The 144179-nt window shown below is 42.3% G+C and overlaps 4 protein-coding genes and 1 non-coding gene across 10 annotated transcripts; 3 read left to right on the forward strand and 2 right to left on the reverse strand.

The window, feature by feature from the left end:
- The first annotated feature begins 8709 nt into the window (after window positions 1-8709).
- Window positions 8710-8812, forward strand: LOC126058250 (U6 spliceosomal RNA). The gene has a single exon (XR_007513152.1). It is a non-coding gene; the product is annotated as a U6 spliceosomal RNA (small nuclear RNA).
- A 3336-nt stretch (window positions 8813-12148) lies between these two features.
- On the reverse strand, window positions 12149-13545 carry TBCC (tubulin folding cofactor C). The gene has a single exon (XM_049892256.1). It carries the CDS (start codon window positions 13527-13529, stop codon window positions 12492-12494), a length of 1038 nt encoding a protein of 345 aa, XP_049748213.1. The 5' UTR covers window positions 13530-13545; the 3' UTR covers window positions 12149-12491.
- A 250-nt stretch (window positions 13546-13795) lies between these two features.
- BICRAL (BICRA like chromatin remodeling complex associated protein) lies at window positions 13796-113741 on the forward strand. Of its 6 annotated transcripts, XM_049892301.1 has the most exons (14): window positions 29807-30542; window positions 37948-38215; window positions 66145-68434; window positions 75827-75872; window positions 76604-76652; window positions 76740-76808; window positions 79521-81200; window positions 99146-99251; window positions 100140-100240; window positions 101512-101573; window positions 102244-102389; window positions 103735-103829; window positions 106873-106975; window positions 109696-113741. In XM_049892301.1, exons 4-14 carry the CDS (start codon window positions 75832-75834, stop codon window positions 110478-110480), a joined length of 3237 nt encoding a protein of 1078 aa, XP_049748258.1. In that variant the 5' UTR covers window positions 29807-30542; window positions 37948-38215; window positions 66145-68434; window positions 75827-75831; the 3' UTR covers window positions 110481-113741. The 6 variants fall into 6 exon arrangements, with proteins under 6 accessions (XP_049748250.1, XP_049748258.1, XP_049748240.1 ...); XM_049892293.1 differs by lacking the exons at window positions 29807-30542; window positions 66145-68434 and adding an exon at window positions 13796-13817; XM_049892283.1 differs by lacking the exon at window positions 66145-68434 and having other exon boundaries at window positions 29808-30542.
- Window positions 113742-129199: 15458 nt separating this feature from the next.
- Window positions 129200-136048, forward strand: RPL7L1 (ribosomal protein L7 like 1). The gene is made up of 7 exons (XM_049892322.1): window positions 129200-129484; window positions 130089-130197; window positions 131048-131211; window positions 133203-133340; window positions 133951-134060; window positions 134227-134441; window positions 135613-136048. The coding sequence occupies exons 1-6, from the start codon at window positions 129444-129446 to the stop codon at window positions 134433-134435; spliced, it is 771 nt and encodes a 256-aa protein (XP_049748279.1). The 5' UTR covers window positions 129200-129443; the 3' UTR covers window positions 134436-134441; window positions 135613-136048.
- An 849-nt stretch (window positions 136049-136897) lies between these two features.
- On the reverse strand, window positions 136898-138779 carry C1H6orf226 (chromosome 1 C6orf226 homolog). Its single transcript, XM_049892335.1, has one exon. The coding sequence runs from the start codon at window positions 138744-138746 to the stop codon at window positions 138450-138452; it is 297 nt and encodes a 98-aa protein (XP_049748292.1). The 5' UTR covers window positions 138747-138779; the 3' UTR covers window positions 136898-138449.
- Window positions 138780-144179: the final 5400 nt, after the last annotated feature.

Here is a 144179-nt window from a genome sequence, read left to right on the forward strand (position 1 = left end):
GTGACTTGCAAGGCAACTACCTCAGGGGAGGCCATTACAAAGCATAGCGGTGCTACTGGACTCAGCAATTTAATCGGTTCCTTAATGTCAGTCACGAGTCAGGCCATTTCAGGTCTAATCCATATTTCCTAGAGTTTCAATGTTGTAGATTGGGTTTCCACTGCGAAGAAAACACCTTTCATATCATAAAGATACAAAAATTGAAGATGAATAAAAATGAGGATAAAATACAAATATATGTTTATGACAAATATAAATGAAGTATGTAAAACCAAACAAGTCAAAAAGCTCGATTGTCAGTGTTCCTTTTGGGGAATTTTTGTGCATGAGCTGGTTTTACTCAGTCTTCTTAAACTAAAACTTCAATGAAATTTTCCTGGTAAATCTCCATAAGCATTCCTGCTGCTCAAGGACCTTAAAAAGGTCATTCAACATTCCATTTCTTGGAAATGTCCATTACTAATATAGTGTGCATGAATGCCACCCCCCCTCCCCCCCCCGCCAAGAATTTCAATAACACTGGGGAAAATGCAGTTTCTCCTCCCTCCCTTTCTCCTCCTAAAAGATGATAGCTAACTTTCTTGTCTTTGGTACTCCTATATTGGTCCTGGAAGCATTCCCTGTTTTTTCCTGTAGAGGTCATTCTTTGGTCTCTCTGAAAAGTTCTTCCTTTGAGGGCTCATCTTTTCTTAAACTTTTCAAAAGAGACGATGACTTTGCTGAAATCATTGCTTGACTCAGAGCATGGGGATTCCCTGTGTCTAATCACACTGTCATACATTCTTAAGTGTTGCCATCACATGGATGTGGACTAAATTGGCCAACACATTTCATTTTCTTTGAAATTTTTTCTATTCCTCAAAAATTGTGCCTATCTAAGATTAAAAATAAATAAATAAATAACAAATGTTGGCAAAGATGTGGGGAAATTGGAACTCTTACCCATTGCTGGTGGAAATGCAAAATGGTATAGCCATTGTGGAAAACAATAGAACTACCATCTGACCCAGCGATTCCACTCTTAGGTATATACCCAAAAGACTTGAAAGCAGAGGCTCAAACAGAGACTTGTACACCAATGTTCATTGCAGCACTATTCACAATAGACGAAAGATGGGAAAAACCTTAATGCCCATCAACAGATGAATGGATTAACAAAATGTGGTACATACATACAATGGAGTACTACTTAGCCAGTGGGTGAAACGAAGTCTTGATACATGCTACCACATGGAAGGAGCATGGAGACATTCTGCTGAATGAAATAAGTCAATCACAAAAGGACAAATATTGTGTGACCTGACCTCACTTATACATTCTCAACAACAACAAAATAAATAATATTAAAAAAAAAATTGTGCCTACCAGAGAATGCAACTACTTGGCCTCAGAGATTGGGTCATGCACTGCCCCCCACACAAACTGCATTTTGTGGAGCAATCTACATACAATAAAACATGCAAATTTCAAATGTACAACTCAATATATCTTTACATTTGTATACACCACCTTCCAGATCAAGGACATTTTCTTCATACTCCTGTCAAGAGAACAGTCCCTCCTCCATCCCAAGACAGTCATTTTTCTGACTTTCATCACTTTGGATTAGTTTTGCCTATTCTTGAAATTCATATGCATGGAATCACGCAATAATCACTCATCTGTGTCCAGCTTATTTCATATTGCTTGATGGGATTGCTCTTCATTATATTGTTTCCTCTTCTGACTTCCACATCTTGCCCCAACTCCCATTTTAAATTATTTTGTAATAAGTCTTTCCATTTTTTTATGGTACCTCATCTCCTCACCCTGCCTCCCAAGATAGATTTCCAGGCATTGCTCGTCTGCCGACGATGCTGATGTGACAGTAGTCCTGGTGTTGTGATGGAACCCTTGGGGAGTGCTCATTATTGGTAACACCACTGAGAATGTGTTCCAATTGTTCTGGAGGAAAGTGCCATAGAGAGAGGATATTTGACTTGTGTTACTTCCAACTCTAAGAAGGCTGTGCTATGGAGTTTGAAATAGGCAGGCTTGACCTTGAGAAAAGTCTTTTGACCTTCCTGTGCCTTAGTTTCTTCCCCACCTACTTTTCTTTTTTTTTGTTGTTCTTATTGCCTGAAAACATCATGTTTCATTTTCAAAGCAATGGCTTCTCTTGATGTGTGTGTGTGTTTCTTTGACACTGTGTGCATCAATCACGTTTCCTTTTATCAGGCACAGATGCAGCCATCAGTCTTGACCAGGTAATTTATCTGTTTTTCCAGTGAAATTGGCCATCACTATTTTTTTTTTATTAATATTTATTTTGGATTAAACCCAGTTCCTAAATGGCAGTCACAGAAGCTTTGTGGTTACCAATGTGGTGTCATTTACCATTAGAAATAAACAAATGTCATAAAAATTGGAGGTGGATTCAGATTAAATAACTTTCTCAAGTTACACAGCCAATAAATGATGGAACTTTGAGTTTGAAAGTAGGTCTTTTGACCAGCGACTCTTTCCATTGGGCTATAGTTGCCTTTTTCAAGAAAATAATTCAACGAAAAACTATCACAATCATTTGTTTGTGCACCTTATTCCGTCTAGCCTGATGGGATAGCTCTTCATGACATTGAGCTTCTTCTGGCTTCCACACCTCTACCCCTCCTCCCATTTTAAATCACTTCATAGTAACTCTCTTTCCTTAGAACCTCATCATCTCAATCTGTTTGAGAAAAGGCCAGGAAATGTAACACAAGCCAACTGTCTTCCACTTGCTCCTGCAGATCTGTTTGTCAGCTTTCTCCACCCTGCTCTGTGTCCTGGGAATTAACCCCATATGGACTACGCCACCAGACTTCCTTGCCCTGCAGTTTCTAATTGGGTTCATCCAATGGGAGATTAGAAAGGTGTTGGGGGGCTTTAATTCCTGTGGCTCTCCCCTGCCAGGTCACAATGGATAGGCTGTGCCTCTCTGCTGAAGGCCACAGACTCTATTGGGATGCTTTCTCTCCCTGAGTTCAGGCAACAGTTTTATTCCTTCAGGCCCATGGGTGATAATGGGTATCACACCATCTCTTATTGCTTTTCCCAAGTTCTGCCCACAGCTTTGTAAATAGCCCCTTTATTAAAAGCACTCCTTAAATTATCCATTTTGAGTGTGCCTTCTGTTTCCTGCCAGGTCCCTGACTGATGGTGTGTTTGATTAATGGCTATTCGTTCAGACTAGCTGGAGCATGAAGCGTGTGTGATGAAACAGTAAAAGATCATGTAAGAACAGTAGGCTGAGAACAGATGGTAGCAGGGGTTGTCTTCCAGGCCAGGGGAGTCCATAAGGCAATGGGAATCTCAGAAGATTTTAGACTGGGAGTAAAACACTTTACGAAAACAAACTTGGGAGCCACATGCAGAATGGTCTAGAATTTGGAGATGGAGAGACCGGTTAGAAAATGATTACAATTGCTATTACTGGAAGACAGCATTCTGTAACTATCAGATTATAGGACAAAAAAGAGAGAGAGAGCCAGAAATTTGACAGCACACCAAGTTGACAAGGATGTAGAGAAATAGCATTCTCAGATATTGTTGGTGAGTGTGTAAATTCATAAGCTTCTTTGGTGGGCAACTGGATAATATCTATCAATATTGTAAACGTTCATGCCTATTGATCCAGCAATTCCACTCCTGGGAATTGCTTACAGATATAATTGCACACATGCTAACTAATTTATGTGTAAGGATAGTCATTGTAGCATTCTTCTAATGGCTAAAGATTGGAAATAACCTAGATGTCCATTAATTAAAAAAAAAAACAACATTTCTGTCACATCCGTTCTGACTCGTAGTGACCCTATAGGACAGAGTAGAACTGTCCCATAGAGTTCCCAAATAGTGCCTGGTAGATTCAAACTGCTGACCTTTTGGTTAGGAGCTGCAGCACTTAACCACTAGACCACCAGGGTGTTCCGTCCATTAATTACAGACTAGTTAAATAAGTATAGCATAGTCCATGTAACAAAATACGATGCAGTGGTTAAAAGGAATGAGATGATTCTATGTGTACTTATATGGAAAGGTCCCCAATAATGATGTTAATAATAAAGGCAAGGTGCAGAAGAGTATGTTTATAGTACGCTTGTATTTGGATGGTGGAGCCCTGGTGGTGCGGTAGTTAAGAGCTCCACTTCTAACCAAGAGGTTGGCAATTGAAATCCGCCAGCTGCTCCTTGGAAACTCTATGGGGCAGTTCCACTCTGTCTTATAGGGTCACTATGAGTTGGAATCCACTCAACAGCAACAGGTTTTGTTTTGGGTTTTCTATTTGGATGGGAGAATAAAAGGCTATATTGCACGTAAGTCTGTAATGAATAGACTATTCTGGAAGGATACAAAATAAAGAGGTAAAGTGTGGCTGCCTCCAAAGAGAACTGAATGGCTGGGGACAAAACAGGGAGGGAGATTTACTTTTTACCATAATCCTTTGGCACTTTTACACGAATTACCTATGTTTAAAAAAATCAGTTGTACCTGATTTCAGAACCTATTATATAGCTACAGTAGTCAAAACAGCCTGGTACTCGTACAACAACAGGCACATAGACCAATGGAACAGAATTGAGAACCCAGATATAAACCCATCCATGTATGAGCAGCTGATATTTGACAAAGGACCAGTGTCAGTCAATTGGGGAAATGATAGTCTTTTTAACAAATGGTGCTGGCATAACTGGATATCCATTTGCAAAAGAATGAAACAGGACCCATACCTCACACCATGCACAAAAACTAACTCCAAGTGGATCAAAGACCTAAACATAAAGACTAAAATGATAAAGATCATGGAAGAAAAAATAGGGACAACCCTAGGAGCCCTAATACAGGGCATAAACAGAATACAAAACATTACCAAAAATGATGAAGAGAAACCAGATAACTGGGAGCTCCTAAAAATCAAACACCTATGCTCATCTAAAGACTTCACCAAAAGAGTAAAAAGACCACCTACAGACTGGGAAAGAATATTCAGCTATGACATCTCAGACCAGCGCCTGATCTCTAAAATCTACATGATTCTGTCAAAACTCAACCACAAGAAGACAAACAACCCAATCAAGAAGTGGGCAAAGGATATGAACACACATTTCACTAAAGAAGATATTCAGGCAGCCAACAGATACATGAGAAAATGCTCCTGATCATTAGCCATTAGAGAAATGCAAATTAAAACTACGATGAGATTCCATCTCACACCAACTAGACTGGCATTAATCCAAAAAACACAAAATAATAAATGTTGGAGAGGCTGCGGAGAGATTGGAACTCTCATACACTGCTGGTGGAATTGTAAAATGGTACAACCACTTTGGAAATCCATCTGGCGTTCTCTTAAACAGTTAGAAATAGAACTACCATACAACCCAGAAATCCCACTCCTCGGAATATACCCTAGAGATACAAGAGCCTTCACACAAACAGATATATGCACACCCATGTTTATTGCAGCACTGTTTACAATAGCAAAAAGCTGGAAGCAACCAAGATGTCCGTCAACGGATGAATGGGTAAATAAATTGTGGTATATTCACACAATGGAATACTATGCATCGATAAAGAACAGTGACGAATCTCTGAAACATTTCATAACACGGAGGAATCTGGAAGACATTATGCTGAGCGAAATGAGTCAGAGGCAAAAGGACAAATATTGTATAAGACCACTATTATAAGATCTTGAGAAATAGAAAAAACGGAGAAGAACACATACTTTTGTGGTTACAAAGGAGGGAGGGAGGGAGAGGGCTTTTTATTGATCAATCAGTAGATAAGAACTGCTTTGGGTGAAGGGAAGGACAACACTCAATACAAGGAAGGCCAGCCTAATGGGACTGGACTAAAAGCAAAGAGGTTTCCGGGATAAAATGAAAGCTTCAAAGGTCAGCGGAGCAGGGGCTGGGGTCTGGGGAACTTGGTTTGAGGGGACTTCTAAGTCAACGGGCAAAATAATTCTATTATAAAAACATTCTGCATCCCACTTTGAATTGTGGCGCCTGGGGTCCTAAATGCCAACAAGCAGCCATCTAAGATACATCAATTGGTCTCAACCCACCTGGCAAAGGCAAAGGAAGAACGCCAAGGTCACATGACAACTAAGAACCCAAGAGACAGAAAGGGCCACATAAACCAAAGACCTACATTATCCTGAGACCAGAAGAACTAGTTGGTGCCCGGCCACAATCGATGTCTGCCCTGTCAGGGAGCACAACAGACAACTCCTGAGGGAGCAGGAGACCAATGGGATACAGACCCCAAATTCTCATAAAAAGACCATACCTAAGGTATGACTGCGACTAGAGGAATCCCAGAGACAATGCTCCCCAGAACTTCTGATGGCACAGGACGGGAACCATCCCCGAAGACAAATCATCAGGCATGAAAAGGACTGGTCAGTGGGGGGGAGAGAGATGCTGATGAAGAGTGAGCTAATTAAATCAGGTGGACACTGAAAAAAAAAAAAAAAATCAGTTGTGGTAGTTAGGGGGAAATACAATAAGCACCTAACTAATGAAACAGCAGAAAAAGTAACTAATGAAACAGCAGAAAGATTGGAGAAGATGGGATGAATAGGGGAGACTGGAACTGACATGATTTGGAAGTCTGACATTACAAATTGGCTGGCTCAGGGACCAGGTGCACACTGCAGGTAAGTTTGGCTTGGTCTGTACAACGTTGTAAAAATGTTTGAACTTGTCTGCTGAGTCACCTGGTCCCCTACCTTCCTGTTGACTTACGCCCAGCAGCCTTACTTATTTGCTTTACCTGCTTGACCCTGGTAGGAATTGAGTGGCTGGAGAATAGTGATGTCATTAAGAGAAATACAGAACTTGGGAACAAAAGATGTGAAAATGGAAACATTTAAGAATATATGAAATTTGAGAGGCAGGGGATACAGATGCAGGATTATGCACATACGTAAAACTTGAGGCTTGGAGAGCACGTACACAAAAGAGGCTAATTGCGAAACTTTAGGCACCACCCATATTTAGGGCATGTAAACCCGTCCCATTGCTGTTGAGTTGATTCCGACTCATAGTGACCCTCTAGCACAGAGTAGAACAGCCCCCATAGAGTTTCTAAGGCTGTAATCTTTACAGGAGCAGACTGCCACATCTTTCTCCTATGGAGCAGCTGGTGGCTTCCAACCAATGGCTTTTAGGGCCCAGAGCTTAACCACTTCACCATCAAGGCTCCTGTTAGGGCCTATAAGACACCAGAACCCCACAGAAGAGAAAGAAGCTATCAATAACAGAACCAGGGTAGAGCAAAGCTATAAAGGTCAAGAGAGAAGGTAGTGAACTGTGCCTGGAGTGAAAGCATGAAGGGCGAGGGGAAGGGGAGGGCTAATAGATTCGGTGATTAGGCCACGATAACATCTGAAAGCAATTTCAGCAGAGAAAAGAGAGGTAAAAGACATCTTTTTCTTCCTTTATCATTATTATTTTTTTACAAAGGTGGAATAGGTGTGGGTGGACACAGCTGCTCCTTTAAGATGGCTGACAGTGTAGGGAAAGAGCTGGAACATCATTAAGTGATATGCAGAGTGCAAGGAAACCTATTCTCAGATCTGGCTGTTTCGAAAGAGGAAGAAAATGGCTAACAAAAAGGCAAGACTCACAAAAGGTAGGAGGGGATGTGTACAAGTGAAGAGGTAGCTGTGAGGAGAGGAAAATACACTTCCAGAATGGAAAGAGGAGCCCTGGTGGCGCAGTGGTTAAGTGCTCAGCTACTAACAGAAAGGTCGGGGGTTCAAGCCCACCAGCTGCTCTGTGGCAGAGAGATGTGGCAATCTGCTTCCGTAAACACTACAGTATTGGATACCCTGTGGGGCAGTTCTACTCTGTCCTAAAGGGTCACCGTGAGTCAGAATTGACTCGATGGCAACAGGGTTTTTAGAAAGGAAGAAAGAAAAGGACCCAGGGAAGATGTAAATATTTTCAAGTATTGAGGGATGTTAAGGAGGTGGTAAGGATCCCTGGTGGTGCAGTGGTTAAGAGCTATCGCTGCTAACCTGAAGGTCGGCAGTTCAAAACCACCAGCCACTCCTTGAAAACCCTATGGGGGCAGTTCCACTATGTCCTGTAGAGTCACTATGAGTTAGGATTGACTCCATGGCAACAGGGTTTTGTTTTTTTTTTTTTGGTTAAGGATCCTTGGTGGCACAATGGTTAAGAGCTCAGCTACTATAGTTTGAACCCACCAGTGGCTCTTCTTGAGAAAAGACCTGGCAATCCACTGCCCTAAGGATTACGCCTTGGAAACCCTACAGGGCAGTTCTACTCCGTCCTGTAGGGTCACTGTAAGTCGGAATCCACTCGACAGCACACAACAGCAACAAGGGGGTGCCAGTTGGATGGCCTATAACTTATTAGTCAGGTGAGGTCAGTAGAGTTAAGGTGGTAAGATTATGAACTTTAGAAAAGAAGAAAAAGGTCTGATATAGTTGGCATAAGGAATGTGGAGTGAGCCATTCAGGAAGGCACAGCAGGCTTGCTGAGCAGCAATGAAAGCTCAGCTAAGATTAAAAACTCACATCAATTATGGTTCAAACTGCTAGGATTTTGTGATTTCTACTATCTATTACCAACTGCGGGTTTGCAAAAGGTCAAAGGGGTTTTATTTTTTAAATGCAATTGGTTAATAACTTTTCTGTAGAAATTATCAGTCCAACGCTCGCTTCAGCAGCACATATACTAAAATTGCAACGATACAGAGAAGATGAGCATGGCCCCTGCACACGGATGACATGCGAATTCATGGAGCGTTCCATACTTTTCACATTCAAATACTTTGAGGGACAGAGTAGCTGGGGCTGGGGCTCCAGGATCATAGTTTGGGGGGACATCTACGTAAATTGGCATAACAAAGTTTATTAAGAAAATGTTCTGCATCCCACTTTGGTGAGCAGCCATCTAAGGCGCATAAATTGGTCCCAATCCACCTGGAGCAAAGGAGAATGAAGAACACCAAAAACACAAAGAAAATACTAGCCCAAGACAAGAGGGCCACATAAACCAGAGACTCCATCAGCCCGAGACCAGAAGAACTAGATGGTGCCTGGCTACCACCAATGACTGCCCTGACAGTGAACACAACAAAGAATCCCGGACACTGCAGGAGAAAAGTGCAGAGCAGAATTCAAATTCACATAAAAAGACCAGACTTAATTGTCTGACAGAGACTGGAGGAGCCCCTGAAACTATGGCCCCCAGACACTCTGTTAACCCAGAATTAAAACTATTCCCGAAGCTAACTCTTCAAAGGTTAGGCTGGACTATAAAACAAAAAATACTACTTGTGAGGAGTGTAGTTCTTAGTTTAATCAGACACACGAGACCAAATGGGTGGGTTCTGTGAAGAGGCAGGGTGAGAAGGCAGGAAGGGACAGGAACTGGACACAGGAAACCCGAGATGGAAACGGAGAGTGTGCTGTCACATTTAAGGGATAGCAACTAATGTCACATAACAATGTAAGTTTTTGTATGAGAAATTGACTTGAGCTGTAAACTTTCACCTACAGCACAATAAAAATATATATATATCGGTCCACAAATATGAATTGCAACTCCATTAGTGAAGTCTACTTGGAGTTATGCTAACAGTCCTTATTTTGCTGTTGATATTGTTTCGTTAATTTGTGATTTAGGAGAGTCCATGTGTTAGACTAGAATTGCTTCTTAGGGTGTCTTGGGCTGTAACCTTTACAAGGGCAGATAGCCAGGACCGTTTCTTATGCGGGGCCAACCTTTTGGTTACTAGACGAGCACAAATCATTTGTCCTACCCATAGACCTTATGAACAATCTTCAGGAGCATAGCCTTTGGATACTGGTCGTAGTTCCTAATGTGAAGATATGGTTAAGGATTTTGTTAGATATGGTCTCCTTTTATTATCAAAATTATTTATCTTAAGCAATTGAATTTTGTGTGTGTGTGGACTTTTTTTTCTTTGTGGATGTTACACATTGTGAAGCTAATTAGGGTCCTTTTTCAAGTCAGCTAATAGTTTAGAAAAAAAACTGTTCGGATTCACCTCCGGCTACAGAACAGAGCATGGCAAGATATAGTCTTTACTGGTGTCCTTTGAGCCTCCAGTATGTTCCTCCTAGTCATTTGTTTTTGTTTTGTTACATTTCACAAATCCCAGAAGCCACCTTAAATTCTTTCTTGGATTGTTTATACAAGTGTTAAATATATAAATATTTAAGGTCCTTCAGATACCTTAACGCTTGAGGTAATTATTAAATAAAAACCATTCTGTAGCTATAAGGCCACTAGACCCAAAAAAGCTCCTTGAAAATATCTTAAGACTTTGTTTACGAATACCAGACAATATTGTAGATAGCAGAAAGCCAAATTTGTAACAGTAAAATAGAGAGTTCTGGCAAAATGAGTGTAAAAATTAACTTAGATGGATGTTTGCCTCAACTCCCTTTAAGATGACAGCTAGTATAACTATGCCTAAGAATTTAAGAAAAGTAACTTGCCCCCCCTAGTAACTTGGGAAACCGTGGTGGCATAGTGGTTAAGAGTTCAGCTGCTGTTGGCAGTTTGAATCCATCACGTGCTCCTTGGAAACCCTATGGGGCAGTTTGGCTCTGTCCTATAGGGTCGCTATGAGTCAGAATTGACTGGACAGCAATGGGTTTGGTTTGGTTAGTGACCTTGGGAGGAACCCTGGTGGCACAGTGTTTAACCAGTTGGCTGCTAACTGAAAGGTCAGCAGTTTGAACCCACCAGCCATTCTGAGGGAGAACAATGTGGCAGTCTGCTTCAGACACTGCTGTCAATTCTAACTTATAGTCACCCTAGAGGACAGAGTAGAACTGCCCCATAGGGTTTCAAAGGCTGTAACTTTTACTGAAGCAGATTAACATCTCTCTCCTGAGGAGCGGCTGGTGGATTTGAACTGACGACCTTTTGATTAGAAGCCTAGTCCTTTAACGACTGCACCAACAGGGCTCCCTCTGCAAAGATTACAGCCTTGGAAACCCTATGGGGCAGTTCCACTTTGTCCTGTAGGGTTGCTATGAGTCGGAATCGACTCAACAGCAGGGGTAATAGTAACCTTGGAAGTGTTCTTTCCAACTCAACTAACACTATTAAAAACCAGTATGTTTTGGTAGTTAAGTGAGTTCTAGAGCCAGGATACCGGCTTTTCAAATCCTAGTCCACCACTTGAGCTGTGTGTGTGTAATCTTGGGCAACTAAGTTACTTACCTGATTCTTCATTTGAAAAATGGTGCTAACAGAATCTACCTCATCATTAGGGAGGTGCTTAGAACAGTGTTTATGACATTTAAAGTGCACAAAAAATTGGTAGCTATAATTACTTAGGCCTTATAGTTGGCAAGAAACATAAGTCTCTCTGGATCCACGCCAAAGCTTTGGGCCCAAACAAGTCAATGAATAAATAGCTGGATTCCAGAAGGCCAGGCTAATATGTAGCTAAAAAAAAAAGAGGAGTCTTTAGAGCACTCTCTTGAGAAATACCAATGTAAGTCAAGCTTTCAGTTAAAAAAAAAAAACTCTCAGTACTCTGCACAGGTTTGATACTATACTTCCACATGAATTGGCTACTATAGTCCTATTAGAGCCCTGGTGGTGCAGTGGTTAAGAGTTATAGCTGCTAACCAAAAGGTCAGCAGTTCAAATCCACCAGCTGCTCCTTGGAAATTCTATGGGGCAGTTCTACCCTTCGGAATTGACTTGATGGCAATGGTTTGGTTTTTTGGTATGTCCCTACTAAGGAGCCCTGGTGGTGCAGTGGTTAAGCGCTTGGCTGCTAACCAAAAGGTCGGAGGTTTGAATCCACGAGCTGCTCCACAGGAGAAAGACTTGGCAGTCTGCTTCTGTAAAGATCATAGCCGTAGAAACCCTGTGGGGCAGTTCTCTGTCCCATAGGGTCAATGGAATCGACTTGGCGGCAACTGGTGTGAGAAAAGAGCCCTACTGAATTCCTTTATTAAATATTAATTGAAGGCCTGCCTTATCATGCACTGTACTAGGCTTTAAATATTACAAGTCATTAGAAATCAACACACCCAGGGAACCCCAGGTTGAGAAGGAAAGAGTGCTGATGTCATGGGGTTGGCAACTAATGTCACAAAACAGTATGTGTATTGTTTAATGAGAAACGAATTTGCTCTGTAAACCTTCATTTGAAGCAAAATAAAAAACAAAAACCAACACATTCCCACACCCTTCTCCCCTTACTTCTTCAACCTATCATAATCAAATAAAACCTTCTAGTCAGTACCAAAATAACAAAATTGTTTTAAAATATTACGCCTTTCGTGAATTTAACGGAAATCACAAGTAGAGCCTACCACAATTTCTAGCCTTAATATCCCGAAAACATGCAAAATGGGATAAAAAGTAAACTTTGGGGTTCATTAGCTGGAGTCAGTCCCACACGGAATATGTGGTAGAACTGATGAACAGAGTGACAACTGCTTAGTCCCACTGGATCATTCGCTGCTCTTCAGGAAGAATACTCCAGTTTGGGGAGGCCACATCCCGGGCCAGCCAGTTGAAATCGTCAACGTCGTTCCAGTTATTTTTGCTCCGATCTAAGCCAGAGCCCTCGAAGTCCTTGTCGATCCCCGGGTAGCTCCAGGTGTAAGGGGCGAACTGGATCCCGTTGCAGTCCTCTATAATGGCCCTGCTGGTCACCTGCAGGAAGATGCGGGTGTCTTTCGTAGTGTGGATGCGGAGCTGTTGGCAGGCCACGACCAGTACGCAGTCACTGCAGTCCTCCAAAAACACAGAGGTGGACACCGGCCCGGAGAGGACGGTGCAGTTTCGGGCCCTGGTCAACCGCAGGGTATTGGGATTGCCGTACAACCTGATCGTGCAGTTGCTCAGCTCGGTCAAAAGGACGTCGCGCTGGTGCAGCTCTTCCGCTATCTTCTCCAAGACTTGAGACTCCAGATTGGAGAAGCCACAGACCCAGACAGAGCCGAAGCCTCGCTCCCCCTTCATGGAGGATGCAGAGGCCAGAATGCCTTCTGCCATCGGAGCACCAGGAGCCGCGTCCACTTGGGTGGCGGGTGCGGGATCCCTCCTCCGGCTCTTGAAAGCGAAACGCTTCTTGGGCTGCAGCTCCCGGCGCCGCTCTGCTAGGGCCGCCTGCAGCCGCGCCAGCGCCTCCTGTCCCTGCCGCAGCTCGTAGGCGGCCAGGAACAAAACCGAGTCGTTGAGAAGTTTCTGCAGCCCCTGGAGTCGGGCGGCCGCCTCCTCCAGCCGCTCGGCGGACTCCCCGCCCTCCAAAAGCTTTTCCACCGCCGCTCGCTCCCGGGAGAAGGCAGCGGCGAAAAAGTCACTCTTCTCCTCCTCCACCTTCTGGCTCTGTTGCCTTTGCTTCCGCCTTTCCACCTCCAGTTGCCGCTCTTGTTCACGTCTCTGAAGCCGCTCAGGCACCAGGCTCAGGTCCCGCTGGGATCGCATGTCCCCGTTCCCCACAGCGGCAGCTGAGCAACTACCACTCTCCATCTTGACTTCAGGGTTCCTTTCTCTTGCCTTCCTTCCTCTGGGCGCGCCCTCCGTGAGGCCTCCCACCAAGCCGTCCTGTGATTGGTTGGCCATGCTGACGTCAGGCCCCTGGCCTTATTTTCTTCGCTCATTGGTTCCTTCGCGTCGGAGGGGGCGGGGACGGGGGCGGGGCAGGCTGACAAGTGGGGGTGGGGAGACAAAGGTCCTTGTGGATGGGTGGGGTGGTAGGCAGGCGGGGGAAGCTTTTTTTTCTCTTAAAGGGGCAGGACTTATATCCGGGATTGTGGGGTGAGTTGCAGCAGCGGCAGCTGCACATGTGGGTTTGTTTATAAGAACAAGGTTAGAAACTCGCAGGCCTCCCCCTCCCCCCAGCTCCTCCCTGCTACCCCCTTACAGGCCGGAGATCCGATACTGGGGCGGGGGGGCGGAATGTGTGTGTGTGATGGGTGGTGGGACAGGTAGTGGTGAGAAAGATGGAGGGGGGGTAATGTTGCACCGCCCGGCCCGCGCCGGAGGAAGCGGCAGCTGGAACAGCTGGCTAGGGAGCTGCTTGCATGCCGCTGGTTTTTTTCTTTTTCCTTCCATCACCCCTTCCCCCAACCCACTCCTGCCGCCCCATAACCCTCATTCTACGCGCCCCCCCCATCCGTTGCGGCCTGGGGGCTCCTGGATCCCCACAGACCGATTCTGGGGCGGGAGAAGGCGAGGGGCACCGCGATGAGAGAGACTGGGTTCCTCACTGCAACCGGGTTCGGGGGGCTCTGGGGGAGTCTAGAAACGGATTACTATTTTTTTGGCCAATTGCTGCAGTCAGGGGGTGGGGGCGGGGAAGGGTGCGATTCCACACCCCCTTCCTCTTCCTCCCACGCCCTCTCCCACCCTTCCCGGCCACTCCCTTCGCGGCTGGGCGCCGCTGGCCGAGCTGAAGGGAGACCCCCTCCTCGGCCCGGTGGCTCTGTGCAGGGCGGTCGGAGTTTAGGAAGGCGAAGGGGAGAACTGCGAACATTATTTCTAGAGGTGGTGGGAGGGATTTGTCACCGGAAGTGAATGAGCCCAGCCTAAAGTCGGGACGAACGGGAGGTGTGAGTGGGCCGCCCAGACGGCGCAGCCCCTGGCAAAAGCCCAGAGCAGCGGCAGGGCGAGGACCCCGGACGCAGCTGGCTGCCCGGGCGCGGTCGCCGCCTGTGCTCCGTTCAGCTCTGCGGAGCTCTGCAGCGGGGCCCGCTCTTCCAACCTTCGGTTTCACTTTTATCTCCGCCCCCATTCTCCAGCCTCCATTGTTTTTAATTGGTGTATTTAAACTGCCCAAGAAACTGCCACTTGAAATTTCACCGATATACCTGCAATTGGATGCAGAGAAGGACTGAAGGAAATGGGAGCTGTTGAATTAAATCTGGGTTAAGACTGACCACAGTTTTTCACGCCCCACTCTCCTTGCTTTCCCTTTGAAACAAACAAACACACAAAACGACAACACCCGGGTTGAACAGAGTATTTCTCCTCTGAGAGTCAGAAGTGGTCACCCTTGTGGCATATTACGCGCGGGAGGAGGGGGGAATCTTGTGTATTTATGTGTGTGTAGGCGCACCCAATGGAGACAGGGATGCTGGAAAAATGCTGTCCTTATATATATTCGTCGTTTTCATTAGCCTTGTTATCACGGGTGAGACTTTGTTTTTTCAAAACAGGCTTATTTCACAAAGGTATGGGGTTTTGTTTTGTTTTTTATGGGTGCGAGGCTGGTGAATGAAATAGAGCTGGTTGTCTTGTGCAAGACAGTGTAATAGCTATTTTATGAAGTATTGATGTGACCAAAGAGGGCTTAGAGAAGACTTTGCTGGGAAAAGAAGTCTCACTGCTTCCCTTGAGTTTTTCAGCAGTTGAACCTGTCCTGCTCAAATTGAGAAAATTTGTAGCCAAAGAAGATCTGTCGATTGGACCTGGAGGTTTCAGCTGGAGTCCAGTGACATTTCTGTATTACCCATAGTGACTCTATGAATGGCTTTAAGTGTTGGCTGTATCAGAAGGGGAATTAAACATTTCCAAGAACTTCACTTCTGTTCAACAACAGGTTTGGGCGGTAGAGTCCAGTAGACTTTGGAAATTTCTGAATATTTTAAGTTGGCTAATGCAAACTTCTGAAAGAAAGAAGTGAAGTTGTGAAGGTCAAAAATTGACAGGTCATCCAGTTGACCTGGTCTGTTCCGGGCAGTTTGGAAAACTGATGCAGGCTAGCCCCAGCACTGATGCTGGCTAAGTTAGGTGGTCAAGACCTGAATATAAAGCTACATTTCTGGGTTCCAAAGCACTGGAAAGGCTGTGATACCTCTGACATTGCTCTACTGTGTTTGCATCCTTTCTGACATTTGAGGGCTGTCAGTTCAGAGTTCGTCCTTGAAATGGACCCCAGCTCATCAGAGGTAAGTGCCCGTTCTGATGGAAGGAGAGAGGTTGATGCATTCCAGCAGGAATGTGGCAAAAGGCAAGCTGTTGTGTGTTCTTAATCCTACTTTCAAAGATACTTTAAAGGGCCTGTGAATCAAAGTACTGCTCTTTTAGACATCTTGAAAAATGAAAGAATTCTAAGGTGTTAAAAACCAAACCCATTGCTGTTAAGTCTATTCCAACTCATAGCGACCCTTTGATTAACAGCTGAGCTTTTAACCACTGCGCCACCAGGGCACCCTCCAAGGTGTTAGAGACTTTCAAAAAATTATTTAACAGTAATTTAGATGCTTTATGGTTCTATTTGTTAGATTTTTTAAAACTTTTTGAGAGTTTCAAACATACATAAAATAGAAGTTATGAGGATGCATGTATAGTCGTCACCCAGCTTCGACAGTTTCTGACTCACAACCTTGTTTGTTCTAAAACCCAGCCACTTCCTTACCCCACCCTGCATATCTTAAAGCAAATCCCAGACATTATGTTATTTAAAAATCTATTTCTGTACATATCTCTAAAGGATAAAGGATCCCCTTTTAACATATAACCACAATACCATTACCACACTAATTTAAAAATATACGTGTATATGTGTGTATGTATGTATCCTTCATATCATCAGATTCCCAGTCTATATTCACATTACTCCGGTTATCCTGTAATTTTCTTTCTTATTTTTTTAACAGTTATTTTATTTGAATAAGGATCCAAACATGCTCCATACAATGTGTCTAGTTAATCTATACCTTAAATCACTTTTAATGTATGGGTTCCTTCTCTCCCTCTCTCTCTCTTTAAATTGTCTTGTTGAAGAAACTGGATTATTTGTTCAGTAGAGTTTCCACAAGGAGCCCTGGTGGTGCAGAGATTAAGCACTTGGCTGCTTACCCAGACACACCACGGGAGAAAGATGTGGCAGTCAGCTCCCGTAAAGATTACAGCCTTGGAAAGCCTAAGGGCCAGTTCTACTCAGTCCTGTAGGGTTGCTGTGAGTAGGAATTGACTGGACGACAAGGGTTTTTTTTCTTTTTTTGAGTTTCCCACAGGATTTTGCTGGTTGTATCCCATAGTGTATTTGTTAGATTCTGAATATTTGTCATCTTTATTTGGCCTCTTAATGTCAGAGTGAATATCATGTGTGTATAGTTATATGTGAAACCCTGGTGGTGTAGTGGTTAAGTGCTACGGCTGCAAACCAAAGGGTCGGCAGTTCAAATCCGCCACGTGCTCCTTGGAAACTCTATGGGGCAGTTCAACTCTGTCCTATAGGGTCACTATGAGTCGGAATCGACTCAACAGCACTGGGTTTTTTGGTTTTTTTTTTTGGTTTTATAGTTACACACCATAGGAAATAAACAAATAGCTAACTGAAACATTTAAGCAAAATAAAAGTTGTTGAGTGTGGTTAGACAGCAGGGAAATAATTGGTCCTTTGCTGTTCTGTGAAGTTTATCAGGGGCCCTGTGCAAGTGGAAGGTACCAGCCACACCTAGGCTAATAAAACAGATCTAGGCCCTGTTTTCTAGAAACTCGATACCAAAAGGAAGTAACGCCTATTCATCTTTCAGCAAACACTGACTGTCTACTGGATGTAAAACATTTATTAAAGAGCTCTATATGTTCCGTGACAGAATTCTCACCTTCCATGCTGAAGAACCAGATCAATTCCGAGCCAGTGCACTTAATGTGGAAACCTTGGTGGTGTAGTGGTTGAGTGCTACAGCTGCCAACCTAAAGGTCGGCAGTTCAGATCCACCAGGTGCTCCTTGGAAACTCTATGGGGCAGTTCTGCTCTGTCCTATAGGGTTGCTGTGAGTCAGAATCGAGACGACGGCAACGGGCATTTCTAATGGGTTTTGGCACTTCATGTGCAGCTACCACCTGTCTGTCATTGGAGGCTTGCATGTTGCTGTGGTGTTGAACGGGATTCAGCAGAGCTTCCAGACTAAGACAGACTAGGGAGGAAGGCCTGGCGATCTACTTCTGAAAATCAGCCAGTGAAAACCCTATGATCACAACGGTCCAGTCTGCAACCAACCATGGGGATGGCGCAGAACATTTTGTTCCATTGTGCATGGTGTTGCCATGAGGCAGGGGTTGACTCAGCAGCAGCTAACAACAACATTTGTCAAGTATCAAATGTTAGGCAAGTTCTTCTGCCTTGGTCACTGACTTTTCTGAGACACAAAGGTAGTGAAAGATGACAGCTGTGAAGGCATGTCTTGTTCTTGAAAAGGCTCCATATTAGTTGGAGAAGCAGTACAGAAACAACTCTTCCTTCTCTCTTTGCCCTAGCTTTGTCCTCCCCTCAACATCCTTCACCTTCTGGAACTTTTTTCACCATTGTGCATCTTAAGCCTAGCACAGAGCCTGGCACATGTTTGTTTATCTCATATCTGTTTATAAAGCACTAACTGTACCCAGCACTGAGCCAGAGAGGCCCTAAGGCTGCCAAGGTAAATACAGGCGAAGTCCCTGTCCTCCTTGAGAAGGCTTTATCTAGGCAAATAATCACAAACATGTAAAACTGTAACAGTGATAAGCATTATAAAGGAAAGAGGTACAGGGGGTGCCCTCAGTGGGGGGACTGACCTTGTTGGGAAGGTCAGTGAAGGCTTCAAAGGGGCCAGAGGTGAGGCTTTCTAGGTGAGTAGGAATTAACAAGGACCAGTAGGTGAACACATAAAAGTGTCTTCTAGCTATATGGGCTCACGAAGGTCACAGGTAACTTCATGGAGAGCTATGTCAGAGAAGTGTGGTGGGCAGGAGCCCCAGGGGTGAGAAATAGAGGGGGGAGGTGTAATGGAGCTCATAACAAACACAGGTAACTCTTTGGAGAAGTTTGAGTGTGAAGGGGAAAAGGTAGTAGCTGAAAAATGGGAAGAAGCCACTGAGGTTTTTTTGTTTTTAACCCAAAATATGTGTATTGGGATGGTTTCCCATTCATCCTCATTCAGGGTGTTTTTAGTGCTGCTTCCATCCATCTGAAGGAGCACTCTTCTGTAACGCAGAACTACTGTTTGTGGATGGCTAAAGACCATGATGATTTTATAGCGTCCTGGGCATTTCATGGAAACCCTGGTAGCCTAGTGGTTAAGAGCTACGGCTGCTAACCAAAAAGTCAGCAGTTCGAATCCACCAGGTGCTACCTGGAAACTCTATGGGGCAGTTCTACTCTGTCCTCTAGGGCTACTATGAGTCAGAATCGACTTGACGGCAATGGGCTTGGGCTGGACATTTCACATCCATGGAGTAGGAATTAGGGCTCTGCGTAGGTGCTTCTTCTTGTGTTTTCTCTTCTCTTTTGGAGAGGGTGAAGGAGACAAGAGGCATATTCTTGTAGGGAGACTGTCACCACTGGAAGACTTTTGCTTTTTACAGTAAGAACTTCCATGTTTAAGGCCAAAGGGAAGGGTCCAGTTAAGAGGAAAGCTTCAGTAGAGGAGAAAGAATTGTAAAGCCCCTAATGTGAGGATCCTGAAAAGGTTGGAGGGGTGGAGCCCAAAACTCAGGTGGAAGGATTAGCTATAGATAGGAGGATGAGCAGGTATCCTTGGGTGGTGTAAATGGTTAACACATTCGCAGCTAACCAAAAGGTTGGAGGTTCAAGTCCACCCAGAGGTGCCTTGGAAGAAAGGCCTGACAATTTGCTTCCTAAAAAGCAGCCACTGAAAACTCCATGGAGTGCAGTTCTACTCTGACACAGGGTCACTATGAGTTGGAGTCGATTCAACGGCAACTGGGTGGTTGGTTTATCTACTATCTAAAATATTTCATATTCAGCAAGGCCTAAAATGAGTCCTTATCTCCTCAGTGATCTCTTATCTTCGATAATGTTTTAGTTTTTTTTTATTGTTGTGTTACAAACCACAAACAAAACTTAGTGGCTTAAAACAGCAACAATTATTTCCCACAATTCTGGGGACTTAGCTGGGGCTGAGATCTAGGAGATGGCCTCACTCACACGTCTGGGCCCTTGGTGCTGGCTTTCGGCTGGGGTACCTCACCTGTCTCTCCCACTTGGTCTCTTGGCATTCAGTAGTCTAATTCAGTAGTCTGGCTCAGGGTTATTTGCATGATGGCTGACTTCCAAGAGGGCAAAAGTAGGAGCTGCCAGGCCTCCTAAGGCCTGGGCCAGAACTGGCACAATGTCACTTCTAATTTATTCAGCTGTTCAGAGCAAACCACAAAGCCATCCCAAATTCCAGGAGACAGAGAAAGAGACTCCACCTTTTGATGGGAGGAGCAAGATGCACTTAGAGGGATGGAAGAATCGCCCAGCAGGGCAGGTGCTCAATGAATGAATGAGCCCATAGGACACAGAGAATCTGCGATAATCCACCGTGATGTATATAAATAGATTTGCCAACATTTATACAAGCATTTACTGTGTGCCAGGTAAAGGAACCCTGGTGGTGCTAACCGAAAGTTCAGTAGTTTGAACCCACCAGCCACTCTGCAGGAGAAAAATGTGGCAATCTACTTCCATAAAGATTAAAAAAAAAAAAATTTTTTTTTTTTTTTTTTAGATTACACCCTTGGAAACCTATGGGGCAGTTCTACTCTGTCCTGTAGAGTCGCTATGAGTTGAAATCAACTTGATGGCAACTGGTTTTTTGGCACGTGCCAGGCAGTGGATAAGGTGCCCTGGTGGCGCAAAGGTTAAGCACTCAGCTGCTGACCAAAAGGTTGGCAGTTCCAACCCACTGAGCAGCTTCATGGAGAAAGACCTGGTGATTGGCTTCTGTAAAGATTACAGCCTAGAAAACCCTTTGGGGCAGTTCTGTGTTACACGTGGCCCTCCAGTGGCTCTACCTGTGACCCCGTGCCTCATCACCTCTATGTGGCAAGGCACTTGCCTCCTGCAAGATCTGTTTTACACATCTTCCCTTCTGGGAAGCCTGTGATTCTCTCCTCCGTTGGTTCTGGATAAGGTCAGGTAGTGTTTATTTACAGGTCTCTCTTCTGCAGCTTGGGCTCCTCTGAGCAGGCGTGTGTTTTATTCCATGCTGTATCCCCTAGCACAGCCGCTGGTACACAAGAGGTGCACAGTAAATGCTTGTTAAGTAGATGAGTTAATGGATGAAGAGCTGGGCTAGAAGCAAGGCCTGTCTTAAGCGTGTGATTAGAAGTGGGTCAGGGCACTTGTTCTTGTTTCTAGGGTAAGGAACTGAAGGAGTCCAGGGACAGAGAAGAGGGCATTTAATATACTGAGCTGATCAGGAAAGACGTCTAGTTAAAGAGGTACCTAAGCCGTTGACTCTGTGATAAAGCAGCATATAGTCCGCCATCTAAATCGTCTTTTGAATATAATTTCAAATTCTTTTCATGTCAAAAGGTACATAAATCTTTTCAAACTGTTCTTCATCTGCTCTTTCTCATGTCTCTTCCCACTAGCATGATGAGGTGATAGTAATAGGGGACAGATTTGAGTTTAAATTCTGATTAGCCACTTACTGTGTGACAGTGGGCATGATACTTAACCTCTCTGAGCTCAGTTTTCTCCAGCTGTAAAAAAAATGTATTTCTCCTAGGATTATTGTGATGTTAACGTGTAAAGTGTAAAGTAACGTGGAAAAGCATCAAGTATCGGGCCAGACCTCTGGTAGGCACTCAACAGTTGTCAGGTTCCTTTTTGCCTTCCGTTCCTGGAACTGTACTTCCCAGCCCTTAAGGTCATTGATGGGGCCAGAATTCCCTGTGTGTACTACAAGAACTTTTCAGAAAGGGCCCTTTAATGATTCTCCTAAGAACAGGTTTCTGGCCCTTTTGCTATTCTGGGGGCTATGTGGGTTATATTTACATGTAAACAATCCTGCAAAAGAAAATCAAAGAATCCTAGAAAGACGGAGCTGGGCCAGCCCTTGTTGTTGTGTGCCCTGAAGTCAATTTCAACTCTTAGTGACCCCATGTGACAGAGTAGAACTGCCCCATATTGTTTTCTTGGCTGTAATCCTTGTGGAAGCAGATCACCTATTCTTTTTTCCATGGAGCCTCTGGGTATTCAAACCATTGACCTTTCAGTTAGCAGCCAAGCTTTTAACCCTGTGCATCCCTGGGGCTCCTTGGTCAAGCCCTTGGGAATCTTTTAATACTAGGACAAATTTTAAGTGGTTTATGGTAGAAGAAAAAAAAAAAAAGATTGTATAATGGCTTTATAAGAAGCCCTGGTGGTACAGTGGTTAAGTGCTTGGCTGTTAACTGAAAGGTCAGAGATTGGAACCCACCAGCCACCTCAGAGGAGAAAGATGTGAGGGTCTTCTCCCATAAAGATTACAGCCTAGGAAGCCCTGTGGGGCAGCTCTACTCTGTCTTATAGGATCACTATGAGTCCAAGTCAACTGGAGGGCACACAACTGCAACAACAAGTGGTTGTATTCATGACGCTTCATTCAGTTTATTATGTTCTTTTTTTCGGTGTTTCTTCTGTGAAAGCCTTATTGTTTGTGAAATCCTCATTCTTGGGAAACATTGATCTAGTCTTCCTCTCTTACAGATAAGACAGTACAAAACATTTGTTAATGGAATGTGAAGTGACTTCACAAATACTAAGCTCTGATTTGACTGTACGCTCCATGAAGGTTGTGGTTGTGTCTACTATTTTTTACACCCCACTTGCCTAGCATATGACGTCATGGTCGCTATGAGTCGGAATCGACTTGAGAGCAACAGGTTTGGTTTTTTTGTTTTTGAGTTTTTTTTTGGTTTGGCTTGGGAGGCTCTCAGTAACTCTCTGTCGAATGGATAAATGAAATAACAACACCCAGCCAAGGTACTCTGGCATCCTAGTTCGTGATGATATTTCGTTTTACCAGTGGAGCCCCAGAACATTAGGCTCACTCCTTAGCAGCCCGTAGGGACTGAGGGATCTTCTGCTCTCCGTTAGGCCAGCAGGGCAGGGGCTTAATGAATGAATGAGCCCATGGGACACACAGAGAATCAAGCATGTTCAGCAAAAAATCATCCAAGAACCTAAATGAGACAGGCACTTCCCTTATATTACCTCATTGAATCCTTGTGGTAACCTTGCCAAGGAGGGTACTCCTCTGGAGCAACAATAATTTTAAGATTTTTTTTAAAAAGACACAGACAACTTTTAACTCTCAGACCAATGTGAGTTTTTAATACAGATTGCAGGAGGTGTTACTTTTTCTGCCTCAGTTTCTTTCTTCAGTGTAAAAAGAATAATGATCCATGAGTTTTTTAGGTAGTTTAAAGGCTTTTGTACAAATGCTTATTCATTAAAATCAAATGGTTTTTAAGGGTCCTGGCAGTTGAAAATTAAATAAGAAGCAAAAAAAAAAATATTCCTCTTCAGCTCTTCTGCCTGGAAGATTTAAGGTTCTGTTTTTTAGGTAGGATTTCATTGTTTACTATAAGAAGACACTTTTCTTTGAAATACTATCAACTAATGTTTTTCAAGGTCTCTTGGTGGTACAAAGAATTTGTGCTTGGCTGCAGTTTGCACTCACCCACCGGCTCCATGGAAGAAATACTTAGTGATCTGCTCCTGTAAAGATTACAGCCAAGAAAACCTTATGGAGCTCAGTTCTACTGTGTAACACCTGGGGTCGTAGGTTCCAACCTCTTCAAAAGAAAATACACCAAACCCACTGCCACTGAGTCAATCCCAACTCATAGTGACCCTACAGGACAGAATACAGCTGCCCCATGGGGTTTCCAAGGAATCGACTCGGGGGCACTGGGTTTTGGTTTTAACCTTTACTGAAGCAGACTGTCACATCATTCTCTCGCGGAGTGGCTGGTGGGTTCAAATCATCAATCTTTCAGTTAGCAGCTGAGCACTTTAAACACTGTGCCACCAGGGCTCCCTTACAACCTATTAGGGTCATGAAATTCATTTAGTGGGTGGAGGTTTGCACTAAAAAAAAAAAAAAAAAAAGATTAAATGAAACAGAACATAAAATGTCAGAGTATATTCTGTCACATAAATATGTATGTGTATATGGGGTGTGTGTATGTATGTGTGTGTATATATATATACATGTATATCTATAGCTTGTGACAGAAAATGTATTTCTTATTCTAGGTTATGATCAAAAAGTTTGAGAAATGATTCTGTGAATGATGCCTTGCACATACGGTATGCAAATGAATAAATGTCATGATGACATGATAGCAAGAAGGAAATATGGATGCTGAGCCAATTTTATAAAATGTCAAAAGGGAATCTGTATTGCAGACACTTGCCCCTCCTTTTGTCTGTAAGAAAAATGAAAGCTTGCTTATAAAAAGCAAAAGACTCTTCTTTGGGCCAGAGATCAGCGGCACTTAGAGTTTAGGAATATGAATGTGTAACAGGGGCTACAGCAGAAGGCTCGTGTGGCCCTAACAGTCGTGAGTTCTGCTCTCAGACGGATCTCAGTGGACACAGAGTGACTGGAAATTTGCTGAGGCGCACATCCGATTTGCATCCTAGGAGTAGTGGGTAGGGAGACGGTCACTTAGCTAGTGAGTGAGCTTCGCACCCCTGTCCTGCATTTCGGTGCAGCGTCTCTCTTTTTCTTATGAACATAACTTCTTTAATCAAAAGTTTGTTTCTGTATGAAGAATGACCATGACGTGAAAGGGGAAGCTGAGTGAAACCTGTGATGTGAAGATATGCCCGGGAAGGAAGTTAGGCTCTTAACAAAGGTGAGGGTCTCTGGAAAGCCAAAGCTACTGCATGTGTCCCTGGATTGTTTCCAGTTACTGTGGAGTTGATTCTGATTTATGGTGACCTAGTGTGTGTCAGAGCAGAACGGTGCTCCATCAGGTTTTCAGTGGCTGACTTTTAAGCAGTAGATCGCCAGGCCTTTCTTCTGAGGTGCCTCGAACCTCCAAGCTTTCTGTTAGCAGCCAAGTGAGTTAACCCTTTTCACTATCCAGGGCCTGCATTCCTGTTTATACAAGTTGGCAATTCCTGAAGCACTCCGTAGGTAGCCCTAGAGGCTGTTGAGGGTCTATACAATGTACTGCGTTTTTTTGAAACCTGTGAGGTGAGCATTAATTTGAAGCAGTATTGATTTATGATTTATAGCTTCTGGAAAATAGAAACTTAGTGCGCAGAAATCTTTGTGTTTGTTTAAAAAGAGGAGAAAATGTGTTGTGGTTGTTTTGTTTGCTTTTTGCAGTATTCATTGACCAGTTGCTTGAGGGATGACTCTGTAAAGTGCTCTGATATCATCTAAGTGGTTAAGCTCTTTAGGATTCTGTGTTGTCTGTCTCAGGGTTGCCCAGAGCTGGGTCCTTCCCACAACTCTAACGGGGAGTGGGAAATTTGGGGACAGGATAGGGATTGCCAATGGACCAATCAGGACCAGATTCTGCTTCTGTCCTCTCACATAGGTGCTGACTCTTTTGAAAGGACTACAGTAAAGTCATTGTGGATCGACCCACAAGCCCTTCTTCTCAAATACATAAACTGGATAACTGTGGGCCCCTCATTCCTCCCCTCCCTCTCTTTTTCAGTATCTGCTGACCTAAACCTAACATTCTGTAATGTGCCTGTGAGTCATAATTGCAACTGTAGACAGAGGGAGAAAGGAAGGAAAAGGGAGAGGCATGATACAGTTTGTCAGGATATGAGAAATTGTACCTCATTTTTTATGTAAAAAAAAAAAAGTTAGGCTACAATTCATTCATTCATTGCAGCACCATGGATATCACCATGAATCTAACTCTGGCCCCTCAGCTCCGCACAGCAGAGTCTAGGTGGGCATCTCACCTGAATGTCCAGGGAAAACTTGTCCTCACCACCCCCACTGACTGTAGTTATTCATTGGCCATTTGTTGAGTGTCTGCCACCTCCAACAACACCTGGGTATCTTGATACGGTAAAGACTCAATAAATGTTAGCTTAACATAGTAATACAAGATGCTATAGTTAGCCGGGGTGAGGGGAGGTATAAAATGAGCAAAGCATAGTCCTTCTCTCCTTGAAAGGCTCATGATCCAGGGATAGACTTTTGGAAAACTATATAAGTCAAGCTGACTGCAGTGTGGGTCATAAAGGAGGGAGGAAGTTTTGTGGAAGTACAGTCTTCTTTAAACCAAACAGTAGTTTAGCTTATTTTTTTAGTGAAGAATGTCTACCTTGGGCATTGTGTTCTTTTAAGAACTATCTCTATGGGAGTCAAGGTGACAACAACAACTTGAAAGATTAGATAGGAGGCTTAGGGGACAGTGAGTTTATGGGAATGCAGGAGGAACAATTCAGAAAAGAAAGGGGAGAATGGTTGCACAACTTGCAGAATGTAATCAGTGTCACTGAATTGTACATGTAGAAACTGTTGAATAGGTGTATGTTCTGCTGTGTATATTCTCAACAACAATAACAAAAAATAAATTATTAAGAAACTAAAAGAAGGGGAAGGAGGAAGGCCAAAGAGAGGAGTGAGAGAGAAGCGAGCGGCAGGGGAGGCGCCCACAGGAAAGGAGTGCCAGGTAATGAGAAAAACAGGAGCAGAGCTGGGTATGTACAGGTTGTATCTGAGGAATCTGGAGTAATGGTGTGTGCTGAGAGTGGAGACAGTGGTCAGGAGGAAGAGTGGTGGGAAAAGAGCAGAAGACTAGACTTCATTGCAGAGGCACTGGGGACCCATCAGAGGGTTCTGAGCAGGGAGGAGGCATCAGATTTGTGTTTTAGACTGAGAAGGTGAATTGGAGCAGGGGTATTGCTGTCAGAGCCTATGGCGATGGCTCACTGGATAAATGACAGGGTTTGACCAAGCGCAGTGGAAATGAAGTAGAGGTTACTCAAGAATGACTCGTACTTGAAAGCCTCTCTGTCAGTTGATAATGGGCATGAACCCACCCAGCCACTGGAATGATTAGATCAGCTGGCCAGAATACAACTTTTGAAATTGAAATACATTAATAATCAAAGGATTACGCAGTGAAAATGGAGTCAAGGTAAAAGGAGTTGGATTGGTTTCACTCAGTCCGTAGCAGTATATTGAGTCCTGATAGCACGGTGGTGAAGCACTTGCCTGCTAACCAAAAGGTCAGTGGTTCGAACCCACCAGCCGCTCTGCTGGAGAAAGATGTGGCAGACTGCTTCAGTAAAGATTACAGCCTTGGAAACCCTGTGGGGCAGTTCTGCCCTGTCCTGTAGGGTCTCTGTGAGTCAGAATCAACTTGATGACAACAGGTTTATAGTGGTAATAATAAAGCTTGGTCTCTGCTAAGTGGATTTTCTCCTCCGGAGTGGTAGTTGGCTTGCCACACCAGAGGGAGCTACTTCCCCTGGCCAGCACTGGAGAGAAGTTGGCCAGTTTATTCAGGGATCTTTCTGGAAACTTACCTTTTCAAAGACGAGCAGGTAAAACAGGGCAGTTAAAAAGAAGGGGATTCTCTCAGCACAAATGCTAGAACTGCAGCCTCAGGGAGCTTAGAGTATCATCAGGCATTTTCCTCTGTCTTCTCCCCTCCCTCCACACCTATGATTATTTGCTTTCTTTTTGTCGCCTGGGACACTAGTTCTTCTGTTCCCATCCACTTGCATAGGCCTATTACAACTGCTCCAAAATGGTGGCCCCAACCCCCGTGTCTTTCCAACCTTACGGTCTGTTCCCCACAGCTGGCCCACCCTCTGTGGCCCTGGTACAAATGCCCAGAGCAGAGGATCCGATTGGTTTGATTTGGGACAGATGCCTTCCCTAATCTAGCCAGGTTGGAGATGCAGCAGCTTCTTTTGAAAAACAACAAAATGCTGGATAACTCTGGTGGACTGGCATTATTGTTCACCTCTTCTAGGCTTCATGAATGACTCAGGGCATTAGTTACCTACTGCTGTATAACCAAACCAGTAGCTGTCAAGTCTGTTTCCAACTCATGGCAACCACATGTATGTCAGAGTAGAACTGTACTCCATAGGGATTTCAATGGCTGATTTTTTTTTTTTTAACTTTTATTGAGCTTCAAGTGAACGTTTACAAATCAAGTCAGACTGTCACATATAAGTTTATATACACCTTACTCCGTACGCCCACTTGCTCTCCCCCTAATGAGTCAGCCCTTCCAGTCTCTCCTTTCATGACAATTTTGCCAGCTTCCAACTCTCTCTATCCTCCCATCCCCCCTCCAGACAGGAGATGCCAACACAGTCTCAAGTGTCCACCTGATATAATTAACTCACTCTTCATCAGCATCTCTCTCCCACCCGCTGACCAGTCCCTTTCATGTCTGATGAGTTGTCTTCGGGTATGGTTCCTGTCCTGGGCCAACAGAAGGTTTGGGGACCATGACCGCCGGGATTCCTCTAGTCTCACTCAGACCATTAAGTATGGTCTTTTTGTGAGAATTTGGGGTCTGCATCCCACTGATCTCCTGTTCCCTCAGGGGTTCTCTGTTGTGCTCCCTGTCAGGGCAGTCATCGATTGTGGCCAGGCACCAACTAGTTCTTCTGGTCTCAGGATGATGTAGGTCTCTGGTTCATGTGGCCCTTTCTGTCTCTCGGGCTCATAATTATCTTGTGACCTTGGTGTTCTTCATTCTCAGTGGCTGATTTTTAGGAAGTGGATCATCAGGCCTTTTCTTCCCAGGCACTTCTGGGTGGACTAAGCTTCCAGCCTTTCGGTTAGCAGCACGTTAACATTTGCACCATCCAGTGACTCCATTGCTGTATAAGGAAGTAGCCGAAAACTTAGCAGCTTAAGAGAACAAGCACTTATTATGTCCCAGTTCTTCAGGTGAGGAATCCAAGAACAGCATAGCTGGGTGGTTCTGCCTCAGGGTCTCTCACGAGGTTGTGGTCAAGCTGTGCCCTGGGGCTGCAGCCATCTGAAGGCTGGGCTGGGGAACTATGGGCTTCCAAGCTCACTGACCTGAAGCTCTCTTTCCCCACGTTATTTGGAGAACTCTTTGTTAGGGGCATGGATTCTGATTCATAGGGAGTCCATGTGACAGAGGCTGCCTGAGTGTCCTCTGGACATGGCAGCTGACCTCCCCAGAGTTACCGATCCAGAGAGAGCACCCAGCATGGAACCTCCCACTTCTGCCCTATTCTGTTGATCACACAGACCAACTCTGGTTCAGTATGGGAGGGGGCCACACAAGGTGAGACTACTAGGAGGTAGGGATCACTGAGGGCCATCTCGAAGGCTAGTTACCATACTCAGCCAATACAACTTCATTTATTACCTACCAGGTGCTAGGTACTGGGAACCGAAAGCTATCTAAGACAGGGTTCCTGTCCTTAAGGAGCTCACTATCCAGTCTGGGAAAGCCTTACACAAACAGAATGCCATGTGTCCTCTGAGCCCTCACCTCTGTCTACCCACCCTTACCTTTGTCTGCCCATCTCTCACACTGCCACCACATTTATCCTCATGAAATTTAGATCTGTTCATTGCATTCTCTTAAAGTTCTCAGTTGGGTTCCCTTTGCTTAGACAGTTTTTTTATTTGCAGTATTTTGGGGATCACCATCACAGGATTAATGCACTCAGCTGCTAACCGAAAAGTTGGTAGTTTGGTTCGAGGCCACCCGGAGGTGCCTCAGAAGAAAGGCCTGGTGATCTACTTTCAAAAGGTCACAACCTTGAAAATCCTGTGGCGCACAGTTCCACCCTGACGCACATGGGGGCTGTAGGACTTGGGATGATGGCAACTAGTACCTCAGTAAGAAATACATTTTACATCACAAACCATAGAACGTGGATACATAGACATGATTGTAACTGAAACAAATTTCACAAAAGAGTTAACACTCTTACTACCTGCAATGTATGTGGATTTTTTATTTTCCTAGGATATTTCATTTTTTATAAAAGCTGGTCACAATCTGTTGAATTTCACAGTTGCGACCCGGAGCGTAGAAAGCAGCAGCCTAAAGGACCATGCAGACTCCCCTGGTGGTATACAGAGCACTCACCGTCTACCTGTGCACAGTTCCCTCATTTCTGTTGAAAGACTCCCCTCATATAGTTTCTTAGCTTCCTCTACGTGGAGCTCCAACATCTCTTTCCCCACGTTATTTGGAGAACTCTTTGTTAGGGGCATGGATTCTGATTCATAGGGAGTCCATGTGACAGAGAACTGCCCCACAGGGTTTTCTTGCTGTAATCTTTTCAGGAGCAGATCACCAGGCCTTTCTCCTGCAGAACGCCTGGGTGGGTTCAAACCTCCAACGTTTAGGTTAGCAGCGGAGCGCTCTTAATCGTTGTGCCACGAGGGCTCCTACGCATCCTTTAAAACCCAGCTTTAAAGAATCTCCTCTGTAAAGAGCGCGCGGCCCTTTCCCCTGTCCTTGTCCAGAATTACAGGCTTCCTTCTCCCACTCCCGGACCATTTCACTGACACTTGGTGAGTGCCTGCTCCTTCCTCCTCCTCCAGTCTGCCCCTGGGCCAGCTTCCCCAAGCCTGCAGTACATTTTCATTAAATCTCTCAAAGAACGTTTACGGGGAGTTTGAGCAAATTAGCATCACACAAATGACGCCGCTGCAAATGAGCGGTGTGCAGAGCTGGGGGGTGCTGCGGGCAGGTTTCCTGTCGATGGAGCCACGTGCTGCAGAAAAGGATCCCTCCCCCTGCGGGCCCGCGCTCACGCCCTCGCATCCATCACAGGTACAATTTGCCCCGAAACTTACCACCCGGGTTCATTATATCGGCTCTGGTTTCTTTTTGTTTTTCCTACTTTTCTCGTTTGTGTTGACAGGGGACAGCCTAGTGAGAAGTGAAGTTTTCGGCAGCACCGATAGGATAGAGAGGCCTCTGTCTGCACCCGCCCTGCGGGGGAGGAGGGATGTCGGTCCTTTCTGAAGTGGTAGGGGAGGAAGGTTTGAGGTTTTTGAATATTTGCTTCTAAGTATCTAAGAGATTTGTTGCCCACATTTGCACTATCTTGGCAAGCTAGCAACCCAACAAAATATTTTCTGGTCGGTTTTGCTTGTGGTTTTTGTTTTTGAGGGAGAAAAGAATTTACACCTTGGTCAAATTATACTGAAATATGTTGGCTGTTTTTAAAAACTGCTGTTAACTTGAGGGTTGAAGCTAATATGACTCCCAGACTCAGTCTCTTGAGTCGTTGATAGACTATGCTGTGAACCATGAACAGGAAAAGAAAAAAAAAAATTAAACACGTGCAAAAGCAAGGTATTCCTGCTCCAGTATTCTCGTTTCTGCGTTTGTCAACAGCTGTGAGGATTTGCTGACTTAGCTGTGGTGTGTGCCTGTTGGGGGGAGGCACGTGTGTGTGTGGCGGGGGGGACGGTAAAGACAGACTGTAAGCAGGTAATTACCATAGAATGTGATAGATGGGATAATAGAGTATGTACCAAGTGCTTTGAGAGGGTGGAGAAGGGAGTCATTTACTCACTATAAAAAAAAAACCCAGTGCCGTCAAGTCGATTCCGACTCATACTCACTACAGTGTTTGTCATATGGGGATCTCCTCTATGAATGGATCATGAAATCCATTTACAAGGTGGCTAACAGCATTTTTTTTTTTTAATGACATAGAAAAAAAGTTGCATCCTCCATTGTAAGTATTGTTTTCTGAAACTTTTGTTTCAGTTGTCTATTGCATCACAGTGTAAAATGTATTTCTTGGGATTTAGTCTCAGGCAGAGATGTTTGGAAGCCACCGGTCTAGGGACTGGAAGAAGGCTTTCCAGAGGAGAGGGTATTTGAGTTGGACTTTTTTTCTTTGGAGAATGGTGGAGTTTCCCCAGCAGAAGAAGGGCATTCCAGGCAGAGGGAAAAGGAGGTACAAACATGGTGATATGTTTGTTCAGGAGCAGAGTATTCTCTGTGATTGAAGGTAGGGTACTGGGCAAGGAGTGGCTAGAGTTGAGCCCAGGGAGACAGGTGGAGCTAATTGATGAGCCACTTGAAAGCACACAAGTCAGGGCCCAAGTTCTCCCCCATAGTCTCTGGCTATGAGTTTGGGTTTCCTTGGGAGTGAGGCGCTGATAGAGGGTATGACACAACCAACTCTGGGTTTTAGAAAGGTGATTTTGGTAGTAGTATAGATAGTACAGGGTCGCTATGAGTTGGAATTGACTCAACGGCAACGGGTTAACGGGTTATAGATAGTAGATTGATTGGAGGGAAGTAAAACTAACTGAAAGGCCAAGCAAGAGATGAGGACAAACATTTAGGTGAAAGCAGTTGGGTGGGTGTGGCCATGGAGAAGAGGAGCTGGATTTGAGGGAGATTTTGGAAATGGGTTCCATGGGTTAAGGGAGATGAGGCTGAATGAAGAGGAATCACAGCAGTTCTAAAATGTCCCGGGGGTAGGACTAGATGAGCAGTGGGTGCTTTGAACAGGGAGACTAGAGAGGCAGCGCAAATTCAGAAGGGGAGATAAGCACTTGAGTTTTGGTGCATGCCCATGGTGTGGTAGGAATAATTTATCAGATTTTTACCATAGCCCATGTGAATTATCCCTCCAGAGCATCCATGTCCTTTGCTCTGACCTCCACTCTCTAACAACTTCCTGATTGTCTTAGGCTTGACTCAAGTTAAACTAACTCACAAGGGTCTGATAAATATACTTGACTGCTGGTTGATTGGTATGATTTACAGTGAAGGTGTATAAAACTTTTCAGGTACAAGAGTAGTTGTACCTTTGCTCAGGGTGCATGTCACCTTTACTGTATCAGGGTCCCTGGGAAATGGAACTAGCAATTAGAAGATTTAGGAAAGAGAGAATTATATGGCCTGAGGGATGTATCATGTGAGCTCTAAAAATGCCTGATTAACTTTCCTGCCCTCAAATAAGAATATGGCTCTTTGGTGATCAAGATGCTAATAAAAGTTACCTACTGTCTCTGCTCCCTTAGTTTTTTCTCCAGTGCTGAGGATATATCTGGTGCCTGCTTCTTGTCGTTCTTAGCTGTCATCAAGTTGGCAACCTCATGCACCATGGATGATCAATTGTGGATGTGACTGTTGTGACCCATAGGGTTTTCAATGGCTAATTTTCAGAAATAGATTGCCAGGCCTTTCTTCCTAGCCTGTATTAGTCTGAAAGCTCCACTGAAACCTGTTAGCATCACAGCAACACTCAAGCCTCCACTGACAGTTGGGTGGTAGCTGCATATGAGATGCGTTACTAGCCAGGCATCCAATCCAGGTCTCCAAACTCCTTGCATGGAGTCAATTCAGACTCATAGTGAGGACAGAGTAGAACTGCCCGATAGGGTTTCCAAGGCTGTAAATCTTTATGGAAGTAGACTGCCACATCTTTCTCCTGTGGAGCAGCTGGCGGGTTAGAACAGTTGACCTTTTGATTAGCAGCTGAGCGCTTAACCACTGGGCCACTAGGGCTCTTCCACGCTTGCTTATTGTTGTTAGGTGCCATGGAGTTGATTCCAACTCAAAGTGATCCTATGTAACAGAGTAGAACTGCCCCATGGGGTTTTCTAGGTTATAATCTTTACGGGAGCAGATCTCCAGGTCTTTTTCCTGCAGAGCAGGTGGGTAGGTTCGAACTGTCTGTGTTAACTCTCTTATATTTCCTCTACAATCCACCATCCTTCTGGGCATCACAGAGTGGAAGAAACACTCTGTTTAGGAGAGGTTAGGCGTTCTGGCAGAACACTAGAGGGACGGGACGGAGGAGCTGGTGAGTGACATATCCCAGCCATGCCTTCCAGCACCATGTGGTGCCCTCCTAACCTAATGGCTGTCCTCCCCCTCACAGACTCTGTTGGGAAACAGACTAGATGTGTAAGACAGGAAGGCCAGTGGGAGTGCTGAATGCCTTTTTTTTTTTTTTTTTTTTTAACATCTCTGCTATGTATTAACTACTCATCCTTGTACTAGAAGCTTGTATAAGTTCAGAATTTTTTTAAAGTCTGTCAAGGAAAATAGCCAGCTTGAAATATGTTATGACTAGAATAGCTTTAGTCTCTACTAAGATAATTTAAAGTGTTTATAGTCATATATTTATTATTGGATATATAAAATAATGTAGGCAAGGTATTGAAAACATTTGAAATCATTCCAATAGATTGCTTGTTTACTGTTACTTTGAAAAGGGTTCCACATTACTTCAAATTATAATAACAAAAACCACAACAATAGTGGTAACTATTATTGAATAGGAAACCCTGGTGGCATAGTGGTTAAGTGCTATGGCTGGTGACCAAAACGTCGGCAGTTCAAATCCGCCTGGTGCTCCTTGGAAACTCTATGGGGCAGTTCTACTCTGTCCTATGGGGTCGCTATGAGTTGGAATCGACTCAACGGCAGTGGGTTTGGTTTTGGTTTATTATTGAATATTTACTACACTCCAGACACTAAATCAAGGGCTTTATACATCATATACATATATACACACACACATATAAAATATACATATAATTCTTCCCCCCCATCAACCTTTGAGTATAGGTATTGTTATCTCCATTTTACAGATAAGAAAACTGAGGTTAAAGAAGTGAAAAAAGTAGGCCAAGATCACATGGCTAAAAAGTGAGAATGATACAGATCTAAACTGACTAGAGAGACAGAAACAGAGACAAGGACAGAGTGAGAGAGAGAGTGAGAACTCTAAACCACTAGGCTGTACTGCCTGCCATCTATGTGGGTCTCCAGATAGAAATTTACTTGTATCCTCTATATTTTTACGGGTTTTGTGGACTGGGATGTTTTTCCTTTATTCACAAGTATTGATTGTGAGCTAACTACAAAGTACTAGGCCCTTCCCATTGCCAGCCAGTTGATTCCAGCTAGGCCCTTAGGGAATATAAAGATGGAGAAGATTACTTGGTGTCCTAGAACTCCCTATCCAGTAAGGAACATGAGAGATATATTAGGTTGCATCTCATGAGATTGCTATCTGAATTCACACGGGACAGTTTTACGTGGTTCAACCTGATACATAGATTGCTAAAATAAGGCAATATTATATTAGCTAAATGTACTGAACTTTCATGTTTTAGGCACTGTGCTAAACATTTTACATGTTCTACTTCCTGGATCCTTAAAATAACCCTCAGTGGTGGGTACTATAATTATCCTTGTTTTAAAGATGAGGGAGTTGAAGCTCTGAGGGGTGAAGTGACTCACTCAAAGCCACACACCTGGTGAATGACAGAGATGGAATTTGAACCAGTCAATCTGGGCACAGAGTCAACACATTTAACCCTAAGACTATAAATAGCGCTAGAGGTACAAATAAAAGTATGCACCTAATTTTTACGCATTGAGGATTTAAAAAAAATTTATTTTACAGATATCGTATGGAGTACTCACTAACTCATCTAGTGTGTTTTGGTGATCTGGACACATCTGGTCATGCATATGACCACTTAATCTCCAGCATTTGCATTCTTCCCTTCTGAAACTGGCCAGCTAGCCAAGGGGAACACTTAGTGGCATGCGCACACACAAAACAACTAAGACTTTCACTTCTAATTGTTATTTGGACGTTGCACCTATTTGTGTAGAAGTCCAAACACATGCTAAAACATTTCAATTATAATTACATCCCCCTTTCTTTTTTTTTCTGAGCCCAGTTGCTCTTCTTTGGTCATATACACAATGGGAGTCATAGGAGTGACCATTTAATTGTAGATAACTAAGTTTAAGTCATACAATTAAAGTTATTTGCATATAGTAAAGCCATTTTAAGAGGTTTCCTCTTAAAAAGTTGAACATCTTCAGATGCCAAAGTGCTGTACTTAATTTTAAATGTTACGTACAAAGGTATATCCTTTATTTTAAGAGGTTTTTTAAGGACATGGGGGGGAATTAGGAAGGTGTTTTACTTTGCCATATTATGGAAAGATTTCCATTTTGGTGGTGTGTGGTATATCTGAGCTTCCCCAGCCCCTACTGCTGTGCTCGTATTTTGCAACCCCATCCCAAAATTTAAAACTAAAATTGGCACTGTCTTTGTCAAAGTAGGTTTTCACTAAAATAAACGATTTCCTCTCTACCTATGTAGTACACTAATCTCTGATGTTTACATTGAAAACAGCAAGGACTGCTTGTTCCTAAAAGTCTTTTTAGGCCTGACAGAGGATGAGTTCTGGAGTTAACCAGACCTGGGTTCTCCTAACAGCCCTTATTAGACTGATGAGAACAAGCAAATCACTGAACCCGCTAGGAGCCTCATCTGAGAAATCAGGACAATTGAGCATTATTCTATGGGTTTGAGTAAAGGTTCATGCCATACTGTATATACTGCCTTAGCATACTTAGTAGGCCCTCAGTAAGTTTCAGTGCCCTTGTATTCGGGCATTCTTTTAAAAATCTGCCATGCCCTGTATTCTTCATAAACGTATGAATTCAGTTTTGTTAGGTCATTTTTTAAAAGTCAGAATTCATGCTTCTTTGGGGTTTTGACTGGCTTGGGAGGATATCTTTCTGAAATCCATTTATGTTTCATTGCAGCTTGTGGAGCAACAGCTGTAAAACTTGCTTGGTGGGCCCTAACTGCAATGAATAATCCATGGTCTCTTTTAAAATGTAATTCTACAAAATGGGCATTATAATTAAATTCCAGCCAATCCAAAGGCACTTTAAACCATGTTAAAAAATTTCCCAAGCCAATTAGGAAACTGGTTGGTCCAACTGTCAAGTGTAAAGAAATATGCTAATTTATGCAAAGACTGCTATTCCAGGAAGGTCTTGGCTAAATTTGAAGTACATCTCCTGAGAAAACACCTTGATGATTCTGTGTGATACTTAACCACTGAATGTCTTTCAAGACACATTTTAAATACAAGGCATACATTGTGAATGACAGAGTGGTAGTTACTAGAACAAGAAATGGTTTGTTTTTAAAGAAGATCTTCTATCTTGAATATGACAACATTGTATGCTAACCTTGACATATTTGTTTTTTACTTGCCTATTGCTGGGCACAATATAGTCTAGATACAGTATCCTTATGTGAGCAAACAATGTGCACCATTAAGTTATTTTAAGGCTAAGGAAATACAGAAACTAATAACTTCACTTAATTAAAATATAGGGATAATTTTATTTCGAACTCACCAAGTATCTGGAGGACATGGGTTTGAGCATTGTTTCTCGGTAGGACCTCATTGCCGTATACATTATAAACTGATTTAAAATAATTTTAGAACATTTCTGTAGCTTACCTGTTATTTTTTTAAAATCTGAGTCACACTCGTGTACAATGATGGTTTTCACCTATCCTTGATGTTTATTTAAAAGACAACAGTAAAACCCCCACTGCATTTTCATGGGCATTTACAGGAAAGATAAATGTAGGCAGTCACTCCCACTCTGTGCTAACATCATTAAGGTTTATTTAAACGCTCTGGGTGCTAGGTAGTTTATGGAAAAGTCTCAACGATTTGAGATTGAAGATGAGTAGTAATTATACTTAGACCAAAGAGTGTTAAAAGGTTGGGTAGCTTCCTTTAAAAATGGGAACTATGTAATGAAAATCCCACAAATGTGGTGGTAAAAAATACCTACCTAAAGAGAAGGCAGTATAAGGTGAATGTTTTGGGAGTGACTTATACCTTCACCTTTATCGTGGTCACTAGTTTTTTTTTTTAATGTTGACATACAGGTTTCACAGCATTTTGGAATAGAAAAAGAGGATGTTGCAAGGGAAAGTTTTGTAGATTTGAGTTAAAATATTAAGTTAAAAGTGATATTTTAGTCTTAAGAATGAATATGCAAAAGAGTGTTTATTGAGGGTGTTCTAATTAGAAATCTAAACAAATACTGTGTTTTTGTCTTTAACCCCCACCCGCCTCCCCCTCCCGCCGTGTCTAGCTGAAACTGGAGGGTGTGTGTGTGTGTGTGTGTGTGTGTGTGTGTGTGTAGGGCGCCTGCGGAGAACTAGCACACGTCTTGTTGATCTTAATAAGGGGGAAAAATCGAAATAAACCTGTTTCTTGAATAAACCAATGTATTTCTGAAGTTAAAAAAAAAATCCCAAAGGAAACAGGACTTAACAGCCTTGGACCTTGATTAAAAAAAAAAAAAAAAATTTTTTTTTAATTAAGAAAATCCTAATCTCCACATTTTTTGCTAGGCGAGAACCGAAGTTTGGAGGTAGACGAGCAGGCGAGCCGTTTGCCCGGGCGCAGAGCATGAAGGCCGGGCGGGCGCGGGGAGCGAGCGCCCGCCGCCCGGCGCGGGGGTGAGCGAGAGAGAGAGCGGAGCGCGTGTGGCCGGCGCCGCTCGGCCGGGAGCTCCCGCGCCCGCGCCCCGCGCCCCGCGCCCGCCGCCGCCGCCGCCGCCGCCGCCCCTGGTGCGATGGCGCAGAAACCCCGTTGACAAGGCACTGCTTTTTCATGACGGTGAGTTTCCCTTTGAGTGTATTATAATTTTGTGATAAAAATTTCAAGGAGAAAAAAAAAAAAAACAAAACACACACAACCTCCTTCCTCTGCCTCTTTCCTTCGGGAGGGGAAAAGCGAGGGGGGGCTGGAGCTCTATCTCCAGACAGACAGAGAAGAAAGAGGAGCAAATTAAACACCGAGTTGCCAAAACCAGGATATTAGGTTTCAGCCCAGAGAGCTATTGGCTAAGGCTGTGTTTTTTTTTTTTTTTGGGGGGGGGGGGTGGGTTTGTGGGTGGGTGATGGTGGTGGTGGGAGGATGTTTAATGGACACGGAGAAAAGGGGAATCGTGTGTTTCTGCCTCTCCCAGCGCCGCCGGGGCCCCGGGAAGACCAAGTTCAGTGTCTCGGGCGGGGGCGCGGGCAGGCAGGGGGCGGCGGGGCCGGGCCGGGGGCGCCTCGGCGGGGTGGGGGCCCCGGAGCCTTTTTTTTTTTTTTTTTTCCCGCGGATGCAAATTTCTGGAGCGGGGAGAGGGAGAGCCCGGGAAGGGGGGTGGCGTGGCGGTTGGCGATGGGGAGGGGAGGGGAGGGAAGCCTTTTAATGACTCATTGATTGAGCCGGTTTAAAATTAGTTGTGTGCGCGAGTGTGAGTGTTTTCCGCCCCCCGGAGCCGCCGGGAGCCGGGAAGGAGGGAGCGGATCTCGGCGGGGCCGCGAGCAGGGGGCAGGGAGGGCGGCGAGTGAGGCGGGCGAGGAAGGGCAACCAGCTTTTCCAATCTCCTCCCCTCGTCTCTCTTCTCTCTCGGAAGCTCTTGGGTGTGAACCGCGTTTTCTTTCTTCTCGGCAAAATGGACCCCGCGCCTCGGGGGGGGGAGGGGAAAGGGTGGGGAGAGAGGCGGCGGCGGCGAGGACGGGCTGTGTTTTCCCTCCGGGCCGCCGCCTTCCCGGGGCTTCTGCGGGCGGCCGCGCTGAGGAGAGCTCGGCCCGGGGCCGGCGCCGGCGGCGCGCACCTGCCGGCAGGGCTGCCCTCTCCCCGGGGCCCAGGAGCTCCGCCGAGGTCCCGCGGCCGGGCCCGGACGAGCCCCGCGCCGCGCGGAGGATCCGCGGTCCCTGCCAGGCGCCTCCTGAGGGGCCCGCGCCGCCCGCCCGCCCGGCCGTCGGGAGAGGAGAGACTGGGGGGCCCTTTTTTTGGCGGAGAATGCGCGGGCCCGTGGCGGTTCGCGCCCCCCGAGTCGCCCCGAGTGCGGGACGTCGAGGGGCTCGGGGAAAGCGCTAAGATGGCGCCGGGCCTGGCCTGTCGCCAGGGCTGGTGGCGCAGTTGCTCCGCGGACGCCATCTTCCCTCGCGGCGCGGGCGGCGCCCTTCGTGGAGGTTTCGTCGGCCCGGGAGCTGCCGTGTCCGGGGCGAGACGGAGCCAGCCATGCTCGGGGTGCTGAATTCTGCAAATGGGGCCGGGGTCGCGCCACCGAGGGTGGGGGGCCGCGAAGCCATCTTCCCCACGCCCCCAGACCCAAAAGATCGGGCGGCCGGCTCGGAGCGGGAGGGGCCGGCTCCGGCGTCTTGCTCGTTTCCACTGGTTTCTTAGGGCAGAAATGTGCTAGGGGTCGGGCTTCGGGGCTGGTAGGTTCCCTCCCTGACCCCACAACGCCCGCGTCAAAACTGGAGGTGAGAGGTGCCGGCCATCTCTCTCCGACGGCCTGAAACTGGACGGCTTCGTCTCCCCTGGCCCGGCTGGGAGCAGGCATTGTGTCCTTTGCTGCATCCTTTTCCAGTTAATATTTAGAGTCAAACCAGGTTACAAAATTGCAAAAAAGAGTCGAGGGCGATGTCTGTCTGCCTTCTAATAACATAGTTCTTGTTAGATACTTAACGTTTGATTTTTTTTTTTTTTTAATTTTAGAGTTGGTCGTATTGTAGAGCAACCATGGAGAGGGAAATTAATGAAATTGGAAATTAATTTTGCTATATTGCTTTTCTAAGTTGAGTTCTTTGTACTTTTAGCAAATTGTTGGAGACATTTTCCTAGTTACCAGATTGTACAAAGGTGATAGGTCCCAGTAATTCAAAATTTCTCCTTGTTGGCTTTCATATTATTATTACAAACGGTAGTAATTTTAACAGTTTTTCATATCTTGCCCCTGAAAAATTTAACTAGCTTTAAAAAACACGTGGAGACTCCCCCACACCCCCCCACACCCCTTTCCTTTTCAAAAAAAGCTGCTCTGAGGTTTGGTCATCTCATTAATGTGAGGGTTCTCAGTTACCTGATTCACTAGTAAAAGTGTTACCTTAAAAACATCCAGTATTCATGTGTCTTGTAGTAGCTTTATATTAGAGGTGCGTGTGTGTGTTTTAAATTGTTAGTGCAAAGATTTTTGGGAGAAAAAAAAATCTGTATAGTTCTAATCTCTGTAGAAGTCCACAGAGATAGAAATAGTTAATTTCATGTGGATAGAAGTAACATAGTGGTGCTGCTAGTGTATCCTTGTTCAGAAGTATTTTAGACCTTTTAATAAGACCTTCCATATATTGGGAGTCCCTGAGTGGTGCAAGGGGACTACTAGCCAAAAGCTTTGCAGTTGGAACCCAAGCAGAGGTGCCTTGAAAGACCAGCCTGGGAATCTGCTTCCAAAAAGTCACAGCCTTGAAAACCCTATGCACACATGGGGTCTTTATGAGTCGGAATTGACTCAAAGGCAACTCACACCACCGCCACCACCACCACCGTGTATTGCACGCCACCTGTATGCTAGGAATTGTGCTTGGGGCTGTATATAATTTCCATTTAATTATCATGTCAGCCCTGCAATATTAATTTTTTTTTTTAAATCTGTTTACCAGGGGAGGAATTGATGTTTGTAGATAATACACCAGTCAACCAACACCAAAAAACTTGTTGCCTTCAAGTCAATTCTGACTCATAGTGAACCGAGAGGTCTTGTGGTTTTAAGTGATAGTGTTGGCCTTGGATCCTAAAAGCCATGCTCTTGGCCCTCCATCTGTCACTTCCAAATCTGATTCAGTATTCTAATCAACGGGGGAGATGTTTTTAAATACAGATTGTAACATCACATTTCCTCTGTTATTTGCTAGGGCCTGTTGGAGGTTTCCCAGTGGTAAATAATATATTAGGCAATCTCATTTTTAACTGAGACTTCGAACTTCTTAATGCCCCTTCCAGTATTGAAATTATGGCCTCCCTATGTCTTCCTAAATCCGCGTATCTAGGAATCAATGTTATTCTCCAACACTCTAGGTTATTTCAGTGTGACACAGACAAGCATTTAGAATATCACTGTATTGCTGCCTCATGGGAACTGGAACATGAGAAATGAATTCCATATCATTTTGAGTTTGAACAATTGTATTGCTCCCCTCATTTTTATTTTTTCCCCTTTTAGCTGCCATTTATCAAATTATTGAAACTTTTCTTACAGAAAGAGGGCTTAGATATTTTTGAGACTTTAAAATCCCACTACATTGAAAAAATATATATCGTTTCTCATTCTAATGAGAAGTTATGTAACATACGAGCTTCTAGGTTTATCCAAGCAATCTAGTTTAAGCAGGACAGTTATGTAACAAAAATAGAATTGCGCCCCGGTAAGAACAAAGTATGGATAAAGACACAGAAGGTCAGGGAGAAGCATCCAGAGCAGTTGACGCATAGCTGACCTGACCAAAATGAGAGAGAACCAAGTCAGTGATGAAATCGTTGGCTTCTCTAGGGCAAGGGCCATGAGGACCATGTGTTTTAGTTATTTTGTGCTTCACCTGTGTTCCTCTCAAATCACTATTACATTTACTGGTTGCTAGATATAATGGTGAACTTTGATTTTCGATGCAGATGTCAAGATTATACCATCTTTGCGTATGTCCGTATTTCTCTTCTACCTTTGAAAATTTTGGAAGGAATAACAGTTGATTATCTGTGTGTAGTATATGTCTAGTCTAGACCACTGGGCAGGTGAGTGGGATAACTTACGTTCTTTAACTTCTCATGTGGTTTTTCTCCCCTTGTTCATGGTAAATGCCAGAGTAACTATACTCTTTGACTAAAATCCAGTAAAGCTTGAAAAAAAGAAAAAAACAAACCCAGTGCCGTAGAGTCAATTCCGACTCATGGCAACCCTATAGGACAGGGTAGAACTGCCCCACAGTTTCCAAAGAGCGCCTAGGTGGATTTGAACTGCCGACCTTTTGGTTAGCAGCCGTAGCACCTAACCGCTACGCCACCAGGATTTCCAGTAAAGTTTGAAAGGAAGGGAAATCTGAAGTAAACTTGCTGGGAGGGGAAGAGTAACTTCTTTGTTTTAAAGTAGCTTTTAGTGGAATGCAAGATAGATCCCTGCCCTTGTGGAATTTACAGTAAAGTGGGGAAAACAAAAGATAAGTAAACATAAAGAGTCAAGATAATTACAGATTAAGATAAATTACAGGAAGTTAATAAACTGGGGGCTGTAAAAGAGTATGTTGGGGGAAGACTACTTTGACTAGTAAGGGTCCAGTCTCTTTGAAGAGGTGACATTTGAGCTGAGACTTGAAACATGAGTTTGTGCTAGCCATGTGAAAAGCTGAGGAGACATTCCAAGCCTGGAAACAAGTGCAAAGACTTGGAGGCCCGGAAAGGTGTGGGTGTTAGAACAGAGAGAAGGTTCCTTTGAGCAAGGGACATTAGAATAAGATGAAATCAGAGAGATCGTGCATAGCCTCTTATCTCAGGCCATATGGGGGATTTTTGGATTTCATTCTCAGGGCAATGAGAAGCTGTTGAAGGGTTTTAATTAAAGGCAGTGAGGCAGTGATATGTTTTTTACCAATCACTGGCTGCTGTGTGGAGCAAGAAAGGAAGCTGAGAGGCAGTTACAAGACTATTACAAGTAGTCATTTGAGGTTAGTGGAATCTTGGGACAGTGCAGTGGCAGTGGAGATGGAGAATAGTAAGTGGTGGACTTAGTTATATTTTGCAGGTGGAATCAGGAGAATTTACTTAATGGTTTGGATGTGGAGGGAGGGAGGAATCAGGGATGCCTTTGGGTTTCTGACTTAAGCTGTGGGTGGCTGATGGTGCCATATGCAACCTGATTGGGGAAGACTTAAGAGGAACAGGTGGGAGGGGTGGGTGACCAGAGTTTATGTGAACCTGTCATGTTTTTATAATACTTGTGAGACATGCAAGTGGAAATTCAGGTGTGCAGTGAATATTCAAGTTGAGCTGAGAAGAGTGTTCTCAACTGAACATAAAGTTTGGGAGTGACTAGCATGCAGATGGTGTGTCGTGGAACTGGCTGAGATCACTTGTGATGATAGAGGCCTCAAGATCAAGGCCTAAAACACGTCAAATGGTTCAAGGTTAGGCACAGGAGAAGTTAGTTAGCAAAGGAGATTAAGAAGGCTCAATCATTAAAATGGGAGATTGACTATTTTATCCTTTTCTAGAAAGAGGGAATGGTCACTTCTGTAATTGCAGATGAGAAGTCAGTCAATGAGAATAATGTTCATTTGGATTTGGCAACACAGGGGGTGGCTATTTTGACAAGCAGTTTGTTGCATGTGAGAACGGAAGCCAGATCAAATTGTGTTGAAGGGAGAATGGGAAGTGAGATACATGTAGATAACTTATTGGAGAAGTTTTGCTGTGATGGGAAGGAAGAGAAATGGTACAGCAGTGGTTGGAGAGAGAGATGGGTCAAGGAAGAGCTTTTTTTTTTTTAATGGTGGGAGGTGGATTATTTTCGTAGGCTATTGAGAATATCTGGTAAAGAAGGAGAGACTAATGCAGAATTCTTGACAATTGAGAATTCTTAAGAAGGTGAGAAGGAACCCAAAACACAGAAGAGTTTGTCTTGGGTGGGAGCAGGAAGACTTGTAGGAGAGAAGGCAGCGGATTTGGGTACAAGTGCAAGGACATTTATGAATTGAAGTTATAATATAGGGCTTTGCATTTTGATTGGCTTGTGTTTTCTCACTGAAGTCTGAGGCAAGGCCAGCAACTTAAAAGTTAAGGAAGGAGGGGGGTGGTGGGTGGTTTGAGGAGAAGGACACCTCACTTTGGACAGGCGACCTCCAGCGTTGTTGAATGTCTGGCTGAGGCTTGGGATCATGAATTTAAAATGAAACCACTCGGCCAAGTTAGTTGTGTGATGTCCCCCTGCCATCAAGATTCTGCTGTTACAAGGGCAGCAAAGAGCAGACAGGTGATTGATTAACCCAAGATTAGAGTTTTGCCCCAAAGACACAATGGAGGAAGAAAGGAGCTAGGGAGTTGAGGGTGGTTGCAATGGTGTGATTGTAATCACCTTGGAATGTTAGCTGGGATGGGGAAGCAGGAGAAGCTGATAGCTGTGGAGGACATGAATTTTAACTGTGAACATCATTATTGGTTAAAAATGACTTAACATTTGAAACCGAAGTGGCCTTTGTGGCGGGTACAGATGTTATTTGCACAGTGCCTTGGGCTATTTGCTATGCACAGTATTGGATTTTCTTTGGAAGAAAGTTGCCTTAGAAATCAAATCTCAAATTATTAAGACTAAAGAAAAAGTATTCCCTCTTCCCTTGGTCCCAAACTGAAGTGTGATTAATAGTATGCATCGGAATTGACCTGTCAGCAACAGGTTTATAGATGCCTGAGGAGGAGCCCTGGTGGCGCAGTGGTTACAGCACTCAGCTGCTAACCAGAAGGTCAGCAGTTGAACCCACTAGCCACTGTGCAGGAGAAAGATGTGTCCGTCTGCTTCAGTAAAGATTGACAGCCCTAGGAACCCTATGGGGCAGTTCTACTCTGTTCTATAGGGTTGCTATGAGTTGGATTCAGCTTGGTGGCAGTGGGTTTGGTTTGGGTTTTTTTAGATGCCCCGGTGGCACAAAAGGTAAAGCTGTCGACTACTAGCCGAAATGGGGATGGTTTGAGCCCACCCAGAGGTGCCTCGGAAGACAGTCCTGGCAGTCGACTTCTGAAAGATCATAGCCTTGAATGTCCTGTGGAGTTCTACTCTGTACACATGCAGTCACCATGAGTTGGAATCGACTCGACAGCGGCTAACGACAATAGAAACCTAATTCCTGTTCTAGAGACTCTAGAGTGGGACCTGGGAGTCTTACGTTATTGTTTCCTTGTTCACTGATTTACTTGTTTTAAGCTTTTAGCATAATATTTAAAACAAGCTGGGCACTGAGTAAAGCACTGCAGACTGAATACTTAATGGAGAACCAAGGTAGAGTAGAATAATGGGAACCAAAGGGAACATAGTTTTTGAAGGTAGGTAGCCGTGAGCAATAACTTATACTATTAGAGGGATCCATGAGATGTGGCTGTTGTTAGCATTTGAGATTCCAGACTGGAGTGGTGAAAGAAGAAATCAGATTACAGGGGTTGGAGTGGGGAGCAATGAGTGTTGGGGAAACCATTTTCTAAAGATCCAAATAATAGCAAACGGAGTTATGCAGCATTGCCCCTGCCTCCCCCCTTTCCCCTGTATGCTCCTCTTTGAATTTGTCATTCATTTTTTTTCCCTGAGGTTCGTCTGTTCCCCACGTTGGTTACAGAAAAAGTAACAGAAAATGAAATTAGAGAAAAGGGGAGTAGGGTAGATAATGGATTCAAAATAGATGTTTGTGGTCTTCATTGCAAAAAAATGGCTCTGTAAAGGGCAGGAGCAAAATGTTTTGAAGGAGTGAGGAGGAATTTGTGAGATGTATCAACGTGGTAAGAAATGGGTAAAAAGAATGTCAACGGGAATGACATATTGTACTGGATCCACCTGTACAGCATGATTCTCTCTCATGAATTATGTTCTTGGGTCAAACCGAAAGCAGATCCGTCGCCGTCAAGGCAATTCCGACTCACAGTCACCCTATAGGTCAGAGTAGAACTGATCTGTACAGTTTCCAAGGCTGTAATCCTGACGGAAGCAGACTGCCACATCCGTGTCCCGAGGAGCAGCTGAGAGCTTAACCACTGCACCACCAGGGCTCCTTAATGTTCTGTGGTGGGAGTGGCAAATATCTGGGTAATGGTGCTGACAGAAAGGTGGGGTGTAGTTAAAACTGGAGAAATAGGAGAGCTGTGTACTACAAAGGGAAGCCCTAAGGTAGAAACCCTGTGAGTGGAACCTGACAGAATGGAGATGAAGCCCAGGAGATGAAGCCCAGGACGTGGCTGTGCCGGGGAAGGGGGTGGAGAGGGGTGGTGCCTTGGCCAGTTGAGCAGAGTTCTGGAGTGCTCAGGGGTCGTCGACATAACGATGTATGGGAAGGTGGAAGAAAGAGGTCCTAGGGAGGAGCCCTGGGGAATTTGACTTACTGCTTTTTTCCTACTGTAACCTCACTGTACCAAATCTTCCTATGCCCAGGTTCCCCTTAATCCTAATGAACGTTAATTTATAAAATTGTGATTTGCCTGATGATAAATTTCCTTTTAATAAAGTTGTGAAATTGAACATTTTCTGGTTTTGTGGGTTCTTTGGCTCTCTGTCTTGCGAACACATTGGACAGTTATGTTACCTGAAGTAAAAGTCCTAAATGTGAGAATGTGAGGGAATAAGGTGTGAAAGAAATTGCCTTTCTGAAAATGACTTAGTTAGCCCAAATCCAGGATGCTTCCTTGTATCACTAGAAATTAAACTTTGTGTCCTGGCCTACCACTGAAGCATTTTCACGAGTAGGAAAATTGGGAGGGAGGGGGAAAGGGGAGAATAAATAACATTTGTTAAAGTTTTATATTGTTTCAGCCTGTGTGGACGTTTTACAGATATTATTAAATCCTCCCGACAACCCTGAAGGGTAGGGTTTATCTCCATTTTACAGATAATGAAACGTTTAAAAAGGGTAAGTTATTTGCCCAAGGTTGGTTAATGTTACTAAGAGGCAGAGCTGAAATTTGAATATATGATGCAGATCCACGTATAATGTATTTTGCCACTGGCAGTAAACCCATGTATAAATGTTATTTACAAATGACTGCCTAGTAGCTAGATGTTTTGAAATCTTAAAATTTAATGACCTTTGTTACAGTAGGAGGAATAGGGGAAAGTAGTGTTTTTATGGGGGATGCGGTGGTCACGAACTCAGGCTGCTCACCAAAAGGGCAGCAGTTCAAATCCACCTGCCACTCCTTGGAAACTCTGGGGCAGTTCTATCCTATAGGGTCATTATGAGTCAGAATCAACTTGACAGCAATGAGTTTGATTTAGTTTTTTGGTGTTTTTATTGATAAATGAAAATGGAGACAAAACAGAATCTCTTACATGGTGACAGTCAAATTCTAGGTCAAGGCAATTATTCTGCCCCTTTTGCATTATCTGCAAAAAGGTTTTATTTGTAATATGGTGAGTCAAACATGGGACTCATTTTAGCTCTGCTTGCTAGCAATCAGGGATTTTGAGTCATATCTTTGACTTTAAAAAGTCATAATTGGAAAAGAGAGAACACTTAGCACCTTAATTAAACATTGTATGGTGTAGCTCAAGAACTTGTTCCCTTGCTTGGAGTGTAAGCACAGTAATTATCGTACAGATTTGGGAAGAAAATTACACAAAGTGTGATTTTCCTTAAACATTCTTTTAAAGAGGCCATATTATGGGATGAATGTAAAATATATTTACTAAGTTGTGGCCAGTAAAATAACATGTCAAAAAGAATCCATTTTCCTTTTGACTCTTTACAGGAAAGTTTTGCCCTGACAGGCAGCTGTACTAAAAGATCCTGAAACGTTTCAACTGTAGATTCTTGTGTTCTCCGGGCTGACCCAAGCTCTTGAGCACTGTGTTGCTCACTGAACTGTGGGAGGTAATTTGTGAGTTCTTCACGCAAGGCTGCAAGAACTGTTGAGTTTTCCTTCTTGCCCAGCATGAGAGCCAACCCTCCTCACCACTTATTAGTGGTGAGCCTAGTTTGGAGAGATGAAGAATTTCAAAATCTAGTAAGCATCTAAAAAAATGGGAGAGAATTCCACATTTGTTATGTTAAATATCTTGCACCCAGCCAGGGAGTATTGAGACTGCTTGTATATGTATTAAAGTTGACCTGCAGTGCCTTTCAGATGTGATTCCTTCATTTTCATTATGTTGTTGTTAGGTGCCCTCGAGTGAGTCGGTTCCAATCATAGCGACCCTAGGTACAACAGAACAAAACACTGCCCAGTCCTGCACCATCCTTACAATTGTTGAGCCCATTGTTTCAGCCACTGTGTCAGTCCATCTCATTGAGGGTCTTCCTCTTTTTCACTGTCTACCAAGCCCGATACCCTTCTCCAGGGACTGATACCTCCTGAGATAACATGTCCAAAGTACGTGAGATGAAGTCTAGCCATCCTTACTTGTACAGAGCATTCTGGCTGTACTTCTTCCAAGGCAAATTTGTTCGTTCTTCTGTCAAAACCAAAAACCCAGTGCCGTCGAGTCTGTCAGTCCATGGTACATTCAGTATCCTTCACCAACACCATGATTCAAAGGCATCAATTCTTCGGTCTTCCTTACCCATTGTCGAGCTTTCATATGCATAAGAGGCGATTGAGAACACCATGACTTGGGTCAGGCGCACCTTAGTCCTAAAAGTGACATTTTTGCTTTTTAACACTTTAAAGAGGTCTTTTGCAGCAGATTTGCCCAATGCAATGTGCACATCTTTATTATAATTAAAAATAGTTATTTTTATATTTTATATATTTTTATAATAATTTTTATTATAATAGAAAAAAGATAAACCTTGTGGCTTGGTTAAGATTTTATTTTAGAATTGGTATTCAGCAACCCTTAGAAAATATTTTCCAGTGTTGAGTCCACCTTTTACCAAAGGTAGTTTTAGGAATATAAAACAACCCACTAGTTTGTAATTTACTGTTTGCAAAAATCAGTTCTCAATAATTAGTACAACTGGAGAAACCTGGGTACCATTTTGAGAGATTAAAGGCTTTGTACTTGTACTTGACAAGTATTTTGAATATATGTGAAGTTAGAATTAACTTCAAAGAAAGTTTGAGAACAAATTACAGTTCTTTAAACAGACTTAGTCTGGGAAGTAGAATGGTAGATTTCAAAAATATAAAGAAATGTTTGAAATTTAGAAGCAACTCTGTGTATAAAGACTGTTAGCCACAAAAAAAAATTTTTTTTTAGTTGAATACTGAGTAAAAGTTTTGTTTTTTTTAATAATTTTTATTGTGCTTTAAGCGAAAGTTTACAAATCAAGTCAGTCTCACACAAAAACCCATATATGCCTTGCTACACACTCCCAATTACTCTCACCCTAATGAGACAGCCCGCTCTCTCCCTCCACTCTCTTTTCCTGTTCATTTCACCAGCTTCTAACCCCCTCCAACCTCTCGTCTCCCCACCAGGCAGGAGATGCCAATATAGTCTCAATAAAAGTTGTTTTTGGTTGTGTGATTTGGAAGTGTTTGTTTTTTTCTTGCATTTAAAATAAATGAATGATGCTATATTTGGATTTTTTAAAGCACCGAGATTTCTTAGAGGTGCCAACAAACAATTATATTTAGAAATAGGTCAGTTTATTCTTATTTCGTGTTTGCATCTTGATTCTCCGGATCTGTGAGAATCATAGGATTGTAGGGATTTGGGGAGGCTCAGCCCCTTTTCTCTAGGTGTGACCACTCTTAAAAGATGAAGCATGTGTTAGGGGCTGCTTCTGCTCATAGACCTAAAGATGCCTTTTTTATTTGTTAATTGTAAAAAACTATTTTATTTGTTCCTGTTTGCTACTCTGTCCCGAAACTTTAAATATCTGACTGTACATGACATCATACACTCAATTTATTTTCTGTTACAGCATCTATGATATAGGTAAAAGATTTGGAAAGTTAGTGTCTAAAGAGAATACTAAAAAGGAAAATGATATTTGGGTAACCAATGTTGTTTGAAAAGAGGGTGGGGAAACTTAGCTTACCTTGAAATGTAACACGGACATTGTACCAAGTAAAAAACACCTCATGCATAGCAGAGCAAATTGCCGATCTTTTATATATGCTATTTCATGGATACCGATGTATTACTGTACATCCTTTTATCATTTGCACTGTCAAGTTAAGATTTTAAGGTTAAATCAGGTATGTAATCAATTAAGAAATTACCCTGCATCATGCAATGGTCTTTTTACTGACCTCCCCCCACCATGCATTTACAAAGAGAACTATGCATGTACTGAAGTTGGCTGAAGAGATCTGCACCTAATGTTAGAAAGTTGTCTAAAATTGTTTTTCAGAAATATGCACTTTGGATATGAGGTACAAAATGACTAATATAGAGAGATATGCCAAAGACTTAATGTGAATGAATCATTCGTTCGCTAAATATGTATAGGAGCCCTGGCTGCCCAGTGGTTAAGCACTAGACTGCTAATGGAAAGATGAGCGGTTCGAACCCACCAGCGTCTCTGCCGAAGAAAGATGTGGCAGTCTGCTTCTGTGTGATTACAGCCTTGGAAGCCCTATGGGGCAGTTCTAGCCTGTCCTATTGGGTTGCTATGAGTTGGAATCCTTTTTTTGTTTGTTTAAATATGTATATAATATTAATTTAGATAAATTGTTTTATAGAACACGTTTCTGCATTACAGTTTGATATTCCACAGCTAGAATTTTCTACTATCATTAGATCTAAAAATGTGACAAAACCTATTTGACATTAACCTTTTATTTTTGTCATATGTTACATAAATCTCCTGCTCATAAGGATTATTTAAAATATGTTCTGTGTTTAAAATTACCCTACCACCAAAATGTTACCTTGAGCTTGAGTCTCAAGAATATTTTCAGAATTTCCTCTAAATTCTGTGACAGTCACAAAGCAAATATTTTCTTTTCAGAGCATGATATGAATTAGGTATAATGTATATACCCTTTTAAAATATTTTCTACCCTTCTAAGATTGTTTATGATTAAATATTCTAATTTTTCCTTAAATCATACTGCTTTCCTGAATGTTTCCCTCCCAAATGGAATGTCTTATTTTGAAAAAAAAAAAAAAAAAAAAAAACCTTACCATAATTATCTACTCTGATGGAAAAAGCCTCTGCACTAATATTTTATCATAAAATGTTTATTAAATGCTTATTATGTACAGAGCACTTGGCAGATGGATATAGGAGCACACACTCTAGGTGGATGATATGTACACACTGGAAGAAGACATGCAGAAGAAGGCATGAGTGGAGGAATTTAGGTGGTAAAAACACACTGAGGAAACGTCTTTGGATGGAGTAAGAAGTCTGCAAAAAAGGAGAGAGAAAAAAAGGAAGTCTGAGAAGGGATATTGGGATCAGTTTGTCAGATGCACTAAATGCAAGGCAAAAGTATTTGAACTTTTCCCTCATGTATTAAAAAACCAAGTGTTTTCAAGCAAGACAGATCTGGGTCACAGCCCTGCTCTTTTCCTTCTGGAACTGGCCACCACCCCATGAGATTTGTTAGTTGTCATAATGCACACTTTTCCCGGTGACATTTAGAGATCAAATGGGACCAATTTCCCTCTTGGATGTTCCCACTTTAGCACAGAAAATTTAGCAGTTAGAAACCCGTTGTCACTTTAACCCAGCTTCCAAAATGTAATGTCCCACTGAACAGTATTCTGCAGAATACAGGTTTAGAAAATGCTAGGAAATAGGGGGGGAAAAAAAAGGAGTATGGACTTTTTTTTTTTAATTGTGCTTTTAGTGAAAGTTTACAAATTGTCAGTCTCTTTTCCAAAAATTTATATGCACCTTGCTATGAGGAATATGGACTTTGATTCTGTTTAAATGTAAAAACACTTTCAAAATAAAAACATCCTAAAGAAAAAGACTCAAAAAACATGTTCCAAGGTATTAACGTTGTGAGCTTAGGAAAAGGTTTTATTTTAGACATCTATTCAATTCCAAGCATTCATGTAAGAACTGGAAAAGTACATGATAGATGTGACTATTTTTTACTCTGAATGTCCGCACATTTAGTAGAATGAAGAAGTTGAGTCTTCATTGGCTGGGCTTTCCAGAAAAGACTGTTCTATGTTTATCAGGTGAAATTTGCCTTTGTACCTAGCTCTGGTCGAAGGTTGAGAACTTTTATGGGCTTTTCCACTGCCATCTCGGGCGTTCCAAATTATGAAATGTATTTGTATTGTTCTCTGCAAAGCTTAGGGAGTCCCTGGCTGGTGAAAATGGTTAAGCCCTCGACTTATTAACCAAAAGGTCAGTAGTTCAAACCCACCCAGAGGCACCTCTGAAGACAGGCCTGGCGATCTGTTTCCTACAGGTCACAGCCTTCAAAACCTTGTGAAGCAGTTTTACTCTGCGTATGTGGGGTTGACGTGTTGAAATCAACTGGACGGCAACTAACAACAACTACTGAGCTTACGGAAAATTAGCTTACTTGACCTTTCTCACTCTTGAAATTCATTGATTAACTTTGGTGACACTGGAAAGTGTCCTTTCTGCACTGTTAAAATCAATAGCTTGCTGCTACTATCCTGTGCATGTAACATCTTTGCACTGCAAAAAAGTACATCAAGACAGTATGTAGAAATGACCATTGTGTGCTTAGCAACTAGAAAAATATCTTATGAATTATATTCAGATGTTTAGAATCTCTGTGTTTATTCCTGGGTTGAGTTTATTCATTTCATGTGTTGAACAAATGTCCTGACCCCAGCAGTGCAAACCGAGGTTCTTCTTTTGGGCTCCATGGACTTGACCCCTGAGGGGTCTGTGGATAAAACTGGGGAAAGAGGAGTTCTGTGAACTTGGATACAAAAGTAATTGTCTTTATGTTCACTAGACTGCAACTGCAATTTATCATTTCCTGAATTTATGAATGAAGGCCACAAACCACAGTAGTATCAACAGTACCCAGACCTTTGTCACCAGTAGAAATATTTTTATATCACATTACATTTGCAGGTATCTTGAAAGATTACCATCTTCCAGAATGAGAGTGAGTGATTACCAGACTTACCACCAAATTTTGTATTTTAATGCATTTATGAAGAATCACATATGTAGCTAATTATATATTTTTTATATTTTTATAACTGTATTCTAGTGAAATCTGAGGTATATTTTGCATCTTGAAATAGTCTGAGAAGGGATCCATGACCTTCACCAGACTGCCAAAAGGCACAAGAAAGGTCAAGAAGCCTCCTCCATTGGAGTGGTTTCTTACCCCAGCTGCATTTTGTGGGGTGATCTTCTTCAACCTCTTTCACACCCTTGCGTTCTGGGGTTGATTTTAACTTATGGGCCACGGGTCCCTCTTCTACTCTCAGTGAACATCCCTCCGGAACCTGCCAACTTGGAAGACAACAGTACTTTTACAGAACTAGTTTTTGATAAAAGATGTACAAGTAGTTATATCCAAACAAGCTCTTATGGTCTTTTCAGTAGAAATAACTACAAATATAAATTGCACTTTACATAGCAATTCTTAGAGTTTGTAAAATATTTCACACTAGATACAAATTTCTGTCTCTTAAAGGGAGTTTAGAGAGACGAGATTAATTCAGCTTCTTTTTAATCTTTGCGGGAACTCATTGTGAAATCTTGCTTGGAGTAATAAGTATATTTGTCCATATTCTTTCTCAAATTATTTTTAAACTTGAAACAAAAATCCCCTCCTTAAAAAATTGCTTTTGTCTACACATCTTCCTTTGAGTCTGCTTATATAAAAGGAAGTCCTTGGCCTCTTTTCCTTGGTAGCATCATCTGACTTTGTAAAATGGAATTTTGTTTGTTAAGATTGTTAGTTGCTTTTATAGGACTTGTTTTTCTTGGAACATATTGTAAAACCAAAATATTTTGAATGTTACTCATTGACAGAGCAACTAGAGTTCAGAGTTTGCATAATAGCTTTAACCAGATTGCTGATACTAGTGCTTAATAAAAGAAAAAATGTTTTCTGTCTATAATTGCCACCATTTCAAGTTTGTTTGTTTGTTTTTTTAAAGCAGTTCTGTACTTAGGGAGGAGCCCTGGTGGCACAGTGATTAAGAGCTACAGCTGCTGACTGAGAGGTTGGCGGTTCAAATCCTCCAGTTGCTCCTTGGAAACTCTGTGGGACAGTTGTACTTTGTCCTGTAGGGTTGCTATGAGTCGGAATCGACATGATGGCAATGGGTTTGGTTTGGTTTTTTTTGGTACTTAGGGACAATAAGATATATAAACTTCATTAACCCTGAGCAATGTTACCTGTTATACTTGAGCAAATACAGAGAAAGATTAGGCAGTTTTGATTTAAATAACAATTATTATACTGTATTTTAGTGAATTTTGTAACTGTAGAATCAAAATGCAGAGAACTTTTTTTTTTTTTAACTACTTATGACTGGCAGCTTACAACAATGTCCATTGTTTTTAAAAGTAGAAAAAGTCACATTGGTAGTATCATTGCTTTTACTTCATTTAAAATGTTCTCTAAAATAAATTCCTTTTACCTTGGGGAAAACACAAGTGATTTGATAAACCTTTATTTTATATGTAAAGATATACTTTTCTGAATGGAATCAAAAAGTGTCAAAGCAGTTTCTGTTTAATATTTAGGTAGGTTGTTTTTACGAAGCACAGGCAAGTAAGGCTTACTTTTGGCTTTTCTAGTTTTTAATTCCATTCCTAAAGCTTTCGTTAATGTGTTATTGGTTAATACATGACCAAGCACATCTTTATGGCTGGCCGGTTCAGTCTTGCACTGCTTCCTTTTGCTGCCTAAGTCAGCTTGTCATTGGAAGCTGATTCTCCAAAAGATTGATTATCTTTGTGGAAAAAAGTTAATGTGGCAATCAACGATTAAAAGAAATTCAGCCTTTATTGGGAAGTATAATGCAAGAATTCTTTTTTTTTTTTTTTAATTGTGCTTTAGGTGAAAGTTTACAGTTCAAGTTAATTTCTTTCTTATCGTTACGTGACATTAGTTGCAGTCCCTATAAAGTGACAGCACACACCCCTTTCCACCTTGGATTTCTTGTGTCTACTCAACCAGTTGCTGTCCCTTCCTGCCTTCTCAGCCTGCCTCCGACAGGAGCTGCCCATTTGGTCTCGTGTATCTGCTTGAACTAAGAAGCACACTCTTCACGAGTATTATTTTATGTTTTATAATCCAGTCTAATCTTTGTCTGAAGAGTGGGCTTCAGGAATGATTTTAGTTCTGGGTTAAGAGAGCGTGCGGGGGCCATGGCTTCAGGGATTCCTCTAGTCTCAGTCTAATGTAAGAATTCTCTAATTGAAATTTAGTTGTATAATTGAAGAGACTTGGCTTATCTTTTTAATACATATTGTTGTATGTACTGAAGTATTGTGAATTATCATAAAGAGAGCTTCAATTGAATTTTGCTTTAATATTTAATAGTAATCAGGATAGCAGCCCTTTGTATCATTTCTCGATCATTTCCTTTCCTATGTATTATTTTTCATAGTGACTAACGTCCTGAGTCTCATAGAAAATGCAATAAAGAAATTATAGAAATGTTTTTGGTGGGGTATCTGGTTTTTCTTCTATTGTAAGAGTTTTTCTGGTTTGTTTTTTTTTTTTCTCTTTAAAGTCTGGGGTTGGTACCCTCAAAAAGCCATATATGGCTGAGCCAGAAATTCTTCAACTTAGAATTTTGCTTCTGAGTCTTTTACTGAACACAACTATTACTAATGTAATAAATTACTATGTTAAAGATTTGTGGACTTTACAGAATTATTTTATATTTATGTCTAGTATAACCTTGGACTGTTTTAAGGAGGTTTATTAAATATTAAATGGATTATCATGGAAGAATACAAAATCTTGTCCCCAGGATCTTAAAAAATAGCATTTTCTTATACCTCAGAGAGGTGAGCTGTCAGATCTGGGGTAGAGGTGGGAGGTCAGTTGCCTCCTCGTGGCTTTTTCTACACCACAGGGATGCCTGGCGAGATGCGTGAGGGCCCAGCATAAGGAGGCAGATCCTGGATGGTGGAGGACCAGCCCTGCATCCCAAATCCTCTGCTTTATGATTGTAATAAAGAAGTCATATGTAGCCAAGCTTCATATTCTTGGTAACTAAATGATAAGGAACTGACATTTTCCCCGAAGTTGGTCAGTTCTTTGGAAACCAAAATCTTAGAAAATGATTTGATTGAGTAAATGTTTATTGGGCACATATGCACTAAGCATTGTACTAAGATCTAGTGACACAAAGATGAGAGACTGACCCAGCAGTCATGGAATTTGTAAGCTAATGAAAATATAGAAAAACAAAATTTTAGAAAACAAAAAAAGTATTGAGATACATGTGTCAGGTACTGGTAAGGTATCATACGTGCTCTAGGGATACAAATAAGTGAAAAATTAACCATGCTTGGGAATTAAAAAAAAAAAAAAAAAACTAAAGAAAGGCAATATCATTTTATTCAAGGCCTTAAAGGATCAGTAGGCATTGTTAGTTGACTACTCAGGGTGGGTGGGAAGGCCTTTTGTCTTCTAGGTAAAAGGACAAATGTAAAGCCAAAGAATTGAGAAAGTGATAGAAGTACTAAAGACATCAAGTGGTCCAGGTGGCAAAGAACCAAGGGCTCCCTGCAGGGAAGGTAAAGGCAAAAACAAGGCTAGTGTGTATTGTAATGGCTCGTGTGTATTGTAATGGCTCTTCCATATACCAGGCCAACCAGTACCTGACTTTTATAGGATTTACCATCTCCACAATTTCTTACAATATATTCAGTCTACTGATCCCCTCCCTGAAACAAACAAACATATAGTTGATTGGCTTTGGATGGGAAAACTAATTGCCCTCTCATCAGTACTCCCACAGCACTTTATACTCATTTAAAATTGGGCTCTGCTTTAGTTGGGAACAGAAGATAGGTATAATGAAGATACAGGGCAGTGTCTGATCAGTGTCAGAAGACAGTTGGGGCTTTTAGAAGTCTAGGCAGAGAATTCTAAAGACAGCCCAAGGCTGTCAAAGAAAGATTCATGGAAGTAGGATTCAAACTAATTTTTGAATAATGATGGGAATTTCAGTAGATAATGAAGAGGATACTTGAGTGCTTCCGGTAAGGGAACTGACACTTGGATGAGGGTAAATGCTGGGAAAGTGTGTAGTGTGCTTGGGGGCTAGGAAACTGATAGTTTGACCAGAACAAAGTGTAGGGGAATAGTGGGAAATAACTTTACCCCATTGTACTTTCTAGGTTTAAATATAGCTTTTTTATTTTCCACTTTAGATGGTTCTCCTATGGGAATAACTTGGTCTCCAAAATAAGTAAAACATACTTTCTTGGAAACTGAAGTCGATTTCAAGGAAAGGGGAAGAAGCACTCCCCCTGGCGTGCCTGATACTGTGGCGGGTTTGCCATCTTGTGGCCAACACCTTGGAAAGGGTGATGAGATCATTAAAATTATTTGTTGAGCTCCTGTTATGTGCCAGGCCCTGTTCTAGGTGCTATGCTGGTAGAGCTGACCTTCTAATGTAAATATGAGTAAATAAAGAGGCGAAGGAAGAAATAAAGGAATTATTTGGTGGGAAGGAGTGGAAAGAGACTGATGGTGGTCCGAGGTGATACAACCCAAATAAGATTTCACCTACAGCATTCTCCTCCAGTCAGACCACCAAGAAAATGAACTGTTTCTTTGCGCTTGGGAGTCGACAGCTTGGATTTGTGTCTCTCAGGTGACCCTTGTTTGCAGGTTCCACTTGGCACCAGTCTGTCCTGGAACAGGTTCCCTAGTTTGCCTAAAATTTGCCTGAGGACAACTGGTAACTCTAGATTCCTAGTGAATTGGAATCTTAGAGGGGAGGAGGGCGGGACAGGCAGGGCAAGGCAGGAATCCATGTTTTTAATAACCAGGTCCAGAGATTCTTAACAAGAAAGTCTGGAAAACACAACACAAAGGTCTCAAGTTTGTGTGTGTATAAGAATCACCAGAGGGTAGAGTTCAGATTTAGCATGCAGGTTTCTGGGCCCAAAGAGGTTCTGATTCAGCAGATTGGGATGGGACTCAGGATCTGCAGTCTAACAGGCACCCTGTTCGACTCTGACACTTCAGGAAGCCCAGCATCCATCCTTCATTTAAACCACAGAGTTGTGTTTCAGTGGAGGTTTTGCAGGTTTTCGACTCCACTCTTAAGAAGACTGAATGCAATTCCATTTGGGAGACTCCACTTCTGGCCTTGTACTGATGCTAATTTTATAGCTCCTGCCTGTCCTTTAATTCATCCATTAAACAGATATCTACTGAGCACTTACCATGTTCCAGCATTTACTATGTTGCTAGGTCCTTGAGATTTACATCAGTGAGCAAAACAGACAAAAATCCCTGCCCTTATGAGATCCACATTTTAGTGGGGAGAGGGAGGTAATGAGAGGGAGAAACAAAACAACAAATATAATAAATGAGTGTCTTATGTAATATGGTAGAGGATGACAAATGCCATGAGGTGAAAATGTGGAGCAAAGGAAGGGGAATGAGTGGCGGTCAGGGTAGACTTCTTTGTGAAGTTTTGAAGAAGGTGAGGGGCAAGACTAGTGACTTGGAGCTGCTGAGTGAGCAGGGAAGGAGTCATGGGACATAAAATCAGAGGGATTGTGGGGTGGGATTACAGAGGGCCTTGTTGGCCCATGTGAGGACTTGGCTTTGTTGCGTAGGGAGACGGGGAGCTCCCACTGGATTTTATGCAGCAAAGTCGCTGATGTTACTAATGTTTTAAAAGGCTAGTGCTTGCTACCCTGTACTAATAATGTAGAATAGTTTATGCTTCCTTCTGAGACTGTGCAGCACCCCACAGTAAGATAAGTGGATAACCCTCCACTTCTGGGCCATGCTACCTATTTGCCAAATACAGTCCTTTAGAGAAAACAGCCTAAACTCACTAAGTTTTCCATGTCTGTGAGAGAAAAAAATAAGTACTTGTGTGCTTTTCCAGACAGTATGGGTGGCGCAATCATTTAAGCACTTGGCTACTAACTGAAAGGTTAGCAGTTCGAACCCACCCATATCTGACTCTACTCGTTTTGCACGCCTGTGGTAAAAACACATAAACATGACTATAATTTAATCAGAAATGGAAAATAGTGACAGTATTTTCCAATTTCTCTTTTTGTATTATAAGTGTTTGAAGTAATTGCATAGTTACTACTTTATTTTATTTTCACATCCACCCCCTCGGAAAAATAAGATTTTCTTCAGTGTTATCAGTGAGGAAGTCTGGGCACAGAGAATGAATGACTTGTCTGGAGTTACAAAAGCAATGACACGATCAAGTTTCAAACCCCATTTAGCCAACTAGTTCTATCTAATTTACTCTTTTTGTCTTAGTTCAAGAGAAGTTGATTTCCAGATTAGGGTTGCCAAACTCATGCCCGTGCCAAAAAAAAAAAAGCTCAGCAGCTCCATTTTCGTACCAGCTCTGCCAGCTCCCTGTGTGACTCTGAGTGAACCATTCAACTTTACTTGGGGCTCAGTTGCCTGGTCTCTAAAATAAAGATAAGTTATTTTCCTGCCTTTCTACATTACAGAGATGTTTTAAATTTAGAATTAGATACCTATATGAAGCACTTTCAGAAATACATTATATGTGGTTGTATTTTTTCCAGGTTTTTAATAAAAATGTTAAAGTGTCATTTATTTGCAAAAGTTTATTTTTTTATACCTTTTACTATGGAAAATTTCAGCCAAATACAAAGATAAGGGGAATGGTTTAACGAACCCTTATACCTGTCCCCCTCATGGCCAACTCATTTTCCCTCATTCCATATTATTTTGAAGCAAATCAAAGATGTCATATTATTTTATTAATACCTTTTTAGTATGAATCTCTAAAAAATATAGGTTCTTTTAAAAATAGAAATCTAATTTTATTATCTCAAAATTTTTAACAAAATTAATAATTTATCAAGAATTACATAATTTCGAAGCTGATGGGCTTTAGGAAATAATAAATTTCTTTTTTCAGTGTTAAAATAGAATTACGTTGTTGTTGTTGTGAGGTGCCATCAAGTCATTTCCAACTCTTAGCATCCCTCCCTATTTACAACAGTACAAAACACTGCCCAGTTCTGCGTCATCCTCACAGTCGTTGCTGTCCTTGAGCCCATTGTTGCAGCCACTGTGTCAATCCATCTAGTTGAGGGTCTTCCTCTTTTTTGCTGACCCTCTACCAAGTATGATGTCCTTCTCCAGGGACTGATCCCTTCTGATAACATGTCCAACGTATGTGAGACGTAGTCTCGCCATCCTTGCTTCTAAGGAGTATTATATGAGTTTCTTTCTGATTTTGTACTTAATTTTTATGTACATAAAATATAGCTTTTCTATATTTTTTAAATTTTATTGTAGTAAAAGGTATATGACAAAAAACGCCATTTTTAAGTATAATTTTGTTGTTGAAAATATACACAGCACAACATACATCAACTCAGCAGTTTCTGCATGTACAGTTCAGTGACACTGATCACATTCTTTAGGTTGTACAACCATTCTCATCCTCCTTTTCTGAGTTGTTCTTCCCTCATTAGCGTAAACTCACTGCATTTTGAAGCATAATTCAGTGGCGTTAGTTACATTCACCATGTTTTACAGCCATCACCGCTATTTCTAGAAGTTTTTCATCCCTCCATCCCCTATATTTAAATTATGGATATTGATTTGGTATTTATTATACCCACTCATATGCTATTTTCTAGGGATAGGAAGATGAATGTTACAGTATTCCTGCCCTTACACTGTTCATTTTTATGTGATAGTCTGTTAGTAACATTCAAATTTTAAGCCAGTCTTTTAGTCGTTATAACTGAGCCTTAATACCCATAGCTCAAAACAAAAAAAAATTTTTTTTTTTTTTTTCTTTCCCACTGCTAGCTCTGGAATGTGATAGTAAGGGCAATTAATAGCATCCTCTGATGTTGTAGGGCTTTGTTACTTTCTGAGTTTGGTATTTCTTTTTTTTTTTTTTAATTGTTATAGAAAATAATGTATAGCACTACATTTGCCAATTCCACATTTTTTACATGTACACTAATCATATTGTACAACTATCACCGTCTCCATTGCCAAGTTTCCCATCATCACAGACAGACACTCAGTGCTTCCTAAACAAAGACTCTCCCTTTCCCATTCCCTCCCACCCCTAGTCCAAGTTTGGTGTCTCTTAAACCATCTCAGATCTGTATCCAGATTCATTAAAGAGTTTTGGGACTTGACCCAGAGTCTCTCTCTCTCTCTTTTCTTCTTAATTTTATTGTGATGAAATATATATAATAAAGCATTTACCATGTAAGCCATTTTTACATGTATAGTTCAGCAACATTAATTACGCTCATCACATTATGCAACCATCACCACTCTCCATTTCCAAAATTTTCATCACCCTAAACAGAAACTCTGTTCCCCTTAAGCAATACCTCCCCGTTTCCCCTCCCACCCGTCCCAGTAGCCACTAGTAAACTTTGGTCGCTATGCATTTGCCTATTCTAGATATTTCATGTAAATGGGGTCATACAGTATTTGTCTTTTTCTGTCAGACGTACTTCACTCTGCATGCTTTCAAGGTTCATCCATGTTGTGGCTGAGCCTCTTTTGATGTCATCCTTTGTTTAGGCCTAGAACCTGTTACTTAGCCTGGCACAGAATTAGCAGTTGAGATTGAAAGAGGATGGGAAAGAGAGGCCTGGAAATGTTTTCTCCAGGGCCATCTTTGTGTCGGTCAGACAGCTTGTACGTGGGTCTTCTGTCAGATACTCATTGAATATCAAGATTTTGAGAGGTCTTTGGCAAACATTTAACAATTTTTATCAGCTCTGAAGTTTTTCAGCATGTATATTTCTGGAAGATTTTGCAATTTGTTAATGTTTCTCAAACTTGAGAACTTGGACTATCCAAAATTATTTCCTCAGACCCCAGTTTGAGAAACACTGATCTGTGTGGGTGATGATTCTAGTCAGTAAACTTAAGATTATTATCACTGTGTTGGCGTGTATGTTAACCAGGTTTGAGCTCTATAGTCATTGCTATTTTCTTGCTTGCCAAAATAGTCATGAATATCTTGATTTTCATGGATCCCTGGCACTTCCATTTCCAGGTTGACCACCATTTTGATGGTCATTCCTTCACAATAGATGACAAACCATTGATTTCTGGGAACTGAATGAGTTAAAAAAAAAGTTTTTGAACTTTTTTCTCCCAAATGAATACTTTTCAAAAGAATTGAGCCACTCACTTGAAGTGTGTGTGTGGTTGGGAGAGAGACGAGAGTGTCAGAGTACCTCCACCCCTAGTCTTTCAGCCTCCAGGGCAGCTCCCGGACACTTCAGAGGAATCCTAGGCCTCCAGGGAACAAGGTTTATAATCATTGATCTGGTCTGTAAACTTCATTAAAGATGGGAAAATGGGCCTGAGAGTTTGGAGCTTGTCAAAAATTATAGAGTTAGTCAATATCAGTATCTAAAACAAACCCTTTGACTTCCAAATTTGGTGTTCTCCTTTGCATGGTCTCAAACTCTAAAGCCTTGCCAGACATTCTCCCCCAACTTCCTCAGGGGTCAGTCACCCCCATGTTACAGCATATTGTTTTGCCAATTGAATTGTTCAATATATATATTATGTCTACCCCGCCTCATTCCAAGTAGGACTTAAAGAGCCATAAGTCTTCAGATGAACCAAGGTTTTATGCTGCCAACATTAAATAATGATCATCTTTTTCCATTTTGAGTAATTTTCTCATTCCTAAATTTTTCTCTTACATATTTTTCTTAATCTTGTCTATCTTCTCCTGCTTGCTGCTTGGAGGCTCTAGCTGGTGACGAACAAACAAGTCCTTGGATGAATAATAACTGAAAAACTCAGAGTCAATCTTGAGTATGACAGCTTCTTTTTTACTGCAAATGAGTATAATTGTGAAAATAAGTGGTTTTCTTCTAACAAAATGTGTCATTTCACAAAAAGCTCAGTGACTTCACCTGAAGAAGCTTGGGAAAACCTCTGCTGGAAACTCTAGCACCTCTCACATTGCATTGTAATGGATGGGTGTATGTCTGTCTTCCAAAAGAAAGTGAGATCCTCAGAAGTAGAAATTACGCAGTCTTGCAATTACAAAATTTAACATTCATAACTATTGCAATATAGTAAAAGGAATAAGATGAGAATACTTTAGTCCTAATTGACACAGTTACTTGCCCTGGGTAAGTGGGTATTTTATGATGTGACTTTATGATCTGACTCTCACTGGAAAATTATTTGCTTACATATAGTAACACAATAGTTCACTTTCTAACCTTGCTTTTAGAAATATTTTAAAAATATTAAGGGGCCTTTACTTTTCATTTATTGCATTTTATGTCATACTCATTTGATATTCCCAGTCCCTTTGGCATATTCCCAATTCCCTGGCACATCGTTGTTGTTAGGTCCTGTTGAGTCAGTTTCGACTCAGAGAGACCCTAAGTACAAAAGAACAAAACATTGTCCAGTCCTCACAATCATTGCTGTGTTTGAGCCCATCGTTGCAGCCACTGTGTCAGTCTATCTCGTTAAGTGTCTTCCTCTTTTTTGTTGCTAAATGTTTGTAGAATGAATAATGAATATCCTTTTCACCTACTAAGAGCTTTATTAAAGATTGGAATTAGAAAAGCAGCCTTTTCCATTCCCTAAACTACCCCTCGGAAACCCTGGTAGCATAGTGGTTAAGTGCTATAGCTGCTAACGCAAGGGTCGGCAGTTTGAATCTGCCAGGCGCTCCTTGGAAACTCTACGGGGCAGTTCTACTCTGTCCTATAGGGTCGCTGTGAGTCGGAATCGACTCGATGGCACTGGGTTTGGTTTTGGTTGAAACTATCCCTCAGGATAGAAAACAAAAGGAAGCATGGAAGAAAACTATACAATTTAAATATCTATCCTCCTTCTCCCTTCTCTTCCTTTCTCTTTCCCCTCCCTTCCTTCTCTCCCTCCATCCACCCACTTAACCAGTGTTTAGTGGTTTGCTGATAAATAGTATGTTGTTGTTATTGTGTGCCCTCAAGTTGACTCTGACTTTTAGTTACCCTATGGGACAGAGTAGATGTGTCCCATGGGGTTTCCTAAGCTGTAATCTTTATAGGAGCAGGTCACCAGGTCTTTTCTCCCATGGAGCGGCTGGTGACTTTGAACTGCCAACTTTTCGATTAGCAGCCAAGCACTTAACCACTGCACCACCAGGGCTCCAAAAATAGTATACACACACACACCTGTTGCCGTCGAGTCAATTCCGACTCATAGTGACCCTATAGGACAGAGTAGAGCTGCCCCATAGAGTTTCCAAGGGGCGCCTGGTGAATTCAAACTGCTGACCTTTTGGTTAGCAGCCGTAGCTTTTAACCATTGTGCTACCAGGATTTCCCATAAATAGTATAGATGATGTAAATTAAAAGATGTCTTCTTTATGAAACAAATAGGATCATAAAAATATAATTTTCTATTATTTTATGTTCCTTAAGATAATTTGGAAAATATTTTCACTCAGTTGCTGTGTTTCTGGGTTCAGAGTTTCAGCCCCATTCTATAGCAGGGCAGTTTGTCCCAGGGAATAGGACCAAAGCCCCAAACCACTTAACAGGGGTGCGGAGGGAACAGGTTCTGACTTGTTACTTTCCATAGTTTTTCCAGCAGCAGCCAGGCTAAAAAAAGTGCTGACCACATTGAATGATAAACCCACCTCTCAGAGAAATGTTCATTTCAACTGGCAAGAACCTCTAGGAGCCATAATAGACCACCACCAATCTTTACCTTGGCCCTAATGACCATTCCTTTGAAAAAGTAGAACATATCATCTGACAAAGATGATAAGACAAAATGTTTGAATTTCCAGAACATTTCTTTAATGATTTATGGAGACAACAGAAGAGATGCTGTTTTAGATTTGAGACTAGCCTAGAAAATCTGTAGGTCAACCTACCCATTTAGGAATCGTGTTTAGTGTGGGCTCTGTTAAGGCACTTATTGAACCTCATGAGGAAGAGGAGAAAAAAAAAGATCTTCCTAAACCACTAACCTAATTTTTTGTCCAGTGATCTGCAATGTTCAGAACACTCTGAACCTATAATTTGCACTGATGAAGCTGCACAAACTGTTCTTGCCTCTTAAAAGTGCTTTTTTTCAAATCCTTAAAAGTGACTACAGGGCCAAGATGGAGTAACAGGGACTGGATATACCTTCTCGCCTAAAAAAATTTAAAAATTAGACAAAATGAAACTTTTCTAGGCAGCACAGGACAGTGACTCATGAGAGAGGAAAATCAAATGAGATGAACCCTGCAATTGCCCCGGCTTACTGTCTAGAGGAAGTTTCTAGGCCATCCCTCAAAGAGGAGCCCAGATAGAGTCTGGTAATCTGGAGTTGAGCTGATGTAGCTGGAGGTGAGAGGTGCAGGCAGCTAAAGTTCACAGAGCAGAGTACCAGAGAGGAGAGAGCTACACAGACAGAAGACTCTGGAGATTTGCAGAGGGTCCCCCTCAAGTCTTCAGCTGATAACTGATAAGCACATATGTGAGGAAACTACCCAAGTCCTGAGAAAGAACCACGCAAAAGGATTAGGGGAAACAATATACTTGGAGGTCACACAGGGCAGAGAATAGTTTGTTCCCACCTGCAAGAGTACAAAAATTCTTGTAATTCATGGGACACTGAGTAAAGTACTCAGAAAGGTATTGCCTCACTGTAGGTTAACAAAGCTTAAAAGCAACACTCAAAAGGATCGGTTTTCAAGGAACTTAATTGTATCCTAGACAAACCTCAGAAATATCTATAGGACCAAAGCAAAAGTATAGAAGTTCCCTAGGCACATCCAAATACTTTGAGGGACTGAGTAGCTGGGGCTGGGTGCTAGGGACCATAGTCTTATGGACATCTAGATCAATTGACATAACAGTTCATAAAGAAAATGTTCTACATCCCTCTTCCATGAGTAACATCTGGTGCCTTAAAAGCTTGCTAGCGGCCATCTAAGATACATCTATTTGTCTCATCCCGTCCAGAGCAAAGGAGAATGAAGAAAACCAAAGACACAAGGAAAATATTAGCCCTAAGAACTAAAGGACTACGTGAACCAAAGACTCCACCAGCCTGAGACGAGAACTAGATGGTGCCCTGCTACCACCAATAACCGCTCTGACAGAGATAACAAGAGTCCCGTACAGAATGGGAGAAAAACGCAGATCAAAATTCATATTCGCAAAAAAAAAGACCAGAATTGCTGGTCTGACAGAGACTGGAGGAACCCCCGAGACTGTGACCCCCAGACACTGCTAACTCAGTACTGAAACTGTTCCCAAAGCCTACTTTTCAAAGATTAGAAGGCCTATAAAGCAAAAAATAACACACGCGAGGAGTTCAATCACATGTACGAGACCAAATGGGCAACTCCTGCACAAAAGCAAGACAAGAATGCAGGAAAGGAATAACTATAGGGATACAAAATATCCATCATTTGATAGTATAAAATTAACAATATCTGGTATCCAGTAGGAAACCCTGGTGGTGTAGTGGTTAAGTGCTACAGCTGCTAACCAAAGGGTTGGCAGTTCGTATCTGCCAGGCGCTCCTTGGAAACTCTGTGGGGCAGTTCTACTCTGTCCTATAGGGTCGCTATGAGTTGAAATCGACTCGATGGCACTGGGTTTGGTTTGGCATCCAGTAAAAAAATTACCAGGCATACAAAGAAGCAGGAATATATCACCCATAATGAGGAGGAAAAAAAGCAATAAATAGAAAGATTAAAAACTTATCACCATTTTGCATAAGTTCAAAAGATTGAGTGTACTAGAGACATGAAAGCTATAAAAGAGAAGAAAACTACAATGTCTGAAAGATGCACTGGATAAGAAAAACAGCAGATCGGACGCTGTAGAATAAAAGATTAGTGGGTTTAAAGATATAGCAGTAGAAGTTTTCCTAAATGAAACCCAGATAGATAAAAGGACTGAAAAAAATAGTGTCAGTGAGCTATAGGACAATTTTAGGCAGCCTAATATGTGGAAACTCCGGTAGCGTAGTGGTTAAGTGCTGTGGCTGCTAACCAAAGGTTCAGCGGTTCATATCCGCCAGGCGCTCCTTGGAAACTCTATGGGGCAGTTCTACTCTGTCCTATAGGGTCGCTATGAATCAGAATCGACTCAACGGCACTGGGTTTGGTTTTTTTTTTAAATCATGTACGTTTAATTGGAGTCCCTGAAGGAGAAGGGGAGACAGGAAAATATTTGAAGAAGTAGTGGCTGAAAATATTCTAAATTTGAGGAAAACTGTAAACCTGCAGAGGTCCCTAGGTGGTGCAAATGGTTTGCACTCATCTGCTAACCTAAAGGTTGGCAGTTCAGATCTACCCAGTGGTACCTTGAAAGAAAGGCCTGGCAATCTACTTCTGTAAAGATTACAGCCAAGAAAACCCTGTGGGACAGTTCTGCTCTGTAACACATGGGGTCACCATAAGTCAGAATCGACTTAATGGCAACCAGTTTGGTTTTGGTATAAACCTCCAGATCTAGAAGCTTAATGAACCCCAAGCATAAGATGCATAAAGAAAACTACCCCAAGGCATATCATAATAAAATTGCTTAAAATCAGTGGTGAAGAGAAAAATCTTTTGAACAGCCAGAGGAAGAAAAGATATTATGGACAGAGGAACAAAGATAAGAATGACAGCAGACTTCTCACTGGAAATAATGCAAGCAAGAAACCATGTAGCAATATCTTTAAAGCACTGAAAGAGAATTTAAAAAAAGGTTAATCTAGAATGACATGCCCAGCAAAAATATGTTTCAAAAGTGAAGGCAAAATCAATACTTTTTTCAGATATACAATAGCTGAAAGAATTCATCACCATCAGACCTCCACTGCAAGAAATATTAAAGAAAATCCTTCAGGAAGAAGGAGAATGATACCAGATGGAAATCCAGATCTACTTGAAGAAATGGAAATATATATATATATGTGTATGTATGTATATATACACATATATAGTCATTGAGCTGATTCTGTCTCATAACAACTCTAAAGGACAGAGTAGGGTTTCCAAGGAGTGGCTGGTAGGTTCCAACTGTTGACCTTTTGGTTAGCAGCTGAGTGCTTAACCACTGCACCACCAGCGCAACTCCAAAGGAATGAAGAACCCTGGAAATGGGAAATATGTGGGTAAAAATAAAAGCAACTACAGCTCATCTTCCCAGACGGACGAACCATGATTCTGGAGACTGCAACCATTCTATAGTTCATGACTGCCTGAATACGGTTCCTCAGTGGTCCCTCTGCTAACTCCAGCACTTTTTAGAGGTAAATTTTTTTGTAAGAGATTGCAAAATTATGGCATGTACTGATGCTATACCAAATTAATACAAATAAAGCAATTTTGAATAATTTTTCATGCTTTGGTAAGATAGCCTGTTGTATTGACTCTTTTAATATTGTATTTTTTTGGTGAAAGTTTACACAGGAAACTAGGTTCTCATTTAAAAATTTCTATACATATTGTTCAGTGACATTGGTTACGTTTTGCACAGTATATCAGCATTCTCATTATTTCCATTCTGGTTGTTCTCTTTCCATTAATCTATCTTCCCTGTTCTCCCTTGCCTTCTCATCTTTGGTCTAGGGTAAATGTTTACCATTTGGTTTCATTTAGATAATTATTTTGAGGTGCACAGTAGTCATGGGTGGTATTATTTATTTTGTGGGCTAATCTGTCATTTGGCTGAAAGGTGACCTCTGGGAGTGGTTTGGGTTCCAAGCTGAAAGAGTATCTCACGGTGATAGTCTCAGGGATTCACCTAGTCTCTACAGCTCCAGAAAGTTGGGGCTTTTTTTAGAATTTGGGTTTTGTTCTACATTTTTCTCCCATTCTTTTGGGGCCATCTATTGAGTCTTTGGTTAGAACTGTTGGTAGTGGTAGCCAGGTATCATATAGTTCTTCCTATCTCAAGGTAAGCGATGTCATTGTTCATATAGACTATTGGTTCTGTAGACTAGTTTCTTCTTTGAGTCTTTGGTTTCCTTCTTTCTCTTTTGCACCAGATGAGTAGAGACCAATAGTTGTATCTTAGATGGCTGCTCAAAAGCTTTTAAGGCTCCAGACGCTACTCACCAAACTAGGATGTAGGGCATTGCCTTTATGGTCTGTATTGTGCCTGTTGACAGAGTTGCCCCACGAGACTATGGTCCTAAGCCCTTAAGTCTAGTAGACCAATGCTGTGAGGTGTTTGGTTGTGTCCAGGAAGTATCCATAACTGTGCCCCCATGTGCTTTATTTTATCTTTGAAAATATATGCAGCACACATAAACATGTATCTGTTGTATTGGGTCTTGGTGGGCTTTCAAGATTTCAGCTTATTAGTCACCATCTTCACTAGGCTGTATTTTTGGAAGAAGAAAAAGAACAGAGAAGCAGGTAAGGGAAGAAAGTAAAACGTGTGAAAACAGTCACATGCCAAATTTCAATTTGTGAAATGTATGAAGTCCTGTTTTATGACTCTCAAAGGTCAAACTTAGTTTTCTTCTGTTATTAGAATATCTAAATTGACAGAATTGGCTTTCTTAGCTAGGTTTCCTAAAATCTCTGTTCCTGAAACCAGTATGTTTCTTGTTATAAGGACTTTTTTCCCCTATATGAAAAAAAAATTAAAAATAGTCTATCATCTTCCTTCACGTCTCTGCCTTGGAGGTCTTTGGAGTCTTTCTGTAATCTTAATGAAAAATCAAACTGTCTTTAAGATATTTTAAGATGACTGACATAGATTGTTCTTGAGATCCTGCTTTGTTGTTAGTTGCTGTCAAGTTAACCTTATGTATAACAGAATGAAATGTTGCCTGATCTGCGCCATCTTCTTGATCATTGGTATACTTGAGTCCAGTGTTGTGGCCGCTGTGTATTTGAGTGCCTTCCAACCCAGAGGGCTCACCTTCCTGCACTGTATCAGACAATATTCTGTTGTGATCCATAAGATTTTCATTGGCTAATTTTTGGAAGTAGATCACTAGATGTTCTTCCTAGCCTGTCTTAGTCTGAAAGCTCTGCTGAAACCTATGGGTGATCCTCCTGGTATTTTAAATACCAGTGATGTAGCTCCCAGCATGATGCAAACCACCACAGTATGACAAACTAACAGACACTAGGCCACTTTAAAATGAATTACCTAGAATTGCTAGGTAAAATAATTTGTGCATTTAAAATTTTGAGAGATATTGCTAAATTGTCCTCTCTAGAGGTTATATGAGTTAGTCTCACCATCAGTGTATATAAAAGTTCCTGTTTCCCCACTGCCTGACCAAACCCAAACCCATTGCTGTCAAGTCGATTCCGACTCATAGCGACCCTATAGAACAGAGAAGAACTGCCCTGTAGGATTTCGAAGGAGTGGCTGCTGGATTCGAACTGCCGACTTTTGGATTAGCAGCCGAGCTCTTAATCACTGTGCCACCAGGGTTCCGCTCCCTGACCAGAAAGCAGTTAATCAGGCCTTTTTAGTATTTGGTAACCTGACAGGAAATAATATCTCATTATAATTTTAATTTATATTTCCCTTATTATAAGTGAAGTTGATTTTTTTGTTTGTTTCCATTGTTGTTTTTATTGTTCTTGTAAACTGTGCTACAAAGAGCATTCCTGTACATAAGCCTTTGAGAACTTACGTTAACACACCAGCAGGCAGTTTACACTAATAAAAAATTTACACTAAATCAAATCGTTCGATTAAAATAAAATTTATAGCTATTAGCAATTGCTCTCTAAGCAGCTACAATTAAAGCTCCTACTACCAAAGCATTCAACTGCCTGCTTCTTTCACACACTCACAAACATCGGGTATCAAACTTTTTAATCTTTATCAATCTAACAGGTGAGATAATGTGATATTTATATATATATATATAATTTTTATTGTCCTTTAAGTGAAAGTTTACAAATCAAGTCAGTCTCTCACACAAAAACTTATACACACCTTGCTACATACTCCCAATTACTCTCCCCCTAATGATACAGCCCGCTCCCTCCCTCCACTCTCTCTTTTCGTGTCCATTTCACCACCTTCTAACCCCCTCCACCCTCTCATCTCCCCTCAAGGCAGGAGATGCCCACATAGTCTCAAGTGTCCACCTGATCCAAGAAGCTCACTCCTCACCAGCATCCCTCTCCAACCCATTGTCCAGTCCAATCCATGTCTGAAGAGTTGGCTTCGGGAATGGTTCCTGTCCTGGGGCAACAGAAGGTCTGGGGGCCATGACCACCGGGGTGCTTCTAGCCACAGTCAGACCATTAAGTCTGGTCTTATGAGAATTTGGGGTCTGCATCCCACTGCTCTCCTGCTCCCTCAGGGTTTCTCTATTGTGTTCCCTGTCGGGGCAGTCATCAGTTGTAGCCGGGCACCATCTAGTTCTTCTGGTCTCAGGATGATGTAGCCTCTGGTTCATGTGGGCCTTTCTGTCTCTTGGGCTCGTTATTATCTTGTGTTCTTGGTGTTCTTCATTCTCCTTTCATCCAGGTGGGTTGAGAGTCATTGATGCATCTTAGATGGCCACTTGCTAGTGTTTAAGACCGAGGTTGATTATTTTTATATGTTTAAGAGCTATTTTTCTTTCCTTTTTTTATTCATACCCTTTGATTTTTCTGCAGGTTAGCTGATTTCTTTTTTTCTTAATTATAGGAGCTCTTTATGTATTAGGGAGATAAGTCCTTTGTGATATGAAATGGAACCATTTTTCCCAGTTATGTTTCCTGGCTTTATTTTAGTCTTTGACTTTGGTTATGGTGTTTTTGCTTTCATCATGCAGAATTTTAAAATTACATGTAGTTGAATTTGTCGGTCTTTTTTATGGATTCTGTTTTGTGACATACTTAGACTTTCCTCATGCCAAGTTTATAAAAAATTCTCCCATGTGTCATTCTAGTACTTTAACGTTTTGTTTCCTGCCCGACTCACCCCATTTAACTCTTAAATCTATCTGGAATTTATTTTTGCATGAGATGTGAGGTATAAATCTACCTTTTTTCCATATGGCTAGCACCTTTCCTCTACTGGTTTGAGTTATCACTTCTAATTCAGTACTGAAGTCATTCCTGAGGTTCACTCTTCAGCCAAAGATTAGACAGGCCTCCAGAAGAACTAGATGGTGCCCGGCTACAACCGATGACTGCCCTGACAGGGAACACAACAGAGAACCCCTGAGGGAGCAGGAGAGCAGTGGGATGCAGACCTCAAATTCTCATAAGACCAGATTTAATGGTCTAACTGAGACTGGAAGGACCCCGGTGGTCATGGCCCCCAGACCTTCCATTGCCCCAGGACAGGAACCATTCCCGAAGCCAACTCTTCAGACATGGATTGGACTGGACAATGGGTTGGAGAGGGATGCTGGTAAGGAATGAGCTTCTTGGATCAGGTAGACGTTTGAGACTATGTTGGCATCTCCTGCCTTGAGGGGAGATGAGAGGGTGGAGGGGGTTAGAAGCTGGCGAAAAGGACACGAAAAAAGAGAGTGGAGGGAGAGAGCAGGCTGTCTCATTTGGGGGAGAGTAATTGGGCGTGTGTAGCAAGGTGTATATGGATTTTTGTGTGAGAGACTGACTTGATTTGTAAACTTTCACTTAAAGCACAGTAAAAATTAATAAAAAAGAGATTAGACAGGCCTATAAAACAAACAATAACACACATAATTCAACCGTATATGAGACTAAATGGGCAAACCAGCCCAAAAACGAAAGACAAGAAGGCAGGAAGGGACAGAAAAACTGGATGAATGGAAATAGAAGTTAGGAACCCGAGGTCAAGACGGGGAGAGTGTTAACATGTTACAGGTTGGCAACCAGTGTCAATAACTGTGTATTAATTGTTTAATGAGGAACTAGTTTGCTCTGTAAACTTTCACCTAAAGCACACAGACACACATAAAAGTGTGCAGAGCAGTGATTTCTCAACTCTTGGGGCGCCTATTAGAATTTGGTCAGAGCTACAGCCCCCTTCCCTCCGTGACAAACCCTGCTGTAGTAAGCTGCTATTACTGAGGGGAATATATCTGGCTCAAGTGTGTTGGGTCAAGAAATAGCTTTTAAACATTGATCCAGGGATTTCCCCTTTGAATGAGACTAATCTTTCACACAGTCTTATAAAATTCACCTGGTGCCACAGCTGCAGCTAGTGACTTCAGGGATGTCACTACAGGATGTTGCTAGTGACTTCAGGGTTGTTACTTTAATGAGAAAAGAGCCCTAGGGAGTCTAGAAGTAAAGTGAGAGCCTTTCCAAAGAAACTGAAACTCTTCACTTTTGAGTCATTTGTAAAATTTACAGTTTTACCTTGGTAAATTTACTTGGGTGGACGATATGCCATCCTGGCTAGGGAAAGTCAGCCTTGAATTGGGCTATATTATGACTGCATTTTGGCTGAGGGTACAGGTCAGAAAAGAGCGTGGCCCTTTAAAAAAGTAAAATTGTGAGCATACCGCTCATTATAAAGGCTAGTAGAATTCTACCCACCAGGCTAGAGGAGACCTGTCTGGTAGGTCTCCTTATAACACTGACAAGAGGATGGATCCATACCTCCTGGATATCCCCAAGGAGTGTTCTTTCAAGTTAAGGGGTTGACCTGCTTGTTTGGTTTGGTAGGGGAGGATGCAGAATGTCTTTTACATTCATTCAATACCATAAATACCATAAAATTGTTCTTTTATTTGGGCTACTCAGGAAGTAGCTTGTCACTTTGAACTTTGTGGTAGCAAATGTTATCTGTGCTTGAAAGTCCCAGTGGCAGTGCCACCTCAGTGAAATGGCTGGTGTTGATTTCTTTTCTTAGAGTCTATTTGTTAACCGATAGAGCATCTCATCAAGTAGAGGAACTAGATGGAGACATAAAGTAGTGAAGGAAGCTAGAAATTGTTTGTTTTAGTGTAGGCTGTTTTTCACCTTCATTTTTATTTGTTTGCATCAGAGATTGTTGGACACATTAAAAAATAAATTTACCAAGAATACAGTGGAACTCCATTAAAATGGTCATGTTGTAAAGAATTATCATCCACGTTATAGGCTTAATTATATCTAAGAATTGGCTAGTTTATTCCATTCATCGATATGTCTGGGAGACAAGCCCCTGGTATAATAGTGAGAATCATCAATGTGACTCTACCATATTAAATATCATCAGGATTTGAGGGAAGACCTTTACACAGATCTCTGTGTATCTATTCAACGATAGTTTATTCTTCCTGTTTTTCCTTCTTGCTCCATTTCTCTCTTTTCAAAAGTTAGAACGGTCATGTTAGCATGCCCTTGAGTAACTCCCAAGTCTGAATCTTGAAAAGCAGATTTCACTTAGGCAGCTGTCCCCTTTTCAGTTTTAACCATGAATGTTACATTTGGCAGGTTTTTCCCACTCATTCTTCCTCCTTCCTCATCCATTCTCTCTGCCCTCCACTGGGGTTCTGCTCAAATGGATTGTCATCCCCCAGATCATTCAGCAACTGAACTAATTCGCCCACCAATGGGAAGGTCCCACATCGGGAGGTACTTACTCCTTCCAGGCTCTTCCTGAGGAAAGCAAGCTTCCTTCCATGTGGCAGGAGTGAATTTTATATTTATTTGGCCTTGTGACTGATAAAATGGGCAGTTTAGGGGAACTGGAGAGGAGATGGCAGTTTTAACAGAGAAAAAACATTTGGTGGAGACGATCCCTTCTGCCTCCTTCGGGCGTGTCCCTCTTCTGGGCATCTCTTCAGGATTTCATTCCTCCGTCCCACTGCCGTTCACAACTGACCTTTCCAACCGCTCCAGAACTCTTGGCCCTGGCATTCCGTGATGTAAATTATTCCACACATGGCTCAAAATGGGTGCAAAGCAGTGTTGCCAGGTGTCGGATCACTAGTGTAAGTTTACTGGATCTCGGGGGAGGAAGGAGAAAGGGGGAGAAGTCGCTCTTGGAATTTATACAGTTAGTTGTTCCTGTTTCAGCCAAAGCACGATAACTGAGCTGTACGAGCGTGATGCTGTCGATGGCTGTGGGGAGCCGGAGCTCAGGGCTCGGAGCCGGGGCGGATTTCTGGTTGAGGTTTTCTTCTTTGAAGGTTCTAGTGTTGGGATATAGAGTATTTGGAATTGAACAGTTAGTAGTCCTGTTGCAGCGAGGGAACAGAGGACCTACGGGACAGACCGTGGACAATACTGCTTGGGATTATGGTACCTCTTCTTTTGTCTCAAAATGTAGGGGAACTGGCTTTCCTGTTTTTCCTAAAGATAGCCAAAATATGGCAAGAAAACTCTTCAGATTGCTCACCCTGTTTAGGAACATCCAGTCACAAAATTAAAAGATTTCTATAGCTATGAGCTCTTTACTAAAACAAAAGTCTTATTTCCCCTCTTGTATATGATGTTACAGTCGTGGTTCATAGCCCCTTTAGGGAATCTGTGAGTGAAGGAGGTTGCCGCCAACTATCTTTTTGATTGGTCTTGATTCTTTTTTGACTTGTAAGTTGAGGGTTTATTTTCATTAGAAACAATTTAAATTCAGTAGTTTATCTCTTGAATGACTGCAACATTTTTTTTTTTAAGTTGTGTTAATGATAAGCAAATAGTGGAAAAACTCACATGAATTACACAGTTATTTATCTAGAAAAGTATATTGTGTTGATGCTGTTGGCTTTAATTGGCTCTGCTGAACCGTACTTTCCTGTTCCTTCTCTTTGTAGTTGTCATGGATGATGATGATGACTCGTGTCTCCTTGATCTTATTGGGTAAGATGCTCATTCCAAACTCAGGGTAAATCACATATCTGAGGTGTGCTGTACTAAAGCAACCTAATAAGCACATTAAAACCCAGTGGGTTTGAAAATAAACATCAAGTAATCATCATAGAGATAGTAGAGACAAATAGAGACATAGATTAATATAGGGAGCATGATTTAATAATTGTTTATTAAATTTAAGGGGTCCTGGTGGCACAGTGGTTAAGTGCCCAGCTGCCAGCTGAAAGGTCAGCAGTTCTAACTCACTAGCCGCTCCATGGGAGAAAGATGTGGCAGTCTGCTTGTATAAAGATTTACAGCCTTGGAAACCCTGTGGGGCAGTTTTCCTCTGTCCTATAGGGTGGCTATGAATCAGAATTGACTTGACAGCAGTGGGTTTGATTTGGTTTGGAAACTGTGGGGCAGTTCTACCCTGTCCTATGGAGTTGCTATGAGTTGGAATCAACTCGACTGCGATGGATTTTTTTGTCTTGTTTTTTTCTTTGGTTTATTAGATTGATTTCTAACAAATCCCGGAAGGCAGAAATGAGCGATCATAGGGCATGGAACAACATCAAAACAAAACAAAGCAAAACACTACTAATAAAATTGTTTTGGAATAGAAAAATTAGGGCGAGGGTTTTACAAAAACTGATGTGTCATTTCCTCTTTAGTAAGAATGAGTCCTAAGTATAATTAATATATTTATTTGTTATGTTCCCCTTGTTTTTGTTTTCTAGAGACCCACAAGCACTGAACTATTTTCTTCATGGACCTAGTAATAAATCTGTAAGTCAACTGAGAACATTGCAGACATAAGTTTGGCTTCTTCTTTACAGTTGAAGTAACCACCTTGTTGCATGTGTACTTTTGCAGAGCAACGATGACTTGACGAATACAGGATATTCTGCAGCCAACTCAAATTCCATTTTCGCCAGCTCTAGTGTGAGTACTGAAAACTGTCATGACCAAGTATTTCTGTCCCATTTCTGCCTCACTGGTGCCTTGTGGATTGAGGCTTTAATAGCCTTCGTATTATGATAAGAACCCTTATCTTGTCTTTTGTAACTGACATGGAAGGAAAATCTATTGACCTATGTCAACATTTTCTACTTTTAACTTAGCTGATTAAGACAATATGAGGTTTACTTTGCCATTTTTTATACGCTTTCAACCTTCTTTCTAAAATGACTAGAAATGTTATAACCTGAGAAAGTCCAATCAGAATACTCTGAACTTTGTTATATAAGCTTAAAGAAATTACTCCTAATAGTAGCAATTTACTAATCATTTTTACCTTAAACCAGAAAAAATATTATATTAATTACAGACACTTAATGAGCATTTAGTGTATGCTTGGCACAAAGGCCTTAACATATATTAACCTCATTTAATTCTCAAAATAATTCCATGAAGTAGGTTATTATCCATATTTTATACGTGAGGAAACTAAAACACAGAGAAGATTACACAACCAGATTTGCAGAGATAGGATTTTAACCCAGCCACCAGGCTCAAGGTCCCTAGGTGGCTCAAACAGTTTGCACCTAACTACTAAACTAGAGATTGGTAATTCAAACCCACCCAGTGGTACTGCAGAAAAAAGGCCTGGCTGTCTGCCTCGGTTAAAATTACAGCCAAGAAAACCCTATGGAGCATGTTCTACTCCGAAACACGGGGTCGCCATGAATCAGAATTGACTTGACCGCAGTGGGTTTGTTTGCTTTTTACCGGGCTCTGGAACCCATGTCATAAGCTCTAGGAACATCTAGACAGAAATCTGAGCTGGCGACTGGGGGAGTCTGTCTGGAGACTATTCAGATGACTGTGTTTAAGCCTTGTCTTCGTTTAATCTTTTCAACTACCTTGTTCTATCACTGGTTGTAGTCGGGGGTCAGACCGCTCTGCCACTTAACTAGCCGTGTAACCCTGGACATGTCACTAAAGCTCTGTAAGACTCAGTTTCCTGATTTATGAAACCGGGATAATAATAGAAGTACCTCATAGAGTGGTTAAGATTAACTGACTAATCCATGGAAATCACTTGGTAGAGGGCTCAGTAAACGTTAGTTAATAATCATCATCATGGTTTTTATTTTCCTTACCTATAAAATGAGATAGTATTCAGAAATTCCTTGGGAATGCAGAACTCTTTCAAGTATTTGAGTGTGTGAGGTACGCCAGGACACCTCTACATACAGGAGATGGCTTAAAGGTAATAACAGTGGTTTCCTGTAAGCTGTGTGAGTCAGTTTCATTTCTGAAATTCATTCCGAACGAGTAACAAGTAACTACATGTGATGCCATTAAGCCAATACCTAGCCTGTCCCTCAATATTAATAATTCTTATTTACCACCTCTCCCACTTCCATGTGAGTAGTAATTGAAGCTTTTCTGACTGCTTCATTCAGTATGTATACTTACTAGGAACTTGTCACTTATAATAGCAGTGTTAGAAATGCTCAGAAAAATGTGGGTGTTTAAACCTGTCTTCTGTTAATTTGTGTATTGTAAAAAGCAGTAAACTACATATCGCCACTCAGCAGATATTCATAACTACCTGCATATTTCTGTGCAAAAAATTATCCTCCTTGGTATCAGTTGGTTCCCCCACTTCCTTTCACATGCTTCCTGAAGTCCTAGAATGATGTCTACCTAACTCAGACCACATTAGGGCTATTTCAACGATTGAGTCAGTGTCAGATTAACTAGTCTTGGTTTTCCTGTCTAGCTCTTTGCAACTTCTAGCCCCCAACACTTTATTAGTCTGGAACAGAGAATCTCCACAGCTTTGCAAGTCAGAGCACTCATTCTTGATTGATCTACATACTTTAATTTTTTTTCTTTACCTTAGTTTTAAATGGCTGTTGACTCTTTTTCTTTAATAATTTTGACATGTCCCATGAAAGACTGCTAAAAAGTTGAATGTGTATCATATTTATCATTGACTGTGTTTAATTCTCTTCAGATGCCTATGTTGTCTCTAGTTGGACACACAAAAAAAGTGGGTGTTTAATAAATGTTAATTGACTGTTATTTGAGTAGGAGACCGAAGTGATTTTTAAAACATCTTTATAAGCCGATTATGTCTGAGAAATCAATTAACCACTTACTTTATGTCAGAAGCTTGTTTTTATCTCAGCTAGTTGGGAGGGATGAGAAGGGGAAAGAACTAGGGTCTTCTTTCAGACTAGTCTAGTTCTAGGCCATCTTCTGGATCTCTAGCAGAACGACACCCAGAGCTCCCACAAATCACTTACATTCCTATGTGACACACAGGAGTCTGTCTCCTGGACATACATCTGGGCCTGAGACTCACTCAACCCTTGGACAGGAAGCAATTTGGAAAAAAAAAGTCCATGCCAGTATCTCAAAGGTGAAGCTAAACTCCAAGCAATCCTCAATATGTTCACATTATTTATCTATTCCCTATAAAATAGTTTACCAGATCAAGGAGTACATATATTTACAAAAATAATGTTCAACATCATTGCTAAGAACGTAAAGTATCAGAATAAGGTGAGCAGTTTGGAGAGCTGTATCTGAAAACCAGACTGTTACACTTTATTCATATTCAAAAATAGAATTACTATTACTTAAAAAAGAATCTTTTCAAAGGTTGAAAATGCCATATAACATGCTGCTTATTTTTTTTAGAATGCTGATCCTAAGTCATCCCTCAAAGGTGTAAGCAACCAGCTTGGAGAAGGGCCCAGTGATGGACTGCCACTTTCAAGTAGCCTTCAGTTTCTTGAAGATGAACTTGAGTCTTCTCCTCTTCCTGATCTCACTGAGGACCAACCTTTCGACATTCTTCAGAAATCCTTGCAGGAAGCCAATATCACTGAACAGACATTGGCAGAAGAGGCATATTTGGATGCCAGTATAGGTTCCAGCCAACAGTTTGCACAAGCTCAGCTTCATCCTTCTTCATCAGCATCCTTTACTCAGGCTTCTAATGTTTCTAATTACTCAGGTCAGACGCTGCAACCTATAGGAGTGACTCACGTGCCTGTTGGAGCATCGTTTGCAAGCAATACAGTGGGTGTGCAACATGGCTTTATGCAACACGTGGGCATCAGTGTTCCCAGCCAGCACTTGTCTAATAGCAGTCAGATTAGTGGTTCTGGTCAAATACAGTTAATTGGGTCATTTGGTAATCAGCCTTCCATGATGACTATTAATAACCTAGATGGATCTCAAATCATATTAAAGGGCAGTGGGCAGCAAGCCCCATCAAATGTGAGTGGAGGGCTGCTGGTTCACAGACAGACTCCTAATGGCAATTCCTTGTTTGGAAACTCCAGTTCCAGTCCGGTAGCACAGCCTGTTACTGTTCCATTTAACAGCACAAATTTTCAAACGTCTTTACCTGTGCATAACATCATCATACAAAGGGGTCTTGCACCAAATTCAAATAAAGTCCCAATTAATATCCAGCCAAAGCCTATCCAGATGGGTCAGCAAAATACATACAATGTGAACAATTTGGGAATACAGCAGCACCATGTACAACAAGGGATCTCTTTTGCTTCTGCAAGCTCACCCCAGGGCTCAGTAGTTGGTCCACACATGTCTGTGAACATTGTAAATCAACAGAACGCAAGAAAACCAGTCACCTCACAGGCAGTGAGCAGTGCTGGGGGTAGTATCGTTATTCATTCTCCCATGGGCCAGCCTCATGCACCCCAGAGTCAGTTCCTCATACCTACAAGCCTTTCTGTCAGTTCCAACTCGGTACACCACGTCCAGACCATAAATGGGCAACTTCTTCAGACTCAACCATCTCAGCTCCTTTCTGGCCAAGTGGCCTCAGAGCATGTCATGTTGAACAGAAACTCTTCCAACATGCTCAGGACCAACCAACCATATTCTGGACAAATGCTTAACAACCAGAATCCCGCCGTCCAGTTAGTGTCTGGACAGACGTTTGCCGCGTCTGGAAGCCCAGTGATAGTCAATCATGCTTCTCCTCAGATAGTTGGTGGACAGATGCCCTTGCAGCAGGCATCACCAACTGTATTACACCTGTCGCCGGGGCAGAGCAGTGTCTCCCAAGGAAGACCTGGCTTCACCACCATGCCCTCAGTGACGAGCATGGCAGGACCTAGTCGGTTCCCTGTTGTCAGCTCATCCAGCACTGTCCATCCCAATGTTGGCTCTGCAGTTCAGTCTGGTGCATCAGGATCAAACTTTACCGGAGATCAGTTAACCCAGCCAAACAGGACTCCAGCACCGGCCAGTGTATCTCATCGTCTTCCAGTTTGTTCTTCCAAATCTACCAGCACCTTCAGTAACACACCTGGAGCAGGAACCCAGCAACAGTTCTTCTGTCAGGTAATGTTCCCTTTATCAAATAAATATTTGGATGATTACAGAAAGGAAGAATGGAATGTGCGTTTAATGGAATATAATTTTCATCATAAATTCCCCATTTTTTTATTTAAAAATTTCTATTTGTGATTGCCTTTTTTCTTTTTCTTTTTTTTTAATCTAGCATAACATAATGGTTTAAAGTGAAGATTCTGGAATCAGACTGTTGAGTTTAAGTCTAAGCTTTATGGCATTGAGCAAGCTAACTTACCTTTCTAGGCTTAATTTTTCTTTTCGGTGAAATGGGGATAATAATACTACTTATCTCGTGGAGTCATTGGGAGGATTAAATGAGATAATCAACATATAATACTAAGCACAATCTCTGGAAAATAGCAAATAATTAGAACCAATGTTAATATATATACTTGATGAAATGTATTGTGGGCATTTAAAATGAAAGCTTATTTTAGATTATTCACTTACATCATATAGCAAGCCACTAGTCGTGTGACTATAAACTGGGTGGAGAGGTCATGGCTGCTTCTTGGGTGCCAACCAGAGGGGCCCAGGGACTCACTGTGACTCAACGGTGGGTAGCTGGCCTACAGCAGATGGGGATACAGAGGAAGGGATCCAGGGCCTCTGTCATTTGACCAGGCACATGAACCTACTCTCACCGTGCTTTGTGCTGTGGGCAATCAGTAAAACAACAGAAAGATTATTTTCCTGACAAGCACCAGATGGTTAACAGCTTCAGTCACTCACCTCCGTCTGATGGTCCTTGGGCTCTTCTAGCCCTCAGGCCCCACTCATTCTGGGCACATTCCATAACTACAGCTCTTCTTCTTCTCCATTTCTGGGGACCCATGCCACATCCCCATTTCCATGCCCATGGTCTACCCTCTTCCATTTCCACTGCCTTTCTCCTTCACATTTAGAAATACTTGGAAACTTGTCTGTACCATATATATATCCATCTTTTAAGAAGTCTATACTTTTGACTTAATAATTCCACTCCTAAGCAAACAAGCAAAGATTATTTATGAGCAATGATGTTCAATGTATTACTGTTGGTATCAAAGGTTTCTTTTTTTTTTTTTTTTGAAATGTCAGACTGATAGAAAAGTTAGAGTTGCAAGAATAGTCCAAAGAATTTCCATATACTCTTCACTGAGATTCCCCCCACCCCCATTTGTTTTGCCTTCTCTTTGTCATGTGTATTCTCTCTCACTCACTCACTCGCACACAATTTGCGAGAGTAAATTGCAGGCATGATACCTCTTGACCACTAAATACTTCGGACTTCAGTGCTTATTTCCTAAAAACAAGGACAGTCCTATACGTTACCACAGTACAGTAATCAAATCAGCATATTACAATGCTATCATCTAATCTACAGACCTTATTCAGGTTTAGTCAGTTCTCCTGATAATGTCCGTTACAGCAAAAGAGAAAAAAAATTATGTTTTGTTTTTATGGTCCGGGATCCTGTTTTGTTGTCGTGTCTCCTTTGTATTCTTTAAACCTGGCACCATTCTTCTCTGTTTTCTTTTATGACCTTGAGATTTTTGGGAAGTACAAACCAATTATTTTTGTAGAATGCCCCCTCAATTTGGGTTGGTCTGATGTATCCTCATAATTAGATTCAGGTTATAAATTTTTGGCAGAATTGCCACTGAAGTCATGTGTCCTCTCAGTGCTCACGTGTAGGTTTGTTCCATTGCCATGATGTTAATTTTGATCGCTTGCTTAAGATAGTCTCTGCTAGGTTGCTCTCCACTATGAAGTTATTCTTTCTCCTTTTGTCATTTATAAGTATCTTATGGGAGATACTTTGAGACTATGTAAATATCCAGTTTTCTCATCAGATTTGCATATAATGGTTTAAACTTCCATTGGTAATTCCTGACTGAATCAGTTATTACTATCATGATTGTCAAGCGGAAATGTCCTAATTCCATCATCTAGTCTGCATTTATTGTTGGTATTCTACTCTAAGGAAGAGCTTTTTCTTCTCCCTCTGTTTGTTTGTTTGTTTGTATCAGTATGGACTCATAGATTCTTATTTTGTTTAATGAGTTTTAAAGTGCTACTATCTTTTTTTTTTTTAATGCTCAAATTGACCCAGATTTGGCCAGTGGGTGTCTTTCCAAATTGACTGCTGGGATTTCTGACATGTTTCCATCATACCTTGAGCACTTTCGTTAATTTCTTGCAAAACAAGATGTTTCCTCTTCCTCTTTTATTTTACCTGCCCCTGCTCCAGAATCAACCGTTTCTTTAAAGAGCCTTGCTTCCTTCTCATGGACAACAGTATTTAGAAACCACAGTCTGAGCACTGTTGTATGCTCATGGCTACTGAGATCCTCACTGCTGACAATGCTCAGAAGTATATATGCTTATATATACTCAACATCTGTGGTGTTGTGTGCTGTCGAGTCTATTCTGACTCATAGCAACCCCATAGGACAGAGTAGAACTGCCCCATAGAATTTCCTAGGCTTTAATTTTTATGGGAGCAGATCACCAGGTCTTTTCTCCCACGGAGCAACTAGTGAGTTCGAACCACCAACCTTTTTATTAGCTTCACCATTGCACCACCAGGGCTCCTTCTAACATCTATATCTGTCAATCTGTATGGAAAACATGAGTTCATATTGATACTTCCAGTTTTAATCTGGCACCAGCAGGGTTTATTCAGGTCTCCCTCTTTCCATATTTGTAACTCTCTTGTTTAACATTGAGAAATCCAGTTCCACAATTTACTTACTTGCTCAATCCTAAAATACACAGAAAGTAGGTTCAGAATTGCTAAGCCATAAAAAGAAAAAAAAAAAAAAACCTACTAATTAGCATTAATATTTTATGTAAATATATAGCATGTGGTCTCTTGAGACTGGTTTCTTTCACTTAGTGTAATGTTTTCAGGGTTCATTCATATAGTAGTATATATCAGAACTTCATTCCATTTTAGTGGCTAAATAATACTCCATTGTGTGGATATACCACCTTTTGTTATCTGTTGGTTGGATATGAACATGGAGCCCTGGTGGCATAGTGGTTAAGTGCTTAGCTGCCAACCAAAAGGTTGTCAGTTTGAACCCAGCAGCAGCTCGGCAGGAGAAAGATGTGGCAGCCTGCTTCCCATTACAGCCTTGGAAACCCTATGGGGCGGTTCTGCTCTGTCCTGTAGGTCACTATAAGTTGAAATGGACTCAGTGGCAGTGGGTTTGGTTTTGGTTTGATGGTGAACATTCAGGTTGTTTTCACCCTTTACCTATTTTGAATAATTCTGTGAACATTAAGGTACAGGTTTTTTTGTGGACATTTCTCTCAGGTTTATACCTAGAAGTGGAATTGCTGGGTTATGTGTTCATTCTGTTTAACTTTTTGAGGAACTGCCAAACGGTTTTCCAAGGCAGCTGTGCCATTTTACATTCCGATCAGGAGCATATAAGGTTCCAATTTCTTAATATTCTTCCCAACACTTGTAACTGTCTGCTGTTTTGATTATAGCCATCCTAGTGGGTAGGAAGTGGTATCTCATTGTGGTTTTGATTTGCATTACCATGACAACTAATAATGTGGGACATCTTTTCACGTGCTGTGCTTCTTGGCCATTGGTATATCTTCCTTATGATAAAAATGTATGTGACAAAACATTTGCCAGTTCAACCTTTTTTACATATACAGTTTACTGGCATTAATTACATTCATCATGTTATGCAACCATTGCCACTATCTCTTTCAAAATTATTCCACCACCATTTACCAAAACTCAATGTCCCTAAAGAAGGTCTCTTTTCCTCCTCCCTCCCACCGCTTATAAACTTGGGCCTCTATACACCTACCTATTTTAGATATATCATTTAAGTGGGATCACACAATATTTGTCCTTTTGTGACTGCCTTATTTTACTCAGCACAATGTTTTCAAGGTTGATCATGTTATAGCGTGCGTTAGGACTTCATTTCTTTCTATGACTGAGTACTATTTCATTGTATGTATAAAACCAAACAAACACACAAAAAAATTTGGTTCCAACTCATAGCAACCCTATAGGGCAGAGTAGAACCGCCCCATACAGTTTCCAAGGAGCCACTAGTGGATTCAAACTGCTGACCCTTTGCTTACCAGCCATAGCTTTTAACCACTAGGCCACGTTTATTTAACCATTAATCCGTCGAAGGACCACTTAGGTTGTTTCCACCTTTTGGCTATGTGAATAATGCTGCGGTGAGTATTGGTGTACGAGTTTCTGTGTATGTTCTTGATTTCAGTTCTTTTGAATGTAGACCTAGAATTAGTGTTGCTGGATCATATGGCAATTCTATCTTTAACTTTTTGAAAAACGGCCAAGCTGTTTTCTACAGTGGCTGCACCATTTTACATTCCCACGAGCAGTGGAGAGAGGGTTTCAGTTTCTCTACATCCTTGCCGACATCTGTTGTTTTCCTTTTTTTTTTTTATCTTGGCTGCTCTGTTAGGGGTGAAGTGGTATCTCATTGTGGTTTTGATTTGTATCACCCTGGCGGTTAAGAGCTCAGCTGCTAACCAAAATGTAGGCACCTGTGCCACCAGGGCTCCTTATTATATATTTATACTTATCTCTGCAGTACACCACAGACACTGTCACTTTATTATATAAATTGGGGATCATTTTATATCAGTTTGTATTGATCTGCTTTATTTTTGTTAATTATAATTGTACGTAATCAGTGAGCATGGTGATTTCCTTTTTTTGCTATACAGTAATAATGCTTTAATGGGGGGAGAGGAACCTTGCCCCTCCCTCCATGACTCCCAAAAGTTTTGGTTATTCAAAGGTAACAAGAAGCCTATGGTGACAGTCCCAGAGTCATTTTATGTAACTAGTAATGCCAGAAAGTATTGGGAATTAGGTCAGTTGCATTATTTCAAGTGTGTTTCTGCTATAGGTTCTCAGGAACAAGTGAAACCTCAGATATATTGGAGTAAGGAAGCCACAGCCTTGGCTGCACCATGAGTTGGAAGAATGGGGTTTCGGTGTCATCTAACATTCAAACCCTCAGGACATCCAGAAACAGTTATAGAGACCTTTTTACATTATAATTTCTGTGTAACATTTTCTGTATAAATGTCTTTATAGCACATGATAAAATATGGAACTTTATAGAATATTATTATCAGAGGTCTTCAGTGTTTGTCTGGGGATACTTAATTTAGCAAGTATTGACACTATAAAGGGTTAATGTTACAGAGGACTAAGTTTTTAAGTGTAAATTTTATTTGTCTTTGGTATAGTTAATACATTTACTTGGTTCAAAATTCAAACGGAACAGAAAGGTATATGTGGTTGTTGGGTGCCACTGAGTCAATTCTGACTCATAGTGACCCTCTGTGACAGAGTAGAACTGCCCCATAGAGTTTCATAGGTTCTAATCTCTACAGAAGCAGGTCATCAGGTCTTTTTCTCACGGAGAGACTGGTGGGCTCGAACTGCTGACCTTTCCATTGGCACCCGAGCCCTTAACCACTGAGCCACCATGTCTCCTAGAAAGGTATATACTACAGTGAGAAGTTTCCCTCCTGTTCCTGTCCCTCAGTCACCCAGTTGCCTAAAGGCAGCCAGTGTAGCCAGCTTCTTATGGAGTGAACTTAAATCCCCAGCCCACCTATTGTATTATAAAAATTTTCAAACCTACAGAAAAGGCTTAAAGAATACAGTGAACCCACTAATTTAAATTCACCAGTTTATGTTTTATAACATTCGCTTTATCTGTGTGTCTGTCTCTCTCTTTTTATGCATGCACGTATGTCTTTTTTTTTTCTGAACCATTAAAAGTTGCAGGCATCGTAACTGCTTATCCCTGAATACTTCAGCATGTATCTCCTAAGAGCCCCCCACCCTGCCAAAAAACAAAACAAATCCTTTGGGGTTGAGTTGATTCTGATTCATGGTGACCCTGTTGGACAGATAGAAGTGCCCCATAGGGTTTCCAAGGCTATAGTCTTTATGGAAGCAGACTGCCACATCTTTCTCCCGCAGAGTGGCTGGTGGGTTCGAATTACCGTCCTTTCGGTTAACAGCTAAGTGTTTAACCACAGCACTACCAGGGCTCCTTCTCCTAAGAACAAGGACATTTTCCTACGCAACCAAATATCATTATCACATGCAGGATATTTAACACTGATACATTAAAATTATATCAAATTCCTTCAATTTTTCCAATAATGTCCTTTACAGCAATTTCTTTAGAATCCAATCAAAGAGCACTGATTTTATTTACTTGTCATGTCTCTTTAGTCTACAACAGTCTGGATCAACTGTCTTGTAGAGTGTCCCTCAGTCTGGATTTGTCTGATTGTTTCCTCATGATTTGATTCAGGCTAAACATTTTTTGGCAAAGCACATAATGTTGGTTTGTCCCGTTACAGATGATGCTGAGTGTGATCACTTGGGTAAGATAGTGCCCACTGGGTTTCTCCTGGTGGTGGTGGTATGATGATTTGAGATCACGTGACTCCTGTTCTCAGCCTCTCACCCAATGATTTGAGACTCCATTGAAGCTTCATACCTGCCTTAGTCATGTAGTGCTACTATAACAGAAATACCACAAGTGGATGGCTTTAACAAAGAGAAATTTATTCTCTCACAGTCTAGTAGGCTACAAGTTCAAATTCAGGGCATCAGCTCCAGAGAAAGGCTTTCTCTCTCTGTCAGCTCTGGAGGAAGGTCCTTGTCATCGTTTTTCCCATGGTCTGGGAGCAACTCAGCACAGGAACTTCAGGTTCAAAGGACGCGCTGTGCTCCCGGTGCTGCTTTCTTGGTGGTATGAGGTCCCCATGTCTCTCTGCTCACTTCTCTCTCTTATATCTCAGAAGAGATTGGCTGAAGACACTATCTAATCTTGTAGACCTCATCAGTATAACTGCTGCTAATCTACCTTATTACATCATAGTGATAGGATTTACAACACAGAGGGAAATCACACCAGCTGACAAAATGGTAGACATTCATACAATACTGGGAATCATGACTTAGCCAAGCCGACAGATACTTTTGGGGGACACAGTTCAATCCATGACAATACCTAAATTTTACATTGATGGCTGCAAAATGGTGATTTTTCTAATTGTATTATTCTTCCTACATTTCTTGGCTGGCGTTATTCCATGAAGAGCTTTCTCTCTCCCTCCTACTTTTTTGAGTGACACTATGAACTCATGGATTTTGTTGTTGTTGATAAGGGTTTTTGCATTCATTTTTTAAACTTTTTATTATGGAGAATTTTAAACATAAACAAAAGTAGGCAAAATAGTGTGTTGATCACAACTGAATTCTCTACATTCTCCAGCCCCGCCCTTCCCTAACCTCCCATCCCCCTGTGGTTTGGCCTGCCTACCCTGCTGTGGAACTGCTGTGTTTTCATTTCAGTTCTTGGCTTTTCTTTTCTTTCTACACCTTTAATAAGTTGTCAAATCCTATAAATTCTTCTTTGAAAATGCCTCCCATATCCATTCTTTGCAATGATAATGAAAATCATAAGCATACAAACAGCAAACAGTTCAGTGCAAGGAGCTATCCTATTATCTCTAATCCTTTGGTGTTGTTAGGTGCCCTTGAGTTGATTCCAACTCACAGTGACCCTGTGCACAACAGAACGAAACACTGGTCCTGAGCCATCCTTACAATCATTGTTATGCTTGAGCTCATGGTCGCAGCCACTGTGTCACTCCGCCTCCTTAAGGGTCTTCCTCTTTTCCTCTGACCCTGTACTCTGCCAAGCATGATGTTCTTCTCCAGGGACTGATCCCTCCTGACAACATGTCCAGAGTATGTAAGACGCAGTCTCACCATCCTTGCTTCTAAGGAGCATTCTGGTTGTACTTCCTCCAAGACAGATCTGTTCGTTCTTTTGGCAGTCCGTGGTATAATCAATATTCTTCGCCAACACCACAATTCAAAGGCATCAGTTCTCCTTATTCATCGTCCAGCTTTCACATGCATATGATGCGATTGAAAATACCATGGCCTGGGTGAGGCGCACCTTAGTCTTCAAGGTGACATCTTTGCTCTTCAACACTTTGAAGAGGTCCTTTGCAGCAGATTTACCTAATGTCTTTTGATTTCTTGACTGCTGCTTCCATGGCTGTTGATTGTGGATCCAAGTAAAATGAAATCCTTGACAACTTCAATCTTTTCTCCATTTATCACGATGTTGCTTATTGGTCCAGTTGTGAGGATTTTTGTTTTCTTTATGTTGAGGTGCAGTCCATACTGAAGGCTGTGGCCTTTGATCTTCATTAGTAAGTGCTTCAATTCCTCTTCACTTTCAGCAAGCAAGGTTGTGTTATCTGCATAATGCAGGTTGTTAATGAATCTTCCTCCAATCCTGATGCCCCATTCTTCTTCATATAGTCCAATTCTTGTATTATTTGCTCAGCATACAGATTGAATAGGTATGGTGAAAGAATACAACCCTGATGCACACCTTTCCTGACTTTAAACCAATCAGTATCCCCTTGTTCTGTCCAAACAACTGCCTCTTGATCTATGTAAAGGTTCCTCATGAGCACAATTAAGCGTTCAGGAATTCCTATTCTTCGCAATGTTATCCATAATTTGTCATGATCCACACAGTCAAATGCCTTTGCATAGTCAATAAAACACAGGTAAACATCCTTCTGGTATTTTCTGCTTTCAGCCAGGACTCATCTGACATCAGCAATGATATCCCTGGTTCCACGTCCTTTTCTGAAACCAGCCTGAATTTCTGGCAGTTCCCTGTCGATATACTGCCGCAGCCATTTTTGAATGATCTTCAGCAAAATTTTGCTTGCATGTGATACTAATGATATTGTTCTATAATTTCCACATTCGGTTGGATCACCTTTCTTGGGAATAGGCATAAATATGGATCTCTTCCAGTCAGTTAGCCAGGAAGCTGTCTTCCATATTTCTTGGCATAGACGAGTGAGCACCTTCAGCGCTGCATCTGTTTGTTGAAACATCTCAGTTGATATTCCATCAATTCCTGGAGCCTTGTTTTTCACCTATGCCTTCAGAGTGGCTTGGACTTCTTCCTTCAGTACCATTGGTTCCTGATCATATGCCCACCTCTTGAAATGGTTGAACATTGACTAATTCTTTTTGGTATAATGACTCTGTGTATTCCTTCCATCTTCTTGTGTTGGTTTCTGCATCGTTTGATATTTTCCCCATAGAATCCTTCACTATTGCAACTTGAGGCTTGAATTTTTCCTTCAGTTCTTTCAGCTTGAGAAACGCCAAGCGTGTTCTTCCCTTTTGGTTTTCCATCTCCAGCTCTTTGCACGTGTCATTATAATACTTTACTTTGTCTTCTCGAGCCACCCTTTGAAATCTTCTGTTCAGTTCTTTTACTTCATCAATTCTTCCTTTTGCTTTAGCTACTTGATGTTCGAGAGCAAGTTTCAGAGTCTCCTCTGATATCCATCTTGGTCTTTTCTTTCTCTCCTGTCTTTTCAATGACCTCTTGCTTTCTTCATGGATGATGTCCTTGATGTCATTCCACAACTCGTCTGGTCTTCAGTCACTAGTGTTCAATGCATCAAATCTATTCTTGAGATGGTCTCTAAATTCAGGTGGGATATACTCAAGGTCATATTTTGGCTCTCGTGGACTTGCTCTGATTTTCTTCAGTTTCAGCTTGAACTTGCATATGAGCAATTGATGGTCTGTTCCACAGTTGGGCCCTGGCCTTGTTCTGACTGGTGATATTGAGCTTTTCCATCATCTCTTTCCACAGATGTAGTCAATTTGATTACTGTGTGTTCCATTTGGTGAGGTCCATGTGTATAGTTGCCGTTTATGTTGGTGAAAGAAGGTATTTGCAATGAAGAAGTCATTGGTCTTGCAAAATTCTATCATTCGATCTCCGGCATTGTTTCTGTCACCAAGGCCATATTTTCCAACTACTGATCCTTCTTCTTTGTTTCCAACTTTCACATTCCAATCACCAGTAATTATCAATGAATCTTGATTGCATGTTCGATCAATTTCAGACTGCAGCAGCTGATAAAAATCTTCTCTTTCTTCATCTTTGGCTCTAGTGGTTGGTGCATAAATTTGAATAATAGTCGTATTAACTGGTCTTCCTTGTAGGCATATGGATATTATCCTATCACTGACAGTGTTGTACTTCAGGATAGGTCTTGAGACGTTCTTTTTGATGATGAATGCAACACCATTCCTCTTCAAGTTGTCATTCCCAGCACAGTAGACTATATGATTGTCTGATTCAAAATGGCCAATACCAGTCCATTTCATCTCACTAATGCCTAGGATATTGATGTTTATGCATTCCATTTCATTTTTGACGATTTCCAGTTTTCTTAGATTCATACTTCGTATATTCCAGGTTCTGATTATTTATGGATGTTTGCAGCTGTTTCTTCTCATTTTGAGTCACGCCACATCAGCAAATGAAGGTCCCGAAAGCTTTACTCCTTCCAAGTTATTAAGATCGACTCTACTTTGAGGAGGCAGCTCTTTCCCAGTCATCTTTTGAGTGCCTTCCAACCTGGGGGGCTCATCTTCCAGCACTGTGTCAGACAGTGTTCCGCTGCTATTCACAAGGTTTTCACTGGCTAATGCTTTTCAGAAGTAGACTGCTGGGTCCTTCTTCCTAGTCTGTCTTAGTCTGGAAGCTCAGCTGAAACCTGTCCTCCATGGGTGACCCTGCTGTTATCTGAATACTGGTGGCATAGCTTCCAGCATCACAACAACACGCAAGCCCCCACAGTACGACAAACTGACAGACACGTGGGGGTCTCTAATCCTTACCTTGGAGCTACGAGTAGCATTATTGTCCCCATTTCACAGTCTCAGAGATGGAGATTCAGAACATAATCAAATTACTCCTAAAGGCAGACTTTACCTGCTAGCTGTCTATACCATACTACTTGCCATCTCTCCCCCTTTCTATATCCATACCCTTAGCTAGAATGTAAGTTGTCGTTGTTAGGTGCCTTTGAGTCAATTCCGACTCAACACAACCCCACATATAACAGAACAAAACATTATCCAGTCCTGTGCCATCCTTAAAATAGTAGGCATGGTTGAGTCCATTGTTGAAGCCACTGTGTCAGTCCTCTTTTTCACTGACTCTCTGCTTTACCAAGTGTGATGTCCTTCTCCAGGGACTGGTCCCTCCTGATAACGTCCAAAGTAAGTGAGATGAGGTCTCACCATCCTTGCTTCTAAGGAGCATTCTGGCTGTACTTCTTCCAAAACAGATTTGTTCTTCTGGCAATTTATGGTATATTCAATATTCTTTGCCATCACCCTAATTCAAATGTGTCAGTCTTCCTTATTCATTGTCCAGCTTTCACATGCATATGAAGTGATCGAAAGCTTAAGAGGGACTGTAGTATAATGGGGAAAACAAGGGTTGCCACAGGAGTCAGAACACAGGCATAGCCCAGCTCTGCCAGTAACTGGTTGTGTGATCGAAGACTCAAATCTTTAAACTCTCTGAGCGCTGGTGTTCTCTTCTCTAAAATGCAAACACATAGTTGTACAATAAAATTACCTGGGGAGCTTTAAAAAAAATATGCGTGCCTGGTCCCCCCTACCCCATGAATTCTGATTTCAACAGACTGCAGAGAGGACCCCGCATCAGCATCTTTTGAAAGCTCCCCACGTGATTCTAAAGTGCAGCCAGACTGGAGAACCACTGAGCCAGATGATTTCCCAGGCCTCTTCCAACCCTACCATCTCTTCATTAAACAACTGTAGCCATTGTCTAGGTGATTAATCTGCCTTCAGCCTCTTCCTAAAGGCAGATTTCCACCAGCTTAATCTTTCTCAAACACTGTTTGCTTGACGACCTGAACAGAATCATTTGGGAGTTTCCCATTCCTACAGAATAAAGGACAAATCCCTGGCCCACTCAGAAACCCTCCTCCACAGGAGCCAGGCCTATCCCTCACTGCCTCCTGCATAGGCCAGACTCACTCGTTGTGACTCTCAAGCCTTTGCTGATTGGCATTCATCAAATGTCACTTCCTATCATGTCTATACCCCTGCCTGCCCCCCTTCAGGACCCCACCCAGGGCCCCCTGAAGAATGAAGCCTTTTCTGTCTCTCTGCTCATCTCCTCTTCTCTGCCCACTGCACTGCCCACTAGGTATATAATCACATGCTGTGCAAAATGTTTCCTTCATTGGCTCAGTCATTCACCAGTATTACAGTGCCTACCATGTGCCAGCCCTGGGCTGAATCCCAATGATACAACCATCTGTTCCAGAACAGGTAGCAGACAGATAAGCCAACAGTCACAGCCCAGTATTTTAAGTGCTCTAATAGAAGCTTTTTTTTTTTTAATAGAAGCAGGTCAGATTGCCAGGCTCACAAAAGAGCCCCTAACCTGAATGGGATAGTCAGGGAAAGTTTCCTTGTGGTAGTGGTTTCTGAGCTGAGACCTAAACCAACCAGTTGTTTTCAGGTTGACTCTGACTCGTGGTGACCGTGTGTGTGTCAGAGAAGAACTGTGCTCCATAGGGCTTTTAGTGGCTGATTTTTCAGAAGTAGATCAACAGGCCTTTTCTTCTCAGGTGCCTCTCGGTGGACTCGAACTTCCAACCTTTTGATTAGCAACTGAGCATGTTAACCTTTTGCACTACCCAGGGAGCTGAGACCTACTGAGGGAGGAATAAGAATTATCTAGGCAGAGAGAGTCTGGGTGAAGGATGTTGAGGCAGTGGAAACAGCAAGTGTAAAGGCTGGAGAGAAAAAGATCCTGTGGTACTGTGGAGGAAGGAAAACAAGTTTGGGAGGGGTGAAGAAGATGCTAGGTCAGAAAGGAAAGCAGAGAAGTAGGGGAAGGATGAATGGGGATGCAGGTAAGGTTGTAGCTTCAGTGGTGGGAAGTTGAATGGTTTCTCAGCTGGTTTTTCAGTTTGAAATTAATGAAATAAAATTTAGTGGGAAATGAGCAAAGAAGCTGACCAGGGGAAAGAAAGGATGCCGGGAGAGGCGTGAAGGCCCTGTTGAGGTGGGACAGTGTGACTTGTAGCAGCACTGATGGATCGTGTGTGGAAGGGTGTGTGTTTTCTGGATTGTAAGCTCTCAGAGGATAAGACCAGGTGCAGTCTCTTTGGCTGCCTTCTCTGTGATTACCACAGTGCTGTGTACACAGTGGAGTCCCTGGGTGGTGCAGACGGTTAATGTGCTCAATTACTAACTGGAAGGTCGGCAGCTCGAGTCCACCCAGAGTCACCTCTGAAGAGGGCCTGGAGATCTCTTTCTGAAAAATCAGCCACTGAAAACCCTATGGAGCACAGCGCTACTTTGACATACGTGGGGCCACCATGAGCTGGAATCGACTCAACAGCAACTGGAACTGGTTTACCCAGTGGACACCCAAATGTCTTAGACAGATTACTTTTGGTGGCAAGTATCAGAAACTCACCCTAACACATTTAGCAAAAAAGGAGAATGTGTTACAAGAGTGAGCAGTGAGCCAGGATTCGGTATGTATATTTTCACCACAATAAAAAAAAAAAAAAAAAGAGTGAGCGGGAAGGTATAGGGTAGTGCCTTGTGAGAGTCAGAAACCAGGCTCTGCTGCTCTCCTATCAAGAGAGCATGGCCTCTTACCTGCCTTCATTGTTTTCTCTCACTGTCCTGGGCCAAAATGGCCACCTTTGGGCCAGCTCTGCATTCTTCTAAGCCAAGCATTGAACAGACTAGCAAGTGCAGCGGTTTCCAAAACCTAGCAATTCATCAGAATCAACTGGAGAGATTTTAATCATTATAGATTCCTAACCCCCACATTGGATTTCTAAATGGATTTTTGTGGATGGAACCCAGAAAGTTTATTTTTCAAAAGCTCCCCCCAGGTGATCTTGATCTAATTAGTCTATAAGCCTGCACTTGAGAGCCACTGCCCTTGGGTATCCCCCGCAGTCCAAATTCCCAAGAGACTGTATCTGATTAGACTACACATGGTTCAGGAAACCTTGGCCAGAGGAGCAGGGTCCTGGCAACGTGAGGAAGTGACCACCCAGGGCCTCCACTGCTGTATACAGGGCTCATATACAAATTAGAAAAAAGTGCTCCTCCGGGTCCAAAGAAAAAAAGGTACCCTTCTGGGTAGATCAGCCTCTCCGCTGGCAGGCTTGGCACTTGTACATGGCAGAGGGGGGTGGGGGGATAAGTGTGACTTCCCTGAATTTTAGATTTTACCTCCCCTCTGACAGGTAACACACCTTGCTGGCCCCTGGCCCATTTCTGTGGCAATGGACAATTCCCAGAGATAACTGTGGGCTGGGCAGACTCTAAATGGTCTCTTTCTTTCATCAAATGCCACTATTTGATGTATATCATCTTAAAACCAAGCCCATTCCCACTGAGTCAATTCTGACTCATAGCAACACTATAGGACAGGGTAGAACTACCCCATAGGGTTTCCAAGCCTGTAATCCTTACAGAAGGCAGACTGCCACCTCTTACTTCCACGAGAAAGGTGGGTTCAAACTACCAGTCTTTTAGTTAGCAGCTGAGCACATTAACCACTGCACCACTAGGGCTCAACTATCATCTTACTAGCATGTAATTGGCCTCTTTAAAAGTATATCACAGAGGAGGGGAAAGTGATATATTAAGTATTCTCGTTCATTGTGGTTTTGATACATGTTCACATGGTATCAAGATAACTCGTGAGGTCTTCAGTTAAAATTGTCGTACACTGATATTAGCAGAGTTTTCAGAGGCAAGCTCTCAACAAAATATCCTTGAAAATCCTTTATATTTGTGAAGAAAATGTATTCCCTGAGCAAGCCTTTGCTAAGAGTTCGCTAAAAGGAAGAGATTGGTATGTTTTATTTCTGGAAAAGATCGTTAGCTGCGGGCAACCCAAATTTGGGGGAAATGAGAGGAAATTGGCTCCCGGGGACAGAGGGGCTTGGGTAGGAAGGAGGGAGAGCCCCTGTAACTTATGATGCAGTGGAATTTGTCCACTATTTTTATTCAGCAACTCTACTGCGTGCTCACTGTGGTGCTGGGGATACAACAGTGAACTTGGCAGACAAAGCCTTGCCTCAAATAAGAGGACTGGGAGTGAGCAGTTCACCAGAGAACTTAGGTGGACTCAGTGGTCCCTAAGACGGCAGAGGTTCCCAGCATGCAGACATGGCGCATCCGGGAGAGTCCGATGATGGGGCCAGGCGATGCTCCACACTGGATCCTGGTTCTGCCATCACCACCCGCTCCCCCGCCCCTGCCACACAATATAACAGTTTGGAGTGGTTCTTCTAGTCTCAACATAAGGGACTCAGGCTGCTGAGGGACACAGTCAGGGCCACAAGCAGTAGTTAGAGGATTAAAATGTGCTGGTGCCAGCCTCAACACCCACACAGGCCCAAAACATATCCAAATGACAGATGTCCCTAGAAGAGTAGTTACCTTGTTTTTGGAGACTATAGTATTTTTTAAAAATACCCTCAAATGATAGCAAATTTTCATGCTTGGATGTTAGATTCTTCTGGAGTTTTTTTGTTTTTTTTCTATTAATTCTCTCTATTAGCAAATAGGACACACTTAGAAAACTACATAAACAACCAATGTCATAGAACGCTTTATGTACAAACTATTGAATGGGAAACTAATTTGCTCTGTAAACTTTCACCTAAAGCACAATTTAAAAAAACTACATAAAGCCCACATGTATACTTAACAAATAATTTTAAAGCAAATACCCATGTAACTACTGTTTGACTCAAGAAACAGAATATTGCCAGTGCCTCAGAAACCCATCCCCATGTCCCTTCCCAACCTCAGCCGCTCTCTCCCTTAAAGCTGAATGTTCTCCTGACCTTAATAGTAATTTCTTCCTTGCTTTTCTTTATACTTTCACTATGTACGTGTATATGGATTTTGTTTTATTTGCTTAATAGGAGTCATTCCAGGCCATGTCTGATCAACAAGGTGGGAGGTCAGCCTGGGTAAGGCCATTTTTATCAAAAAAAACAACATGTGCTCTAAAACAATAAGGAGAGTTTCTTCTGTTTCATGTGAACTAGACATATGGAAAGAAATTCTGAAAATATTGTGTATGTCAACACTGCTATAAGGACTGGTCTTTTGAACATACTAATTCTGATTGTCTATACATCTGTCAATCTTATTACTTCAGAGTCTCACCTAGTATATGGCTGTGTCCTGTTAAACCACATTTTTCTCAACTTTTATCTGTTTTGTTTTTTCTTCAAGGTGGCCCTTAGTGTTCACCCCCTGAAAATATTTGTGGTGAGGCTTGTAAGCACTGTTGTTTGTCCCAGGCCTCTGCACAACATGGTGTCTCTGTGTGACGGTCTTCCCTAGAGGAGGACAGCATGAGGTTACGTTCTAGGGAAAATGCTCTGAAAACTGAGAGATTCTATATTCCTCATTCTAGGAAAATTTTGGCATTGACCTTCCCCCTTGCAGTTTTCTCCCTAAGAATTTCTTGCCTGTCTACCTTGAGTGGCACAGGTTTGACCTTCCCTACTGATAGAAGGATGAGCAAGGTGACCATTTCCAACTCTGCAGTGGCCTCCTCCAGTCTTTTGGGGGAGGGGAGGGGAAAGAATATAAAATTCTTCTCCATTTTTATATTAGGAAAAAAAATCAGTAATTAATTGTTCAGAACAGAAATGTTAGCATGGGCTCAGCTGGCCACTGGTCAGCCATTGCCGAGGTCTGTGTGAGTGCCCGCACGTGAATGGCTGGTAGGAGCACTATACGCAGGCCAAGGTCATAGCTTAAGTCCCCGGGGGAGATGGCTAGGCTAAACTCTAAATCCATCTATGGTATACAAAATGTAAAAACTAAAGAAAAACTCTGAAAGCTACTCCATTATGAAATTGTAGTTCCATAGAGGATTAAAAATTGAGGATAATTTTTGAAAGCCCTTTATAGTCTTACTTAAAATGCATTATAGAGGTAACAGACTTCTTTTTTAGAGCTAAAAGGAATTTGTTAATTCTTAAATACCATCCAGTATATCTTCCTCATTTATAATAAAGAAGCACACAACAGTTTGAACGTTAGATTAATTTTTGTAATTTTATTTTGCTCAGGGTAACACATGGGGTCACAATGAGCCAGAATCAACTCAACAGCAACTGATTTTTCTGTTTTTGTTTTTTTTTAATATTAAATTGAATTTACATTTCCTGATTACATGCCACCTGATGGTGATGTGACACAAACTAGAAACATGCCAGATGGCAAGGATGACAAGTACTTTAGGTCATCTACCCAGCAAACAATGAGTGTTGACGGTAGAGCTTTGGGGTTGGCCCTTGGGCCCTGACTGGATGGTCGGAATCCGTGCAGACCCCACGTAGGAACTCATAGTAAGTATCGTAATCCTGTTGTTGTTTGATGTCATCAAGTCAATTTCGACTCATAGTGACCCTGTGTGATAGAGTAGAGCTGCCCCATAGGGTTTTCTTGGCTATAATCTTTATGGAAGCAGATCATTAGGTCTTTCTTGAAGGAACTGCTGGGTGGGCTCAAACTGCCAACGTTTTGATTAGCAGCCAAGCACTTAACCATTGTGCCACCAGGGTTCCTTTATCTTAATCCTAGGAATGTAAAATATTATGAATATACAGTTACCTGGGACAGAAACTGGTGGGGAATTCCCAGCCTCAGCCTTTGCTTCTCAGCACCACGTTTACAATAGCCCCGGGAGCAAGAGAACAGTTCTGGTATCGGCTCAGCATCCCTACTGAATGGGGTTGAGAAAATTCAGCATGTCTGTAGATTTTAAAAGTTGCACTTTGCAGTTCTCCTGATGTGACAGGTGAATCGTGTTTTACAGCTTTTTGTCTTGCTTTGCCATCTGCCCTGAGGGTTAACGCTAGGTAGGCATTAAGAGAATTGGTTTTTAAGTAATCTATTAAAGCTTTTAGTCATGAAATTAATTTTTCCATCTTGGTAATATTTTTCACAGGCTCAGAAAAAAAGTTTGAACCAGACTTCCCCCATCTCAGCTTCCAAGACCACAGATGGCCTGAGGCCAGCCCAGATCCCGGGCCTCCTGAGCACTGCACTGCCAGGTCAGGAGCCTTTGTAGTCCGCCCTCCTCGGCATGTCCCCATCTTCCCAGTGCCCACGGGGGAATCCTCTCCTGCCTCACTCTGGATGCAAGCTTTCTGCCTGCCATAATCTCACCTCCACTCCAATCGCTCCTTTTTCCTATCTCCTTTCCACACAGATAATATCCCATGTTGTGTAAACACTTAGATACCATCAGTTGTAAGATGTGGCATCATTTTATATACCACTGAAAAAGAAAAACGTACTTCTCATTGCATTCTGACACACTGTGTGAAAAAAAAAAATGTGCTTCTTAGAAACAATGAAATCTTGTATTGTATCATGTGACACACGGGACTCTGTAGTTATCTTCATGTTGCTTCACATATGTATGTTTGGAATCCCCCTGAGACTGAAAACCTGTGAGCTGTTTCTTCTATTTTTCCCTAAGGCTTTGAACACCTGCAGTACTCAGTTAGTGCCGCAAAAGACAAAAGCCTTAATGTCCCTAGTCAGTCCACCCTTTGGGCCCCCCTTTTCCTAAGTTCTAGTGTTTTGAGGTTCTGTAGAGCTGACGTATTTACTGGCATGAGGCCTATTCCTCAGACTACAGATAATCCAACGCAATAGCATTTCAGCTTTTATGTACTTATTGCCACTGATTTATTTGTATTTATTACCTATCTATTGACTTACTACCTAAATAGGTTTTAATAATCCTTACCTCTGACTCTAGAGCTTGTTAATAAATGTACTTCTGTAGTCTCCTTCTTCACAGCAAGCACCCACGGTAAAGAAATCCCTTTTAGAATGTTCGCGTAATCTGTATACACTGGGCTCTGGAGGCCAGATGATAAGCCTGGTGTTCTGTTTCTGTTGAACATTGTCTTATGTATTAATTCTAATAGGGCAGGATTCTGGAAGCAAAGGTATCCCGGCGTCCTTAGGAGTCACACAGGCGCAGCAGGAAAAAGTAGTGGGATCGTCTCCTGTCCAGCCAACTGTGCAGGTAGAAGACTTTGAATAGCTTCTTCTTGATGTTTAGTGTCACCTTCTGCTCAGGGTTCCTGTCTGGTATCGTGGGCACAATCAACCAGTCACCCTGTGGCCACAAGGTATTCAGGAGCATGGTCACTGAGACCTTCCCGGTAGGCCGGGCCTTGGTGGTGTTTCTAGGAGGAATATGGCTGCTTATTTTCTGACATACTTACAGTGCTGTCATTTACTCATGAATGAACAAGACACCAGCAGTCAGCACATAGTAGGCACTCAGAAATGTAGTTTACCATTGAATGCTACAGTTCACTATCATATCAAAAGCGGATTCGTTCTTCTTAGTTATGCTGAGAGATTTTTGTTTTCCTGCAGCTGTCTTTTGACCCAAGTTTGGCTCATAAACCTCAATACATTTCAAACCACTGGTCTAGAAACGAAAAAAAAAAAAAAAAAATGATCTCCGCTTACTAAGGTCTTAGTTTCTTTCCCATCGAACTTGCCAATTAGTAGGGTAATGAAACTTGTTTTGGCCTGGGCCTACCTGGAGAACCCAGCGAAGGATCTAGTTCAGTTGTCAGGGCTCTGACATAAAACATATTTGTTTCCCTGACATAAGAAATGCCCTACTAGCAGCACCTCGAAAGGTTAGACAGGAAGCTCTGGGGGCAGTGCGTTTATGTTAATGCAGAGGAGCAACTCAGAAAAGGAGGGTGAGAGTGGCTGCACAACTTGAAGAATGGAATCGGTGTCACTGAACTGTACAGGTAGAAACGGCTGAATTGGTGTATGTTTGGCTGTGTATATTCTCAACAGCAATGAAATAAAAATTTTTTAATGTAAAGCAAAGAACGCCCTACTAGATCACACACAGAAACTATGCTCAACAGCAGCTCAAAAGCATTTGCTACCTTACTGAACACCTAGAAGAGGAGCTCAGTGGTATCTTGATTTTTCAGATGTCATGGAGTTGGTACCCACAAATATATTTCTTCAGAAATGTCATGATGCATTTGCAGAGGGAGTTAGAGAGTCAAGCTTTAAGGCATAAACTGAGTCCTAAGGAACTGACGGCTTGTATAACCTTGACACAGTACAGCTTTGCTATATGGGGTCCGTGGACGCGTTTATTTTTTTTTTTGCAGGCAAATTCTGTAGTCTTAGCATGCGCCCTTGATAGGCAGTTGAGGATATTTGAAGCATAGTGACCTTTATGGGTAAATGTATTCTGCTTATTTTTTCTACAAGAGGGAATAATAAGAGGTGTATTTTGTCCTTTGTCTTTAGGTGGACAGTCATACGGGAGGACAAAAAAGGCCTGCTGCGAAACAGCTGACTAAAGGAGCTTTGTGAGTACCTTTGGAAATGACAGATTAATTGTGAACATTTCTGGGCTTCCTAAGCTTCAGTAAATATAATATCTCAGAAAACCTGTGACCAAAACCGTTGCCGTCAAGTTGATTCCGACTCATAGCAACCCTATAAGACAGAGTAGAACTGCCCCATAGAGTTTTCAAGGAACACCTGGTGGATTCGAACTGCCTACCTTTTGGCTAGCAGCCGTAGCTCAACCACTACGCCATCAGGGTTTCCATATCCCACAAAAGTCAGGTTATAACAATGGACTTTGAAAATTTTTTCCTAGTTTGTTTTCATTAGGACCTATGAGTATATCAGAGGTAGTTTGAACCTACTGTCTGCTCTTGTTCCTAAGGTGGATAATTCTTTGTGTTTTTAACATGCCAGAAGCCCTTTCAGTGACCTAGGAGTCTCTGAGGAGAAGCATGGTTTGATAAACTCCTAAGTTTAGAAGAGAAATGTTAGCATGGGCCCACTTAGCCCAAAGGCTAAAATCCACTGCTGGCATACAAAATACAAAACTGAAAAAAAAACTCTGAGAACTGCTATGTTGTGAATAATACCATTTCTGGATGTCTCATTTTCTTTCCGTGCAAGTAACTGTCACGATTAGATTTCCTAACATGGCACGGCACTGACGTGGAACTATCTTTTTTCAAGCATTCTCCAGCAGTTACAGAGGGACCAAGCCCACGCTGTGACCCCCGATAAGAGTCAGTTCCGATCACTAAGTGACGCAGTGCAGAGGCTGCTCTCCTACCACGTGTGCCAGGGCTCCATGCCCACCGAGGAGGACTTGAGGAAAGGTAAGCAGCCTGTCACCTGGGCAAGCCACTGTGACACCAGAGGCCTTCCTCTGGATACCCCCACAGATGAACGAGAGCTGCTCAACCCCCACATGGTCACCAGCTTATTTTTTTTAATCACAGACCTAACTTGTTCCCAATTTACTTGACTTCTCAGTCCATACTTAGGGTTGTGACTTACTCTTCTCAATATTCTATGAAGGGATACTGAAATGCCAGAGTATTGTATTGATCAATTTGGGCGCAGTAAATCCACAGCGTTGTCTGGACCGCCGGCTGCAGATGGGATGGCTCTGGACTAGGTACCCTGCCCAGAAATGTAGGCATAGCCCTTGCCTTTAGACAGAATGCATACTCTTAGCTGTTACTACCAGCCTTATGAATTAGGTACATATTTTAGCCCCTAAAAGAATTCCCTAAGGTTCCAAAGAGAGTCAATCAGCTGATGTAGATGTCAGAGAATGCTGTACATCAAGAACCTGGCAAAAAGGTTAGGATGTACTAGGGCTCCTGACCCCAACCTAGAAGCCAGCCCATTCTAATGGTTGGTCCTGCTGCGTCTTCCAGGTGTGAAGCTAGTTCTACCCCTCCTTCCCACCCCACTCCTAATCCCTGACTCCATTAGTGACCCTCTGCTGCCTTAGCCCCTTCCTTGCTTGCCCCCCGGCCGGGGTCTCTGATCTCTGACTGCAGTGGGCCATGTCAGCCCACTCTGTGCTTCCCCTGTGTGGTCCAGGGAACAGGGCCAAGATCCAGCCTTAAGCGGGGGTATGAAGACTCAGAGAAGGAGAGTGAATTAGAAAATGTGAGACCTTTGGAGACTGACAGACAAAGGACAGAGCCACAGGACCATGACCAGCAAGGTGTCATGAACTAGCTGTGTCTTCACCTAAAATGGTCTGCCCAGCCGAGACAGCTAGACTTGATTTTTTTTTGCCTGTTTTAGTTTTTTACACGATTGGAAGGGAGTGGAGGCTTAGATCATCTAAACTAGTAGATCATTGTCTATTCATTGATGTTAGTTACTGGACTCAGTTTTATGGTTTTCCTTTATATACTGTGTTTAAAGGTATCATGTTTTTAGCTTCCTCATTGAAGTTAAAATAGGCAAATGTTAAAATGAGTTTCTGTGCCCACCCACATACCAGTGGGCAGTGAGAGAAAGCAGTGCAGAAGCACAATGCTTAACCAGGGGAAAGCTAATCTAAGAAGAGAAAACCACCATGGAGAAGCCGTGTTTGAATAACAGAACTTTTGGAAAAGTAATGCATTTCAGTCCTAAGAAATAAAAGACCTAGTGGGTGATGCACACTCTCTTACTATTTTCTCTCTCTCTTTTTTCAAGTGGACAATGAATTTGAAACAGTTGCCACTCAGCTCCTAAAAAGAACTCAAGCTATGCTTAACAAATACAGATGTCTACTCCTAGAAGATGCCATGGTAAAATTTGTGCTTCCAGCGTATTTGTTTTTTAAAACTCCACAGGTTATAGCTACTAATTCAGAGAGAAGTTCAAGAAATTATGTCTTCAGAATATAGTTTAGAAGGCACAGATATTTAAGACTGTAGAAAAACATACACTTGGCTGTTACTACTACTAATAGCAGCTAACATTTGCTGCACTTTACACAGTCGATCACAGTGCTATTGTTGTCTTGTTTAATAAATGAGAAAACCATGGCTTTGGTGGTCCAGGGGGAGAATTCTTGCTCTCCATGGAGGAAACCTGAGTTTAATTCCCAGCCAGTGCACCTCAGGCGCAGCCACCACCCACCGCTCGCGGAGGCTTATGTGCTGCTGTGTTGCTCAACAGGTTTCAGTGGAGCTTCCAGACTAAGACAGACTACGAAGAAAAGCCTGGCAATCTACTTCTGAAAATCAGCCAGCAAAAACCCTGTGGATCACAATGGTTCGATCCACAAGCGATCGTGGGGGTGGCGCAGGATCAGGCAGCATTTTGTTCCATCGTACATGGGGTTGCCATGAGTCCGGCCCACTCTATAGCCGCTCGCAACAACAACTACAGGGGTTTGGTTAAATAACTCCCCCCAGATCATACAGCTCGTAAGTTTGCAGAGTAACTCGCAGAGCTGGGATACAGACCAGGACTTCTGGTGGTCCCCAGTCCACACTGATGCTGTGTGCTGCCTCTCACCAAGCCAAACAGCAACCTGCATCATCATTTTAGAGTGTACAGTTTGGTGGTTTTTAGCGTATTACCACGGTTATGCAACTACTACCACTGGCTGATTCCAGAGCATTTTCATCACCTCAAAAAGAAACTGAAATTAATTTTAAAACATCAGTTAATAAAAGAAGCTATCTCAGGAAATGGTGGAAAGACCAAACCTATTCTGAGATTTTTATAAGCAGTTCTAAAATCATATAGGCCTTAATTTACGTGACTATAACATACTTAACTGGTGTCTTAAAATTCGTTTTCAATTTGAGATTAAGTCTAAAGATGTTTCTTTGGGAGATTAATTGAACTATGCTATACATGTGTACAATATAGTGTAAATACGTGCGTGTGTATATGTGTATGTATAAATAAATTATATATATATATATATATATATATATATATATATATATATATATATATATATATATATATATATATATGTAGCCCTGGTGGTGCGGTGGTTAAGAGCTCTGCTGCTAACCAGAAAAAGTTGGCAGTTCGAATCCACCAGCCACTCCTTGGAAACCCTATGAGGCAGTTCTGCTCTGTCCTATAGGATCGCCATGAGTTGCAATCAACTGGACGGCAACGGGTTTGGTTTCGGTTTTTACATACATATCTATGTATATGTATGTATATATATTTACTTAAAACTTCGCCTCCAGAGTCTCAAGTAGTCTCATGCTGACAACCATTTCAGAAACAAACTTAGAGAAGTCAAAAAAAGACCAGCTCTATCATTTCTCTATCATTTGCAGAAGGTCCCTACGTGGCACAAATGGTTTACACTGAGCAACCAACCTGAAGGTTGGTGGTTCAAACCCGCCCAATGGTACTGCAGAAGAAAAGTCCTAGTGATCTGCTTCTGTTAAGATTGTAGCCAAGAGGTTCCCAGACACAGCTGGAGAAAAATGTAGAACAAAATTGTAACTCACAGAAAAAGACCAGACTTACTGGCCTGACAGACTGGAGAAACCTCAAGAGTATGGCCCCCAGGATACCCTTATAGATCAGTAATAAAGTCACTGCTGAGGTTCACCCTTCAACCAAAGATTAGACAGGCCCAGAAAACAAAATGAGACTAAAGGGGCACACCAGCCCAGAGACAAGGACTAGGAGGCAGGAGGGGCCAGGAAAACTGGTAACGGGAAACCCAAGGTCGAGAAGGGAAAGTATTGACATGTCGTGGGGTTATTAACCAACATCATAAAACAATATGTGTACTAACTAATGAGAAGCTAGTTTGTTCTATAAACCTTCATCTAAAGTACAATTAAAAAAAAAAAATTACAGCCAAGAAACGCCCGTAGAGCAATTCTACTCTGTAACACATGGGGTGGCTGTAAGTTGAAATTGACATGACAACTAACAACAACATCATTTCTGAGGAAAGGACCATTTGGCCAGATTGTCATATATCTGCTATGAGTTTTCATGTTAAATGAGACCCAGAAATATAATTTGAGATTTGAGTCTGCCCAGTAAAAGATAATTTTAAGGAAAGCCTTAATTAAAAAAAACTTAAGTATCCAAAAAAAAAAACCCAAATCTGTTGCCATCTAGTTCTAGTCAATTCCGACTCATAGCTACCCTATAGGACAGAGTGGAACTGCCCCATAGGCTTTCTAAGGAGCAGCTGGTGGATTTGAACTGTATCCTAACAGAAAGATTTCCAATATATTGTTAAGTCCAAAAAATACCTAAACCAAACCCATTGCTGTCGAGTCTGATCCTATAGGACAGAGTAGAACTGCCTTATAGGGTTTCCAAGGAGCACCTGGTAGATTTGAACTGCCAACCTTTTGGTTAGCAGCCTGAGCACTTAACCACTGTACCACCAGGGCTCCGTTGTTAAGTAGAGGTGGGGAAAAAGAAAGGTGTAAAACGGTGTGGATGGTAGCTACCATTTGTGTACAAAAATAAATGAAGAAAGATACACATGTTTATGTGTAACCTAAAATATCTCTGGAGAGTATGTTAACAAGCTACTAGGCAAGAGGATACTTCCGGCGGAGGCACTGGGTGGTAACGGGTGTACAGAGGAGAAAAAGAAGGGCAGCTTACTTTTCACATACCCATTAATACCTTTTGAATTTTGTACCGGTGTGCAAATTACCTGTAAAATTACCAAAAATAAAAAATATATCATATGTGACTAGGATAATGAGACCAAATGGCACATGACTAGAACCAGAATATCAGATTCTCATTTCTGGTTGCTTCATTTGTTCAAAGTCACAGTGAGATGTTTTTACTTGATAAAAGGCCTCTGAAATGACTGGATTCTCTCCTTTTCAGCGGATTGATCCCTCTGCTGAGATGGTGATGATTGATAGGATGTTCAACCAGGAAGAAAGGGCCTCTCTGTCCCGGGACAAGCGTCTGGCACTTGTAGACCCTGGTAAGAAACATCAGCGTGAAAATCGGGGAGAGCTACTGCCATGGCTCATGGCATGTGTATGAATACTCTAAGGAAACCCTGGTGGGAGTGATTAAGAGCTATGTCTGCTAACCAAAAGGCTGACAGTTTGAATCCACCAGCCGCTCCTTGGAAAAAGTGTATGGGGCAGTCCTACTCTGTCCTGTAGGGCCACTATGAGTTGAAATCAACTCGAGAGCAATGGGTTTGGTTTTTGTTGGTTTGAGAAGGTCTACATTCTACAAAATGTAAGCTAGAATATTTCCTTCAGTTAAGTGATTATTTTTCCCTATTGTAAACTTAAAATTCTCAACCTTTCTTCTATTTTTTGAAAACTGAACTAAGTCCTTCCCAGAAGCAATTAAACTTCAGCATATTATTGAGTGCCTCGCTATGTGCAAGGCAGCATGAGGGGGAAAATCAGTAAAACACCTTATTTAAGTACTCTTCTCTCATACCATCAATTTCCTATATTTTAGATTTGATTCTGTACAGTAAAAGTGTATTTTAGATTTGACCCACGGTCTGCCTTTTAAAAAATGAGATGTCTATCTTTTTCTTGTTGTCTAAAAAATATTTTCAAAGGAACATAATAACAATTCACAGAATGTAAATTTAGCCATACTTTCACCATCCTCGATAAGAAATGTTCTAATTTCTCTAATTTTTCTTCCAATCTGGTCTAACTTACGTATGTCATTTATATATAGTTATGTCGTATGCTAAATGTGGTTTTATGTTCTGATTTCCTTTCATTTAACACATCTCAAGTTTTTATCATATTGCTATAGTCTTCAAATTAATAGTCAATAAATTTGTAATATATTAATTTGATAGCTTAGTTAATTAATTTCCCTATTATTGAACAATATTTCCCGTGGCTTCACTTCCATTCCCCTAATATCTCTTCTGACTTAAGTATTAAAGTTCTGCCTTGTGCTTGATAACAGCTCAGGAAGCTTCCAAAGAGAATATATGATCCTTATACTTAGTCTGAGGAGCCCTGGTGACACAGTGGTTAAGCACTCAGCTGCTAACCGAAAGGTTAAAACCCCCCAGCATCTCCAAGGGAGAAAAGGCCTGGCGATGTGCTTGCATAAAGATTACAGCCTAGGCGACCCTATAGGGAAGTTCCACTCTGTCATATAGGGTCTCTCTGAGTCAGAATTGACTCACCAGCACACAGCATGCTTAGTCTAAAGAGCCCCAGTGGTGCGATGGTTAAGTACTTGGCTGCCAACCAAAAGGTCGGTGGTTCAAACCGACCAGTTACCCCAGGGAAGAAAAGACCTGGCAATCTGTTCCTGTACAGATTACAGCCTAGGAAACCCTATGCAGCGTATAGGGTTGCTCTGAGTTGGGATCAACTGGATGGGACATGGAAACAACACAACATCCTTTGTCTAAAGGGAGAGTCTGAAAGAAATGCTTTGTGCCTAGGAAGGGCCTCGTATCATCCCAGTGAGGGAGAGAACAGTGCGTGATACACTTCCGTCCCCTCTTCCTGGAGCCTGAAATCATCCTGGGGCCGTTGGGCAGATTGCGCTCATGGATGAACCCTTCTGCGTTGTCACAGCCCCACAACTGAGTGCCACACGGGCGGGGCAGTGCTGTCACTCACCTCTGCGTAGTGCCTGCAGAGCCAGTGCTTGTCGGGTGGAATAATCTTTTTAGGTTTCAAGGGTGTATCTCTGAGATCTCACGTGCTGAGAGTTGGTGGACAAATTTATGTTCATCCTGTACGTATTCTTTGTGGTTTTTATAATGTCATCCAAGCCCTATGTCATTACCATCACTTTCAGAGTGAGCACCTTTTCTGACCTTGAGTGAGCCCCATCTGTCCTGTCAACCCCTCAGTCCTCAGGCACACTGCCTTTGCCGTCCTCCTGTTCCTCTTTGATCCCGACACAGTTAAGCACTCACTCACAGGCACAGCTCCTCCACACTCCACTCTCCTGCCAAGCAGGTATCACTGTGGATTCGTGTGACCATTCATTTTGTGCTCCCAGCAAAGTGCACCTAGTTATGCCAGGGTCCCTTAGAGTGCGTCTAGATGGACTGAAGCCCTCACACCCAAAGACAAGTAGGTGTCCATGGCCCCAGAGCCCCGTTCCAGGGCCCTTGACTCTAAGGTTCAGGCTGATACCAGCACCTAATTTCTGTAGACTGTTTCAAAGTACTCATTAATGAAAAGCTGATTGAAAATAACACTAAGAGATCAGGACTAAGCGGAGCCTTTTGCCCATCTGATTTTCTAAGCAACTACCTTCTCAAAAAGGTTTAAGCTTCCCATCTGGAAGCTGCAGCTCTCCAGCCTTGGTTACATTTATGGGATGACCTCTCAGTATTGTGGAGTCCCTGGGTGGTGCAAATGGTTATCGTGCTTGGCTTTCAAGACACTCAGAGGTGTCTTGAAAGAAAGGCCTGGTGATCTGCTTCCAAAAAATTGGCCACTGAAAACCCTATAGAACACAGTTCTACTCTGACACACATGGGGTTGCCATGAGATGGAATCAATTGACGGCAGCTGGTTAACTTGTTTCTCAGAGTCCTGCTTCTGCGTGTTCCTGTACAAGAAATAGATTGACTCAGCCGGTGGGGTGAGATGGGCTTGCCCTCTTCACCTGACCCACTGAGGGTCCATCATATAGTCCTTACTTTCTCATTGATTCATTCATGTTCTTTTTGTTTCCCGCTTTCAGATGGCTTTCAGGCTGATTTCTGTTGTTCCTTCAAACTTGATAAAGCTACTCATGAGACGCAACGTGGTAGGAGTGACCAGCATGGCTGTAAAACCAGCTCCTTACATCTGACAGCCAAGGCCCAGAGCAGAGACCGAGCCAAACCAGGCATGGCAGAACCCACGAATCATGACCAGTTTCATCTAGTGCCTAATCACATCGTGGTCTCCGCAGAAGGAAACATTTCTAAAAAAACTGAATGCCTCGGCAGAGCACTGAAATTTGACAAAGCGGGCTTAGTCCAATACCGGAGTGCGTCTGAAGAGAAAACCAGCCGGAGAGACTCCCTGAAGGCCAGTGAGTGCTCTCCCGGCCCCGAAGGGCACCGGAAAACCTCATCCAGACCAGATCGTAGTTCTGAGAGCAAGCTCTCAAGTATCCTAGTAGATTCGCACTTGGAGATGACGTGTAACAATTCCTTCCAAGACAAAACTCTGAGGAATTCTCCAAAGAATGAAGTTTTACACACAGACATCATGAAAGGGTCAGGCGAGCCCCAGCCAGACCTCCAGCTCAGTAAGAGTCTAGAAACAACATTTAAGAACATCTTGGAACTCAAAAAGGCCGGGAGGCAGCCCCAAAGTGACCCCGCGGTTAGCAGCTCTGTTGAATTAGATTTTCCCAACTTTTCACCAATGGCTTTGCAGGAAAACTGCCTGGAAAAGTTCATCCCGGACCACAGCGAAGGCGTTGTAGAAACTGACTCCATTTTAGAAGCAGCTGTAAATAGTATCCTAGAGTGTTAATAGCAGCAGTCCTTCCCCGGCCCACCCTGCAGACCCCCGCCCTGGACAAGTTACATTCTCTCCTGGCAAAAGCAAATGGAAATGGTCTCCTGTCTCCAGCCTGCTTGGTCTTTCATCACAAATTATTCTTTCTAATCTCAATCCCGTTCTTTGTTTAAGAGCAATACTCGTCGTGGTTACAGGGAGATCCTTAGGAAAAGTAATCCTTGTTAGGAAGCAGTCTGATAGGCCCTACACATTTCAAGTGTTATGAAAAGTGCTTAGAGTCATTTGTTTCTGTTTGTTTGCTTGCTTTATTATTTTTTTAAAAAACACTGTAACTCAATGAGATCACAGTATACTTGGCCCTGGGTAAAATTCTGACAATCAGAGTCATTTGAAAAGAACAGACTTATTAAAGAGAATCAAACAGGACTGATAGAAGCTACTTTTTAAAGTATATCCCACTGTATCTCCAATTTTTGGTGGTTTTTTGGTAGGGGGGTGTTTTTCGGTTGCAGGGGAGACTTGTCTTGGCCTTCCCCACACAGCCCTGTGTGAGCAGGAAGTTGGTGGCTGATTTGCCGGGGACCCTGCAGCCCTGACGGAAAAAGCTAGCAGTGTACCAGTAGGGCGTTTGCAGGGCTTCCTTGCTCATCATTCAAGTGCTTTTCTGATGCTCCTGGAGCAAAACCTCACGCTTCTGAGCGTATCCATGGTGCAGTCCATTTAGGGAATGCTCTGTTCTTAGTTGCAACAGCATTTCTTGAAATAATTTTGCTGGGCTAAATAAAGGAAAGTGGAAACCAGTACGTGGCACAGTGTACAGGGGGGCTGGGGTAGAGCCCAGAGGGCTTTCATGTGTATATATGCAAAAGCGTATATATGTGAACTGTTAAGGAAAAAAAAAAACAAAGAGTTTTGCATTTTTTAATTCGCTCTAATCAACAGATGCTGTGGTGTGTTGTTTGTTGCTGGGTTTTGTTTCGTTGTTTTGTTGTTTTGTGTCTCTTCCCTCCCTCTCCCACAACAATAGCCAAGCATCAAAAGCACTTATATTTGAAAACAGCCTTGTAATTTTTTTAGTTTAAACTTCAAGGGGACTTTGGCCTTGTTTTATTCTTCTTGCTGTCCGAGAACAGTAGTTACCCCGGCAGCAACCAAAACACAGACAAACCAAAGGTCACCAGCCAGCCCACCACTGCAAGGAAAGATCTGAGACCCGGGGAGTCCCCCATGGAGCCAAAGGATACACCCTGTCACGGTTTGTGTTTGGCCCATGCTCATATTGGTGAGAACGACCTACTGCTTTATTTATTTATATTTCCTTTCAGGGAGCTTTCCCCTTTTTCCTTCTTATATACCTGCCCCAGGTCATTCTCTTTCTGTTGGTACTTTCATTCTCAGTGTCATTGTAACCATTAGTTATCTGCTGTCATTGGGTTATCAACATAATGGTATTTTATATGCATACTTACATGCGTGTGTGTATATGAGTGAGCTGTTCACATCCAGAGGTCATTTTGGTTACAGCGTGTGCACACTCACTCTCACTGTTGTGTGTGCACGCCCTCTCATTTATACTGTTTATCTCTCTGGCTTTAGAGGCGCACCCACTAGACTCCACTCTAACGTGTTACCAGGATCTACTTCTGGCTATCTCCAGGATGGGGATGACCCCCTTTGTCAACATGTTGGCCATTTCTTTTCCAGCCCAGCCTGCGATGGAAAGGAAGGCTTCTGATTATTAAAAACGGCAACAGAAGACCTACACTGTCCCTGCCACCCTGCCCCGCCACACACACACCTTGCAAGACAGCCTCTTCACAAAAGCAGGCCCTGCCACACACACACCCTGCTAGACAAGCAGGCCCCGCCACACACACACCCTGCAAGACAGCCAGCCTTCACAAAAGCAGGCCCCGCCACACACACACCCTGTGAGACAGCCAGTCTTCACAAAAGCAGGCCCCGCCACACACACACCCTGTGAGACAGCCAGTCTTCACAAAAGCAGGGTGCTTTCTCTCCTCCCTGGCCAAGAGAAACTGGAAAAACTGGGCCATTTTAGGGTTACCATTTTTTCCTTATTTGTGCCAATGTCCAAGTTGCAGATTTCCCCCCTTTTCCCGTATTGTAACATATTAGAAAGATAAGTTGGTGTTCCAGTTGGAACCTTCTGTTGGGGCAGCCCTGGGGTAACACCCTGCCCTGACCCCCCATGATTTCATAGGCTCTTCATCTCTTAGGTCTCATGCTTCCATAATTCCTAGCAAGACTTAAAGATGGTCCCTCTTGATCAAATTCTCCTTGTTGTGGAACTTGATGCCTGGAAGCCTTTACCAGGGCTGCTGATGAGTTACATTAATTCCTTCGAATCAGTGGAATTCTCAAGAGACAAGCTTCATGTACATTGGTCACTCTCTCTCTTCCCCATCCTGCCCTGCTACCCCCACCCTAGCTTTTCTATAAACCATCTTAATGGGTTTTTAGCCCTAACCTTTGTCAAGCAAATGGAGAGCCTAATTTACCAAAATGAAACTTGTAAATTTTTGTGTCCTTGTATGTAAGTTTACTTTTTATGGAGGAAAGATTCTAGATAATGACAAATGAAGATTTCAAAATGTATTTTACTCCTGTGATTAGGTTATGCGCACATGGGTCATAACTCGCATGCCGAACCCTCTCCGGTGAAGGGTGAGAGTTCAGCCTGGGACGCCCAACATTCAGTTGTTCAGGTTCATTAGTCAAAGTTAAGTTTTAGGATTACTTGTACTCAGTAACAAAAAATCATTTTCTTTTTTTTTTTCTTTCTGTTGTTGTTGTGGAAACGTGTGAATTAGTTATGAAGCATTTGATTTCCTGTGTCCTTAAGTACTGCCTAAAGATGAAGCAGATTTTAAACTGGCAATTACGACAAAGAAATATTTTAGCTCTGAAGAATTTAGTAGACTTTGTTAGATTAGGGAGGCCTTACAGACTGACTTGACTTAAAAGAGGACGCGTCACTCACTGTCAGTGTGGTGTGGGCTTTATTTGCTTAAATACCTTCATTTGTATAGTATGTCTCACTTGAAATTGCTTTGTATACATTTTGTAAAAATATTTATAAAATGTTTTGTAAAAAAAAGTATAACAAATTGCAGTTTATTTTGTTATGTTGGATAAATACTGTTAAAAGAAACCAGTCAGTAACTATATTGTTAATCCATGGTTAGGAAATGTTTAGTTGGAGATTACAAAATGAAACAACCATTGCAATACAGCCAAAGATTTGGGAAAATGTGCAACTGTGATTGTCTTGATTTTGCAAATAAGAATGGCTGCTTTTCCCAGAAGAAAAGGCTAAGTGTTCAGTAGGAATTCTGTTGAAACAAATTTTATCAAATAATCAAAAATTAGCCTAACCAGTGAAGAGGGAGAATTTTCGTTGATTTGTCCTTTCCAAACAGTTACTAATTAAAGTTGATCAGTGAGGAAGTTTAGTCATGGACGTCGCTAGCCCCCCACTCCTCCTGTCACATGGGACACACTTAGCAACGAAAAGGAAATGAGCCTCAGTCTCCAGGAAATTCTCTTTAATCGTTAAATTTATTTTGTTTCTGCTGGACTAAGGAGATAGTTAAAGAAGACTGCTTTAAAAACCACAGACTGCTTTACATAAGATTTATTCTGAAATTAGCATGCTTCTCTTTAGGTTCACACATTTGACCAAACTATATTAACACTTTTGTAACCTTTTCTGTAAAATAGCACCCTGAACCCCTTCTGAATTCCTGCCCCCCGAGTGTGATCCTACCCAAATTGTTAGGGAAACTGCCAGAGGGTGAAATGTCTGTCTGGGAGGTAAGGGTAGGGTATAAAACTCCTTAACAGATTTTTCTTTGGGGTCTAGAATTTATACTTAGACTCCTTACTTTATGGTTTAATTTTCCCCCCTCCCCCCTTAAAGTAGTAAACCAAACCCGACCCATTGCCTTCAAGTCAATTCTGACTCATAACAACCCTATAGGTCAGAGTAGAACTGTCTCAGGATTTATGGAAGAAGACTGCTGTATCTTTCTACTGTGCAGCGGCTGGTGGGCTCTAACTACTGACCTTTCATTTAGCAGCTGAGCGCTTAACCACTGTGCCACCAAGGCTCCTTAAAGCAGTAGCAGACAGGATATCAAAATTCTGCAGTAATCGTTATATAAATAGGAAGTGGTTTTCACATAACTAACAATAATTATTGCTAAAATAATTACATCAGTGGATGGATCCCTTAACATCATTTGCAGTGTTGCTTTGCTAAGGATAAATGTGTGTCCAGCGTGACATTCACGCCTCTCTTCAAGCCATTTGTGATGGGAGTGCCCGGAAGGAAGAGGTAGAAGGGAGGATCATTTGGCCGCTTGGTTAGGATCAGGGTCTCTGTGTTCTCCAGAGGCATGCCAAGAGGAAAGGCCAGGTATCTTAGGATGGTTAAAGCCCCTCAGCCCTGTGTATGGGACGCCATATTCCAGGAAAAGAGACACTAGTATTCTCTGATGTAGAGAAGGTAGCCAGTGGATTGTTGGGGGGTTGGGGGGAAGGGAAGGGAAAAGTGAGAAATCTCTATGGCGCTAAAACAGCATTGCTCAGGTAGGCTGTAGCTGTGCTGTCCTCAAACAGCAAGGCTCTGGGCCTGGTCCTGGGTCTGGCCCTGCTTCAGCCCTGCCTGTACTCTCCAGGACAGTTAGGACCCCTGGGGTATCCAGCTGGACATGGTGGGCATTAACCACTAAACAGTTTACTGCGTGACAGGCACTGTGCTAAGCATTAGGAATATACAGATCAGATAAATTGGGCATAATTTCTGCTCTTAAGGAGCTCATATTATAGAGGGAGAAAGAGGTATATAAATAATTACATTTGGGAACTGGAGTTGAGGAGACATGAAACCAGGGTGCTAAAATTCTGAACTGCCACCCGGTAGAGAGCTGCAATCTATTTCCATGTCCTGGTTCTTAATATCATTTCCTGAGTTACATTTGAGGGATGCTTAGGATAAGAAAGAAAAAAGTATTACACTTTCTGCACAAAGGAAGATAAAGGATTTTTTGTGATTATAGTGTTAAATAAGGAGCCCTGGTGGTGCAGTGATTAATGCACTCAGCTGTTAACTGGAAGGTCAGCAGTTTGAACTCAGCAGTTGCTCTGAGGGAGAAAGATGCGGCAGTCTGCTTCCGTAAAGATTTACAGCCTTGGAAACCCTATGGGGCAGTTCTACTCTGTCCCACAGGGTCACTATGAATCGGCATGGACTTGATGGCAATGGGTTTGGTTTTTATGAGTTTATGGTGTTAAATGTGTGGAGAAGTCTTGTTCCATATGTGTAAAAATGGTAGGAACACGTTGGTAGTATGAAATGGATGCTACAGTATAAGTAGCCTGTGTCTACACTGCTGCAGGTAAAAGGTCTTTTATAAGGAACCCTAACTGGTATTTCTCTAGGGCATGTGCTGGAGTCTGGCCTTTGAAAGACTTGCAAAGGTAAGAAGATCCTTAGGAAAAAATCACTTCTAAGAAGGTCAATGAAAGCAGTACAACTGGTTGGCAGGGAAGTGCCTTTGGCTGCAGAATCTGGAAACGAGTTTCAATACCTCTTTTAACACATTATCAGATATATTCCTGCAAGTTACTCTTAGCCTCAGCTTTCTTGCCTATAAACTAAGAAGGCTTGTCCTAGCCCTCCACTTCTTAGAGTGAAAATGAGGTGTTATGGAAGAAGTATGAAAAATAAAAAAAGCTACTGTTCCATGATCCCTGAAATTCAGAAAAGCTTTGGGTCTTTCTGTTCTGCTTTTGGTCTGGCCTGCTGCACAGTCTACTTTCTAAGAAAGAGGCTGATGCCCTTCTCCTGTTCCCCCCCCCCCCCCTTTTCCTTCCCACTTTTGCTCCCTTATGCTTGTTTTCCATCAGGATCAAAAGCTGTTGTCCACATTTTCATTCCCAACTCTAGGTTCATCTGGCTTCTTTCATTCTAATCTTTCCCACCTGCATTCTGATAACCCTTGTCACTCTCTTGAGGAACTAACAAGGAAAGCTTGAAACAAAACAGAGTCAGCAGTAAGAAGGGTCGTAATCCAGGGAAGAGGTTTGAAGCAGTTGGGAAGATTCAGAGGGAGCTACCTTTGGGGTGTAATGGATGTGGTGGTTTTGCCTTACTGAAAAGGCATTGCTCAATTAGCTCTTGAGTAAAAAACAGTAGATTTCCATAACAGAAGTACAGGCAATCCTAAATAATTTATTCAGGGATATGTTAGGAAAGAGATCCTGGAGTCAATTCAGAAAAACACAAAATATTGGCCCTGAAAGGAGTCTTAAAAATAACTCCATCAACTTTCTAGTATATCCTTCCAAAATTGTTACATGTAAATGCATCTATAGAAAGAAAAAAAAAAAAAAACTCTGACAATTCTCTCATGCCCATCCTATTCTGTATCTTGCTTTTTCAAATTTAACCAAATGTCTGGGATTCTTTGGTTGTAAGCAACAGAAACCAGTTCTAGTTAACCAACAGAGGGATTATACGAGGAGGATAAGAATTGAATTGAAGGCAGAAGATCCAACCGGGCTTGAGAAAGACAGGAGCGAGAAAACTCCAGGAGGTCTTAGTAGGTGAAAGTTGTTGAAAGTCTTGCCCAAACCCTCCACCAACATTACTGCTCAAGATGCAAAATCCCAGAGGAGTGAATAGGGTGTAATGTCCCCTGCCACTGGGGAGGTGTGACGAGCTGAAAAGATCTTCCAGAGACTCCTTGAACTTATGTATTGGGAGATCAAGAATTTGGATTTGATATCCCCCCACACCTACACACACCAGATTGTACATGATGAGGGAGAGACCAGTCCACAAGACGAATGGTGTAAAAATGTTACAGGGGTAGTTGTCTGACCTCCTCTAACTTCACAAGGGGAAAGAGAATCAAAATCAACAGCCCGGGAGATGGTAACAAGAAGGCAGAATAGTAAGACGCTTCCTTCGGCCCACTTAAAACAAAGACCCGAAAAAACAAGTGCATCAATTATATATGATAATCTAGGAGCCCTGAACATCAAAGACAAAGTTGAGGAGTCAGACTGAGCAGCAGGGGGAGGGAGAGACAGTTCAGAAGCAGTGAAGAAGTACCAGACCTGAGCTAGCAGGCACCCTACAGGCTGTATTGGCTGGTACACACGGGCTGAGGCAAGCAGGATGCATTTTACCACAGTGGGTGAAACCAGGGGGAGGAGAGTCTGCACAAGCCTCTGGAGCCAGGGGAGTGGCGCTGGATCTGTGAAAGTTAAGTGCAAGTGTCTAACCTACCACGTGGGATCAAAATAACCCTTCCCCCTCTGGGACTTCCATAGTGGAGAACGGCCTCTTTTCCTCTTACCTACCCTGTCCCCACTCTGTTCAGATAGCAGTCGACAGTATTCAACAATTGCCACGCTCCTCCAGCCAGAAATAGGACCTATCCAGCCCAATCCAGTCTCCTGGATTTAGGGAAAAAACGAACAGAAAAGAAACCCGCCAACTCCCCTAAGCAGGGTACTCAGGACTAATTGCACCCAAACCAGTCTCACAGCTTTAAAAAACTGCCATGCCCCCTAAGCGAGGAACTCAGAGCAAGCACTGCCCCTTTGCCTAAGCACAGGCATAAGGAGTGCACGGACTTCAAATGCCTTTCGCCCCTGTGTAGACCTGTGTGGGCCCATTCAACAGCATAGGTCCTCATTAGCATAGTATAACAGGGTATATATACCTGAAGCCTGTTTTCAACTGCAACAGCTAAGGGGGAGTGGCAGATTCGTGACATTTGACACTGCCCCATCATTAGGCAGGATCCTCACCCACCCACATCAGGGGCCTGAGGACTGACGGCTTCACCCATTCCACCTAGGACCCATTTCACCCATTCCACCTAGCCACACACGACAGGGGTCCAAGAATAAGTGGTGCCTCCAAGTCCTCACAGCCAACAGCCTTGGGTGCCAAAAATTCCGGCTGCAAAACCCTCCCACCTATGCACTCTAGGGTACAGGGATATACCTTCCACCTAGGAACTCAAAGGCAGCCACCAGCCCCCTACCTTACTTAGCACATAACCCCCTCCTGCAGCCAGATACTTGTGTCTGCTCCAATTACCCTACATAGCCCTGCCCATCTAGGACTGTAGGTGAGGGCCTGCACCACACACTCAGTGATGATGACCTGGACATCTGACCTGAATCCACACCAGAAAAGTAAATGGACTCCTGGGCTCACACACCTAGTAGCAGTTCTAACCACCTGGTGACAGGACGTGAGAGCTTCAAAGATGCCAATAACCAAAGTAGCTTACATGTCCAGCCTATTTGGGCATATTAAAACAAAATAAAAAGCTAGAACACAGTAAGCAGACAAAATAAATAAATATAATTTATTGATGGCTCAATATCAATATCAAATCACAGAGAGGCAGGTAATGATGGCTCCAGCAAGTGACCAAAATAAAGAACCAGGAAACCTCCTGGAGGAAGATAAATTCTTGGAATTACCAGAGGTAGAATTCAAAAGATTAGTATACAGAGCTCTTCAAGAGATCAAGGAGGAGATCAGGCAAAATGCAGAACAAACCAAGGAACCCACAGACAAAGAAATAGAAGAATTTAGGAAAGCTATACAAGATCAGAATGACAAATTTAACAGGCTATTAGAATCCATACGGAGATAGTAAATAGAAATTCAAAAGATTAACAATAAAATTTCAGAATTAGACAACTCAATAGAAATTCATAGGAGCAGAGTTGAGGTAATAGAAGTCAGAATTAGTGAGAAGGAAGATAAAGCACTTGACTCCAATTTAAAAAAAAAAAGAAAAATCAGATAAAACAATTTTTTAAAAATTAAGAAACCCTTGTAGCAAGGTGTATATGGGTTTTTGTGTGAGAGACTGACTTGATTTATAAACTTTCATTTAAAGCACAATAAAAATTATTAAAAAAAAAATTAAGAAATCCTAAGAATTATGTGGGACTCTATCAAGAATAACCTATGAGTGATTGGAGTACCAGAACAGAGGGGAATAACAGAAAATACAGAGAGAATTGTTGAAAATTGGCTGGCGGAAAACATCCCTGATATCATGAAATACAAGAAGATATATATCCAAGAAGCTTATCAAACCCCACACAGGGTAGATACCAAAAGAAAGTCACCAAGACATATTTTAATGAAACTTGCCAAAACCAAAGATAATGAGAGATTTTCAAGAGGCGCTAGGGATAAATGAAAAGTCACCTACAGAGGAGAGTCAGTAAGACTAAGCTCTGACTACTCCGCAGAAACCATGCAGGCAAGAAGGCTATGGGATGACCTACATAAAGCCTTGAAGGAAAAACACTGCCAGCCAAGAACTATATATCCAGCAAAACTGTCTCTCAAATATGAAGGCGAAATTAGGGCATTTCCAGGTAAACAGAAGTAAAGGGAATTTGTAAAAACCAAATCAAAATTAAGAAATATTAAAGGGAGTCCTTCAGGAGAGAACCAAAAATATCAGGTAACAACCCAAGACTAGAACACAGGACAGAACAACCAGGTATCAACCAAGATAGGGAAGTCCCAAAAACAAGTCAAAGCTAAAACACTGAAAATAAGGAAACAAAGATGGCAATATGTAAAAGATGACAACATTAAAACAAAAAAGAGAGACTAAATAGTGTACTCATAGAACTTTGATATGGAGGGGAAGTTAAGGCAATATCAAGAAATAAAAGTTTGGTTTAAACTTAGAAAAACAGAGGTAAATTTTAAGGTAACCACAAAGGAAACTAATAAATCTATCCATCAAAATAAAAAAGAACAAAAACATAAAGACTAAGCAAATGCAAAATCAACAATAATTAAAAAGATAAAAATACATAAAGACAAATGACTCAGCACAGCAAATTAAGTGTCAACACCAGAAAAAAGAAAAATACATCAAAATGACAGCAGTAAACTTATACCTATCAATAATTACACTGAATATAAATGGACTAAGTGTTCCAGTAAAGAGAGTGACAGAGAGTGGCAGAATGGATTAAAAAAAAAAATTGTCTATATGCTGCCTACAAGAGACACACCTTAGACTCAAAGACTCAAACAAACTAAAACTCAAAGAATGGGAAAAAATATATCAAGCAAACAACAATCAAAAAAGAGGAGTGGCAATATTAATCTCTGACAAAATAGACATTAAAGCAAAATCCACTACAAAGGATAAGAAAGGGCACTATATGATGATTAAGAGTCAATACACCAGGAGAACATAACCATAATAAACACATATACACCCAATGACAGGCCTCCAAAACACATAAAAAACTCTAACAGCACTGAAGAGAGAAATAGACAGCTCTACAATAGTAGTAGGAGACTTCAACGCATCACTTTCGGTGAAGGACAGAACATCTAGAAAGAAGCTCAATAAAGACACGAATGATCTAAATGCCACAATCAATCAATTTGACCTCACAGACATATACAGAACACTCCACCCAACAGCAGCCAAGTATACTTTCTTTTCCAACACACACAGAACATTCTCCAGAATAGACCACATATTAGGTCAAAAAGCAAGCCTCAAGACAGAATCCGAAACATTGAAATGTTACAAAGCATCTTTTCTGACCATAAAGCCATAAAAGTGGAAACCAATAACAGAAAAAGCAAGGGAAAAAAAATCAAGTACATGGAAACTGAACAACACCATGCTCAAAAACTACTGGGTTGTAGAAGAAATCAAGTATAGAATAAAGGAATTCACAGAATCAAATGAAAATGAAAACACTTCATACCAGAACCTTTGGGACACGGCGAAAGCATTGATCAGAAGTCAACTTATAGCAATAAATGCACACATCCAAAAAGAAGAAAGGGCCAAAATAAAAACATTAACCCTACATCCTGAATAAATAGAAAAAGAACAGCAAAAAAGCACTCGGGCACTAGAAGAAAGGAAATAATAAAAATTAGAGCACAAATAAATGAGGTATCAATAGAAAAACAAGTGAAAGAGTCAACAAGACCAAAAACTGAAAATGATTCTTTGAAAAGATCAATAAAATTGATAAACCATTGACCAAAGTGACAAAGGAAAAACAGGAGATGAAGCAAATAACCCAAATAAGAAATGAGATGGGCGATATCACAACAGACCAAACTGAAATTAAAAGAATCATAACAGAATACTATGAAAAATTGTACTCCAACAAATTTGAAAACCTAGGGGAAATGGACAAATTTCTAGAAACACACTACCTACCTAAACTAACACAAACACAGGTAAAAAACCTAAATAAACGTACAACGACAAAAAAAAAGCTCTGGACCTGATGGCTTCACTGGAGAATTTTACCAGACTTTCAGAGAAGAAATAACACCAGTACTACTAAAGGTATTTCAGAGCATAGAGAATGATGGAATACTCCCAAACTCATTCTATGAAGCCAGAATAACCCTGATACCAAAGCCAGGTAAATACACCACAAAAAAAGAAAATTGCAGACCAATATTTCTCATGAACATAGATGCAAAAATCCTCAACAAAATTCTAGCCGATAGAATTCAACAACATATCAAAAAAATGATTCATCATGACCAAGTGGGATTCATACCAGGTATGCAGAGATGGTTCAACATTAGAAAAACAATCAATGTAATCCATCACATAAATAAAACAAAAGACAAGAACCACATGATCTTATCAATTGATGCAGAAAAGGCATTTGACAAAGTTCAACACCCATTCATGATAAAAACTCTCAACAAAATAGGAATAGAAGGGAAATTACTCAACAGCATAAAGAGCCAACAGCTAACATCATCTTAAATGGAGAGAGCCTGAAAGCAACCCCCTTGAGAATGGAAACCAAACAAGGATGCCGTTTATCATCACTCTTATTCAACATTGTGCCAGAGGTCCTAACCAGAGCAATAAAACAAGAAAAAAGAAATAAAGGGCATCCAAATTGGTAAGGAAGAAGTAGAAGTATCTGTGTTTGCAGATGATATGAACTTAGTCACAGAAAACCCCAAGGAATCCACAAGGAAAATACTGGAACTAATAAAAGATTTCAGCAAAGTATCAGCATATAAGATAAACATACAAAAATCAGTTGGGTTCCTCTATGCCAACAAACAACTTCAAAAAGGAAATCACCAAATCGATACCATTTACAATAGCCCCCGAGATGATGAAATATTTAGAAATAAACCTAACCAGAGGCGTAAAAGACCTAGACAAAGAAAACTATAAGACTCCTGCAAGAAACCAAAAGACCTACGTAAGTGGAAAAACATACCTTGCTCATGGATAGAAAGATTCAACATGGTGAAAATGTCAATCCTACCCAAAGCAATCTACAGATACAATGCAAATTTCAACAACATTTTTTAACGAGATGGAAAAACAAATCACCAACTTCATATGGAAAGGGAAAAGGCCCTGGATAAGTAAAGCGTTACTGAAAAAGAAGAACAAAGTGGGAGGCCTCACACTACCTGGTTTTAGAACTATTATACAGCCACAGTAGTCAAAACAGCCTGGTACTGGTACAACAACAGATACATAGACCAATGGAACAGAATTGAGAGTCCAGACATAAATCCATCCACATACAAGCAGCTGATGTTTGACAAAGGCCTAAAGTCTGTTAAATGGGGAAAAGACAGTCTCTTTAACAAATGGTGCCGGCATAACTGGATATCCATCTGCAAAAAAATGAAACAAGACCCATACCTCACACCGTGTAAAAAAACTAACTCAAAATGGATCAAAGACCTAAATATAAAATCTAAAATGAAAAAAGATCATGGACGAAAATAGGGACAATATTAGAAGCCCTAATACATGGCATAAACAGAATACAGACCACAACTAACAATGCACAAACACCAGAAGAGAAACTAGATAACTGGGAGCTCCTAAAAATCAAACACTTATGCTCGTCAAAAGACTTCAACGAAAGAGTAAAAAAATTACCTACAGACTGGGAAAAAATTTTTGGCTATGACATACCTTTTAAGGTCCTAATCTCTAAAATCTACAAGCTACTGCAACACCTCAATGACAAAAAGACAAATAACCCAATTAAAAAATGGGCAAAGGATATGAACAGCCACTTCACCAAAGAAGACATTCAGGCAGCTAACAGATACATAAGGAAATGGTCACAATCATTAGCTATTAGAGAAATGAAAATCAAAACTACAATGAGATACTATCTCACCCCAACAAGGCTGGCATTAATCCAAAAAAACACAAAATAATAAATGCTAGAGAGGTTGTAGAGAGACTGGAACACTTATGCACTGCTGGTGGGAATGTAAAATGGTACAATCACTTTAGAAATTGATTTGGTGCTTCCTTAAAAAGCTAGAAATAGAAGTACCATATGACCTAGCAAGCCCACTCCTTAAAATATATCCTAGAGAAATAAGAGCCATCATATGAATAGATATATGCACACCCATGTTCACTGCAGCTGTGTTCACAATAGCAAAAAGATGGAAACAGCCTAGGTGCCCATCAACAGACAAATGGATAAACAAATTATGGTATGTACACAATGGAATACTACGCAACAATAAAGAACAATGATCAATCTGTGAAACATCTGGAGGGATATTACGCTGAGTGAAATTAGTCACGAAGGGACAAATATATGAGACCACTATTATAAGAACTCAAGAAAAGGTTTAAACACAGAAGAAAACATGTTTTGATGGTTACAAGGGTGGGGAGGGAGGGAGAAGGGAATTCACTAACTAGATAGCAGACAAGAATCATCTTAGATGAAGGGAAGGACAATACACAATACAGGGGAAGTCAGCACAACTGAACTAAGCCAAAAGCTAAGAAGTTTCCTGAACACAACCAAGCACTTGGAGGCACAGAGTAGCAGGCGCGGGGGTCTGGAAGCCACGGTTTCAGGGGACATCTCGGTCAACAGGCATAAAAAAGTTTATTAAGAAAATGTTCTGCATCCCACTTTGGTGTGAGTAGCCATCTGGGGTCTTTAAAGCTTACAAGCAGCCATCTAACATGCATCAATTGGTCCCAACCCACTCGGAGCAAAGGAGAATGAAGAACACCAAAGACACAAGGAAAATATTATCCCGAGAGACAAAATGGCCACAGAAACCAGAGACTCCATGAGCCTGAGACCAGAAGAACTAGATGGTCCCCAGCTACCATCAATGACCGCCGTGACGGGGAACACAACAGAGAGTCCCTGAAAGAGCAGAAGAAAAATGTGGAGCAGAACTCAAATTTCACATAAAAAGATCATACTTAACAGTCTGACTGAGACTGGAGGAACCCCTGAAGCCATAGTCCCTGGACGCTCTGTTAACCCAGAACTAAAACCATTCCTGAAGCCCACTCTTCAGACAAAGATTAGACTGGGCTATAAAACATAAAATAATACTCATGAAGCGTTTGCTTCTTAGTTCGAGCAAAGAAAAAAAAAAAAAAACCCCTTGCTGTCGAGTCAATTCCGACTCATAGCGACTCCATAGGACAGAGTAGAACTGTCCCATAGAATTTCCAAGGAGCACCTGGTGGATTCAGACTGCTGACCTTTTGGTCAGCAGCCATAGCACTTAACCACTACACCACCAGGGTTTCCTTCAAGCAGACGCATGAGACCAAATGGGTGGCTCCTGTCCGAAGGCAGGATCAGAAGGCAGGAGGGGACAGGAACCGGTTGAATGGACACAAGAAACCCAGGGTGGAAAGGGGGAGTGTGCTGTTACATTATAGGGATTGTAACTTATGTCACATTATAATATGTGTATAAATTTTTCATGAGAAATTAATTTGAGCTGTAAACTTTCACCTAAAGCACAATTTAAAAAAAGAAGATGAAGAAAGATCAACAGCCCAATGCTGATTTCTCTGAGGCAGGGGTCAGACATGCAGCCTCTTTCTGCCATCTTTGCCAATTCTTACACCAACCGTCCCTCCCACGGTGCTCTCTACTTCTCTGATGGGTTTGATAATAATTCATTGCAATGGCCACACAGAACACACAGACAGTACTCACGATCATGGGATTTATTAGGGAAGTAAAAACCGTTGCTGCTGAGTAGATTTCGACTCATAGCAGCCCTGTAGGACAGAGTAGAACTGACCCAGAGTACAGCGGTTGGAGGATTTGAACTGCCGACCTTTTGGTTATCAGCTGAATTCTTAACCACTGTGCCACCAGGGCTCCATTAGGGAAGTAACAAAGTAAAATTCCAGTTCAGAAATGCTCAGGATACACTTCTTCCATCAGGAGAGCCTCTTCCCAATCGTGCTTGCAGGCACAGCTCTCTCTGGCCCTCAGCCTCTGTCCTGCTGAGGCAAGTGTTACAAAACTCTTTTAACCCCTCCTAATAGAGTTTTTTTTTTTTTTTTAATAGAGTTATTGGAAACCCTGATGGCGTGCGCTACGGCTGCTAACCAAAGGGTTGGCAGTTTGAATCCGCCAGGTGCTCCTTGGAAACTCTATGGGGCAGTTCTACCCTGTCCTATAGGGTCGCTATGAGTCAGAATCAACTTGATGGCACTAGGTTTGGTTTTTGGTTTTAACAGAGTTATCAGCCAGGCCCATGTGAGAAAGCATTGGTGGCTTGGTGGCAGAATTCTTGCCTGCCATGTAGGAGGCCTGGGTTTGATTCCTGGTCATTGCAGCTGTAGCTTATTTTACTTAGCCCTTCCATACATCTAAAAGCGTTCTATTTTTGGAAACCCTGGTGGCATAGTGGTTAAGAGCTATGGCTGCTAACCAAAAGGTCGGCAGTTCAAATTCACCAGGCGCTCCTTGGAAACTCTATGGGGCAGTTCTACTCTGTCCTCTAGGGTCACTATGAGTCGAAATCGACTGGATGGCAATGAGTGTTTTTTTTGGAATAAGTTCCCAGAGGCACAGTAGGCACTCAGCTTTTTCACTCAGTGGGCAGCGGGCCAACCATGCTGTCTCCTGCCATCGTTTCACTGCTACAGCTTCTCGAGTGCACTTGCTCGCACTCTTGCTTTCTGTCTCCTGGTTCCAGGAGCTTCTCAGCGCAGGCATCCCGGGTCCAAAGGACATGCTCTTTGCTCCTGGCTGTTCTTCTTTAATGGTGGCAGGGGTCCTCTCTCTGCTTTGTAATTTGCTCTTTTAAAGCAAAACTGACCAATCCCCTTGGTGGGCCACAATTACCTTATCTGCACAATCCCACCCAATCACTTGGGTGGGGGTTACGAGACTGTGGCTAGAAAGGCCACACAAAAGCGATCCGTCACACCACAAATGGGGTACAATTCAGAAATGGGAAAGGACATCAGCAGGCCAAAAAATGAAAAACATCCGTCACTGAGATTTCAGGACTTTAAAGATGTTGCTTACTATTTTTAACAGTTGTATTGTCTTCCATAACTTATTTAACCATCCTTAACGATGGTCAACTGAAGTGGCTAAGAGGAGAACAGGCCTATGAGGACAGGTTAAAAAGAGTAAAATTCTTGAAGCTGTAAATTCCTTAAAGTAAATGACCATGCCTCATTCTCATTCGGTAACCTCACTTTGGGGAAAAAAAATCTTGTATCTTGCCTAGTGCTAGAGTACATGGTCAATGCTCAGTAAACACATACTGAATTAGTGAACGATTTTTTGGTTGAAGAAGGCTATCTCGTTTTCTCCTTGGCTTTGACTCTGAAAAGAAGTGCTCTCCTAGCACCATCTGCTGGCATCAGAAAACCAACAACCATTTCCTGAATTCTGGCCTCCAAAGCCCCATTCACCTGGCAGTATTATTACCTTTAAAAAATTAACAAAAAATAAAAACATCTGTTGCTGTGGAGTCGTTTTTGACGCACAGCGGCCCTATAGGATGGAGTACAGCTGCCCCATAGGCTTTCCAAGGCCGTAAATCTTTATGAAGTAGACTGCCACATCTTTCTCCCACGGAGCAGCTGGTAGGTTTCAACCGCTGACCTTTTGATTAGCAGCTGAGTGCTTAACCACTGTGCCACCAGGTCTCCTTGGGAGTATTTTAATACTCCTGAAATTCTTTCTCCCCTCAATACCATCAGTACTACAGAATCTACCTTTTCTCTGTAGACAGGGGAAGTTACAAAGTATTAACATTTTTGTTCCTTGTTTTCTATTCAATGAATGTCTCAGACTTTGGTGACTCCAATACTTTGTTTCTTTCCAAGGTAAGGTGCTGAGTCAGTGATAATGCGCCTCATGCTACAGTCCTTGACCCTGCAGATTGTGTTGTCCTTTGACCTTTATTCATCAGGTAGTGAGCTCTGGGCATGGCACTATCTTTCTATTTGGACTAGTTACATAGCACATACCAATATGATGCCTTGAGCTGCCAAATCAACCACTAAGTCCGTGAGCCCCTACAGGTGTCCACTGCTGTGATAGGTGCTGTAGAAGACACAGAGAAGTATGAGACAAATTCACTGCCCTCAATGACCATCCAATCTAGTTTAGAGAAATGATTTAATCAATAAGTCAAACAGTGTACAGGATAAAGTCTCCAGTGATGCCTGTGAGCATTGACCATCAAATGACATTGCCCTAGACCCTTAGGATAAATAAGTATATTGTGTTAGAGGTTTAGCAAGGTCTGGAGACATTTTTTGTTGCCACAACTGGGGAAGCGGTCGTGGTACTGGCATCTAGTGAGTAGAGAGAGACCAGGGATTCTGCTAAACATCATACAATGCACAGGACAACTCCTACAACAAAGAATTACCAGTTGCCAATGAGTCATCTCCAACTCCTGGTGACCATAGAGTCAGATCAGAACTATGCTCCATAGGGTTTTCAATGACCGATTTTTCGTAAGTAGATAGTCAATCCTTTCTTCTGAGGCACCTCTGGGTGGACTCAAACCTTTGACCTTTTGGTTAACAGCCAAGCACGTTAACCATTTGCACCACGCAGGGCCTCCAAAAAAGAATTAGCCGGCCTAAAAGATTGCAGCCTGGAAGACCTTATGGGGCAGTTCTACTCTGTCACATAAACCTGTCTCCATCGAGTTGATTCTGACTCATAACAACCCTACAGGACAGAGTAGAACTGCCCCGTAGGGTTTCCAAGGAGCACCTGGTGGATTCGAACTGCTGACCTTTTGGTTACCAGGGGAACTCTTAACCACTACGCCACCAGTCACATGCGGCCGACAATTGGCTTGAGAGCACCTAAATGACAGCAAAACGTCAACAGTGTCAGAGACTGAGAAACCCCACACTAACACTAGACCCTTAGAATCAGTAATGAGCAGGGCAGGCATGATCCCTGCCCTCCTCGTACCCTGGGGAAGACATGTTTAAAAAAGTAATGTGCTGAGGGAATTGGTAGAAAGAAAAGAGACTACTCTTGAGCCTTGCTAGTCAAAGTTTAATCCATAGTTCAGCAGCAGGAGCATCACTTTGCAGCGTGTCAAAAATACAGAATATGGACACAAGGACAGAACCGGGCAAACTAAATCGGAGCCACATTCTTTATCACCCTAAGCTGTCCCCAAACACCTCCACCCACACGGGAGAGCCACAGCCTCAGGGCTCAGTGTTCTCCACCCACCGAATGGGCTACCCTGAGGCTCTCTGTTTTCCCTTCTACAGCTGCGCAGCCGAGCCGGAGCCCGAGGGGCGGTGCCAACGCTGCAGCGGAAGTTGTACATGGGTTGTGGGAAGCGTTTCGTTGTTTACAGCCTTGTAAGAACGTAACTTAAAACAAAAGGGCTGGATTTTGAAGATGATATAAGCGCTAAAAAGCTGCGAAGGGGTGCGAACGAAGCTTTGTGCAACTTTTGGCAGGGATCAGGCCTAGCAAGACTTCTCAGCGGCTCACTGCTGCTCAACGGGCGCCTGCTGCCCGGGTCCTCCAGGGTGCTCTAGAATAGACGTCTCTATGGTCAAGTAAACACACAGCGATTCTTTACGTCCCCACGTGCTGGGGGTGCGCATGAGCAGTAGACGCAGCCTTGGAAAGATGGCGGAGGAAGAGTAAGTGGGGCTTTGAATACCTGGAGTGGGGCGTTGAGCATCTGGTGCCATCTGTGATCTTTATGCCTCTGTGGCGAAAAATAGAGATACTAGTGGGTTGTAGGAAAAGACAAGACTCCAGATACCAGGGGTGGGAGTGAGGGGTGGAATGCTCTGGGGTGGGTCGAGCGGGAAGAGAGGGCCGCCGTTAAGCTCGGGTTACCTAGAGGAGGGAGTGTTCACTTTCAGGCAGTGGGCTGGAGAGTGTCAGACCTGGGTTCACTCGTCCACATCTATATTCACCCTGCAGATGGGTCTGTATCCGCTCCAACCCCACGGAATTTTACTAGAATCTCATTGCTGCAAGTGTTTATGAAAGACTGGCAGTAAAAGCCCCCTTGACGTTTGTGAGGCCAGTAGCCAAAGGGTTCTTCTAGGCTTCGAGGATGAGTGAATGTTAAGGTGTCCGATTTTAGGACTGGAGTCAGAAACTACAGGTTTTAGGGGAGGCTCAGTACTTAGGAATTTGAAGACGGTGATGTTCCCGGAAGCACAGAATATTGAGTTGGTTTGAAAATTCATTTACTAAATGTTATTATCCCTGATCTCATATTTACTGTATCAGGCCAAGAAAAAAGATCCCTTTGGTTCCAGAAAATCTCCTGAAAAAGAGGAAGGCTTATCAGGCCCTCAAAGCCACCCAGGCAAAGAAGGCACTTTTGGAAAAGAAGAAGGTAATGGTGGGGAACCAGGAGGAAGGAGTTAGAATTTGTATTTGGTTTTATCCAACGTGTGTTAAACCGAGATTGGGTATCGACTGCCCCCTCCCGCATCAGTTTGACTACACCAGGTACATAGTTCATTCAGGAACCCTGGCGGTGCAGTGATTATAGCGCTTGGCTGTCAACCAAAAGGTCAGTGGTTCGAATCCACCAGTAACTCCTCAGGAGAAAGATGTGGCAGTCTGTTTCGGTAAAGATTTACAGCCTTGGAAACCCTGTGGGGCAGTTCTACTCTGCCCTATAGGGTCGCTATGAGTTGGAATCCACTCGAAGGCAGCACTTTGGTTTTACATGGTTCAGTGTCTTCATTTCACAAATACTTACTGAACACCTTCTGTTGGCAAAATGCTGGAGTAGAGTGTGTTAAGGAAAAGGGACTGGAGACTAACTTCTAGCTTCATTTTGAGTGAGGAGAAAACATCTCAGGAGAACAGTGTGCCAGACAATTTTTCGTATTTGCTAAATGTTTTTGGAGAAGAATACAAAAGTATTTTGGAGGCAGGAATTTTAGCTCATTCTTGTTTTGTACTGTTTTGTGCCTGACACAATGTTAGTTTCCATAAACATGTTGGTAAACATTGGTTAACAGCATGTAAACTAATTTATTTATCAAGTACTTTTCCCAGTAATTTCTGAATCTTCTCAATGCTACCTTTCTTTGGGCTTCTTACTTTCTCCTTATATAAAAACGAAGGATGTTTTTTTGCTCCCCTTTGCAGACCACGGAGGGGAAATTAGCTCTATCAGTAGTGACTCATGACAGATGGAGGCTGAAAATGGTGATGTTCTGTCTTTTCTGTAGCAGAGAAAAGGGAAAGGATTCAGGTTTAAGCGACTGGAATCGTTCCTTCTTGATTCCCAGCGAAAGCAGCGTGACAGGGTGCGCATCAGACGACTAGAAGTGAAACCTCATGGCTTGGAAGCGCCAGATGGACATTCCTTGGCCTTTGCGGTACGCATCCAAAGGTAGGGAACTGGTGTTTTGACAAATCCACAGGGCTAGAGCAAAATAAGCTGCTAACCAAGAGGCTGGCAGTTCAAATCCACCAGGCGCTCCTTGGAAACTCTACGGGACAGTTCTACTCTGTCCTATAGGGTTGCTGTGAGTCAGAATCGATTCAATGGCAGCGGTTTGCTTTTTGGTTTTGGAACGAACTATTGGTTTACCTTTGGACCATTTTCTAAGGTGATGAAGTAGTAAGCCCTAAGCTAGTAAGACAAATAGTGGTAGGAATTCAGAGTTCAGCAAAACAGACAGTTTTTGCCTTCAAGTTTAGGGAGACTGACCTTCAGCAAATAAACTAAGTGCCGTGAGGGTAAAGTGCAGGATGCTTTGGGTGAGGGAGGAGGTGGGGACACCCCCTGTAAAGCAGGACCTTGAAGCTGAGACCTGAAAGATATGAAAAGAGAAAGGAGTTCTCAGTGTTGGGGAAGGCTTTCCAGGCAGAGATGCAAAAGTCCTGAGGTGGGGGCATCAAGGCACCTTTTTAGGGACTGAAACAAGGCTAAGTGGATGGAGTATAGCCAGTATTGGGGAAAATGCATTTTTCCGTATTTTCCTTATTAGCCTTTTCCATACGTAGTGCTGCTTTCCTTTGCCATCCCTACCTGTAAATGCACCTCTGCCTCTTCCTATTCACCTACCCAATCACCCAAACCAGAAACCAGTGGGTTTTAAATATTTGTGAGTTCTGTCTTTAGCCCTTCTATCATTGTCCGTAATCTCTTTACTGGACTATTGCATTAGCTTCCTAAAGGGGTTTTCTTGCTTCTCACATCTGCCTTATATGTAGCCCTCAGTGATTGTCAGAAATAAATCTTAAAATCTTCCACATACTGGGGAAGCTAGCACAACCTGTACAAGTCAAGGACAGGGTAGCTCCATTAGACATATCCAGACTGCCTGTGGGACTGAATTGCCCAGCTGAGGGCTGTGGGGACCATGATCTCGGGGAATATCTAGCTCAGTTGGCGTAACAGTTTATAAAGAATATGTTACACTTTCTACTTTGGGGAGTAGCGTCTGGGGTCTTAAAAGCCTTTGAGCAGCCACCTAGGATACTCCACTGGTCTCACCCCTTCGGAAGCAAGGAAGGATGAAGAAAACGAAGATTCAAGGGAAAGATTAGTCCAAAGCTCAAATGGACCACATCTACCATGGCCTCCACCAGACTGAGTCCAGAGCAACGAGATGGTGCCCAGCTACCACCGACTGCTCTGACAAGGATCACAATAGAGGGTCCCAGGCAGAGTTGGAGAACAATGTGGAACAAAACTCCTAACTCAAAAAGAAAGACCAGACTTGCTCACCTGACAGAGACTGGAGAAACCCTAAGAGTATGGCCCCCGGACACCTTTTCTGCTCAGTAATGAGGTCACTCCTGAGGTTCACCCTTCAGCCAGAGATTGAACAGACCCATGGAACAAAACAAGACTAGAGGGACGCACCAGCCCTGGGGTGGGGACTGGAAGGCAGGAGGGAACAGGAAAGCTCGTAATAGGGAACCTAGTGTTGAGAACGGAGAGTGTGGACATGAAAATGGAGAGTGTTGACATGTCGTGGGGTTGTTAACCAGTGTCATAGAACAATGTGTGTGCTAACTGATGAGAAACTAGTTTGTTCTGTAAACCTTCATCTAAAGTACAACAACAACAATTTTTTTCCCCTCACATAAAATCTTCTGTAGCTTTTACTGCCCAGAGAAGCAAATCCCAGCTTCCCTAACATAGCATTACATACCCGCTCAGGGACCATCTCTCTGTTCCCATGGCAGCCCAGGTATCGCCCACATCACAAGGAAACTATCGTTTACTCCCTCCCTCCCACTAAACAGCTCTCGAAGGAACAGCGTGTCTTACTCTCTGGAGACCCAGTGTAGTGGCACACCGTTTAAAAACGTTTGCTGGTCTGACATAAACTGGATGGAGCCTGACTCTCTTGCTGTTGTCTATTTCAGGATTAACGGGGTGAGCGTTCTGGTGCGGAAGACCATTGCAAGACTTCGCCTGAGGAAGATTTTCAGTGGTGTCTTTGTGAAAGTGACCCCTATAACCTTAAAAATGTTGCGTATAGTAGAACCTTATGTGACATGGGGGTGAGTAACATTTTCTTTGTGAGTTCACATTAGATTGTACTTGAGGGTGTTGAGTATTTCACTGTGGCCACAAAGTCACCAGAAATCAATTGGCAGCCCCGAGAACCCTGGAACATTGGGCAGGTTAGGGGTGGGGTTGGTACTGCTAATAATGGTCTGCATGATACATGGCAGGGCTTGTTGTAGGCCAAGGCGGAGTAAGATGGGTAGAGGAGGTTGATTCTCAAGGTCTTGAAGCAGAATTTAGGTCAGTGCTTCTGTAAGAGCACAGTTCCTGAGGGATAGACAAGCCTGAATACATCAACCTCAAGCGTTAAAACTCAACAGGATTGGATTGAATTTCCAGCTCTTGCATCATCTTGATTAGAGGGTCACCTAAAGCCAAAGCTCTAGACTATAAGCCAGGACATGTTTTCTTTTGCCTGAACATCTATATCCACACATTTTAATTTGTTAATTACGTAGCCAGGGCCACTCTGGTTCTTTAACCTTTCTCCAGAAGAATGGCTGGGAGAACCTTTTCTCCTTGGCCAGACTGCAGAACTGAGTGGCCAGGGTGATGCAGTGTGCCGGGGGCTGGCTAAAGCTGGACTTTATTCTGCTCACATAGATTTCCAAATCTGAAGTCTGTCCGGGAACTCATCCTGAAACGTGGACAAGCCAAGCTCAAGAATAAGACCATCCCGCTGACAGACAACACAGTGATCGAGGAGCACCTAGGTGAGTGCTGCAGCTGAGGGGTCAGTTGGTGGAAAGTAGAGGTTTTTGGTGGTCTGGATGCCGGATCCCAAAAACCTGCAGGGTGCCCAGCTCAAGCAAGTAGGAGGCTCTCATTATATACTGAGTTAATGTCGGATAAAGGAATCTTTGCCCGTATGTTTCTTAGGGAAGTTCGGTGTCATTTGCTTGGAAGATCTCATTCATGAAATTGCCTTCCCGGGAAAGTATTTCCAGGTGATCTCACAGTTCTTGTGCCCTTTCCACCTCTCTGTGGCCCGTCATGCTACCAAGAATAAAGTAGGCTTTCTCAAGGAGATGGGCTCACCTGGCTATCGTGGTGAAAGCATCAATCAACTCATCCGGCAGCTGAACTAAACTCAGGTGAGGCTGTGTTGGGAACTGCCTTTCAAGCTGGCTTTGGTGGGGCTGTGCCACAGGGCCCTGGTGGTGCAGTGGTTAAAACATTCGGCTGCTAACCAAAACGTCGACAGGTCAAAACCACCAGCAGCTCAGCAGGAGAAAGAGGTGGTAGTCTGTTATCCGTAAAGATTTACAGCCTTGGAAACCCTTTGGGGCAGTTCTAGTCTGTCCTGTAGTGTCGATGTGAGTCAGAATCAATTCAATGGTAGTGGGTTTGGTTTGTTTTTTTGTGCAGCTTGCCACTTAAAAGTTCTTTTTGCACTTAGCCATGATTAAGAGTAATGTCAGCATTGGGAGTAGAGAGGAGTCTAGTATTTACAAGTCTAATTGGATGGAGAGGTTCTTAGAACAGTGAATAACCAGATTTAGGATTCAGGGCTATGTATCTCAAGAGTTACAGGCTAGAAAATGTTAAGTAACAAAATAACTATTGTGTATTGTTGTGGTCATCTAGCAGGAAATGGGGAGAGAATAATAGTGAAAAAACTAAGTTCAAAAGGATTTGAAGACCTAAATCTATTTTGTTGAAGGAATCTGGTTAGGCTGGGTTCTCTAGAGAAGCAAAACCAATAAAGCATATAGAGAGGGAGATTTATATTAAGGAAATGGCTCAAGCAGTTGTAGAGATTGGAACGTCCCAAGTCCATGGGTCAGGCTGGAGGCTTCTCTTGATTCACATAGCCGCAGGGGCTGGCAAACTAAGATCGGCAAGTCACAGAGCAGGGCTGTTGCCCACAGACTGCAAAGATTTGACAAACCCCAAGATTCAGCAGGTATGCTGCTGCTAACTCAAGTCCCAACAGCTGGAGGTCAGATGAACAGGAGCCAGTTGCAGGATCCAGAGCAAGCAGACGCCACGAGCCTTGCCAGAATGTCCATTTATCTTCGATGCAAGCCACATGCCCAAGGAAACTCCCTTTCAGCTGACTGGCTGCTTACAGCAGATCCCGTCATGGGGGTGATCACAACATCATACAAGTGCCAAGCCACTGAGAATCATAGCCCAGCCGAGTTGACACACAATCTTAACCATCACAGAATCTTAACCCTTTTGAAATTGTTTATTATTGTCATTTTTAGGTGTCAAATTGTAGTAAATTTGTATTAATGCAGTTGTATTTTTCTTCCTCAGAATACCAGAAAGCACAGTGCATTGAAGGCACGTGTTTCTTTTTTCTGAATTTTCAGCAAGTATCTTCAGAGAAGATTATTTTCTGTTACGCCTTCAGAAACTGGAAGGGAAAGAACAGTGGGTGTGTCTATGGCAGGCACCTCTCTTATAAAGCCCAGTCCCAAGGAAAAATGCCAGTGTTTTCCACATGGCCACTGCCGCCTCTGAAATCAGCAAAGGACTCATAGTTGCCGTTGAAGAGGGTGTTCTGCTTTGTCACATCTTTTATCCTGGGATTTAATGTTGATGAATACCCAAGCATGTGTATAAGGCTCTGCAGCAGTGGACCAAGCCCAGGGACATATTGACTTGGGGGATCCTAGGGCCTTGTCTTGGAAAGAGCTTGAAATACAATTAGAAGTACACACAAACAAGTACTCAGTTGTTTCTGCTGTAAGTCTGTGTTGCAGTTTTTTCACTGACAAATTTGAGAGCTTTCAAATGTGGTAGGCTCTAAGAATGTATCTACTGGTTTCTTTATCCTAGCTTGCAACTGGCTTAGTCTTTTTCTCCAACTCAGAATTTTAACTTATTCTTGGATTACAGACCTTGTTGAAGATCTGTGAGAAGGATCCCTTCCCTAGGAAAATAGTCTTGGAATTTTAGGATGTTGTAGACCCTTTTCCTCAAGGACTCGTGCACCTATGGAGGAAGTCCTACTCTATCAGGATTGGTCACCCAGGTTCCTGCCCATGATAGCCTCCTCTGGCTCCATATCCTGGGGAGGACCAAAACTTGAAAAGATAGCTTTTTCCCTTCAAACCAATTAGGTGATTCATACTAACAACACAGTGGTAGGTGCCCAAGGTCCCCACACTGTCTGTAACTTGGGGAAATGCCCACCTTGTTTCTGCTGGGCTTCAAGGTGGAATTTTGTACAACCTAGATCAGGAAGGAGTGAACCATTTGCTCCGTTTGGCATGGATGACATTAGCACTACAGGTTTTTTGTCTTTTAGGCCCTAGGCAGGCAACTTATTTAGACCCTTCTTGGTGTTGCTTTTACCTTAAATATTCTGAACTTCAGAAATAATGCCCTCTGCCCTGCTGACAGTGATGTAGTAGACCAACAAAAGGGCTTCTGGGGTGTTAGACCTGAACAAAGGGGTCTGATTCTGCTTGTCTTTATCATCAATGTCTGCTCTCAATGAGCTTTCCCTTTCAACCTCCCATCTAAGCAGTTGATGAGGGTCTATCAGGCCAAGATTAATGCTTAACTGTTGTGTTCTCTGGTCCCTTCAGATCAGTTTTGCTGCAATTTCGGCTCATGGGAGTCTCAAACATAGCTGTGAAATTGAGTTCAAGGTATAACAATGCCTTAAAATGTGCCAGGTTATGAGGTTGCTTGGCTTAAGAGTTAATACACTGTAAAGCACTGTGAAATGAGATTAAGGTGATGTGTCATGAAGTCAGGGGAAAAACTAGTTGTGAAGATGGAAGCCTAGGGTTTATGTTCCAAATTTATCTTGTACTAATTGTGGGAACAATGTTTCCACCTGTGCCTATAAAATGGGGCTTAGAACATCTAGTCCTGGTGGCTCTGTGGTTAAGAGCTTGGCTGCTAACCAAAAGGTTGGCAGTTTGAATCCACCAGCAGCTCCTTGGAAAACCTGTGGGGCAGTCCTGTGGGGTTGCTATGAGTTGGAATCGACTTCACAGCAACGATTTTTTGTCTGCTTCACAGGATTGTTTAAAAGATTAAGCTGAGTAGTTTTTTAACTTAGAATTTTGTATAAATAGAAGAATGGATCAAAAAATTATGTACTGCTGCTTAGCGTCCCATGATAAATCATTCCCTAAAAATGTAGATCTTATTTCTGGGAAAGCTAGCTCCATGTATTAGTCTGTAGATAGTGTACACCAACGTGAGTTGCTCTTGACATTCCATGTATACACCTGTTAGGTTCTAGGTTTGCAGGGAAAACAAGTTTTAGGGAGTAAGAATAGGTGCAGTGAACCACATGGCCTACTAAGGAGACTAACCAGAAGGTCGTGGGAGCTTTTCCTCCTTGGGCTAAATCTCTAGCTTCGCACCTGACCTAGCTGGTTCCAGAGCCAAGGGTTCCAGGGTTTTTGTTGTTGGTTGGCTTTTTTTTAATGCTTTGGGATTTCATTCAACTTAAAATTTTTTTGTAAAATTATTATTTGCACTGCACGTGGAACAAATAAAGGTTTGAGTGGTCTGCAGTTTTTCCCATCCCCTTTTTCCATTAGTTTTTCATGGAATTTTCCCAGATAAAATCTGTGAATACACTAACATGTTTAAAGCATGGTAAACTATAGACTTCCACATGTTGGATTTTTTTCTTCACTTAATGTATCTTCAAAGTCATCCTCGGTGTAAGTTTTATGATCAAAGCTTTATTAGCTACCCATCTGGAGAATGGATGTCTAAAAACTCGATTTAGATCCCAGATTCACTTTTCCACTACCACCAGGATAAGGAATTGTTAGACCCTAGGCAGTGCTTCCCCCAGGGAGTCAAACCCCGTTAGTGTGACCCAAGTAGCAATTTGTACGTGAAAAAAACAGGGCTGCGTCAAAGATAGTAAAGCATAAAACCTGCTTCAGTTACACGTAAGGACTGGGGCTAGGTTTTCGAAGCTTTTAGCTGAGGCTCACGGTCCAGAAGCAAGGAAACAAAGCTATCCTGACGATGACACCCCACGAGGATCTAGTCAGCTGAGACGGTCGGGGTGAAGGCCGGCAACCAGAGTCCCCAGTTCGCGCAGAACGTAGTCGCGCCCGCCAGGTCTGCGCTGCAAAGAGCCTCGAGCCTCAGGAACCACCACGTACCGTTTACGGCCGCGCGGTCGACACCTCGGCCGAGCCGGGCTCGGGGCGGCTCCTCCAGCCGACAGTCGGCGGCGCGCGGGACGGCACACAGGCCGCGGCCTCCCAGGGCTTGGGCCTCCGCGGGAGCTGGGACGCCGTGGGCTCCCCTTGGGTCGCCACGATGTCGCGCCTCTCCAGGCCCGGGAGCTCCTGGCCCTGCTGGACCAGCTGCACAAGTTGCGTCAGGGTCACCGAGGCCGGGTCGCTCTGCACGGCTGTGGGAGCTCGGACGCGGGAGGTCGTGCTTCCGGACCGCTCCATGTTGGGCCGCGAAACCTGACCTGCTAGCGAAGCAAACACTTCCGGGTGGTATGGGTGCAACCACTATCGGAAGAAATGAAGGGGAGGTCGTAGACCATACCAAGCCGTTCCAGTGGGGGGAAACACTTGAGAACCCTGAACGATTCTTCTCGGAAAGGCTTCACGCACGTACACAATTTAGACCACCTCCAGAGCCCCGACGTGGGAAGTGCTTTAGAAGAAAAAGAATTGCGCCAAAACTTGAAGGCTTGCACAGAATGCATGCAGGCACGCTGATCCAGGCAAAAAGACCCACGTTTCCACATTGCACACTTGCACAGGCACTGCACACGTACCTAGTTTCATGCACACGCAGAAATGCGAACACACAGGGCACGTCCGTGTATAGACACACGGCAAGGGGCCAATTCCCAGGCGGGGTCCTCAGCGCAGTGTAGAAAATACCTGTGAGACTGTCATCAGTGGCTTCAGGAGAACTGGGAATGAGAGATACCATTGCAGAGCGTCACCACTCTTCCCATTTCCTGCCATCCGGATCCTATTCTTGGTGCTCCCAAAGGGAATGGGAGAGGTGAAGGCAAGTCAGGTGCGCCACAGTCGCTCTGGCGACTAAGAAAGTCGGTGTCAATAATTCTGAGGCTTCTAACTTATCAAAAACTAGCCTGGAATATACAAGGAACTCAATGGAGAAAAGACAGAAGATGTCAAGTATTTCATTTTACTTGGATTCACAATCAACACCCATGAAAGCAACAGCCAAGAAATCAAAGGATGCATTGCATTAGGAAAATCTGCTGCAAAAGACCTCTTTAAAGAGTTAAAAAGCAAAGACATCACTTTGAGACAGGTCTGGGGTCCTGCGGTAAAATTAACCCTCTTGTGACCCAAAAACCAAAACCAAACCAGTGCTGTCGAGTCGATTCCGACTCATAGCGACCCTATAGGACAGAGTAGAACTGCCCCATAGAGCTTCCAAGGAGTGTGTGGTGGATTGAACTGCTGACCCTTTGGTTAGCAGCCATAGCACTTAACCACTATGCCACCAGAGTTTCCCTCTTGTGAACAGAGGCTGTAAAAATTCCAAAGCAAACAAGGCTGGACACAGGAAACCAGTATCTCAACCTGAGGCTAAATTTTAAACCGTAAGCAACCAGATTTCCCTTAATGCTTCCTCTTAGGATTGTTTTTCAGGTAAACCAACTAAAACCAGCATTCCACACCGGCGCAGAAACAATTTGGTTGACCACTGTATGTCCTCATCCCATAATAAGTCCTGCCTAAGAACCAAGAAACTGGTGTCAAAGAACTAAAAACGCCAGACATACAGCATCAGATAAAGCCAGACCCAGTTTAGAAACGAGAGGTCCCACACCCACTTCCTTGCTAAGACTTAGCCCAGTCCTTTTAAATATGCATGCTATATCCCAGGAGTTTAATGAATAACTTCCCTCTTACTGCATAGTATAAAACTTCTCCCACCCCTTTGTTCTGAAAGATAATGCTTTGAGAGTGATCTTTCTATCTCCTAGTCCTTGCAAGTATTAAACTATGTCTCCTTTAAAATCCACTTGACTGTAGTTATTCTTAATAAGATTACAAGCGCGAACCCATTTAAGGACTAAGGCACGCCTGACCCAAGCCATGGTGGTTTTAAATGCTTCATATGCATGTGAAAGCTGGGCCATGAATAAGGAAGATGGAAGAAAATTGATGCCTTTGAGGTGGCAAAGAATTTTGAATATACCGTGCACTGCAAAAGATCGAACAAATCTGTCTTGGAATAAGTCCAGCTAGAATGCTCCTTAGAAGCAAGGATGGCCAAGTCTTAGTCTCACACACTTTGGACACGTTATCAGGAGGGACCGGTCCCTGGAGAAGGACATCATACTTGGTAAAGTAGAGGGTCAGCAAAAGAGAGGAAGACCCTCAACAAGATGGATTGACAAAGTAGCTGCAACAATGAGCTCAAACATAACAACTTTAAGGATGGTGCAGGACCAGGCAGTGTTTTGTTCGTTGTACATAGGCTTGCTATGAGTAGGAACCTACTCGATGGCACCTAACAACAACAACTCAACAACAAAAAGACCACCCCATTTAAAAATGGGCAAAGGTCTTTGTCATGGATTGAATTATGTCCCCCCCAAAATGTGTGTATCAACTTGGTTAGGCGATGATTCCCAGTGTTCTGTGGCTATCCTCCATTTTGTGATTGTCATTGTATGTTACAGAGGATTAGGGTGGGATTGTAACACCCTTACCAGGTCACCCTTACCAGGGAAGCTAGCAGAGAGGGGGGACTTCATATCACCAAGAAGGCAGTGCCAGGAGCAGAGCACTTCCTTTGGACCCGGGGTCCCTGAGCAAAGAAGCCCCTAGTCTGGGGGAAGATTGGTGAGAAGGCCAACAGAGAGAGAAAGCCTTCCCCTGGAGCCGACGCTCCACATTTGGACTTTTAGCCTACTTTACTGTAGAGAAGTAAATTTCTCTTTGTTAAAGCCATCCGCTTGGGATATTTCTGTTATAGCAGCACTAGTACTAAGACAGCCTTGAACGGACATTTCTTCAAAAAAGAGATACAAATGGCTAACAAGCACATGAAAAGATGCTTATTAGGGACATGCAAATCAAAACCACATTGAGATACCACTTCATGTTCATTAAAAAAAAAAAGTTGCTGTGGAATTGATCCTGACTCGTGGTGACCCCATGTGTTATACAGTAGAACTGCTCCAGAGGGTTTTCTTGTCTGTGGCACAAGCAATTGGCAACTGGCTAACCCAAAAGTTGGTGGTTCAAACCCACCAGCAGTTCCATGGAAGCAAATCCTGGCAAACTACTTCTGTAAAGATTACAGCCAAGAACCCCATGTAACAGTTTTATTTTGTGACACATGGGGTTGCCATGAGTTGGGGCTGACTGGATGGCAGCTAACGACAACAACAATCTTCACACTTAAGGTCACCATGAGTTGGAATCGACTAGACTGCAGTGGGTTTAGGTTTTTTGTTGTTGTTTAATCTTAACAGAAGCAGATTGCCAGGACTTTCTTCAACAGTACCATCGGGCAAGTTCAAACTACTAATCTTAAGGTTAATAGTCAATAGTCGATTGCTAACCATTTGCACTACTTAGGAACTTTTCACACCCACTAGGATGGCTATTATCAAAGCACACGCACACACACGTACAAAAACACCAGAAAACAACAAGTTTTGGTGGGATTCTAAAATGGTGCAGCCACTATGGAAAATAGTTTGGCAGTTACTCAAAAAGTTAAACATAGAATTACCTTATGACCTATCAACTCCACTGCTAGGTATGTATCTCAAAGACTTGAAATCAGGGACTCAAACAGGTATTTGTACCCCAATGTTCATTGCAGCACTATTCACAAGAGTCAAAAGGTAGAAACAATCCAAGTGCCCGTCAACAGATGAATGGATAAACAATATGTGGTATATCTATACAATGGAATATTATCCAGCCATAAAGAGACATGAAGTTCTGATACATGCTATGACATGGATGAACCTCGAATGCATTGTGCTAAGTGAAATAAATCAGACACAAAAGGACAAATATTGTATGATCCCACTTATATGAAATATCTAGAATAGGCAAATGCATAAAGACCAAAGTTTATTAATAGTTCCCGGGGGCTGAGGGAAGGGAGGAATGGAGAGTTATTGTTTAATGGGTACAGAGTTTCTGTTTAGGATGATGAGAAATAGTGGTGATGGTTGTATAACATCGTAAATGTAGTTAATGTCACTGAAGTGTACACTTAAAAATAGTTAAATGGAAATTTTATGTTATGTGTATGTATATATAGCCATAATAAATCTTTTAAATTAGAAAAGTAAAGCTATCATCTATATGAAACCAAATGGTCAACATTTACTCAAAAACAAAGAAAAGAAGGAAACTAGATTACTAGAAACGGAACAAGCAGAATGGAGATAATGAGAAAGTCGACACACTGAAAAATATAACCAATGTCACTGAACAAGTTGTGTAGTAATTTAACAATTACTGGGAGCCTAATTTGCTGTGTAAACTTTCACTGAAAACACAATAAAATACTTTCATTAAAAAAAAAAAAGTGAAATTAGCCTGATCTGGTGAATAGCGCCTTCATCAAGCCAGCAAAGTTGAATTACTATCAGGAGGACAAACTGACATACGTGCGTCCTGATGCACTGCACTGAGAAGGACCTAAGATCTCTTCTGCAGTATTCCTGCCAGAATGTTCACCCTAAATCTAATCTTGAGGAAACAGACACACCGAAGTGACTGGCCTGGACTCTTTACAGATGTCAGTGTCATAAAAGACAAAGAAAGGAAAGGAAAGAAAAGGCTGAGGAACTATCCCAGAGTAGAGACATGACAAGTAAATGTCATATGTGGTCCTGGGTTGGATCCAGGATGGGGGAAAAAAATCAGCTATAAAGACATTCATTCCTGGGCAAATTTGAATATGATCTGTATATTAGATGATAGTATTAGCTATTAACTATTTACATTATCTATTAAATATTAATATCTAATAGACATATATTAGATAGACATATAGACAATTATAGATAGCTGTATAATATATATAACCTATTATTACTGTTATGTTATATTTAACATATTGGTTAAGAGTTCGGCTGCTAACCAAAAGGTCAGCAATTTGAATCCACCAGCCTCTCCTTGGAAACCCTATGGGGCAGTTCTACTCTGTCCTATAGGGTCGCTATGAGTTGGAATGGACTTGATGGCGACAGGTTTTTTTATATAACAGACCAGCATTACCTATTAACTATTAATATTAACATTTTCAAGGTTAAATTCCTTGAGCATGATAATGGTGCTGTGGCATGTGGTAGAATGGCCTTGTTCTTAGGAGATACTTGCTGAAGTATTTAGGGGTGAAATGCCAGGATGAGAGAGAAAGAAAGCGAATGTGGCAAAATTGTTAAGAACTGATTAATCTAGACGAAGGTTGGAAACTTGTTAAAATAAAAAGGGGGCTCAAAAAGCCAGCCTGGAGAAGACCTGCCACACTGAATGAAGGAAGAACTCATCCCTCTCTCTGTGGCCAAGATCAGTCCCTCCTGAGTTCTTGCCCTAAAGATTCCCTCCTAACTTGTCTGTTCACTTTTCTTTCTCAGATGACCCTGGCTCCACTTTAAGCGTCCTAGCTGGGGAGCACTGGTTTTCTGCTCCACCATTGTCTTCTTTTCTGCTAGCCAAGTGGAAGGCAAAAACATCTCTATGAGGTCCAAACCAACCTTGGGTGTCCTTCCAGGCACCGTAAGGATTGAGTTTGCTCAGAATTAGGGAAAGTAATGTGTGTGTGTTTGGGGGAGACATTTCAAGCCATCATTTTGCTTCTCTAAATTCTTTCATTTTATCCTCAGCACAACCCCATAAGATGGGCTAGAC

The sequence above is a fragment of the Elephas maximus genome, chromosome 1 (genome assembly GCF_024166365.1).
Source record: "Elephas maximus indicus isolate mEleMax1 chromosome 1, mEleMax1 primary haplotype, whole genome shotgun sequence".
NCBI classification, from domain to species: Eukaryota; Metazoa; Chordata; class Mammalia; order Proboscidea; family Elephantidae; genus Elephas; species Elephas maximus.

Coding starts and splice junctions, on each gene's coding strand:
- TBCC (XM_049892256.1), bottom strand. CDS start 13,529: ATGGAGAGTGGTAGTTGCTCAGCTGCCGCTGTGGGGAACGGGGACATG.
- BICRAL (XM_049892277.1), top strand. CDS start 75,125: ATGCTGTCGATGGCTGTGGGGAGCCGGAGCTCAGGGCTCGGAGCCGGG. Junction 75,318..75,826: donor CAATACTGCTTGGGATTATG/GTACCTCTTCTT, acceptor TTCTCTTTGTAG/TTGTCATGGATGATGATGAT. Junction 76,809..79,520: donor CCATTTTCGCCAGCTCTAGT/GTGAGTACTGAA, acceptor TATTTTTTTTAG/AATGCTGATCCTAAGTCATC.
- RPL7L1 (XM_049892322.1), top strand. CDS start 129,444: ATGAGCAGTAGACGCAGCCTTGGAAAGATGGCGGAGGAAGA. Junction 131,212..133,202: donor TTTGCGGTACGCATCCAAAG/GTAGGGAACTGG, acceptor TGTCTATTTCAG/GATTAACGGGGTGAGCGTTC. Junction 134,061..134,226: donor AGTGATCGAGGAGCACCTAG/GTGAGTGCTGCA, acceptor TATGTTTCTTAG/GGAAGTTCGGTGTCATTTGC.
- C1H6orf226 (XM_049892335.1), bottom strand. CDS start 138,746: ATGGAGCGGTCCGGAAGCACGACCTCCCGCGTCCGAGCTCCCACAGCC.